General features: G+C 45.6%; 2 protein-coding genes and 1 non-coding gene across 8 annotated transcripts; all 3 read left to right on the top strand.

The window, feature by feature from the left end:
* The first annotated feature begins 13,733 nt into the window (after positions 1-13,733).
* Positions 13,734-63,131, top strand: GMEB1 (glucocorticoid modulatory element binding protein 1). Of its 6 annotated transcripts, none has more exons than XM_024357385.3 (10): positions 13,734-13,858; positions 28,323-28,480; positions 34,840-34,922; positions 36,320-36,444; positions 37,661-37,764; positions 41,315-41,472; positions 46,782-46,913; positions 48,530-48,667; positions 54,833-54,955; positions 58,994-63,131. In XM_024357385.3, exons 2-10 carry the CDS (start codon positions 28,353-28,355, stop codon positions 59,692-59,694), a joined length of 1,692 nt encoding a protein of 563 aa, XP_024213153.1. In that variant the 5' UTR covers positions 13,734-13,858; positions 28,323-28,352; the 3' UTR covers positions 59,695-63,131. The 6 variants fall into 6 exon arrangements, with proteins under 6 accessions (XP_024213153.1, XP_024213162.1, XP_024213147.1 ...); XM_024357394.3 differs by having other exon boundaries at positions 13,737-13,858; positions 28,326-28,480; XM_024357379.3 differs by having other exon boundaries at positions 13,737-13,858; positions 34,810-34,922.
* On the top strand, positions 34,400-34,530 carry LOC112207350 (small Cajal body-specific RNA 24). Its single transcript, XR_002941783.1, has one exon. It is a non-coding gene; the product is annotated as a small Cajal body-specific RNA 24 (non-coding RNA).
* Positions 63,132-81,356: 18,225 nt separating the features above from the next.
* Positions 81,357-114,593, top strand: YTHDF2 (YTH N6-methyladenosine RNA binding protein F2). Its single transcript, XM_001154190.8, has 5 exons — positions 81,357-82,002; positions 82,513-82,537; positions 83,116-83,195; positions 87,262-88,845; positions 113,747-114,593. The coding sequence occupies exons 1-5, from the start codon at positions 81,976-81,978 to the stop codon at positions 113,768-113,770; spliced, it is 1,740 nt and encodes a 579-aa protein (XP_001154190.1). The 5' UTR covers positions 81,357-81,975; the 3' UTR covers positions 113,771-114,593.
* The last annotated feature ends 5,358 nt before the right edge of the window (positions 114,594-119,951 follow it).

The following is a 119,951-nucleotide window of genomic DNA, read 5'->3' as shown; positions in this document are numbered from 1 at the left end:
GATCGAGACCATTCTGGTTAACACGGTGAAACCCTGTCTCTACTGAAAATACAAAAAAATTAGCTGGGTGTGGTGGCACACAGCTGTAGTCCCAGATACTCGGGAGGCTGAGGCAGGAGAATCGCTTGAACCTGGGAGGCGGAGGTTGCAGTGAGCCGAGATCGTGCCATTGCACTCCAGCCTGGCAACAGAGCAAGACTCCATCTCAAAAAAAAAAACAAAAAAACCTCCTTTGCTGAGGTCACCCTTTGGTAAGCATTCACATGGGATACAAATATCTTCACAGTTTTTGACCACTCAAAGAGGTCCATCCACATACCTCTTTCCCAAATGTCTTTCTCACCAATTTTCCAATCATGCTTCTTCCAAGTCCCTGAACACCCAGCTAAAACATTGGCTACAGCCTATGAATCAGTATATAATTGCAAATCTGGTCATTTCTCCCTCTAAGCAAAGAGCACAACCAGGTTCACTCCTCAAAGTTCTGCCCACTGGGAAGATTTCCCTTCACCGCTGTCCTTCAGGGATATCTTAGAAAGGGGCTGTAGTGATGCAGCTGTCCACTTTCAGGCGATGCCTGCATATCATGCAGAGCTATCTGTAAACCAGGCCCTATTCTTCCGTTCCTCTGTCAGCTCATCGGGGGAACTCCCCATGAGGCCATTGGTGCAGGCTGGGGGGAGAGAAGGCAGGGTGGCAGGAGTGGGGGCCATGGGCATTTGAGTCGCTTCCTCATGCAACTTACTTGTGCCTTCAGGACCTGCTCTAACCCGATCACATATACACAACTTCCATTTGATAATGGAATGCTGCTGTGCACACCCAACTTTATGGCTAGATGGGTCAGAAAGCACCCAGTTCATGATAGGCAGTTCAGGTCACATGGTGACTTGATGACCCATAGTCAAACGTTCAGTTTCTACCAAAGCCCAGTAATAGGCCAAGAGCTGTCTCTCAAAAGAAGAGTAGTTATCTGCAGAAGATGGCAGGGCCTTGCTCCACAGTCCTAGAAGCCTCTGTGTGATTCACCTACGGGGGCCTTCCAAAGGCACCAAACAGCAACCCTATCTGCCACTGACACCTCAAGCACCATTGGATCTGCTGGGTCATATGGTCCAAATGGCAGAGCAGCTTACACAACAGCCTGGACCTGTTGCAGAGCCTTGTCCTGTTTTGGACTCCACTCAAAACTGGCAGTCTTCCGGGTCACTTGATAAATGGGCCAGAGCAACACACCCAAATGAGGAATGCGTTGCCCCCAAAATCCAAATAGGCCCAGTAGGCACTGTGCCTGTTTCTTGGTTGTAGGAGGTGCCAAATGCAGCAATTTATCCTTCACTTTAGAAAGAATATCTCGACAGGCAAGGCCCTACACCACTGAACCCCTAGAAATTTCACTGAGGTAGAGGTTCCCTGAATTTTAGTCAGATTTACTTCCCATTCCCCGGCATGCAAATCTCTCACCAGTAAGTCCAGTGTGTTTGTTACATCTCTCTCACTGGGTCTAATCAGCATAATGATGTCATTAATGTAATGGACCAGTGTGATATCTTATGGAAGAGAAAAGTGATCAAGATCTCTGCGAACAAGATTATGACACAAAGCTGGATATACCAGCTTTGTGAGAGTTGATATACCCCTGAGGTAAGATAGTGAAAGTATATTGTCGGCCTTGCAAGCTGAAGGCAAATTGCCTCTCGTGGGCCTTATGGACAGGAATGGAGAAAAAGGCATTTGCCAAATCAGTAGCTGCATAACAGGTACCAGGAGATGTGTTAATTTGCTCAAGCAATAAAGCCACATCTGGTACAGCAGCTGCAACTGGAGTCACCACTTGGTTAAGCTTACGATAATCCACTGTCATTCTCCAAGATCCGCCTGCCTTCTTCTCCAAATAGGAGAGTTGAACGAGGATGTGGTGGGAACCACCACCTCTTTGTCTTTCAAGTCCTTTATGGTGACACTAATCTCTGCAAAATCTCCAGGGATGCAATATTGTTTTGTTTTGTTTTGAGACGGACTTTTGCTCTTGTTGCCCAGGCTGGAGTGCAGTGATGGAGTCTCACCTCACTGCAACCTCCGCCTCCCGGAATCAAGTGGTTCTCCTGCCTCAGCCTCCCGAGTAGCTGGGATTACAGGCAACTGCCACCACGCCTGGCTAATTTTTTGTATTTTTAGTAGAGACAAGGTTTCATCATGTTGGCCAGGCTGGTCTTGAACTCCTGACCTCAGATGATCTGCCCGCCTCAGCCTCCCAAAGTGCTGGACTTACAGGTGTGAACCACTGTGCCTGGCCCAATATTGTTTTTTATTTACTGTTTTTCTAGGCAGAGGCAGCTCTAATGGCTTCCATTTGGCCTTTCCCACCACAATAGCCCTCACTCTACTGCTCAGGGAGCCATTATGAGGATTCTGCCAGCTACTAAGTATGTCTATGCCAATTATGCATTCTGGCACTGGGGAAATGACCACAGGATGAGTACAGGGACCCACTGGACCCACTGTAAGTTGGACCTGAGCTAAAACTCCAGTAATTACCTGACCTCCATAAGTCCCTACTCTAACTGGAGGACCACAGTGATGTTTTGGGTCCCCTGGAATAAATGTCAGCTAAGAGCCAGCGTCCAGTACTCCCTCAAAGGTCTAATTATTCCCCTTTCCCTAATGCACAATTAACTTAGCCCAGAGGTCTCCTTGGGGAAATATGGGAGAAAGATTAGCAGTATAAATTGTCCATAGTGTAGTGGGGTCGTTCTTCAAGGGGACCTGGCCTCCCCTTCATTCAAGGAGTTCTGGGTCTGTAAACTGGCTCAAGTCTGGAAATTGCTTGAGAGACCATGCTTCTCTATTTCTTTTTGATACAGAGTTTCGCTCTTGTTGCCCAGGCTGGAGTGCAAAAGCACGATCTCAGCTCACCACAACCTCCGCCTCCCAGGTTCAAGCGATTCTCCTGCCTCAGCCTCCCAAGTAGCTGGGATTACAGGCATGTGCCACCACGCCTGGCTAATTTTGTATTTTTAGTAGGGATGGGGTTTCTGCATGTTGGTCAGGCTGGTTTTGAACTCCCAACCTCAGGTGATCTGCCTGCCTTGGCCTCCCAAAGTGCTGAAATTACAGGCGTGAGCCACCACGCCTGGCCGATTCTCTGTTTTATAATTCAAATTAGTCTTTTGTCCACTCAAGCTGGAAATTTTCTATTTATACAAATTAAGAATGCAGTAGGTGCTGGGCATGGTGGCTCACACCTGTAATCTCAGCACTTTGGGAGGCCAAGGCAGCAGATCACATGAGGTAAGGAGTTTGAAACCAGCCTGACAACATGGCAAAACGCTGTCTCTACAAAAATAAAAAAAAAAATTGGGCCAGGGACAGTGGCTCAGGCCTGTAATCCCAGCACCTTGGGAGGTCAAGGCAGGTGGATCACCTGAGGTCAGGAGTTTGAGACCAGCCTGGCCAACATGGCAAAACCTGGTCTCTACTAAAAATTTACAAAAATTAGCCAGGTGGGCTGGGTGCAATGGCTCATGCCTATAACCCCAGCATCTTGGGAGGCCGAGGCAGGTGGATCACCTGAGGTCAGGAGTTCAAGACCAGCCTGGCCGATATGGCGAAACCCCGCCTCTACTAAAACTACAAAAAATTAGCCGGGCATGGTGGCGGGCACCTATAATCCCAACTATTCGGGAGGCTGAGACAGGAGAATCGCTTGAACCCGGGAGGTGTAGGTTGCAGTGAGCCAAGATTGTGCCATTGTACTCCAGCCTGGGTGACAACAACAAAACTCCATCTCAAAAAAAAAAAAAAAAAAAAAAATTGGGCTGGGCATAGTGGCTCATGCCTGTAATCACAGCACTTTGAGAGGCTGAGGCGGGTGAATCACTTGAGGCCAGGAGTTCAAGACCAGCCTGGCTGACAAGAACAAAACTCCATCTCAAAAAAAAAAAAAAAAAAAATTGGGCTGGGCCTAGTGGCTCATGCCTGTAATCACAGCACTTTGGGAGGCTGAGGCGGGTGAATCACTTGAGGCCAGGAGTTCAAGACCAGCCTGGACAACATGGTAAAACCCCGTCTCTACTAAAAATGCAAAAGCTAGCTGGACATGGTGGCATGGGCCTGTAGTCCCAGACTGTAAAAACCTTTGTTGAACCTGGGAGGCAGAGGTTGCAGTGAGCCGAGATTGCGCCACTGCACTCCAGCCTGGGCGATAGAGCAAGACTCCCTCTCAAAAAAAAAAAAAAAGAAAAAAAATTAACTGGACTTGGTGGCACATGCCTGTAATCCCAGCTACTCGGGAGGCTGAGGCGGGAGAATTACTTGAACCCAGAAGGGGGAGGATGCAGTAACCCGAGATCATACCACTGCACTCCAACTTGGGCAACAGAGCAAGACTCTGTCTCAAAAGAAAAAAAAAAGAATTCAGTAGGCTTTCTATCAATGAGTCAGACTATTCCGATTGCTGCTTTGCCTCTGCTGTCCATTACGGTAACTACATCTGCTTTGCCTTTGATGGTTGAGTGTTGCCACTTGGCTCTTGCCACCTTGGGATTTAATTATTCCCACTGCGTTTAAGTTTTCCAATTGAGTGAGTGCAGTTCCCACTGTACGATCTGGCATACAGAGAGGAGCAATCACAGAGCTCTTCAAGGACACGGGTGCTCCCTTCAGAAATCTGTTTCACAAGGTTATACCCTATGGTGAAGGATAGGTCTTCTGGACCCTCCCAGTGGGGATGAGTAGGTCTAAAGTGACTAATCCACTCTAGCGTTCCAATTTCCCTAAGCCTTTGGATCCCTTCCTCTACATTAAACCAAGGGAGATTGGAATGCTACTAAAAATACAAAAAGGTGGGCTTGGTGATGTGCGCCTGTAATTCCAGCTACTAGGGAAGCTGAGGCACGAGAATCTCTTGAACCTGGGAGGCAGAGGCTGCAGTGAGTGGAGGTCACATCACTGCACTCCAGCCTGGGCGACAGAATGAAGACCCTCTCAAAAAAACCAAAAAAGGCCGGGCATGGTGGCTCACGCCCCTAATCCCAGCACTTTGGGAGGCCGAGGCAGGCGGATCACAACGTCAGGAGTTCAAGACCAGACTAACCAACATGGTGAAACCCCGTCTCTACTAGAAATACAAAAATTAGCTGGGTGTGGTGGCGCGTGCCTGTAATCCCAGCTACTCAGGAGGCTGAGGCAGGAGAACTGCTTAAACCCAGAAGGCGGAGGTTGCAACTGAGCAACACAGTGAAACTCTGTCACAAAAAAAAAAAAAAAAAAAAAAATTAGCTGGGCGTGGTGGTGTGCACCTATAGTCCTCACTACTTGGGAGGCTGAGGCAGGAGAAATGTGGGAACCTGGGAGGCAGAGATTGTAGTGAGCTGACAGTGCGTCACTGCACTCCAGCCTGGGCGACAGAGTGAGACTCCGTCTCAAAAAAAAGACAAAAAGGAAAAAAATCGACACAGGGCAGGGTGCGGTGGCTCACACCTGTAATCCCTGCACTTTGGGAGGCCGAGGTGGGTATATCACCTGAGGTCAGGAGTTCGAGACGAGCCTGGCCAACATGAGGATACCCTGAATCTACTAAAAATACAAAAAATTAGCTGGGCGTGGTGGTGCATGCCTGTAATCTCAGCTACTCAGGAGGCTGAGGCAGAAGAATCATTTGAACCCAGGAGGTGGAGGTTGTAGTGAGCCGAGATCGTGCCACTGCACTCTGGCCTGGGCAACAAGAGGAAAACTCCATCTCAAAAATAAATAAATAAATAAACAAAGAAACACAGAATAAACATGTGATCCAGCAATTCCTCTTCGGGGTATAGACGCAAAATAATTGAAACCAGGAACTTGAACAGATATTCGTACACCCGCGTTCATAGCATCATAGCAGCATTACTCACAATAGCCAAAAAGTATAAACAATTCAAATGTCCATCAAAGGATAAATGGATACACCAAATCAATGGATGTCTATACAATGGAAATATTATTTGGTCATAAAAAGGAATGAAGTACTGAAACATGCCATAGCATGAATTAACTTTGAACACATTATGCCAGGTTAAATAAACCAGATTCAAAAGGACAAATATTGTACAATACTACTTATAGGAAGCAATTAGCACAGTCAAATTCTGGCTAGGCACAGTGGCTCATGCCTGTAATCCCAGCACTCTGGGAGGCCGAGGCGGGCAGATCACTTGAGGTCATAAGTTTGAGACCAGCCTGGACAACATGGCGAAACAACGCCTCTACTAAAAATACAAAAATTTGCTGGGTGTGGTGGTGCACGCCAGCAGTCCTACTACTCTGGAGTAGCTATTCTGGAGGCTGAAATGGGAGAATTGCTTGAACCTGGGAGGCGAAGGTTGCAGTGAGCCAAGATTGCACCACTGCACTGTAGCCTGGGTGACAGAGCGAGACTCTGTCTCAAAAAAAATGTTAAAATGGTAAACTTTATGTGATGTCTATTTTATCACAATAAAAAATTAAAAGTTAATTTAAAAATGAAATAATTTAAAAGGAAAGATATTGAAGAGTAAGATTTTGGGTGTGCCTGTGATATCCCTGACACTGAGCTGGGAGGTGGTCACTGGCTCAGGGAGCTTACACGCTAATGAGCCAACAGTGCGTATGCCAAGTGTCCACATCATGCCTGGTAGAGCAGAAGTGCTCATAAATGTAGTTATTATTTGATAACCCTCAGCTCACTTTTGAAAGTAAGCAGGATTCCAAATTAACCCACCTTGGAGAAGTCTTATGACACAATGGTGACATTCTGTCTCCCAGTAAAGAATCTGTTTTTGCCTGGGCTCGGTGGCTTACGCCTATAATCCCAGGACTTTGGGAGGCCGAGGTAGGTGTATCACCTCAGGTCAGGAGTTCAAGACCAGCTTGGACAACATGGTGAAACCCCGTCTCTACTAAAAATACAAAAATTAGCCGGGTGCGGTGGCGAGGGCCTATAGTCCCAGCTATTCAAGAGGCTGAGGCAGGATAATCGATTGAGCCCAGGAGATGGAGGTTGCAGTGAGCCAAAATGGTGCCACTGCACTCCAGCCTGGGTGACAGAATGAGACTCTGTCTCAGAAAAAACAAAAAGAATCTGTTTTTTCAGGCCAGGTGTGGTGGCTCACGCCTGTAATCTCAGCACTTTGGGAGGCTGAGGAGGGCGGATCGTTTGATGCCAGGAGTTCAAGACCAGCCTGGCCAACATAGTGAAACCCTGTCTTTACTAAAAATAAAAAAATTAGCTGGACATGGTGACACGTGCCTGTAGTCCTAGCTACTCAGGAGGCTGAGGCAGAAGAATCGCTTGAAAACGGGAGGTGGAGGTTGCACTGTGCTCCAGCTTGGGCAACAGAGTGAGACTTTGTCTCAAAAAAAAAAAGATTCCGTTTTCTTCTTTTTTGTACAGAACAATAGGAACATACTAGCAAAAAATCTCATTGTAAATTTCTCAAATTGTTGTACTGATCAATGTGTAACCTGTGGGACACTAAATAGGACGCTAATTTATTTACTTTTTTAAGATTAACTGAAGCGCACCTCTGGAGGCTGAGGTTGGAGGATCCCTTGAGCCCAGGAGTTCCAGGCTATAGTGAATTATGATTGCACCATTGTACTCTACCCTGAGCAGCGAAGTGAGACCCTGTCTCTTTTTTTTTTTTTTTTTGAGACGGAGTCTCGCTGTCACCCAGGCTGGAGTGCAGTGGCGCGATCTGGGCTCACTGAAAGCTCCGCCTCCCGGGTTCACGCCATTCTCCTGCCTCAGCTTCCCCAGTAGCTGGGACTACAGGCGCCCGCCACCACGCCCAGCTAATTTTTTGTATTTTTAGCAGAGGTGGGGTTTCACTGTGTTAGCCAGGATGGTCTCGATCTCCTGATCCACCCGCCTTGGCCTCCCAAAGTGCTGGGATTACAGGTGTGAGATACGGCGCCCGGCCGACCCTGTCTCCAAAAAAAAGAAAAAAAGCCAGGCGCTGTGGCTCACACCTGTAATCCCAGCATTTTGGGAGGCCAAGGCGGGTGGATCAGGAGATTGAGACCATCCTGGCTAACACGGTGCAACTCTGTCTGTACTAAAAATACAAAAAATTAGCCCGGCATGGTGGCATGCACCTGTAGTCCCAGCTACTTGGGAGGCTGAGGCAGGAGAATCGCTTGAACCTGGGAGGCAGAGGTTGTAGTGAGCTGAGATCGCGCCACTGCACTCCAGCCTGGGCAACAGAATGAGACTCCGTCTCAAAAAAAAAAAAAAAAAAAGGCCGAGCACGGTGGCTCAGGCCTGTAATCCCAGCACTTTGGGAGGCCAAGGCAGGTGGATCACCTGAGGTCGGGAGTTCGAGACCAGCCTGACCAACATGGAGAAACCCCATCTCTACTAAATATACAAAATTAGCCGGGCATGGTGGTGCATGCCTGTAATTCCAGCTACTCAGGAGGCTAAGGCAGGAGAATCACTTGAACCTGGGAGGCGGAGGTTTTGGTGAGCTGATATCATGCCATTGCACTCCAGCCTGGGCAAGAGTGAAACTCTGTCTCAAAAAAAAAAAAAAAAGAAAGAAAAGGAAGAAAAAAAGAGGACAATTCTGGTATGAGGACCCCACGCCCTTGTTTTAAACTTTCCTGTAAAAACCTTTGTCCTTGGGACAGACTCGGGAACACGCCCAACTCTGCTGGTGTGTCTTCCTGGGTCAATTCTCACATTTGCCTTCCAATAAGCCTTTATCAAATTATTTCTGTCTCATCAGCCTTAAGTTTAGTTGCATAATGGTCACCATCACAGATAAGTAGACTGAGGCCCACAGAGAGCCTTAACAAAGGAATGAAGGTCCTACGACAAGGGAGGCAGCACCAACTGGGCTCTGAGTTCTGTAAGGTGAGTGGGTGGTAAGTGTCAGTGGAAGGTTTGTTATTGTTGTTGTTGTTTCGAGACAGAGTCATGTAGGCTGGAGTGCAGTGGCCTGATCATGGCTCACTGCAGCCTTAAACTCCTGGACTCAAGCCATTCACCCGCCTTGGCCTCCCAAAGTGCTGGGATTACAGCTGTGAGTCTCCGCAACCGGCCTTGCCTTTTGTTTTGGTTGCGGTGGTGGACCCTGGGTGAGGGTAGGGGTGCGGTGAGGTGGAGGAGGAGGTGATACACCTGACTGCTGCATCTAGATTCATCCTAGTCTTTTTTTTTTTTTTTTTGCACCAACTGGCAGAATTTCCTCCCTTTCTCTCTCTGCCTCCTTTTCTGATTCACTCTCCATCTGTTAGTGGCTTCTGGCTTCTGAGAATGTGGATGCAGAAGGGTGGGGTAAGCTGTGGGGGGTGGGGAAGTAGATACAAAAACACAGGCAGTCCTTAATAGGCTTTCAAATATTTTTTGAGTGCTCTCTAGGTATCAAGCAATGTTCTAGGAGCTGGGGGAGTCCTACCGTGAATAAAATCGAGTTTGTCCTTGCTTTCACAGAGGTTCCATTGCAGGGTATATATGTATGGAGGGGAGGGGAGGGAACTGTGGATACAGACGGGGACAAGATATGTCAGGAATGGGTAAGGGCTATAAAGGAGGTAAGAGTGTCTGGGGAGAAGGCACAGCTTGAGACAATGAGAACAGGGAAGACCATGCTGAGGAGCTGGGACCTGGGAGATGCAAAGGAGGCAGCTGAAGATCCAGAGGAAGAGGGTGCCCGGCCTGGCGAAACAGGGAAAGGCTGTGAAATCCATGTGTTGGAGGAACTTTAGGAAGGCCAGTGTGGCTGGACTAGAGAGACAGAAAGAAGGCAAGTCAAGGCCAGGCGCAGTGGCTCACATCCGTAATCCCAGCACTTTGGGAAGCTGAGGTGGAGTTCGAGACCAGCCTGGCCAATGTGGTGAAACCCCATCTCTACTAAAAATATAAAAATTAGCCAGGTGTGGTGGCGTGTGCCTGTAGTCCCAGCTACTTGGGAGAATGAGGTGGGAGAATCACTTGAACTTGGGAGGCAGAAGTTGCAGTGAGCCGAGATTGCGCCACTGCACTCCAGCCTGGGTGACAGAGTAAGGCTCCGTCTCGAAAAAAAAAAAAGAAAGAAAGAAAGTCAAGAAAGGATCCCAGTGCCAGGTCCTATAGACCATGATGGGGAGTTCACAAGCAATTTTTTTTAAAGGGGATAGGAGGCCACTAAAAGAATTAAGAATGAAGACTCAAAGGCAGCAAGACAGGAAGTAGGGAGACCAATTAGGAGGCTCTGGCTGTGACAGAGGCAGATGATGATGATCTGGACCAGTGGGGGTTAGAGAAGAGGTGATATTCTAGGGGTCTTTGGGAGGTGACTGAGAGATGAGGGCAACATTCCCTGAGGTGGGGGACACTGGGACAGAAGCAGGTTTGTTGAAGACATCTAAGGTGGGTGGGGAAAGAAACAAATTCAGTTGCGGGCATGTGGAGTATGGAGAGTCGGTGGACAGCCAGAGACACTGCTCCAGGCTGGAGGAGAGACCAGATGATGCTTGAAGTTTTTGTCTTTTAAAAAATCAGTTGCCAGGAGTGGTGGCTCCAGGCGGATCGCCTGAGGTTAGGAGTTTGAGACCAACCTGCCCAACACGGTGAAACGACGTCTCTGCTAAAAATACAAAAATTAGCCAGGTGTGGTGGTGGGGACCTGTAATCCCAGCTACTTCCGGGGCTGAGGCAGGAGAATCACTTGAACTCAGGAGGCAGAGGTTGCAGTGAGCCGAGATGGCACCACTGCACTCGATCCTGAGCGACAAGAGTGAGACTCTGTCTCAAAAAAAAAAAAAAAATCAGTTATAGGCCAGGAACAGTGGCCTGTAATCCCAGCACTTTGGGAGACCGAGGCGGGTGGGTCACCTAAGGTCATGAGTTTGGGGCCAGCCTGGCCAACATAGTGAAACCCCGTCTCTACTAAAAATACAAAAATTAGTCAGGTGTGGCAGCACATGCCTGTAATCCCTGCTACTCAGGAGGCTGAGGCAGGAGAATCCCTTGAACTCAGAAGGTAGAGGCTGCAGTGAGCTGAGATTGTAGGGCCACTGCACTCCAGCCTGGCGACAGAGCGAGACCCCATCTCCAAAAAAAAAAAAAAAATCAGTTATCATCCAGGCATGGTGGCCCACGACTATAATCCCAGCACTTTGGGAGGCCGAGGTGGGTGGATCACTTGAGCTCAGGAATTTGAGACCAGCCTCGGTAACATGGTGAAACCCCAGCTCCATGAAAAACACAAAAAGGAGCTGGGCGTGGTTGTGCAAGCCTATAGTCTCAGCTACTTGGGAAGTCAAGGTTGGAGGATCACTTGTGCCCAGGAGGAGACTCTATCCTCCAAAATAACTAAATAAAAATAAATGGCCAGGCACGGTGGCTCACGCCTGTAATGCCAGCACTTTGGGAGACTGAGGCAGGAGGATCACGAGGTCAAGAGATTGAGACCATCCTGGCCAACATGGTGAAACCCTGTCTCTACTAGAAATACAAAAATTGGCTGGGCGCGATGGCTCATGCCTGTAATCCCAGCACTTTGGGAGGCCAAGGCAGCAGATCATGAGGTCAAGAGGTCGAGACCATCCTGGCCAACACGGTGAAACCCCGTCTCTACTAAAAATACAAAAAATTAACCAGGCGTGGTGGCTCGTGCTTGTAGTCCCAGCTACTCGGGAGGCTGAGGCAGGAGAATCGCTTGAACCTGGGAGGCTGAGGTTGCAGTGAGCCAAGATCGCACCACTGCACAGACCGAGACTCCGTCTCCAAATCAATCAATCAATAAACAAACAATTATGGTGGCTCACACCTGTAATCCCAGCACTTTGGGAGGCCAAGGCAGGAGGATTGCTTGAGCCCAGGAGTTAGAGACCAGAGTGGGCAACATGGTAAAACCCCATTTCTACTAAAAATGTAAAAATTAGCCAGGCATGGTGGTTCCTGCTTGTGGTCCCAGCTACTCCGGGGGCTGAGGCAGGAGGACTGCTTGAGCACTGGAGGCTGGGGCTGCAGTGAGCCGAGATCCCGCCACTGCACTCAGCCTGGGAGATCAACCCAGACCGGTCCCCCCCCACCAAAAAAAAAGAAAAAAAGAAAGAAAAGAAAAGAAGGGCCGGGCGCAGTGGCTCACGCCTGTAATTCATCACTTTGGGAGGCTGAGGCGGACGGATCACAAGGTCAGGAGATCGAGACCATCCTAGCTAAGACGGTGAAACCCTGTCTCTACTAAAAAATACAAAAAAATTAGCCAGGCATAGTGGCGGACGCCTGTAGTCCCAGCTACTGAGGAGACTGAGGCAGGAGAATGGTGTGAACCCAGGAGGCGGAGCTTGCAGTGAGCCGAGATTGCGCCACTGCACTCCGGCCTGGGCGACAGAGCAAGACTCCGTCTCAAAAAAAAAAAAAAGAGAAACTTACTTAGTAGGGTTGCTGTGAGGATTATACAAGACAGAAGCATCTTCACCAAGCCATAGGCCATAGAAAGGTCTTTTTGTTTGTTTGTTTTTTGAGATAGAGTCTCACTCTGTTGCCCAGGCTGGAGTGCAATGGCCTGATCTCGGCTCACTGCAACCTCCGCCTCCCTGGTTCAAGTGATTCACCTGGCTCAGCCTCCTGAGTAGCTGGGACTAGAGGCGCGTGCCACGACGCCCGGCTAATTTCTGTATTTTTAGTAGAGACGGGGTTTCACCATGTTGCCCAGGCTGGTCTCGAACTCCTGGTCTCAAGTGATCTGCCCGCCTCGGCTTCCCAAAGTGCTGGGATTACAGGCGTTAGCCACCACACCTGGCCATAGAAAGGTCTTAATACGGCCGGGCGCGGTGGCTCACGCCTGTAATCCCAGCTCTTTGGGAGGCCCAGGCGGGTGGATCATGAGGTCAGATATTGAGACCATCCTGGCCAACATGGTGAAATCCTGTCTTTACTAAAATACAAAAAAAAAAAAAAAAAAAAAAAAAAAAAATTGCCGGGCCTGGTGTCGCGCGCCTCTAGTGCCAGCTATTCGGGAGGCTGAGGCCGGAGAATCACTTGAACCCAGGAGGCTGAAGCTGCAGTGAGCCGAGATCGCGCCACTGCACTCCAGCTTGGCCAAAGAGCGAGACTCTGTCTAAATAAATAAATAAATAAATAAATAAATAAATAAAGGTCTTAATACTTGTTAATTACTATTACTGACCCCAGGAACTCTCTGAAGCACTTTTCATGCAGGTATCACCTTCTTTAGCACTCACATTATGTCTTATCGGAAACAGGTTTAGAGCTGTCAGGAAATTCCTCCAGAGTCGTTTACACTTCCAGCAGGGGAGTCAAGACTTCAACCCAGAAACTCACAAGCAGGAAAAACTTGGCAAACAGGCACGGGTCAGACAATGCTTAGGGCTTGCTCAAGGACTCGTGACCAGTTACTGATCTATGCAGATCTTCTGATTGCAAACTGATAGCTGGATTGTAACTTGAAGGGTCTGATAAGATGTAAACTTCATAAAACAGGATTTGGGGAGGTAAATGGAGTAGAGTCCTCCAGAGGAGTCGAGAAAGCTAGCTTGGCCCTCAATTGTGGTTGAGGTGATTCTTTCATTTAGGGCCTATTTTCCTCATCTATGAGTGCGGGAAGGAGAGTTACTGGGGTCTCTAGCGACCTTTCCAACACTGATTTTCAAGGGCGAAAGAATTCTGCCTAGGTAAGGCCCAAATCCCTTGGCTAAGGTTAATCCTCGGTGGGGCCGGCAATAGGGACGCGTCCCCTTTAAGGCGCCAGCTCGCCGGCGGCGGCGGCCGGAAGTGTTGAAGCCCGGCCTGGCGGCGGCGGTGGCGGTAGCTGCCGTGGCGGCCTCTGCGCATGCTCCGTCGCCCGCCCGCCCTGGCCGCTCGCCGCCCGCCCGCCCGACGGAGACGGTGAGGAGGGGGAGGGGTGGGCGCGCGGGCGCGGGCGCGGGGTGGGGTAGGGGCGGGGGGGCGGGCGCGGGGGCCGCGCGGCGGCCGGCGAGGGCGGGCGGGCGCGCAGGGGGCGGGGGGCTGCTGCCTCCGCGGGCGCCTCCCCACGCCCTGTGCGTGCCGCCGCCGCCGCCGGGGAGCGAGCGGACGTCGCGGCGCCGCGGGGGGGTGGGGGGACGCTGCCGCTGGGTCCGCCCGAGCAGCCGGGCCGCCCCCAGCGCAGCCGGCCGCGCCGCCGGGGCTCGGGCCCCAGACCAGGGCGGCGGGAACCGGCGAGTCCACCACTGGGGGGGCCCCGGCGCCCCCGGACCGAGGGGCCCGGAAGTACTCGGCTCAGGGGCCAGGAGGGGCCGGAGTGACTCCGGACTGAGAGGCCCAGGTGCCCAGGACCCCATCGAGGGGTCCGGGGAGCCTGGGGTATCCCCAAAGGCGGGGTCCGGGGAGCACCAGGCCCTTGGATGAGGAGCTGGTTGGAGGCCTGGGTCCTGCCCAGTGGGAGGGGGACGATAGGTGCTGGAAGCCCGGATGCCCGCCTGGGAGGAGACCCTCTCGGAGCCTTGGCGGGAGAGCAAGAGTACAGAGTGGGTTCTTCTGAGGAGAGCAGAGTCCAGCTTATCCCGAGGGGCGCGGTAGAGGCCTCGGCCACTCAGAACAAGGGAAAAAAGGGCAGGTTTTTTTCCAAAGGCAGGGAAGGAAGAGGAGCTCTAAGGGGAAGTGAGCAGGCCCAGGTCTCCCCACAGATGAGCGCGTTGTAGGAAGACTCCTAGAGCCTCCTGAAGTACGAAAGAGCAGCGTCCAAACCTGAGGGGATGGAAGGTGTCTAGGTGCCTCTTGATGTCTAGGTGGAGAACAAAGTAACCAGCTCGGTCAGGGGATGGAGAAACCTATCTTTTTGAGAGAAGTAGAGATCGTTGAGTAAAGATGCTTAGGGTGTTCCCGCTTTCTGAAATGACAGAAATTGGCCAGGTGTTATCTAATTGAGGGGCAGGAGAGATGATGGCAAAATCCCAACCCGAGGGTCTTTGGAGGATGATCCACCAGACAAGAGGGTGAAGTCTTGACCTAGACAGCAGAGCAGGCGCAGCCCTGGATTCTCTCAAGATGAGAGAAATCTCAAAACCACTTCCTAGTAGACACAGATGGGGCCTTGATTGGTGTCTGTTTAGGCCAATCAAGACGGGTTTTAGGAAAAGAGACTGCCAGACATAATTCTAGTCTTGAGGGATTATCTTCTTCCTCCTTGCCTCTTATAATAGTTACCAAAGTGCATTTGGGGACCCTATTTATTTATTTATTTGTTTTTTGAGACGGAGTCTCACTCTGTCGCCCAGGCTGGAGTGCAGTGGTGCGATCTCGGCTCACTGCAACTTCCGCCTCCCGGGTTCAAACGATTCTCCTGCCTCAGCCTCCCGAGTAGCTGGGACTACAGGCGCGTGCCACCACACCACCCAATTTTGTTGTTGTTGTTGTTGTTGTTTGAGACGGAGTTTCACTCTTGTTGCCCACACTGGAGTGCAATGGCGCGATCACAGCTCACCGCAACCTCCGCCTCTTGGGTTCAAGCGATTCTCCTGCCTCACCCTCCCGAGTAGCTGGGGCTACAGGCGCCCGCCACCACGCCCAGCTAATTTTTGTATTTTTAGTAGAGACGGGGTTTCACCATGTTGGCCAGGCTGGTCTCGAACTCCCGACCTCAGGTGATCCGACATCCTCAGCCTCCCAGAGTACTGGGATTACAGGCGTGAATCACTGCGCCTGGCCCAACCAGGCTAATTTTTTTGTGTTTTTAGTAGAGACGGGGTTTCACCGTGTTAGCCAGGATGGTCTTGATCTCCTGACCTTGTGATTCGCCCGCGTTGGCCTCCTAAAGTGCTGGTATTACAGGCGTGAGCCACTGCGCCCGGCGGGGGAAACTTATTCAATGGTTGCACCATCTCCTAATTTGAGAGCCTTATATCAAGGATGTATATTTAATATCTTACTTAAGTGATTTTTTTTGGGTTCCTATTTACTTCAGCAAATACATTGAATAGGTAGCTTCTACTCAGCTTCATTGGGTTTATTGTGGGGGCAGTATTTTGGTCTTGCCCTAAGCCAAAGTCCACCGGACTGTAGCGGGATGACTCCAAATAACTCTGATCCCATCGCTCCCTCAAACATCTACATAATAGTCTCCAGTCTGTGACTTAGAATTTCATCTCCTCTGGATACTTCCCTCAGTGTTTCTGCGTAATTTACTTGTTGACCTCATTACATCTTGTAGCGCTCTGGATCACCCACTGAATGCATGAGAAGAAATAAAGGGGATATCAAGGAGTTTTGGCCTCAAGTAATAATAAAGTTTTAACTTGGATTTTTTCGCCCCGTTTTAAACAAAACTGTAGTTTAGAGTGGAAATTTCTTTTTTATTTTATTTTTTTGGGGGAACAGAGTTTCCCTCTGTTGCCCAGGTGAGAGTGCATTGCGGGATCTCAGCTCACTGCAAACTCGATCCTCTCAGCTCAGCCTCCTGAGTAGCTGGGACTACAGGTGCGTGGCACTGCGCCTGCCTAATTTTGTTAGTTTTCTGGCGGGCGCTGTGATTTATGCCTGTAATGCCAGCACTGTGGGAGGCCGAGACAGGCGGCCTCCCAAAGTGAGCGGCCTCCTCGGCCTCTCTTTAGCTCGAGTTCCAGACCAGCTTGGGCAACATGGTGAAACCCTGTCTCTACAAAAAATGACAAAAATTAGCTGGGCGTGGTGGAGCTAGTTGCCTGTGGTCCCAGCTACTCCGGAGGCTTAAGTGGGAGGATCGCTTGAGCTCCGGAAGTCGAGGTTGCAGTGAGCCGAGAGCGCACCACTGCTCTCCGGCCTGGGTGACAGAGTGAGACTATGTCTCACTAAAAAATAAATAAATAAATAAATATATAAAAAATAAAACGACTACACAGTCTTCAAAAATTATAATACAGTGTGGAATAAATAAATATTTTGGGCTGGGCGCGGTGGCTCACGCCTGTAATCCCAGCACTTTGGGAGGTGGAGGCGGGCGGATCACCTGAGGTCAGGAGTTTGAGACCCACCTGGCCAACATGGTGAAACCCTGTCTCTGCTAAAAAATACAAAAATTAGCTGGGCGTGGTGGCAGATGCTTGTAATCCCAGCTCCTTGGGAGGCAGGAGAATTGCTTGAACTTGGGAGGCGGAAGTTGCAGTGAGCCGAGACCGTGCCATTGCACTCCAGCCTGGGCAACAAGAGAGAAACTCCGTCTCAAAAAAAAAATTAAATAAATATTTTGGGGTTAGAAAATTTCAGAAAATCTCGTACTCATTTTTACTTTTTTTTTTTTAACTTTTATTTTTATTTTTATTTTTTTTTTGAGATGGAGTCTCGCTCTGTCGCCCAGGCTGGAGTGCAATGGCGCGATCTTGGCTCACTGCAAGCTCCGCCTCCCGGGTTCACGCCATTCTCCTCCTCAGCCTCCCGAGTAGCTGGGACTACTCTCCCGCCACCACGCCCAGCTAATTTTTTTTTTTTTTTTTTTTGTATTTTTTGTAGAGATGGGGTTTCACCGTGTTAGCCAGGATGATCTCGATCTCCTGACCTCGTGATCCGCCCGCCTCAGCCTCCCAAAGTGCTGGGATTACAGGCTTGAGCCACCGCGCCCGGCCTACTTTTTTAAGTCCCCAGAAAGTGCCAATATTATTATTATTATTTTTTTGTTATTATACTTTAAGTTCTAGGGTACATGTGCACAATGTGCAGGTTTGTTACATATGTATACATGTGCCATGTTGGTGTGCTGCACCCATTAACTCGTCATTTATATTGGGTATATCTCCTAATGCTATCCCTCCCCACTCTGGCCTGGGTGACAGATATTGTTCCTTTTTTTTTGTTTTGTTTTGTTTTGACGGAGTCTCGCTCTGTCGCCAGGCTGGAGTGCAGTGGCACAATCTCAGCTCACTGCAACCTCCTCCTCCTGGGTTCAAGTGATTCTCCTGCCTCAGCCTCCCGAGTACTGGGACTACAGGCACATGCCACCATGCCCAGATAATTTTTTTTTTTTTTTGAGTTTTGCTCTTGTTGCCCAGGCTGGAGTGCAGTGGCGCGATCTCGGCTCAGCGCAACCTCTGCCTCCCGGGTTCAAGTGATTCTCCTGCCTCAGCTTCCCGAGTAGATAGGATTACAGGCATGTGCCACTACGCCCGGCTAATTTTGTATTTTTAGTAGAGACGTGGTTTCTCCATGTTGGCCAGCTGGTCTTGAACTCCCAACCTCAGGTGATCCGCCCTCCTTGGCCTCCCGAAGTGCTGGGATTACAGGTGTGAGCCACTGCGCCCTGCCAGTATTACTCCTTTTTCATTACTAGTTCCAATGTCCTTCCCTGCAATCATGTGACACTTGTCCATTTTTCGTTTGTTTGTTTTTTTGAGATGGAGTTTCCAGGCTGGAGTGCAGTGGCTGTGGCGTGTTCTTGTCTCACTGTAACCTCCGCCTCCTGGGTTCAAGCGATTCTCCTGCCTCAGCCTCCTGAGTAGCTGGGATTACAGGCGCCCACAACCACGCCTGGCTAATTTTTGTATTTTTAGTAGAGACGGGGTTTCACCATGTTGGCCAGGCTGGTCTCGAACCCCTGACCTTGTGATCCACCCTCCGTGGCCTCCCAAAGTGCTGGGATTACAGGCGTGAGCCACTGCGCGCAGCCTGACACTTGTCCTTATTCAAACATAGCATCTTGCCACATTTTAGACATTGGATTTTCAGGACACACAAAAATGAATTTAGAGTGGGTCGGAAATAATTTGTTTAGTTTTCTGGTGGCTATATGAGCAGCGATGTGCTTAGTTTCAAAGTGTTGTTTTTGTCTTTGAAAATAACTACAGGCTGGGCACAGTTGCTCAGGTCTTTAATCTCAGCACTTTGGGAGGCCGAGGTGAGAGGATTGCTTGAGCCCAGGAGTTTGACACCAGGCTAGGCAACATAGCAAGACCTCATGTCTACAAAGAAGTAAAGAAATTAGGCCGGGCGTGGTGTCTCATGCCTGTCCCAGCACTTTGGGAGGCCGTGGTGGGTGGATCACGAGGTCAGGAGTTCAAGACCAGCCTGGCCAACATGATGAAACGCTGTCTCTACTAAAAATACAAAAAATTAGCCAGGCGTGGTGGCGGGCACCTGTAATCCCAGCTACTCGGGAGGCTGAGGCTGAGACAGAATTGCTTGAACTAGGGAGGTGGAGGTTGCAGTGAGCCAAGACCCTGCCATTGCACTCCAGCCTGGGCGACAGAGCGAGACTCCGTCTGAAAAAAAAAAAAAAAAAAGTTAATGAAAGAAAGGAAAACAGAAATTAGCAGGGTTGGTGGTTGGTACCCATAGTGCCAGCTACTCCAGAGGCTGAGGTGGGAGGATCACTTGAGGCCCCAAGGTCGGGGCTGCAGTGAGCCAAAAACACTGTATTCCACACTGGTCTGGGTGACAGAGGGTGACCCTGTCTCAAAAAACAAAACGAAAGAAAACAAAAACCCAAAAAACTACAGAACAGTTAATTTTATTTATTTATTTATTTATTTTTTTGAGATGGAGTCTCCCTCTGTTCCCCATGCTGGAGTACAAAGGCACAATCTCGGCTCACCTGCAACCTCCGCCTCCTGGGCTCAAGTGATTCTCCTACCTCAGCCTCCCGAGTAGCTGAGATTACAGACATGGGCCACCACGCCCGGCTAATTTTGTATTTTTAGTAGAGATGGGGTTTCTCCATGTTTGTCAGGCTGGTCTCTAACTCCCGACCTCATGTGATCTGACTGCCTGGTCCTCCCAAAGTGCTGGGATTACAGGCGTGGGCCACCGTGCCCGGCCAGAATAGTTAATTCTTTTTTTTTTTTTTTTTTTGAGACGGAGTCTTGCTCTGTCGTCCAGGCTGGAGTGCCGTGGCTCCATCTTGGCTCACTGCAAGCTCTGCCTCCTGGGTTCACGCCATTCTCCTGCCTCAGCCTCCCAAGTAGCTGGGACTACAAGCGTGCGCCACCACGCTAAGCTAATTTTTTGTATTTTTAGTAGAGACGGGGTTTCACCATGTTAGCCAGGATGGTCTTGATCTCCTGACCTTGTGATCCACCCGCCTCAGCCTCCCAAAGTGCTGGGATTACAGGGGTGAGCCACCGCGCCCGGCCCCACAATAGTTAATTCTTAAGCATTTCACGTAAATTTGGCATATTTCTTTTACATGTGTTCACGTAGAATTCCAGAGAGAGGCCGGCCGGGGTGGCTCACTCCTGTAATCCCAGCACCGTGGGAGACAGGCGCGGGCAGATCACTTGAGACCAGGAGTTCTGACACCAGCCTGGCCAACGTGGTGAAACCCCGTCCCTACTAAAAATAAAAAAAGCCGAGCATGGTGGTGTGCACATGTCATCCCAGCTGCTACTCGGAAGGCTGAGGCACAACAATCGCTTGAACCCAGGAGGCAGAAGTTGCAGTGAGCGGAGATCCCGCCACTGCACTCCAGCCTGGGCAACAGAGTGAGACTCTGTCTCAAAAAAGAAAAGAAAAGAAAAGCAAGTTTAAATTAAAAAAAGAAAAAAGAATTCCAGAGAGAGTTGTATGATTTCACAATGCATACTCCAAAGCCCCGAACGATCAACTCAGTCATCTTGCCTCAGGAGTTTTTGTTGCTGTAAACAAGAGCTACTTTTCCATTTACACTCAGCTTAGAGATGACCTTGCATTTAGAGTTGGTTTCAGGTTACCTGCAAGGAATATGGTATTTAGGGTAATGAGTGATACTCAACCCAAACTTGCTTCTCTAAAGAAGGTCAAAATTGCCATGTTGAATCAGACCCATGACTTAGAGTGACATTGAGAGATGTATTGTGGATGATTATAATTATCCTCTCTGATAAACTCTCAGAAGGCTAGAGAAGAAGCCAGAACATTCCTCATGGGTACTAATGTATGGTGTGGGTAAAGAGTAAAATGTGAGTTCCTATTGAGGAAGGTATTAAGAAGTTAGTCAACCACCTATTCAGAATGTTGTAGAGGGGACTTAGCTTAGGGTAGAAAGTTGAAATTAGAAGCATCCTTCTAAATCTGCTTCTTTAACAATTAACTAACCCATTTTTTTTGCCTAAGGTATTATAGGTTGAATATCCCTAATCTGAAAATCTGAAACCCCAAATCTCCAAAATCTGAAAATTTTTGAGCCAACATGATGGCATAAGTGAAAATATCCCACAGATTAGTAGTTAACGCAGGCTCTGTTTCATTCACAAAATTATTAAAAATATTGTATAAAATTGGCCAGGCGTGGTGGCTCACGCCTGTAATCCCAACACTTTGGGAGGCCGAGGTGGGTGGATCACGAGGCCAGGAGATCGAGACCATCCTGACTAACACGGTGAAACCCTGTCTCTACTACAAATACAAAAAATTAGGCGGGCATGGTGGCGGGCGCCTGTAGTCTCAGCTACTTGGGAGGCTGATGCAGGAGAATGGCATGAACCCGGAGGCGGAGCCTTCAGTGAGCCGAGATCAGGGCACTGCACTCCAGCCTGGGCGACAGAGCAAGACTCCGTCTCAAAAAATAAAAAAAAAAATAAATAAATACAAATAAAGATATTGTATGAAATTGCCATCAAGTGGCCAGGCGCCGTGGCTCATGCCTGTAATCTCAGCACTTTGGGAGGCTGAGGTGAGTGGAGTTCAAGACCAGCCTGGCCAAGATGGTGAAACCCTGACTCTACTAAAAATACAAAAAGATTAGCTAGACGTGGTGGCGGGCACCTGTAATCTCAGCTACTCTGGAGGCTGAGGCAGGAGAATCACTTGAACCCAGGAGGCGGAGGTTGCAGTGAGCTGAAATTGCATCACTGAACAGCAGCCTGGGTGAAAAATCGAGACTTTGTCTCAAAAATAAAAAAGAATTGCCATCAGGCTATGTGTGTAAGATGTATGTGAAACATAATCGAATTTTGAATTTTGTGTTTAGACTTGTGTCCCATCCCCCAGATATCACATTATGTAAATATGCCAAAATTAAAAAAAAAATCTGAAATTTGAGGCACTCCTGATCTCAAGCATTTCAAATAAGGGATGCATAATCTGTAATTTTTTTTTTCTTTTTTTTTTGGAGATGGAGTATTGCTCTGTCGCCCAGGTTGGAGTGCGGTGGCACGATCTCAGCTGGGACTACAGGTGCCCATCACCACGTCTGGCTAATTTTTTGCATTTGTAGCAGAGACAGGGTTTCCCCGTGTTAGCCAGGATGGTCTCGATCTCCTGACTTTGTGATCCGCCTGCCTTGGCCTCCCAAAGTGCCGGGATTACAGGCGTGAGCCACCGTGCCTGACCCATAATCTGTAATTTTTGAAAATTTAAAGCACATTTTTGGAATAATGATTCCATAAGTTTGCTACTTGCCAAAGTATTACATCTTTTAAATTAAATGTGTTATAGCACGGTGCTTGACAATGAGTGCTAGCTCAATAAAGGTTAGCTGATTCTTTTAATTCCGCCTACATTTTTATGGTTCAAATTTTGAAGATATTTATGGGTTCAATTATTCTAGGATTAGATGGTATTTGTATGCTTTATCACATTCCTTTTTGGCCTTTTCTAGACTCGAGGGTCTTAATTGTTTTGGTTCTACTGTTGGTAGCCAGCTGAACCAGTTCATTGATTTTTATTTTATCTTATTTTATTTTATTTTGGTTTTAAGGAGTGGAGAGTTTAATAGGCAAGAAAGAAGGGAGAAGAGGCCGGGCATGGTGGCTCACGCTTGTAATCCCAGCACTTTGGGAGGCCAAGGCAGGCGGATCACCTGAGGTCAGGAGTTTGAGACCAGCCTGGCCAACATGGTGAACTCCCGTCTCTACTAAAAATACAAAAATTAGCCGGGTGTGTTGGCAGGTCCCTGTAATCCCAGCTACTCGGGAGGCTGAGGCAGGAGAATTGCTTGAACCCGGGAGGTGGAGGTTGCAGTGAGCCTAGATCACACCACACCACTGCACTCCAGCCTGGGGTATAAGAGTGAGACTTCGTCTCAAAAAAAAAAAAGAAATAAAGAAAGGAGAAGAAAGGAAGAAGCTCCCCTTACAGAGACAGAGGGAAGGGGGCTCCAAAGCCAAGAGAGGAGACCCTTGATTTTCTTTTCTAGTGTTTTTGTTTGTTTGTTTGTTTGTTTTTTGAGACGGAGTCTCGCTCTGTTGCCCAGGCTGGAGTGCAGTGGCGCAATCTTGGCTCACTGCAAGCTCCGCCTCTGGGGTTCGCCATTCTCCTGCCTCAGCCTCCCGAGTAGCTTGGACTACAGGGGCCCGCCATCGCGCCTGGCTAATTTTTTGTATTTTTAGTAGAGATGGGGTTTTACCATGTTAGCCAGGATGGTTTTGATCTCCTGAGCTCATGATCCGCCTGCCTCGGCCTCCCAAAGTGCTGGGATTACAGGCGCGAGCCACCGCGTCCGTCTCTTTTCTAGTTTTATATAATTTTATTTTGAGACAGACTCTTGCTTTGTCACCTAAGCTGAAGTGCAGTGGCACGATCTTGGCTCACTGCAACCTCTGCCTCCTGAGTGGCTGGGACTACAGGTTCATGTTACCACACCCGGTTAATTTTTGTACTTTTAGTAGAGACAGAGTCTCACCATGTTGCCCAGGCTGGTCTTGAACTCCTGAGCTTAGGCAATCCACCCACCTCAGCCTTCCAAAGTGCTAGGCGTCAGCCACGGTGCCTGGCCCTTTTCTAGTTGTTTTTTTGTTTGTTTGTTTGTTTTGTTTTGTTTTGTTTTTTGAGACGGAGTCTCGCTCTGTCGCCAGGCTGGAGTGCAGTGCCGTGATCTTGGCCCACTGCAACCTCTGCCTCCCGGGTTCAAGCAATTCTCCTGCCTCAACCTCTGGCTAATTATGCCTGGCTAATTTTTGTATTTTTAGCAGAGACGGTTTCACCATGTTGGTCAGGATGGTCTCAATCTCTTGATCTCGTGATCCGCCCGTCTCGACCTCCCAAAATGCTGGGATCACAGGCATGAGCCACCACACCTGACTTTTTTTTTTTTGAGATGGAGTTTTGCTTTCTTGCCCAGGCTGGAGTGCAGTGGCACCATCTTGGCTCACTGCAACCTCCACCTCCTGGGTTCAATTAATTCTCCTCCCTCAGCCTCCTGAGTAGATGGGATTACAGGCGCCCACCAACACACTTTGCTAATACTTATATTTTTAGTAGAGATGGGGTTTCACCCTGTTGGCCAAGGTGGTCTCGAACTCCTGACCTCATGTGATCCACCGGTCTTGGCCTCCCAAAGTACTGGGATTACAGGTGTGAGCCACTGTGCCTGGTCCCTTTCTAGTTTTAAGGCTTCAAGTTGCAGGAGTTCATATTCTGTACTGTAATATCTTGCAGTTAACTTTTTCCCTGCATATCCAATAGTGTCATGTATCTCTTTTCCTTCTGTAGTTTCTTAAGAGCAGGTATTGTTGCTCCTCATATCTAAGGAATCTAACTCTAGCTGATGTGAGGTAGAGACTCAATATAATATTTGTTGAACTGGCCATAATGATGAGCCATAAGCTGTATAGCTTAGCCTAGCTGCCTAAGCAAATTTATATCCCTCCCAGATAGGAAGGCAGAAAGTTCTAGAAGGGGCCAGGCATGATGGCTCACATTTTTTTTTTTTTTTTTTTTGAGTGGCAGTTTCACTCTTGTTGTCCGGGCTGGAGTCCAATGGCACGATCTCGGTTCACCCACCACAACCTCTGCCTCCCGGGTTCAAGCAATTCTCCTGCCTGAGCCTCCCAGGTAGCTGGGATTATAGGCAAGCGCCACCACGCCTGGCTAATTGTTTTGTATTTTTAGTAGAGATGGGGTTTCTCCATGTTGGTCAGGCTGGTCACCAACTCCCGACCTCAGGTGATCCGCCTGCCTCGGCCTCCCAAAGTGCAGGGATTACAGGCGTGAGCCACCCCTCCGGGTCAGATGGCTCACACTTGTAATCACAACACTTTGGGAGGCCAAGGCCGGATGATCACTTGAAGCCAGGAGTTCAAGACCAGCCTGGGCAACATAGTGAGATCCTGTCTCTATCTTTAAATAAATAAATATAAAAATTAAAAAGAAAATTCTAGAAGTCTTTTAGGTTAAGGTGAGTCACTAATTGGACAAAAATGTATTGCATATCTGCTGTGTGCTCAGATTTGTTTACAAAGGTTTAGATAAGCAGTTTTGTAGATAAAATGTAAGTCTGATATTTGAAAACCATTTATTACACTCCTGTCCTGGGCACTGTGGTAGCCTTGGGGGAATTGCTGAATAAGAAAAGCAATCCTGGCCAGGCGCAGTGGCTCATACCTATAATCCTAGCACTTTGGGAGGCTGAGGTGGGCGGATCACGAGGTCAAGAGATCAAGACCATCCTGGCCAATATGGTGAAACCCAATCTGTACTAAAAATACAAAAATTAGCTGGGCGTGGTGGCGCATGCCTAAAGTCCCAGCTACTCAGGAGGCTGAGGCAGGAGAATCGCTTGAACCTAGGAAAGGGAGGTGGTAGTGAGCTGAGATCATGCCACTGCACTCCAGTCTGGGGAACACAGCAAGACTCCATCTTTAAAAAAAAAAAAAAGAAAAGCAATCCTTGGAATCCTTGGCCAGGCATGGTGACTCATCCCAGCACTTTGGGAGGCGGAGGTGGGCAGATCACCTGAGGTTGGGAGTTCAAGACCAACCTGACCAACATGGAGAAACCCCATCTCTACTAAAAATATAAAAATTAGCTGGACATGGTGGTGTATGCCTGTAATCCCAGCTACTGTGGAGGCTGAAGTGGGAGAATCACTTGAACCCAGAAGGCGGAGGTTATAGTGAGCTGAGATTGTGCCATTGTACTCCAGCCTGGGCAACAAGAACGAAACTCTGTCTAAAAAAACAAAACAAAACAAAACACAATCCTTGCTTTCCCAGGATGTACAAACTGAGGAGGAAAAGCCAACAAAGTGAGATGATGGTTGTGACGGGGGTACTGCAGGTGCTGAGAGATCAAGAACACAAACTCAAACCTAGTGAAGGAATTCACAGAAGGCCTCCTCAAGGAAGTGATGTTTCAAGTAAATCACAAAATGGTTAGCAGGGACTAGCCAAAAAGGAAGGGAAAGAGAATTGCTTGAACCTGGGAGGCAGAGGTTGCAGTGAGCCAAGATCGTGCCACAGAACTCCAGTCTGGGCAACGGAGCGAGACCGCGTCTCAAAAAAAAGAAAATAGTTTAGCAGTGGCTTTGTGGAGAAGTGAGCTTTGAACTGGACTTTGAAGGGAGAAGATGAGGGAGAAAGGCATTAAAGACATTTCAGGCTTAAGGAATAAAAGACAAAGAAATATAAAGGTACATTATGCTATGCTCAGAGTACATTAGGTGGCTGGTATGGTATTAGGACTTAAGATTCTTGGGGTATGATAGTTGCAGGTAAGACCAGATGAGTATTTTGGGACCATTGAGGGAATTCAGAGTGCCGTGCTTAAGTATGTGTGTTTTAGGCAAACAAGTGCTGTGGGAGAGGTGAGATGTGGATTAGATCTTCTGACTACACTTTTTTTTTTTTTGAGACGGAGTTTCGCTCTTGTTGCCCAGGCTGGAGTGCAATGGCATGATCTCGGCTCACCGCAATCTCCATCTCCTGGGTTCAAGCGATTCTCCTGCCTCAGCCTCTCAAGTAGCTCGGATTACAGGCATGTACCACCGTGCCAGGCCAATTTTTTGTATTTTTAGTAGAGACAGGGTTTCTCCAGGTTGGTCAGGCTGGTCTCGAGCTCCCAACCTCAGGTGATCCACCCGCCTAGGCCTCCAGAAGTGCTGGGATTACAGGTGTGAGCCACCACGCACGGCCCTGACTACACGTTTTGTACTCAAACTTGCATCCATTGTGTGCCTACTCTGTTCAGGCACAGTCGTAGTCATCTTTACATACTCATATATTAAAATAAATACAGTGCTCTTACCTATACTCTCTTAAGTGACTCTCTCTTTTCAACTGTGAAGACTAATAACTGCAGAATATCTTGGGGTCCTCTGAGTTTTCATTAAGATTGGGACAATGCTTGGAGTAACTTTAGAGTCAAGGAGCACATGGTGTTGGACATTGGTTTCCTCACTAACTCTGCAAGGGAGATACTGGGCAAGATTATCTCTCCATTCAGTCTGAGGCAAAGAGTTATTAAGAAGTCCCAGGCGTGGTGGCTCACACCTGGAATCCAGCACTTTGGGAGGCTGAGACGGGTGGATCATTTGAGGTCAGGAGTTCAAGACCAGCCTGGCCAACACGGTGAAACCCCGTCTGTACTAAAAATCCAAAAATTAGCTGAGTGGTAGTGGCGCACACCTGTAATCCAAGCTACTTGGGGAGGGTGAGGCAGGAGAATCGCTTGAGCTTGGGAGGCAGATGTTGCAGTGAGCCAAGATCATGCCACAGCACTCGTCTGGGCGACAGAGTGAGACCCTGTCTCAAAAAAAAAAAAAAACAAAAAACCAGTCTTAGAGGTCATACAGGTGAATTCAGCATTTATTAAGCAACTACATGATAAAAGTCATCTTCCCCTTCCCATGCAGCTCAGTTCAGTCTCCCTCCACAGATACTGAGTATTTTAAAGGACGGAGAACTTGAGGCAAAATGGCTGTTTGCACAGAAAGTAGATGTGATTCCTAATTTCCAAGAGCTTCCTGTTTGGTGTGGAACTGGTAATGTGCTACAAACCAGCTCTCTGGAAAAACAAAATACTCTGATTTGTAGTGCTTGTCAATTTCGGGTCTGTTTACGCCCAGCATCGCTGATTTCAAGCTGTCAACTTAGTGTCACTAAACTCAAAGTTGGAAGAGATATGTATGCACAATGGGTTCTCAGGAGCTGTTAGAGCTTGCTGCAGAACACCATGGGATGAGTCACACGTACTAAGAAAACCTATACTAGCAAGTGACTGTTGAGGCGTTTCTGGAAGGATCAGAGCCTGTGATAGCCCATCTCACAGTTCCCATCCTTTTTAGAGGCCCATGGTCTCTAGGGTGCTCTAGGCATTATCTTGGCAGTCCTTTCATATGGTTGACTTCTTTTCTTTTCTTCTTTTCTTTTTTTTTTTTGAGACGGAATTTCACTCTTGTTGCCCAGGCTGGGGTGCAATGGCATGATCTCGGCTCACCGCAACCTCCACCTCCTGGCTTCAAGCGATTCTCCTTCCTCAGCCTCCTGAGTAGAGGGGATTATAGATATGCTCCACCACGTACCCGGTTAATTTTGTATTTTAGTAGAGACAGATTTCTCCATGTTGGTCAGGCTGGTCTTGAACTCCCAACCTCAGGCGATCTGCCTGCCTAGGCCTCCCAAAGTGCTGGGATTCCAGGCATGAGCCACCATGCCCGGCCTGTTGACATCTTTTTAAACCAGATTAAGTTATTGGTGCTTCTTGTTCCCGACAGCAGTCCCAGCTATCTGACTTCATGTGAAAGATGGCTAATGCAGAAGTGAGTGTCCCAGTGGGGGATGTGGTTGTGGTACCTACTGAAGGAAATGAAGGGGAGAATCCTGAAGACACTAAAACCCAAGTGATTTTGCAGTTACAGCCTGTGCAACAAGGGTAAGTGGCTAGAGATTTGGGTATTCTGAAGTATTTTGGGAAGTTTCAAGGGTGGGGAAATTATAACTTTATGGTTGCTTAGCACAATGGAACATTTAACATCAATCAGAGCTGGCTCAGTTTTCATCTGTATAATATACTGTATTGCGTACTGTATTTGTCATTTTAATACTTATTACCAACAGTTACTTGTTTCCTTGTATCTGCTTCTCTTCTCCACCTTGAGCTCCTTGAGGGTAAGTTGCATGGCTCCCTCATCTTATTTTTATTATTATTTTTCTTGAGACAGAGTCTTACTCTGTCACCTAGGCTGGAATGCAGTGGTGCGACCATAGCTCACTGCAACCTCGAATTCCTGGGCTCAAAAGATCCTCCCACTTTAGCCTCCTGAATAGCTGGGAATATAGGCACATGCCACTGCACCTGGCTGATTTTTCTTTTGTTCTTTTTTCTTTTTTTATTTTCATAACATATTTTATTTAACCCAATATACCCAGCACATTATCATTTCATCACATACTCAATTTAAAAATTCCAGGCCTGGCCGGGCGCAGTGGCTCACGCCTGTAATCCCAGCACTTTGGGAGGCCGAGGTGCGTGGATCATGAGGTCAGGAGATCGAGACCATCCTGGCTAACATGGTGAAACCCTGTCTCTACTAAAAATACAAAAAATTAGCTGGGCGTGGTGGCAGGCGCCTGTAGTCCCAGCTACTTGAGAGGGTGAGGCAGGAGAACGGCGTGAACCCGGGAGGCGGAGCTTGTAGTGAGCCGAGATCGCGCCACTGCACTCCAGCCTGGGTGACAGAGTGAGACTCCATCTCAAAAAAAAAAAAAAAAAAAAAATTCCAGGCCTACATGGATGGAGCTGGAAGCCATCATCCTCACCAAACCAACACAGGAACAGAAAACCAAACACTGAATGTTCTCACTCATAAATGGGAGTTAAACAATGAGAACACATGGACACAGGGAGGGGAACAACACACACTGGGGCCTGTTGGGGGGTGAGGGGGTGATGAGAGCGAACCTAGAGGACGAGTCAATAGGTGCAGCAAACCACCATGGCACACGTATACCCATGTAACAAATCTGCACGTTCTGCACATGTATCCTAGAACTTTAAATAAATAAATAAATAAATAAAAATTCCAGTTCTAATCCCACTCTTACACAGTTATGAATCTTCAGCATAACCATGAAGGCATGATTTACTTCAGAGTTCAAATGTTGAGTTTTTTAGTTTTTGTAGAGATAGGGGTCTTGCTTTGTTGCTCAGTTTATCTGCACTATTTACAGAGGCTCCTTGTGTGTTTACCAAAAGACTGTGTAGCTAGAGTCAGAGGATATCAGGCAAGGCAACGACCATAAATTCTCTGAACCCCCATGGAGGGGAAATTATCAAGCTGAGTCTAGCACCTACTACAATACAATGTATTATGAAGGTGTTGGAAAAAGATAAGATTTAAAAAGGGGTTATTTTTTTTTTTTCGTTGAGATGGAGTCTCACTGTATCGCCCAGACTAGAGTGTAGTGGTGGGATCTCAGCTCACTGCAACCTCCGCCTCCCAGGTTTAAGTGATTCTCCTGCCTCAGACTCCCAAGCAGCTGGCACTACAGGCTCCTGCCACTGTGCCTGGCCAATTTTTGTATTTTTAGAAGAGATGGGGTTTAGCTGAGATCATGCCTCTGCACTCCAGCAGTAGGTGACAGAGCAAGACTCTGTCTCAAAAAAGAAAGAATACAATAATGTAGACTTACCTTTTAAGCTCTAGTAAACATAATGATGATTCGTAGGGAATGTCAATATCTTATGATGCCTTAACGTTTTGAACATATTTCGTGACTTTTAACTATGGCCATAGTAGATATAGAGAATTAAGCTCAATCCATCACTATCCTGAGTTACTTTAGATAATTTTTCCCTGATAAAAAATCTTGTTTACGGCCAGTCATAGTGGCTCACACCTGTAATCCCAGTACTTTGGGAGGCTGAGGTGGGCGGATCACGAGGTCAGGAGTTCGAGACCAGCATGACCAACATGGTGAAACCCTGTCTCTACTAAAAAATACAAAAATTAGCTGGGCGTGGTGGCGCATGTCTGTAATCCCAGCTACTCAGGAGGCTGAGGCAGGATAATCACTTGAACCCGGGAGGCGGAAGTTGCAGTGAGCCGAGATTGTGCCATTGCACTCCAGCTTAGGCGACAGAGAGAGACTCCGTCTCAAAACAAACAAACAAAAAGAAATCTTGTTTACTTGTAAAAATATAGACTACCTCCTACTTGCCACCGTTAAGTGCAATTTACTGGTTGTTGAAATTACTTGGCTGGGTGCAGTGGCTCATGCCTGTAATCCTAGCACTTTAGGAGGCCAAGATGGGAGGATCACATGAGCCCAGGAGTTCAAAACCAGCCAGGGCAACATGGCGAGACCCTGTCTCTACAAAAAATTTAAAAATTAGCTAGGCTTGGTGGCTCACACCTGTAGTTCCAGCTACTCAGGAGGCTGAGCTGGGATGATCACCTGAGCCTAGGAGATTGAGGCTGCAGTGAGCTGTGATCATGCCACTGCACTCTAACCTGGGCAACAGAGTAAGACCGTGTGTCAAAAAAACAAAAAAAAGGCCGGGTATGGTAGCTCACACCTGTAATCCCTACACTTTGGGAGGCTAAGGTGGGCAGATCAGGAGTTCGAGACCAGCCTGGCCAACATGGTGAAACCCCGTCTCTACTAAAAGTACAAAAATTAGCCGGGTGTGGTGGCACGCGCCTGTAATCCCAGCTGCTTGGGAGGCTAAGGGAGGAAAATTGCTTGAGTCTGGGAGATGGAGGTTGCAGTGAGCCGAGATTGCACTACTGCACTCCAGCCTGGGTGACAGAGTGAGATTCTGTCTCAAAAAAAAAAAAAAAGGACATTATTCATACATGAGAATGTATTCTTTTAAGAGATTTTTCACATAGTGGTCAACTTAGGATGAGTTTACCAGTCTTATTTGAAGCAGTGGTTTCTCATGTTTATCACAATCCTCATTCCCTGAATAGCCATTTATTGGGTGCTTTGCCATGTTCCAGTCAGTCAACTACATGCTGGGCATACAAAATTGAGTAAATGAATAAGCCATAATCTGTGCACTTGGGGACCTCTTAGCCTGTGCTCAAGGGGAGACAGACAGATAAACAAGCATACATTGTGATAGGTGTTATGACAAACCCAACGTACAGCTGGGTCACAAAGGAGGAAGTAAGTGATTATACTGAAGGGATTGGGAAGGAAAGAAAAGCATCCTAGAGGCTACTTATTAAAAGACAGATAGGAGATTGGTGCAGTGGATCATGCTTGTAATCCCAGCATTTTGGGAGGCAGAGGCAGGAGGATCACTTGAGTCCAGGAGTTCAAGGCCAGCCTGAGCCACATAGGAAGACCCTGTCTCTATAAAAAAAATAGAAAAATTAGCCAGATATGGTGGCATATGCCTGTAGTCCCAGCTACTCAAGAGGCTGAGGTGAAGGATTGCTTGAGCCAGGGAGGTTAAGGCTGTAATGAACTATGATCTCACCACTGCATTCTAGCCTGGGCAACTGAATGAGACCCTATCTCACACACACACACACACACACACACACACACACACACACACACACACACAGACAGTGGAGAATAATGTTCTGGGAAGTGGCAGAAGTAAGAGAAAGAAGGTATAAGAAGATGGCACTTTTGGGAACCACAAATAGTTTGGCAGTGCCGGGGCCTGGATTTTAAGGTGAGGTTTGGGAAGAGTTGAAACCAGGGGCCAGATCTTAAAGAAGCTTAAATATCATACAAAGGATTTGGAGCTTTATTTTAACAATGAGGAGAGAGGGTGTTTGAGGGATTTTAAGGAGGGAATCACATGATTAATCTGGTGGGAATGTAGAAGATTAGTTAGATGCAAGGATACTAGTCTAGAGATGATGAGGCCTGAATTAAGGCAGTAGCAGTGGAGATAGAGACAGGGAGGGAGGATGGATAGTGTTAAAGTGATGGATCTAGCAGGATTTGGTGACTGACTATGTGGAGTTGTGAAGGAGGAAATGAAGCAAATCTAGTATGATTCCTAGATTTCTGTCTACAGTGTGCTGAGTGGTGCTATTAACAAGGATGGAGAGTATAGGAAGAAGAATAGTTTGAGGGTGGGTGGGAAAAGGGAACTTGATGGTTATTTTAGACATAATGAATTCGACAAAGTCCTGTGGGACTTCCAGATGTATTTATTTGGCTGGGCACGGTGGCTCACGCCTGTAATCCCAGCACTTTGGGAGGTGGAGGTGGGCAGATCACCTGAGGTCGGGAGTTCGAGACCAGCCTGACCAACATGGAGAAACCCCATCTCTACTAAAAATACAAAATTAGCCAGGCGTGGTGGCGCATGCCTGTAATCCCAGCTACTCGGGAGGCTGAGGCAGGAGAATCGCTTGAACCCGGGAGGCAGAGGTTGCGGTGAGCCGAGATCACGCCATTGCACTCCAGCCTGGGCAATAAGAGCGAAACTCCGTCTCAAGAAACAAACACACATAGAAATGTATTTATTCATTTAGCAGTTGGCTATGTTTGAATGTGAAATTCAGAAGGGAGGTCTGTGCTAGAGGTGTCACTGTGGAGGTAGTCATTGATACAAAGGAGAATATTCAGGCAGTGCTTTCAAGTAACAAGATGCAATAATTAGCACATCAGGTTTATTACAGAAATTAAGTAAAGGATGTTGATTGTTGATATATCAAGTTACATTATCTGAGCCCATAAATGTAGAGATATCTTGGAGAGATCTGCATTATATAACCTTCTCTAAGTGGTGCCTCTAGTCACTCCTAGTTACTTTGGATGTAGTTTCTCTCTTACTTTTCTTCCACTAGGCTTTGCTCATGTCAATAGTTTGGTTATGGTACCTTAAAAGATGCTAAAATGCTAAAAACAAACAAACACCCCCCCACCACCAACCACCCCCAGCAAAATACACCGTTTCCAGCAAGGGACATCAGCTTTTTAGTCAGCGTGGTTCTTCCTATCTCAAACTATCTGCTGGTACTACTTTTTAGTCTTTTCAGGGTAATTCCATAATATGAATTAGTTGTGTACTTGTAGCAATACTATGCCATGGGCATTTAAAGTTTTTTTTTTTCTTTTTTTTTTTTGAGACAGAGTCTTGCTCCATCTCCCAGGCTGGAGTACAGTGGTGCGATTTCAGCTCACTGCAGCCTCCGCCTCCCGGGTTCAAGTGATTCTCCTGCCTCAGCCTCCTGAGTAGCTGGGATTACAGGCGTGCCACCATGCCTAATTTTTGTGTTTTTAGTAGAGACAGGGTTTCACCATGTTGATTAGGCTGGTATCGAACTCCACACCTCGTGATCCGCCCGCTTTGTCCTTCCAAAGTGCTGGGATTACAGGCGTGAGCCACCGCACACAGCCTAAGTTTTTTGTATTTTTAGTAGAGGTGGGGTTTCACCACGTTGGCCAGGCTGGTCTTGAACTCCTGACCTCAGGTGATCTGTCCACCTCAACCTCCCAAAGTACTGGAATTATAGGTGTGAGCCACCATGCCCGGCCCACTTAAAGTTATGAAAGGAGCTGGGTGCGGTGGCTCATGCCTGTAATACCAGCACTTTGGGAGGCCGAGGCAGGCGGATCACGAGGTCAGGAGATTGAGACCATCCTAGCTAACACAGTGAAACCCCATCTCTACTGAAAATACAAAAAAAATTTAGTGGGGCATGGTGGCGGGCTCCTGTAGTCCCAGCTACTCGGGAGGCTGAGGCAGGAGAATGGCGTGAGCCTGGGAGGCGGAGCTTACAGTGAGCCGAGATCGCACCACTGCACTTCAGCCTGGGTGACAGAGCGAGACTCTGTCTCAAAAAAATAAATAAATAAAAAGTTATGAAAGGAGTGGACATTTATTTTTATTCAGTTTTTTCTCAAGGTGAAGGTAACTGTTTGTAAATGTCCTAGAGAAATATTGTAGCTTTCTGTTCACCCCTTGCAACTAAAAAAGCGTGGATTGTTCCACTACTGAGATTTAAAAAATAAAGTTATGAAGGGAAAAGTCTGGTGTAATACAGTAGCAAGTGGTGGTATAAATAAATAAGTAGCAAAAATTACTTTCCTTTGAGGTGAGGAGAGTTGTGGATTCATTTTCATGGTAGAAGCTGCTAAGCAATCCTGGGAAGTTTGGAGTTTAAATACAATGGGAAACTAGTCAGAGTTATAAAGTATATTTATTTTATTTCTTTTGAGATAGTTTGAAACAAATTTCTTAACCCCATGCTGTGAATATTAATTTTTTCATGATTTATGTAGTTTGTTTATCGATGGACACTTTTACAACAGGATTTATGAAGCTGGGTCGGAGAACAACACGGCAGTTGTAGCAGTAGAAACTCACACGATACACAAAATTGAAGAAGGGATTGGTAAGGTTTTTTGTTTTTTTTTTTGTTTGTTTGTTTTTGTCATTCTAATACCTTTGACTTTAGCTTCCTTGGTTGAGTTTTCTTGCCATCTGTGCCTTATGTTTTTCTCCCATCCCTGTGTGCCCTACCAGTACTACAGCCCTCGATTTTGATGGTGGTACATCTTGAGACACCACTGACTAAGATGCTAGGGTCGTCAGTTGGTTGGTTAATGTCAATTTGGAAGGGTAACTGAAAAGACTTTTTGTCGATAAAAATCCCATATAGAAATTGGAGCCTCAAAGTTGATCCCTGTCATTAAATAAGTTGTTGATGATGACTGATGAGGTATTGTCTAGAAGGCAGTCAGTGGAAAGAAACTGGAAAGAAACCGAAATTTAACAAACCTTAGTTTAAATCCCAATTTCTCATCTCTAGGTGTGTCCTTGGGAAAGTCAGTTAGCCTTTCTGAAGCCCATATACTTACATTTAACACCTAGGAAACAATTAATTAATTAATTTAAAAACATCTGGTCGAGCGCAGTGGCTCACGCCTGTAATCCCAACACTTTGGGAGGCTGAGGCAGGCGGATCACCTGAAGTCAGGAGTTTGAGACCAGCCTGGCCAACATGGCGAAACTCCGCCTCTACTAAAAGTATAAAAATTAGCTGGGTGTAGTGGTGCGCGCCTGTAATCCCAGTTACTCAGGAGACTGAGGCAGGAGATCCCTTGAACCCGGGAGGCGGAGGTTGCAGTGAGCTGAGGTCACACCACTGCACTCCAGCCTGGGCAACAAGAGCGAAACATCATCCTAAAATAAATAAATAAATAAAACCACCTACACCAGGCGAGGTGACTCATGCCTGTAATCCCAGCACTTTGGGAGGCCAAGACAGGTGGATCACTTGAGGTCAGGGGTTCAAGACCAGCCTGGCCAAGATGGTGAAACCCCATCTCTACTAAAAATACAAAAATTAGCCGGGCGTGGTGGTGTGTGGTATATGGTTATAATCCCAGCTACTTGGAAGGCTGAGGCAGGAGAATTGCTTGAACCCAGGAGGCAGAGGTTGCAATGAGCTGAGATCACGCCACTGCACTCCAGCCTGGGTGACAGAGTGAGACTCCATCTCAAAAAAGAAAAAAAGAAAAAAACACCTAGGAAACAATCATTGCCTCACAGGTTTGTTGTAAGAACTAAACAAGATTATGTGTGTAAAATACATAGTATGGTGTCTGGCACACTGTGAGAACTTGGGAAGAGATAGCTCTTAGGCCAAACTTCTTCCAGAGGATTCCTAAATGATACCAGCAAGAGTGAAGTGTTAGTCCCTTAGAGGAACCAGGAGACTAGAGATTTTGAATTTCAGCTTTGGGGAAGAGTTGTTTGATAAATAACTGATATTTTTTCTGTTTTCAGATACAGGCACTATAGAAGCAAATGAGGATATGGAAATTGCTTACCCCATAACTTGTGGGGAGAGCAAAGCCATCCTCCTCTGGAAGAAGTTTGTATGTCCAGGAATAAACGTGAAGTGTGTCAAGGTAATTGTCTTTTCCATGCTGAAGCCAAATTTGGGACTCCTTGTTCTCAAAGGGTGTGAGTTCCGTGCATCCTTTTTATCTTCCACTATATCAGTTTTATTTATTTATTTATTTATTTTTTATTTTGTGGCTATTGTCCTAATGTGTCACAATAGAAAAAATAAGAACTTTGGGTTGGGTGTGGTGGCTCATGCCTGTAATCCTAGCACTTTGGGAGATCGAGGTGGGAAGATCACTTGAGCCCAGGAGTTCAAGACCAGCCTAGGCAAAATGTTGAGACCTTGGCTTTCTTTTTTTTTTTTTTCCAGACAGTGACTTTCTGTTGCCCAGGCTAGAGTGCAGTGACATGATCTTGGCTCACTGTAGCCTCCACTTCCTGGGTTCAGGTGATTCTCCTACCTCAGCCTCCTCTGTAGCTGGGACCACAGGTGTGCACCACTGTGCCTGGCTAATTTTTTGTAGAGATGGGGGGTTTTGCTGTGTTGCCTGGGCTGGAAAACCTTGCATCTTCAAAAAAAAATATTGGTTGGGTGAGGTGGCTCATGCCTGTAATCCCAGCACTTTGGGAGGCTGAGGTGAGTGGATCACCTGAGGTCAGGAGGTAGAGAGCAGCCTGGACAACATAGTGAAACCCCATCTCTACTAAAAATACAAAAATTAGCTGGACGTGGTGTCGGGCGCCTATAATCCCAGCTACTCCGGAGGCTAAGGCAGGAGAATCACTTGAACCCGGGGGCAGAGGTTGCAGTGAGTTGAGATTGCACTGTTGCACTCCAGTCTAGGTGACAGAGTGAGACTCTGTCTCAAAAAAAAAAAAAATTATTAGATTGACTAGCCAAAAAAATACATTATTGATAAAAATAGAATTGTTTATTCTGTCTTCATTAGGGCTGGATAGATTATTTCAGTTTATTGGAACAGCCTTTGTGTGCCACACTAGACCTGATTCCAGGCATAAATGGATTTTAGATATTTATTAATATATTTATCTCTGATCTCTGCATGTATTCTATGGCTTTGTACCAGGAATTGAGACTATGCTCAGAGAAGGATCGTCTTCTCTAACACAATAGTACAGGAGGTTGGATAATATAAGGCTTAGGATGTCATCTGGGTATTTTTTATACAAATGATGTAGAGATATCATTTCATTATTTCCCCTCTTGGCCTGCCTAAGTTGACATTAGACTCTTTGGACCTTTCTTTTTACTTTTAGTTCAATGATCAGTTGATCAGCCCCAAGCACTTTGTTCATCTGGCTGGCAAGTCCACTCTGAAGGACTGGAAGAGAGCTATTCGTCTGGGTGGGATCATGCTCAGGTAAGCTCTAATGTCAAGCACATACCTTTCAACAAACTTTGGGGCACATAATCATGCTAGAATCTGGGCTTTTCTCTTTAGGTTGACATTTTTATTCTTTCTGAAGAATTGGCTTTGAGCAATCCATGCATTATTTGACTTTAATCAACTTAAAAATCCTGGGAGACAAGATTGATTTTTTTTTTTTTTTTTCTGAGATGGAGTCTCACTCTGTCACTCAGGCTGGAGTGCAGTGGCATGATCTTGGCTCACTGCAACCTCCGCCTCCCGGGTTCAAGCAGTTCTCTGCCTCAGCCTCCCGAGTAGCTGGGATTACAGGTGCCCGCCACCACGCCCAGCTAATTTTTTGTATTTTCAGTAGAGACGGGGTTTCACCATGTTGATCAGGCTGATCTTGAACTCCTGACCTCATGATCCACCCGTCTCGGCCTCCCAAAGTGCTGGGTTTACAGGTGTGAACCACCACGCCCAGCCTCTTGTTTGTTTGTTTTTGAGACAGAGTCTTGCCCTGTCACCCAGGCTGGAATGCAGTGGCGCTACCTCGGCTCACTGCAACCTCCGCCTCCCAGGTTCAAGCAATTGTAGTTTTTAGTAGAGACAGGGTTTCACCATCTCGGCCAGGGTGGTCTTGAACTCCTGACCTCGTGATCCACCCACCTCCGCTTCCCAAAGTGCTAGGATTACAGGCGTGAGCCACTGTCCCCGGCCATTTAATTCTTTTTAACAGGGAAAATAAAAAAGGAATAACATTTTTAAAAAGAAATAAAAAATTAAAAAATAAAAATAATTATTTTTAAGGAATCTCTTTCAAGAAAAATCCATAATGCTTGTAGAGATTCAAGCATAAAGATGTTTATTACAACATTATTTATTAATGTAAAAATTATAGTCTGCTTTAATATATAGTCAAAAGACTTCTAAAGTCAATTATGGCTTGTGTAAATTTATATGAGTATATACTATGGAATATTTTGCAGTCATTAAAATATTTCTGAAGAGATTTTACATGGAAAAATGCTTATGACAATTTGAAGGAAGAAAAATATAAAATTCATTAAACTGATTTTGGCTGTGTTAAGACATACATATGTAAGTAAAATTTAGTAGAAGAAAATATGCTAAAATGTTGACATTGTCTGTGTGTTGTAGGATTTTTTGTTTTTTTTTTTTTGAGACGGAGTCTCGCTCTGTTGCCAGGCTGGAGTGCAGTGGCGCAGTCTCAGCTCACTGCAACCTCCGCCTCCCGGGTTCAAGTGATTCTCCTGTCTCAGCCTCCCGAGTAGCTGGGACTACAGGCGCGTGCCACCATACCCAGCTAATTTTTGTATTTTTTTTTTTAATAGAGACGGGGTTTCATCATGTTAGCCAGGCTGGTCTCGATCTCCTGACCTCCTGATCCACCCGCCTTGGCCTCCCAAAGTGCTGAGATTACAGGCATGAGCCACCATGCCTGGCCTAAGATTTTTTAAAAAGAGCAATTGAAAAAAAAAGCCCATGTTCTGTCACTAAGGCTGGAGTGCATTGGCATAATCAGCCTCAATCTCCTCAGCTCAAGCAGCCCTCCAAAGTAGCTTGGACTACAGGTGTGAGCCAGTGTGGCCAGCTGAAAATGCTAAATATTTTCTTAACATAGGTTTTTTTTTTTTTGAGTTGGGATCTTGCTGTGTCGCCCAGGCTGCAGTAGCACAATCTCAGCTCACTGCAACTTCCACCTCCCAGGTTCAAGTGATTCTCCTGCCTCAGCTTCCTGTGTAGCTGGGATTACAGGAGCACGCCACCTCGACTGGCTAATTTTTGTATTTTTAGTAGAGACAGGGTTTCACCATATTGGTCAGGCTGGTCTCGAACTCCTGACCTCTTGATCTGCCCACCTCAGCCTCCCACAGTGCGGGGATTACAGGCGTGAGCCACCGTGGCCAGCCTTTTTTTTTTTTTTTTTTTTTTTTTGAGACAGAGTTTTGCTCTGTTGCCCAGGCTGAAGTGCAGTGGCATGATCTTGGCTCACTGCAATCTCCACCTCCTGGGTTCAAGTGATTCTCATGCCTCAGCCTCCTGATTAGCTGGGATTACAGGTGTGCGCCACCACACCCACTTAATTTTCTTGTATTTTTAGTAGAGACAGGGTTTCACCGTGTTGGCCAGGCTGGTATTGAACTCCTGACCTCAAATGCTCTGCCCACCTCACCTCCCAAAGTGCTGGGATTACAGGCGTGAGCCACCACACCCCACTTTTGTTGCCAAGGCTAGAGTGTAATGGCGTGATCTTGGCTCACTGCAAACTGTACCTCCTAGATTCAAGCAATTCTCCTGCCTCAGCCTCCCAAATTGCTGGGATTATAGGCATGCGTCACCATGCCCGGCTTATTTTGTATTTTTAGGAAAGATGGGGTTTCTCCATGTTGGTCAGGCTGGTCTCAAACTCCCAAGCTTAGGTGATCCACCCGCCTTGGCCTCCCAGAGTGCTGAGATTACAAGTGTGAGCCACCATTCCCAGCCCACATCATTTTTTTAGTCAGAGACACAGAAACATTATTTGTGTTCTTTTTGTTTTTATTTAAAAAAAATTTAAATTATTTTACTCTCTACTTCCAACAAAACATTATTTTAAAAAAATTTTTTCAGATGATTTGTATGCAGAAATTAGTAATCCAATGAAATTGGGAAGGAATATCTTTATTTTTATTGTTTATTTATTTATTTATTTTTGAGACAGGGTCTAACTCTGTCACCCAGGCTGGAGTGCAGTGGCGTGATCTCAGCTTACTGCAACCTCAGCTTCCTGGCTCAAGTGATTCTTCAGCCTCATCCTCCCAATTAGCTGGGACTACAGGCATGAGCTACCATGCCTGGCTGATTTTTGTATTTTTTATAGAAATGTGGTTTCACCATGTTGCATACGCTGGTCTCAAACTCCGGAGTTCAAGTGATCCTCCTGCCTTGGCTTCCCAAAGTGCTGGGATTACAGGCGTGAATCACTGCACCTGGCTGAGGAATACCTTTAACTTTGAGTTTTGTTGTTCTTGGCGGGTTTTATTTACCCAGAAAGACAAGCATATGCCAATTTTCCCCAAATGTAAAAGAGTCAGGATACTAAAAAATCTTTAGTGAAAGCCAAATGACATTATAACATAGAATTTACTATAATTAAAATACCCCATGGTTTTGCTCATATCCTATAATAACGTTTTGTGGATCCAATTATAAGGACATTTTCCAGAGTGGGTTTAGTATAGTGAACTTTTTTCTGTATTCCTAGGAGAGTTTTTTAAAAGACTGAAACTTTATGTCTGTGTAAGTGGCACCAGATCTTGCTGCAATACTCATAATGAATAAACTACGGAGGGAGGAGGAATACTGGTAAATGTGGGCAGGACCAGTGAAAATTTAAAGCCCCAATTAGAATTTTTGCAACCTAATGACTTCTAACACTATTAGGTTTCACTAATCTACACAATAGGCTCAACAGTGTTGTCCCTATTTTTCCCTGAGGCCTAGTTCCCACTAGATGAAGTATAGGCTGAACTGGTACTTCTTGTCTCCCTTTGCACAGGAAAATGATGGACTCCGGACAGATTGATTTTTACCAACATGACAAAGTTTGCTCCAATACCTGCAGAAGCACCAAATTTGATCTTCTGATCAGCAGTGCAAGAGCTCCAGTGCCAGGACAGCAGACAAGTGTGGTGCAGACACCCACTTCGGCTGATGGTAGGGGGTAGGAAACCACCTGAAAACCCATTGTGTTTTTCAGCAGAACTTTCCCCCTTATTTCTCCCTTGTGTGTGTATATATATATGTATTTTTTTTATTTTAATTTTTTTTGAGACAGAGATTTGCTCTTGTTGCCCAGGTTGGAGTGCAGTGGCATGATCTCAGCTCACCGCAACCTCTGCCTCCTGGGTTCAAGCGATTCTCCTGCCTCAGCCTCCTGAGTAGCTGGGATTACAGGCATGCGCCACCACGCCTGGCTAATTTTGTATTTTTAGTACAAACAGGGTTTCTCCATGTTGATCATGCTGGTGTTGAACTCCCAACCTCAGGTGATCCGCCCACCTCGGTCTCCCGAAGTGCTGGGATTACAGGCATGAGCCACCATGCCTGTCCCCTTGCATATTCTTAATTTCAATTCTCATGAACATTGATGTGCCTTGTTGTAAAGTATGGTAATCTTGGATGGGATTCCATGCTTTGGAAACATGCTTTGTTTTCTTCCAAATGATTCCTATTGGCCAGACCTCCTCCTTTGTTTTTTCCTTACAATGCATTGTAAGCATTAGAAAGGTAGTTCAGTAGTTACAATACTTACATAACAGTTTCACTTTGGTGCCACTTGGGATATTAAGGTTGAATTAGGCTGTTTTGAAAAATGCTCTGCAGGCTGGGCGTGGTGGCTGACGCCTGTAATCCCAGCACTTTGGGAGGCTGAGGGAGGCAGATCATGAAATCAAGAGATCGGCCAGGTGCGGTGGCTCACGCCTGTAATCCCAGCACTTTGGGAGGCTGAGGCAGGCGGATCACCAGGTCAGGAGATCGAGACCATCCTGGCTAACACAGTGAAACCCCGTCTCTACTAAAAATACAAAAAAATTAGCCAGGTGTGGTGGTGTGCACCTGTAGTCCCAGCTGCTGGGGAGGCTGAGACAGGAGAATGGCGTGAACCCAGGAGGCGGAGCTTGCAGTAAGCCGAGATGGCGCCACTGCACTCCATCCTGGGCAACAGAGTGAGACTCCGTCTCAAAAAAAAAAAAAAATGAGGTCAAGAGATTGAGACCATCCTGGCCAACATGGTGAAACCCTGTCTCTACTAAAAATACAAAAATTAGCCGGACATGGTGGCGTGCGCCTGTAGTCCCAGCTACTTGGGAGGCTGAGGCGGGAGAATTGCTTGAACCTGGGAGGCATGGGAGGCATAGGCTGCAGTGAGCCAAGATCATTCCACTGCACTCTAACCTGGCAATAGAGCAAGACTCCGTCTTAAAAAAAAAAAAAAAGAACCCTGGGCATGGTGGCTCACGCCTGTAATCCCAGCACTTTGGGAGGCCGAGGCGGGCAGATCGCAAGGTCAGGAGATCGAGACTATCCTGGTTAACATGGTGGAACCCTGTCTCTACTAAAAATACAAAAAATTAGCCAGGTGTGGTGGCGGGCGCCTGTAGTCCCAGCTACTCGGGAGGCTGAGGCAGGAGAATGGTGTGAACCCAGGAGGCGGAGCTTGCAGTGAGGCAAGATGGCGCCACTGCACTCCAGCCTGGGCGACAGAGTGAGACTCCATCTCAAAAAAAAAAAAAAGAAAAATGCTTTGCAGCTGTGCTTCATGTCTCACGCCTGTAATCCTAGCACTTTGGGAGGCTGAGGCGGGAGGATCACCTGAGGTCAGGAGTTCGAGACCAGGCTGGCCAACATGGTGAAACCCTGTCTCTACTAAAAATACAAAAATTAGCCGGGTGTGGTGGCGCATGCCTGTAATCCCATCTACTTGGGAGGCTGAGGCAGGAGAATTGCTTGAACCCGGGAGGTGGAGTTTGCAGTGAGCCGAGATCGTCCCATATTCCAGCCTGGGTAACAGAGCGAGACTGTCTCAAAAAAAAGGAAAAAAGAAAAATGCTTGCTTTACTAGTGGTCAACACAAGAGGTAGATTAGAATGATGAGTGGTTTTCACCCATTATACTGAGGTGTATCAAAGACAATGTGATTGGCTGGACAGGACTCTGGATATCCCACTGTAATGATTGGAGTTGTCTGCTTGGAGGGTCTCCAGATTACCAAGTTGAGGCTTCCCACAGATGAAACAGATGAGCACACTTAACTTCAGTATTGTTGAGTTTGGTACTAGGGCTCCTTACCATCCAGGAAAGATGTAACTGTAAGATTATTATTAGGATTTAGTTAGTCCAGCTGGAGACTTACTATATAGTTGGATAAAATGTATCTCAACTACTGTTACAAGACTTACAAATATGCCTGAGAAAAGTCACAAGAATGCTAAAGGATCTAAAAGGTTAGGGACATACACTGTGCTTGTAAATTGACCTCTTTTTTTTTTTAAGACAGAATCTTGCTTTGTCACCCGGGCTGGAGTGCAATGGTGCAATCTTGGCTCACTGCAACCTCCACCTCCCGGGTTCAAGCAATTCTCCTGCCTCAGCCTCCCGTGTAGCGAGATTACAGGTGCCCGCCACCAAGCCTAGCTAATTTTTTGTATTTTTAGTAGAGACGGAGTTTCACCATGTTGGCTAGGCTGGTCTCGAACTCCTGACTTGAGGTGATCCACCCGCCTCAGCCTCCCAAAGTGCTAGGGTTACAAATGTGAGCCACCATGCCTGGCCCTTTTTTGTTTTTTTTTTCTTTTTTGCCTTGTCTTACGGTGCTGAAAAAATGACCTCTTAATGGCTGGGCATGGTAGGTCACACCTCTAATCCCAGCACTCTGGGAAGCTGAGGCAGGAGGATTTCTTGAGCCCAGGAGTTTGAGACCAGCCTTGGCATCTTGTCGAAAACCCATCTCTACAAAAAATAAAAAAATTAGCTGAGCATGGTAGTGTGGGCCTGTGGTCCCAGCTACTAAGGAGACTGAGGTGGGAAGATCACGTATCAGTGAGCTGTGATTGTGCCTCTGCACTCCAACCTAGGTGACAGGAGCGAGAGACCCTGTCTCAAAAAAAAAAAAAAAAAAAAAAGATCTTGGCCGGGTGCGGCGGCCCACGCCTATAATCACAGCACTTTGGGAGGCTGAGGCAGGCGGATCATGAGGTCAGGAGTTTGAGACCAGCCTGACCAACGTGGTGAAACCCCATCTCTACTAAAAATATAAAAATTAGCTGGGCATGGCTGGGCGCGGTGGCTCACACCTGTAATCCCAGCACTTTGGGAGGCCGAGGCTGGCAGATCACAAGGTCAGGAGATGGAGACCATCCTGGCTAGCATAGTGAAACCCTGTCTCTACTAAAAATACAAAAAAATTAGCTGGGCGTGGTGGTGAGCGCCTGTAGTCCCAGCTACTCCGGAGGCTGAGGCAGGAGAATGGCGTGAACTCGGGAGGTAGAGCTTGCAGTTAGCCGAGATTGCGCCACTGCATTCCAGCCTGGGCGACAGAGCAAGACTCCATCTCAAAAAAAAAAAAAAAAAAAAAAAAAAATTAGCTGGGCATGGTGGTGCATGCCTGTAATCCCAGCTACTCAGAAGGATGAGGCAGGAGAATTGCTTGAACCTGGGAGGCGGAGATTGCCGTGAGCCGAGATCATGCCACTGCACTTCAGCCTGGGCGACAAAGCGAGACTCCGTCTCAAAAAAAAAAAAAAAAGATCTTTTGGTCAGTTCTAATATTCTGTGTGTATCCAGTGAGTGAATAGAGGCCAGAATCCTTGAAACCTAAATCCCTTTCAGGAAAGTATAAAATATCTGGCAGTTTGAATATTTGGACACTTGACTCTTTCACTTGAAAAGTGAAAAATACTGTGAAATGCTATTTACAGTTGGCCCTTGAACAATATGGGTTTGATCGGTGGGGGTCCACTTTTATGCAGCTTTTTTTTTTCCAACCAAACATGGATGGAAAATATGGTATTTGCAGGATGCAAAACCCGGGTCTATGAAGTGTCGAGTTTTACTTTTTGTATATATGGGTTCCACGGGGCTGACTTTAGGACTTGAGCATGTACAGATTTGGTTATATATGCAGGTGGTCCAGGAATCAATCCCTCATGTATACTGAGGGATGACTGTACTTCCTTTTTATTTGGCTAAAAGTCCTTTACTTGATTATCTTTTGCCCGATGATTGATATCCTCCAGTGTGTAGAGTCCGTACTTTCCTATATTGCTGTTTGGATCAGTTTGGTTTTTCTTGATTCTCTTTGTTTAAAAGCTGTCTTTTTTTTTTTTTTTGAGATGATCTCGCTCTGTCTCCCAGGCTGGATGGAGTCCAGTGGCGCGATCTCGGCTCACTGCAAGCTCCGCCTCCCGGGTTCACGCCATTCTCCTGCCTCAGCCTCCTGAGTAGCTGGGACTACAGGCACCCGCCACCACACCCGGCTAATTTTTTGTATTTTTATAGAGACGGGGTTTCACCGTGTTAACCAGGATGGTCTCGATCTCCTGATCTCGTGATCCGCCCGCCTCGGCCTCCCAAAGTGCTGGGATTACAGGCGTGAGCCACTGCGCCTGGCCAAAAGCTTTCTTATTTTTTGAGACAGGGTCTTAGTCTGTCACCCAGGCTGGAGTACAGTGGCACAATCATGGTTTACTGCAGTCTTAAGCCCCTGGGCTCAGGTGATTCTCCCACCTCAGCCTCCTGAGTAGCTGTAACTACAGATGTGCACCACGACACCCAGCTAGTTTTTATAGAAACTGGGTTTTGCTATGTTGCCCAGGCTGGCCTCAGACTCCTGGGCTCAAGCGATCTGCCCACCTTAGCCTCCCAAAGTGCTAGGATTACAGGCATGAACTACCACGCCCAGTCAAAATCTTACTATACAAGTAATAGCAAAGGGTATTTTTCCCCTCTGTGAATCTGCTATACATGAATCTCTTATCTGATTTTTATGGTCTTCATTTCTTTTACTTTCTCTTTATAGGCTAATAAATAAGTTAGATGCTTAGCATCAGACTTGCTTGTAGTAGAGCTCTTGGCAAAGCACTATACCTTTCTCTTAAATTATTTCAAGCTTTCTTCACCCTCAGTAAGTCTGGGGCTGGCAGGCTAGTAGTAATGTCTATCTTCAATCTCTTTCAAAAACATACCTACCTAGGAAACACATTGCTCTTTTGTGATTTTGTAAGTTATCTTTCACTTTCTATTCAAAGTAAGAAAGCATTTTCCTTTGCAAGGCAGGTTTTCTTTAGAAAATCCAATATTCATCCTAGCTTACCTAAGAGTCTAGTTTTTAAAATAGGGACCTGCAGCCAAGAGGCTAGAATGTTAAAATAACAAGGTCTTTGTAGCTATTGAGTATGAGATATAGGATAGCTATAACTTTTTCGTTAAATTCACTGTTCTCACCTCTACTGGACTGTTTTTAGGTAGCATCACGCAGATTGCCATCTCAGAAGAGAGCATGGAAGAGGCAGGGCTGGAATGGAACTCAGCTCTCACCGCTGCTGTCACCATGGCCACGGAGGAGGGTGTAAAGAAAGACTCAGAGGAAATTTCAGGTATTCTTCTATAGGGCTCAGATGTCTTGCAGGGTCTTGTGAGCCTTATCACCATTATCATTATGGACACGGAAGACCTCTTAATTACTTTCGCTGGATTTTCTCATGCATGTAAATACTAACTATAGCTACAAACATCCTACTTTAATCCATGCAATAGCCCTGCATAGTCACATTTTACACACAAAGAAATCAGAATTGGCCGGGCGCAGTGGCTGACGTCTGTAATTCCAGCACTTTGGGAGGCCAAGGCGGGTGGATCACAAGGTCAGGAGATCGAGACCATCCTGGCTAACACAGTGAAACCCCGTCTCTACTAAAAATACCAAAAAAAATTAGCTGGGCGTGGTAGCAGGCGCCTGTAGTCCCAGCTACTCGGGAGCTTGCAGTGAGCCGAGATCGCGCCACTGCACTCCAGCCTGGGCGACTAAGCAAGACTCCGTCTCAAAAAACAAAAAACAAAAAACAAGAAATCAGAATTTAGAAAGGTTCAGCAACTTGCCTAAGACCAGTCACAAACAAGTGTCAGAGCTGAATTTAGCTGTTTGACTATGTAGTCTATGCTTTTCATCTGATCAGACTGCCTCCAACTTTGGCACATTTCTTAGATAAACTAAGTTTTGAGATATTAGAAGGAAAAAATAGGTGGCAAGTGTTGTAGAGCATGGTGATTAATGATGATTCACTTAGAGGGGACCAGGAGAGGCTTCACATCACCCTCCATTTATTTATTCATTTAATAGGTATTTATTATTGCCTATTTTTAGTTGGCACTGTTGTTAGATGCTGGGTGCGTAGATGAGAAGACAGACCAGGTGCGGTGGCTCATGCCTGTAATCCTAGCACTTTGGGAGGCCAAGGTGGGTGGATCACCTGAGGTCGGGAGTTCGAGGCCAGCCTGACCAACATGGAGAAACCCCGTCTCTACTAAAAACACAAAATTAGCCCGGTGTGGTGGTGCATGCCTGTAAACCCAGCTACTCGGAGGCTGAGACAGGAGAAGCACTTGAACCTGGGAGGTGGAGGTTGCAGTGAGCTGATATCGCGCCATTGCACTCCAGCCTGGGCAACAAGAACGAAACTCTGTCTCAGAAAAAAAATAAAAAGAAAAAAAGAAAAAAAGAAAAGACATAGCCACCACCCTCAGAGAGCTTATAGCCCCATCTATCCAACTGTTTTGTTTTGTTTTCTTAAGTATAGGACTAGAGAGAGTATATCTTAATATTTCATTTCTTTACTATTTAACTTTTATGATATTAAATATCTCGTTTTTAAATTAAATTAAAATTAAATAATATTTAATGTTAAATATGTTTAATGTTTAATATTTTTATTGGAGGAAAATGACTATTCTTTGTAGTGAGAACTATGACAAATTGAGAGAATGACAAATTGAGGCAATCATCCCAAGGACCTATGCTGCTGAAGGGGCAACATAATTGGGTGCCCACTCAGGGAAGCATGTAGTATTCCAAAGCTTATTCCCTTTTTTCAGGAATGGCCCAATAAGAAATCATTTTGAGTTAAAATAATTTTGAATTTAACATTGTAGAGATTTGCCTAAGTATCTAGGTAGTGTCTCTTTTTTACCCTCTGTCTTATCCTTCTTGTGCCAGAGGACACTTTGATGTTCTGGAAAGGAATAGCTGATGTAGGGCTGATGGAAGAGGTTGTCTGCAATATACAGAAGGAAATAGAGGAGCTACTCAGGGGAGTTCAGCAGCGGCTCATCCAGGCCCCCTTCCAAGTCACAGGTAAGTGCACTAATCCTAACAGTAGCAGTGATTTATTGAATACTCACCTCCGTAGGCAGGTCCTGTAAGCCTTGCAAAAACCCTGATGTATAGGTATTATTATCTTAATTTTACAGACAAGGAAACTAAGGCTCATATAAGTTAAGTCACTTGTCTAAGGTTCATAACTAGGTTTTGAACTCAGATCTGGCCATGCTTTTCCACAGGTAATTTTTGTCTTTATAAATGGTGCCAGTAGTCTGGGCAACATAGTGAGATGCTTTGTCTCCACAAAAACCTTTTTTTTTTTTTTTTTGAGACGGAGTCTCGCTCTATCGCCTAGGCTGGAGTGTAGTGGCGCAATCTCAGCTCACTGCAACCTCCACCTCCTGGGTTTTAAGCCATTCTCTCTGCCTCAGCCTCCTGAGTAGCTGGGATTACAGGCGCCCACCACCACATCCGGCTAATTTTTGTATTTTTAGTAGAGACAGGGTTTTGCCATGTTGGCCAGGCTGGTCTTGAACTCCTGACCTCAGGTGATCCCCCCGCCTCGGCCTCCCAAAGTGCTGGGATTACAGGCATGAGCCACCGCTCCCAGCCTACAAAAAACTTTCTAAACATTAGTCAGGTATGGTTGGTAGTGGGTGCCTGTAGTCCCAGCTACTTGGGAAGCTGAGGCATAGGAGAATCACTTGAGCCCAGCAGTTTGATGCTGCAGTGAGCTATGATCATAGGACTCTACTCCAGCCTGGGTGACAGAGCAAGACCTTGTCTCAAAAAAAACCACAGGCCAGGTGCGGTAGCTCACGCCTGTAATCCCAGTACATTAGGAGGCCGAGACCGGCAGATTACTTGAGGTCAGGAGTTCGAGACCAGCCTGGCCAACATGGTGAAAACCTGTCTCCACTAAAAATACGAAAAAAAAAAAATTAGCTGGGTATGGTGCACATCTGTAATCCCAGCTACTTGAGAGGTTGTGGCACGAGAATTGCTGAACCCAAGAGGTGGAGGTTTGCAGTGAGCCAAGGTTATGCCACTGCCCACCAGTCTGGGTGATAGAGAACAAGACTCCATCTCAAAAAAAAAACTGACAGAAAGCATCCTCTCTCTCGCGATATATGTATTTTCTTTTTTTTTCTGAGACGGAGTTTCACTCAGTCACCCAGGCTGGAGTGCAGTGGCGTGATCTCAGCTAACTGCAACCTCCACCTCCTGAGTTCAAGCGATTCTCCTGCCTTAGACTCCTGAGTAGCTGGGATTACAGGCGCATGCCACCACACCCAGCTAATTTTTTGTATTTTTAGTAGAGATGAGGTTTCACCATGTTGGCCAGGCTGGTCTCAAACTCCTGACCTTGGGTGATCCGCCCGCCTCGGCCTCCCAAAGTGCTGGGATTATAGGCATGAGCCACCGCGCCCAGCCGATATATCTATTTTCAGACTCTCTGTATACACTCATTATGTGTGTATGTCCACTATGTGTATGTATAGAGAAAGAGTCTGAAAATTGGAGAAATCCACTTGTTTTTAGATTATTCTCATATTCGGCCAGGCACGGTGGCTCACGCCTGTAATCCCAGCACTTTGGGAGGCCAAGGCAGGCGGATCACGAGGTCAGGAGATCGAGACCATCCTGGTTAACACGGTGAAACCCCGTCTCTACTAAAAATACAGAAAATTAGCCGGGCGCGGTGGTGGACGCCTGTAGTCTCAGCTACTCGAGAGGCTGAGGCAGGAGAATGGCATGAACCCGGGAGGCGGAACGTGCAGTGAGCCAAGATAGCGCCACTGCAGTCTGGCCCAAGCGGAAGAGCGAGAGACTCCATCTCAAAAATAAATAAATAAATAAAGATTATTCTCATATCCTATTAATTTAAGGCTTTCTGAACTTGTTGTGTTCACTTATAGCTGTTTCTGAATACTTTCAGGGTGCTGCTGTGCAGAATGTAAAATGGTGTTCTAATCTAATAGAAATGGGGTTATGGGCCAGGCGTTGTGGCTCACGCCTGTAATCCCAGCACTTTGGGAGGCTAAGGCAGGTGGATCACCTGAGATCAGGAAGTCAAGACCAGCCTGGCCAGCATGGTGAAACCCTGTCTCTACAAAAATACAAAAATCCGTGAGGCATGATGGCGGGTGCCTGTAATCCCAGCTACTCAGGAGGCTGAGGTGAGAGAATCGCTTGAACCCGGCAGGTGGAGGTGGCAGTGAGTGGAGATCACACCATTGCGCTCCAGCCTGGGTGACAGAGCGAGAGTCCGTCTCAAAAAAAAAAAAAAGAAATGGGATTATGATGAGATGAGACCTTGTGTATTCAGTGAATTCTTATTTATTTGTTTATTTATTTAGAGACGGAGTCTCACTCTGTTGCCCAGGCTGGAGTGCAGTGGCGTGATCTTGGCTCACTGCAACCTCCACCTCCCGAGTTCAAGTGATTTTCCTGTCTCAGCCTCCTGACTAGCTGGAATTACAGGCAAATACCACCATGCCTGGCTAGGTTTTTTGTATTTTTAGTAGAGATGGGGTTTCACCATGTTGGCCAGGCTCGTCCTGAATTCCTGACCTCCGGTAATCCACCTGTTTTGGCCTCCAAAAGTGCTGGGATTACAGGCGTGAGCCACCATGCCTGTCCTCCAGATTTGTTTTTTTTTTTTTTTTTTTTGAGGTGGAGTCTTGCTGTCTCCCAGGCTGGAGTGCAGTGATGCGATCTTGGCTCACTGCAATCTCCACTCCCCAGGTTCACGGCATTCTCCTGTCTCAGCCTCCCGAGTAGCTGGGACTACAGGTGCCCGCCACCACGGCCAGCTAATTTTTTATATTTTTTGTAGAGACGGGGTTTCACCGTGTTAGCCAGCATGGTCTAGATCTCCTGACTTCATGATCTGCCCGCCTCGGCCTCCCAAAGTGCTGGGATTACAGGCGTGAGCCACTGCGCCTGTAAAATTTTAAGAGATTTAAAATTTTAAATCTCTTAAAAATTTGTATTTTTAAGAGATTGTTCTGGTTGCTGTGTGGAGAGTAGACTTTTATGGGGAAAGAGTAGAAACAAGACCAGTTGGGAAGCTCTTAAAGGAATTAGTCCAAGAAGAGATAATGTATCATGGATTAGAGTGGGTAGCGGTAAAGTTAGGAAGAAGTGATTAGATTGAGAATGTATATTGAATGTCGAACTACTAAGTCTTGCTGATGGATTGGAGGCAGGATGAAAGAGAAAGAAAGATAGCGGGATGATTCACACATTTTTGGCCTGAGCTGTGAGTGGTGATGCCATTTACTGAGATGAAGGCCACTGGGAGAGGAACAGGTTTAGAGAGGAAATCAAAATTAGTTTTACCTCTTAAATTGAGATGACTATTAGACCATCAAATAGAGATGTCACTCATCTAGATAGAAGTATGAATGTGGAATACAGGAAAGAGGTCAGGGCTGGAGATGTACATGTGGGAGTGCTCAGCATGTGTGTGTTATTTCAAACCATGGGACCAAGTGAGGTGACTGTGGAAGGGAATGTAGGTGAGGTTGTCCAAGTTAAGGAAGCAATTAACACAAATACTGACAATTTTTTTTTTTTGGAGACAGGGTCTTGCTCTGTCGTCCAGGCTAGAGTGCAGTGATGCAGTCACAGCTCACTGCAGCCTCAACCACCTGGGCTCAATTGATCCTCCTGCCTCAGTCTCCCAAGTAGCTGGGACTACAGGCACATACCACCACACCTGGCTAATATTTGTAGTTTTTGTAGAGACAGGGTTTTGCCATATTGTGCAGGCTGGTCTCAAACTCCTGTGCTCAAGCAATCCACCTGGCTCAGCCTCCCAAAGTGCTGGGATTATAGGCGTGAGCCACCACACCTCACTCTATCACCCAGGCTGGAGTGCAGTGGTGCAATCTCAGTTTACTGCAAGCTCCACCTCCTAGGTTCACACCATTCTCCTGCCTCAGCCTCCCGAGTAGCTGGTACTACAGGTGCCTGCCACCACGCCTGGCTAATTTTTCATATTTTTAGTAGAGGCGGGGTTTCACTGTGTTAGCCAGGATGGTCTCGATCTCCTGACCTCGTGATCCACCCACCTCGGCCTCCCAAAGTGCTGGGATTACAGGCATGCGCCACCGTGCCTGGCCCAATTTTGTTTTTTTGAGACAGAGTTTCGCTGTTGTTTCCCAGGCTGGAGTGCAGTGGTGCAATCTCGGCTCACTGCAACCTCTGCTTCACGGGTTCAAGCAATCCTCCTGCTTCAGCCTCCCAAGTTGCTGGGACTATAGGCATGCACCACCACGCCTGGCCAATTTTTTGTATTTTTTTGTATTTAGTAGCAACGGGGTTTCACCATATTGGTCAGGCTGGTGATCCACCCACCTCGGCCTCCCAAAGGGCTGGGATTACAGATGGGAGCCACCACGCCCAGCACTCTGGGAGGCTGAAGCAGGTGAATCACTTGAGGTCAGGAGTTCGAGATCAGCCTGGGCAACATGGTGAAATCCCGTCTCTATTAAAAATACAAAAATTAGGCCGGTCGAGGTGGCTCACGCCTGTAATCCCAGCACTTTGGGAGGCCGAGGCGGGCAGATCACGAGGTCAGGAGATCAAGACCATCCTGGCTAACACGGTAAAACCCCATCTCTTCTAAAAAATGCAAAAAAAATTAGCCTGGCATTGTGGCGGGCGCCTGTAATCCCAGCTACTGAGGAGGCTGAGGCAGGAGAATGGTGTGAACCCAGGAGGTGGAGCTTGCAGTAAACTGAGATTGCATCACTGCGCTCCAGCCTGGGCGACAGAGCAAGACTCCATCTCAAAAAAAAAAAAAAAATACAAAAATTAGCCAGGCATGGTGGCGTGCACGTGTAATCCCAGCTACTCAGGAGGCTGAGGCAGTCAAATCGCTTGAACCTGGGAGGCAGGGCTTGCAGGGAGCCAAGATTGCGCCACTGCACTCCAGCCTGGGTGACAGAGTGAGACTCCATCTCAAAAAAAAAATAATAATAAAAATAATAATCTTGCATGCCAATCCCCATGTTTGACACTTAAAATATATTTCTAATCTTCATGTCTATTTTGCAGAGTAAGTGTTATTAATCCCATTCATTTTAGATGAGAAAAGTGAAGAGTGAAATGACTTACCAAAGGTTGCACATATGGGAAATAGCAAAACTGAGATGAACATTAACTGTATCTAGTACAGGGACCATGTTTTCAAAACCTAAAGTCAGAACTATAAACAGATGCAAGATATTAAAAAAAAAATTTTTTTTGAGATGGAGTCTGGCCCTGTCTTCCAGGCTGGAGTGCAGTGGCACGATCTTGGTTCACTGCAACGTCTGCCTCCTGGGTTCAAGTAATTCTCCGGCCTCAGCTGCCTCCCATGTAGCTGGGATTACAGGCACATGCCACCACACCGAGCTAATTTTATTTATTTATTTATTTATTTATTTATTTATGATTATTATTATTTTTTACCCAGCTAATTTTTGTATTTTTGTTAGAGACTGGGATTACAAATGTGAGCCACCGCTCCTGGCCTTAAAATTTTTTCAAATTGGCCGGGCGCGGTGGCTTGTGCCTGTAATCTCAGCACTTTGGGAGGCTGAGGTGGGTGGATCAAAAGGTCAGGAGTTCGAGACCAGCCTGGCCAATGTGGTGAAACCCCATCTCTACTAAAACTACAAAAATTAGGCAGGCGTGGTGGCAGGCACCTGTAGTCCCAGCTACTCGGGAGGCTGAGGCAGGAGAATGGCGTGAACCCGGGAGGTGGAGGTTGCAATGAGCTGAGATCATGTTACTGCACTCCAGCCTGGGGGACAGAGCAAGACTCTGTCTCCAAAAAAAGGAAAAAAAAAATTGTTTCAAATTTATGTAAGTAGAGACAGGGGTCTCACTATGTTGCCCAGGCTGGTCTTGAACTCCTGGCCTCAAGCAATGCTCCCGCCTTGGCCTCCCAAAGTGTTGGGATTACAGGCATGTGCCACCATGCCCAGCCTGATCTTTGTATTTATTTATATGGAAAGATTTACAAAAATATAACAATTAAACCAGTATTCATTATACATGTAATAAATCTTTGTTAAAAATGTGTTAAAATGCAGTTAGGAGAGTCCCATAATTTCTGGTTGTTTCATATTTATAAACAGCACAATGGAGAGTGGTGGAACATATCTGTTTTAACTGGACAGGCATGTCTTTTGTTTTAAATAGATGCTGCTGTTCTCAACAATGTAGCACACACATTTGGCCTAATGGACACAGTCAAGAAGGTTTTAGACAACAGAAGGAACCAAGTAGAGCAGGGAGAAGAGCAGTTTCTCTATACTCTGACAGGTATGTATAACTTATCGCTCTTCTTCGGTGATATCATGCTAATATTCTTGTCTTCCCATTTTCTTGTTGACTTTTGTTGGGGTAACTTTTTTTTTTTTTAAATAGTATCAGATTTTGCTTTTAAAAATAAAAAAAAAGCCGCAGATGAGGTGGATTGATGAGAAACAAAAGAGGCACAAAGGAAAAAAAAAGGAAGCTGACAAATTGGTCTTTGTCTTTTTTACATTATTGATACTGCATCTTTTGATAGATATAAATTTAGCACTTTCTCCATTATTTGTGGTAATCAGAAATTTTGTGTAATCCCAGCACTTTGGGAGACTGAGGCAGACAGATCACGAGGTCAAGAGATTGAGACAATCCTGGCCAACATGGTGAAACCCTGTCTCTACTAAAAATACAAAAATTACCTGGATGTGGTGGCGCGCGCCTGTAGCCCCAGCTGCTCGGGAGGCTGAGGCAGGAGAAGGGCGTGAACCCAGGAGGCGGAGGTTTCAGTGAGCCAAAATAGTGCCATTGTACTCCATCCTGAGGGACAAGAACGAGACTCTGTCTCAAAAAAAAAAAAAGAAAAAGAAAAAACCTTTAAACCGTCAGAAAACTGGTTTTTGTTAGAAATACAGGCTTTTGGTCCCTTGTGTGTATTATTTCTTCAGATATTTTTAATCATTGTATACATAAAGTTTTGTTTTCTGCTTTTTTTCACCATGACATATTTTTCTTTTTGTTTGTTTATTTGTTTTTGAGACAGGGTCTCACTCTGTCACTGAGGCTGGAGTGCAGTGGCACAATCACGGCTCACTGCAACTTTGACCTTCCCCGAGCTCAGGGTGACCCTCCCACCTCAGCCTCCTGAATAGCTGGGACTACAGGCATGTACCACCATGCCCAGCTGTTTTGTATTTTTGGTAGAGATGGGGTTTTACCACATTGCCCAGGCTGGTCTCAAACTCCTGGACTCAAGTTATCCACCCACCTCAGCCTCCCAAAGTGCTGGGATTATTAGTGTGAGCCATTGTGCTCAGCCCTATTAATATTTTTCAAGTTGCTACTCAGTATTGTACCTGGACATTCTTCTAGGGATGACATTTATTTATCTTTTTAATTTATTTTTGTTTTTTGAGATGGAGTTTCGCTCTTGTTGCCCAGGCTGGGGTGCAGTGACATAATCTTGGCTCACTGCAACCTCTGCCTCCTGGGTTCAAGCGATTCTTCTGCCTCAGTCACCTGAGTAGCTGGGATTACAGGCATGCGCCACCACGCCCGGCTAATTTTGTATTTTTAATGGAGATGGGGTTTCACCATGTTGGTCAGGCTGGTCTCAAACTCCCAACCTCAGGTGATCTGCCTGCCTCGGCCTCCCAAAATGCTGGGATTACAGGCGTGAGCCACCACACCCAGCCTTATTTATTTATTTATTTATTTATTTAGAGACAGAGTTTCGCTCTTGTTGCCCGGGCTGGAGTGCAATGGTGCGATCTTGGCTAACCGCAACCTCCACCTCCCAAGTTCAAGCGATTCTCCTGCCTTAGACTCCCAACTAGCTGGGATTACAGGCATGTGCTACCATACCTGGCTAATTTTGTATTTTTAGTAGAGACGGAGTTTCTCCATGTTGGTCAGGCTGGTCCGAACTCCTGACCTCAGGTGATCCACCTGCCTCGGCCTCCCAAAGTGCTAGGATTACAGGTGTGAGCCAGTGTGCCTGGCCACTCTTGGTGTTTTATAGTATTAAGTTATTGGAAAAACCAAAGTGTTTTTCCTACGCTCATACACTCAGTATAGCACAGAACACTTCTGTAATCAGATGTGTAGGGGTTTTTCTGCATATACCAAGCAATCAACTCTCCAGTGGACACTGACTGGGTATTATATAATTCAGTTCAATTCTGATACTATCCCCCTGGAGATAGCATCAGATCACACAGGTAAGGCTCAGTCCCAAAAGACTGCCTCCCATTCAGCCCCAGGTTGTGACCTGTGCTTTTTTTTTCTTTTTTTTTTGATTAATTGTTGAAGGCAAACTGCAAATGACCTGTGCTTCTGACCAACTGGCTATAAATTGGGGTTCCCACAATCACCTTCTTGCATTTGATTAATTTGCTAAGGTGGCTCACAGAACTCAGAGAAGCAGTTACTCAATGTTTATTGGGTTTATTATAAAGGTTATTACAGAGGATACAGATGAATAACTAGATGGAAGAGATGCATGGGACAAGGTGGGAAGGAGAGTGGGACTTCCATGCACTCTGTAGTCACGCCACTCTCAGGAACCTCCAACAATCTGAAGCTCTCTGAACCCTGTACTTTTGAGGTTTTATGGAGGCTTCATTACATAGGTATGGTTGATTACTTCATTGGCCATTGGTAATCAACCTACAGCCTCGGACTGAAAGTCCTAGTCTTTAATCATGCCTGGATCTTTCTGGTGACCAGCCCCCATCTTGAATCTATCTAAGGATTCCCAGATACCAGTCATCTCATTAAGATATAAAGACATTTAGGCCGGGCGCAGTGGCTCATGCCTGTAATCCCAGCAGTTTGGGAGGCCAAGGTGGGCGGATCATGAGGTCAAGAGATTGAAATCATCCTGGCCAATATGGCGAAACCTCGTCTCTACTAAAAATACAAATATTAGCTGGGTGTGGTGGGGCATGCCTGTAGTCCCATCTACTCGGGAGGCTGAGGCAGGAGAATCACTTGAACCCGGAGAATTGCTTGAAACTGGGAGGCGGAGGTTGCAGTGAGCCAAGATCGTGCCATCACACTCCAGCCTGGCGATAGAGCGAGACTCTGTCTCAAAAAAAAAAGAGATATAAAGACATTTACCACTCTGGGCCAGGCGTGGTGGCTCACGCCTGTAATCGCAGCAATTTGGGAGGCCTAGGCGGGCAGATCACGAGGTCAGGAGATCGAGACCATCCTGGCTAACATGGTGAAACCCCGTCTCTACTAAAATACAAAAAAAAAAAACATTAGCCAGGCGCGGTGGCGGGCGCCTGTAGTCCCAGCTACTCAGGAGGCTGAGGCAGGAGAATGGTGTGAACCCAGGAGGCAGAGCTTGCAGTGAGCCGAGATCGCACCACTGCACTCCAGCCTGGGCGACAGAGCGAGACTCCATCTCAAAAAAAAAAAAAAAAAGACATTTACCGCTCTGGAGATCCATGTGTTTTAGGAGCTGTGTGCCAGGATCCAGGGGCAGAGACTAAATATGTATTTCTTATTATATCACAATATCACACATAGGGAGCAAAGTGTTCTATAAGTGTAATTGATTCTTTCTTGGGTGCTTATCAGGTACTAAGTAATAGGTTCCATTGTAGAAGCCAACTTACCAGTGGTCACCTAGGGTTGGACTGGTCACTTGGGAGAGGGATAGTGATAGGCGTACTAGAATGCAAAAGCAACCAAGTTGACCATTGTCCTGGCCCAATCTTCATAACCTTAAATTAGTCACTTTCCCTCTCTGGATCCCTGTCAGAATGAATTTGTTTGAGCTCTTAAGACCTCTTTTAGTTCTGTAATTTTTAGGGACTTCTTCTATAACTTTCTGTAGACCTTCCTAGGCAACAATTGTAAACTGTGGCTGTTTGAGTCACCAGCAAAGGAGTTTTCCAGCCAATGCAGCAAGGCATTCTTGCCTTGAAGGATAGTTCGAAAATCATTGTTTTTTGGAGTGGCCATTGTAGCTCCTTTGTAGGTCCATGAGAGTTCCAAGGGACTGTGCCAGCTGGGCGCACTGGCTTATGCCTATAATCCCAACACTTTGGGAAGGTGAGGTGGGTGGATCGCTTGAGGCCAGAAGTTCAAGTCTATAGTGCGCAATGATAGCACCTGTGAATAGCCACTACCCTCCAGCCTAGGCAACATAACAAGACTCTGCCCCCCAAATAAACACAAGAAAGAAAACAATATCACAACTTGCCTGAAGCTACTTAGTAACAAAACCAGACAGAGACACCAGGTCTCCTGACTCTCAGTTTAATGCTCCCAAGATTTTACTTCCCTCTACACAAAGTCTTTTCTTTTTTTCCATAGACTTGGAACGCCAGTTGGAGGAGCAGAAGAAGCAAGGCCAGGATCACAGGCTGAAATCTCAGACAGTTCAAAATGTGGTACTGATGCCTGTGAGCACTCCTAAGCCTCCAAAAAGGCCCCGGCTCCAGCGGCCAGCCTCCACCACTGTCTTGAGCCCTTCTCCTCCTGTCCAGCAGCCTCAGTTCACAGTCATCTCACCCATCACCATCACCCCAGTGGGTCAGTCATTTTCCATGGGCAATATTCCAGTGGCCACCCTCAGCCAGGGCTCCAGTCCTGTGACTGTCCACACACTGCCTTCTGGCCCTCAGCTCTTCCGCTATGCCACAGTGGTCTCCTCTGCCAAGAGCAGCTCACCAGACACAGTGACCATCCACCCTTCATCTAGCTTGGCGCTGCTGAGCTCTACTGCCATGCAGGATGGGAGTACACTGGGCAACATGACCACCATGGTTAGCCCTGTGGAATTGGTGGCCATGGAGTCCGGCCTAACCTCGGCAATTCAGGCTGTTGAAAGCACCTCAGAGGATGGGCAGACCATCATTGAGATTGATCCAGCCCCGGACCCAGAAGCTGAAGATACTGAGGGCAAAGCAGTCATCTTGGAGACAGAGCTGAGGACTGAGGAGAAAGTTGTGGCTGAGATGGAAGAACACCAGCATCAAGTTCACAATGTGGAGATTGTGGTCTTAGAGGATTAACTGGGGATCTCAGGGCCAGGAGTTATGTTTTGATTTGGAATTTTAATTATTTGTTTATTTTTATCATTGTCCCACTCATTTCCACATAGGACCCTTTAAAAAAAAAAAAAAAAAATCTTATTGTTGTAACTGAAAATGTTGGGTTCTTCCCACTCCCTCATTGAAAAATGGACAAAACAAGCTGCCCTTCCAGAAGTTGAGAGTAGGTCATTCAATGTCCTAATCATCTTACACCAAGAAAGTAATTTCTTTTAGGGGAAGTGTCAAGATAACGAATAACCCTGTCCAGAAAGCCATTTCCAGGCTCGTCTGTGTGTGTAGGCATGTGGTTTTATTCTTGTAAAGATGCATTGACCAAACTCTGGAACACAGATCTGACACTGGAAGGCAACCCACTCGCATGTGGATGCTGAAGGGCACTTTATTTTGTATCCTGAAAAGGGCCTACAGAGGCCAGTACAAAACTCTCAAACAAAAGGAAGTTGACTCTGCTTTGAGGGGAAGGTGGCATGCCAGCACTAGCTTAAAAAGGGAAGTGCTAGCCGGGCGTGGTGGCTCACGCCTGTAATCCCAGCACTTTGGGAGGCCGAGGCGGGTGGATCACGAGGTCAGGAGTTTGAGACCAGCCTGGCCAACATGGTGAAACCCCGTATCTACTAAAAATACAAAAAAAAAATTAGCCGGGTGTGGTGGTGGGAGCCTGTAATCCCAGCTATTCAGGAGGCCAAGGCAGGAGAATCGCTTGAACCTGGGAAGGCAGAGAGGTTGCAGTGAGCCAAGATCGCACCACTGCACTCCAGCCTGGACAACAAGAGCGAGACTCCATCTCAAAAAAAAAAAAAAAAAAAAAGTGCTTTGGCAAGTATGGGGCAGGGAAATCATCTTACTTCCAGAGGTGCAACTGACGCCTCTGGAGATCTCCAAAAGTTAGTACCGTGAGTGCCATTTTGAGAAGAGGGTGGTAATAAGTGGAAGGTACATCTCCACAGAGCAAGTGGCAGCAGTGGCCTGTGGTTTTGCAGAAATGGAAAGCCAAGGCCGGGTGCGGTGGCTCATGCCTGTAATCCCAGCACTTTGGGAGGCCGAGGCGGGTGAATCACCTGAGGTCAGGAGTTTGAGGCCAGCCTGGCCAACATGGTGAAACCCCGTCTCTACTAAAAATACAAAAAAAAAAAAAATTAGCTGGGCATGGTGGCGGGTGCCTGTAATCCCAGCTACTTGGGAGGCTGAGGCAGGAGAATTGCTTGAACCTGGGAGGCGGAGGTTGCAGTGAGCTGAGATCATGCCATTGCACTCTAGCCTGGGCGAGGAGTGAAACTCCGTCTCAAAAAAAAGAAAGAAATGGAAAGCCAAGGATGCTGCAGCTGTGCTTTGGGGTTCAAGGTAATAGCTTACCTTGTCCCACACTTTGTCAAAGCACTCACCCTCCTAAACTAGGACCAGTCCATTCATTTGAAACTGCAATGTGATGTAAATGGCTCTGGTTCTTGGACTGTGGCTGTCACAGGGATGGGGCTCCAAGGCCATCATTTTCATTGCATGGCTCCAAGAGCAGGGAGTTCCTCAATCAAACCAGCTGCCTTTTTTGGTGGGGCCATTTTTTTGGCTTTGGAACCAAAGGCAGCCACTCATTTGGTGCTTCCTCTTGTTCTGCCCTCCATCCCTCAACTCTTAATGGCATCTGTCTCCTAGAACCCACGCTCTTCAGCTTTTTGGCTGATTTGGAGAACAGTGACAGGTGCCTGCCTGCCTTCATCCCCTTTTAGATTCATTTATACCACAGATGTTTCTGTGAGATACTGAGATCATAAAAAGCTTTAGGCTTGGCAGAGAGGACTCAACACCCCCAGGCTTTCCTGAGGCACCAACTAGATGTCTCTTGAGTGAGCTGGACTCCCTGGGAAAGAAGCATTGTCTGCAACATTATATTGTAGGAAATGTACCAGGAATGTCAATAATAATGCTTGGGGGGGGGGGGGGTTATTTTGTTTTGTTTTGTTTTTAATGTTGTTTGTATATTTAGAGCTGGGCCATTTTCCGTGCTGTGATTTCTTCTCTTTGACCCTCTTCAGTGTTTGGGGCAAGAGTGGACCCTGGTTTTTATTTCTTTGATTGCATTGTTTACTGCACTAGGAAAAATATAGGGATACAGGGAAACTACAGACAAATTTAAGGAAAAATAGGTCAAAAAAGAAAGCACACACCTTAAGAGTGGGAGGAATATTTTTATTAAAAACAAAACTTGGACCTGTAGTTTTTTTTTTCTTTTTTCTTTTTAAGAAGGCACCTTTCAGAAGCCATGTTTCTTCCAACAGATGTTGGAAACCCCATCGAGCAAGTAAAAGTTGCATTCTCCATCCCTCAGATGGCTGTATGTAGTCAAAGAAACCCTGTAACATGGTAAGGTTACTGTTTTTTTTTTTTTTTTCTTTTTGAGATGGAGTCTCGCTCTGTAGCCCAGGCTGGAGTGCAATGGTGTGATCTCAGCTCACTGCAACCTCCGCCTCCTTGGTTCAAGTGATTCTCCTGCCTCAGCCTCCTGAGTAGCTGGGATTACAGGCTCCCACCACCACGCCCGGGTAATTTTTGTATTTTTATTAGAGACGGGGTTTTGCCATGTTGGCCAGGCTGGTCTTGAACTCCTGACTTCAAGCGATCCACCCGCCTTGGCCTCCCAAAGTGTTGGGATTACAGGCATAAGCCACTGCACCCAGCCTGAAGGTGACTCTTAAGAATGAGATTTATGAACTCCATACAGTTGTAGATTTCAGTTTTTAAATAGTCTGGGGTTTTATTTTTCTTTTCAAAATATCTAATAGACTTAGCAATCAATTTAGAACAAATATTTGGCCCTTAATATATCTTTAGTGAGGGAAGTAGCTTTTATTTCCTGCTTGTTTAGGTTTTCTGTTGGTACATAAAAACAAAATTGCTGTCTCAGACTGAATCTACTTGAATCTAGGAAGGCACATCTCATCTCTATTGTGGTTTTTAGGGACACTTTTCTCTTTCCCAGAGATGAGAGGACCAATTCAGGACAGAAGAGCCCTCGTGAATACCAACGTGCTAGCTCAGGTTCCCTTCTTTCCTCCATCAGAGCTATTGGTAGGGTTTTAAGGTAGTGTGTGCATCATGCTTCCAATGTCAAGAGATTTCCTCAAACAGCCTGTTTACTAGATGAATTTTCCAGCTGGTGAAATACATGAGCTTTGTTGTTTTCCTGGTCTTCCAATAGCCTGTCATTATTGTTAGATATTATGGCACCTGTTGTTGAATGTAGGTTCCCTTACAGCCCTGGTCTAGATGATCCTAGATGGGGTGAGACATATGCAAGCCATTGGTATGTGCATAAGCAGTTGCAATGAACCTTAGGCTGACTTGGTAGTAGGCATTTATCTTTCTGTTCATGCATTGAATAAACATTTTTAAGAACCATCTATGTGCCAGGCTTTGTGCTAGGCACTGACAGTAGAGAGATGAAGACAGTCCTTGCACTTAAGGAATTCATACTCCAGATGTCTGGAGTTAAGAAATACATATTTCAGCCAGGCACGGTGGCTCACACCTAGAATCCCAGCACTTTCAGAAGCTGAGGCAGAATTACTTGAGGCCAAGAGTTTAAGACTAGCCTGGTCAACATAGCCAGACCCCATCTCTACAAAAAAATGTAAAAATTAGTCAAGTCTTGTGGCTCGCACTTGTAGACACAATTACTCAGGATGCTGAGGCAAGAGGATTTTGCTTGGACCTAGGAGTTCGAGGCTGTAGTGAGCTATGACTATGCCACTGTACTCTAGCCCAGGCAACAGGGCAACATCCCCAGCTCAGAAAACCAAAACTACACATTTCATTATAATTGTTTTTTTTGTAATTCTATGTATTTTATGCATTGAAAAACATTATTTAAGAATTGGTTCATAGGTTTCAGCAGACTGCCAAAGGCACAAACAAGCAGCTCTCCTCTACTGAGGTACTGAAACAGATCCTACTGGGTAAGTGCTGTGTGTGATAGGGCTATTGGCTAGGAGCTGAGAGAACAACGCATGAAGTGCCTAACCCAGCTTAGCGGTGTAGAGGTGGGGTCAGCAAATAAGGGAGATCTTCCTGGAGAAGGCATATACCTAAGCTGATTTAGGAGAGACCACTTTTGGCTAGGTTTATTGTACTACTTGATTTTCAAGTAATTGGGCTTATTTATTCTAGAGAAAAAGTCTTCAGTCTCTTGCTGCTTCTGCCTGCAAAGCAAGGCAGAGTCAGCAACGCGGGCAGTCTCCCCACTGGAGAACGCTGAGTCATGCATGGGCTTCTCCAAGTTTCCATCAGATAGGATCCAGTGTTGAATCCAGTGCAGGAGTGGAGTCTAGCTGGCAAAGGGTAAATGCCCCCAAAGCCTTCCTGCCATATGGTTTCCATGAAGGCTTGAGAGTCAACTGTACAACTGTCTTGTCTTGGCCATGTCCCTGTTTGGTCCCTGCCTTGTTCTCTTCCCTTTCTCAATTTCCAAGCTCCACCCACTCCTAAAAACACCAGTCATTCTGAAGTAAAAAATGGACAATAAACATGAATATTCAAGATTCAAAGCCACCTCATATGAAGGTTCTTTTGCACCTCTGTCCTTATTAGGGAAGGAGGACCAATGTTAATCCAAACATCTGGAAAATTAATATTCAGTTCAGGTGGTTCTGACACCCACTAGTGGTAGCATTTTATCCCATTTCATGAAAGGCATTAAAGATAAGACTATGGTGGAGAGTGTTGATTATAAAGATAGTAAAAGTCAAGCATGAAATGTGGAATTAGTAGTTGAGTTATAGCATCCAGGTTTTAGTACTATCAGAGAGGTGGAAAGGACAAAGGAAAGGTTGAATTCTGAAAATAGGCATGAGGTTGTGATTCACCTTGGGCAGTTTGAGGAACTCGTCCTCTCTGAGACATAATGTCATACACTAGCCTAGCTCCTGCATTTTGAGACAACTTTCCTAGTACAATTGATCACTTCCCTGGAGGTGCAGCACATCCCTTACTCCAGGTTAGTTCCTCCCTGGGAAATCCTCCCTGGGAAATTTTTGTGTAGTCTGAAATGTGCTGCCATAACAACCAAGGTTGTCAAGGACCTCAAGGGTGTGGTGTAGTTAGATTTGGACTCTTGGCCGGGCACGGTGGCTTACGCCTGTAATCTCAGCACTTTGGGAGGCTGAGGCGGGCGGATCACCTGAGGTCAGAAGTTTGAGACCAACCTGACCAACATGGAGAAACCCTGTCTCTACTAAAAATACAAAATCAGCCAGGCATGGTGGCGCATGCCTGTAATCCCAGCTACTTGGGAGGCTGAGGCAGGAGAATCGCTTGAACCCAGGAGGCGGAGGTTGTGATGAGCCGAGATCGTGCCATTGCAGTCCAGCCTGGGCAATAAGAGTGAAACTGTCTCAAAAAAAAAAAAAAAAAAAAAAAAAAGATTTGGACTCTTTGTCCCTAGAATTTCCATTCTTAGGCAGCCCTATTTGAGCCCTTTCCAGGTTTCCTTCCCAAGTCCTGGAACACCTTTCTTAGCCCTGAGTTAGGCAATTTGACTTCCTCTAGAGGGTTCTACTTGCCTCAGACTCCCCTATCCACACTACATCATCCTTCCTCTCTAGCTCTTTTGGGAACCATGATTTAGTTCCCAAATTCTGCCATGTTAGTATCTTTGCCTTCCTGCCATGGCAGTAACTCTTTCAACTCTTGAGATGATCATCTTTCCCAACTAAAGGAATGCCACCCCCAGGGCCCAAACCTGGGCATACATTCCTAGACCGCAGTCTTCACTAACTACAACAGCCTTGCTGACACCGTTAGTCACCTGAATTGAAGCCCTTTTGCAATGTGCTTGCATAGTGGCGTTAGGCAAGTTCCCCCAAGACACACGGACTCTAAAAAACTATCTTCTACACCTGATTGATTACCCCTGGCCCATGGCCCTAGGCTTAGACATATCTTGTTTTCCTGGGTAACTTACTTCAGCCCAGTATGAGTAACAATACATATACAAAAAATCAGCCGGACGTGGTGGCGGGTGCCTGTAGTCCCAGCTACTCGGGAGACTGAGGCAGAAGAATGGCGTGAACCCGGGAGGCGGAGCTTGCAGTGAGCCGAGATCACACTACTGCACTCCAGCCTGGGTGACAGAGTGAGACTCTGTCTCAAAAAAAAAAAAAAAATTACATAAACACATGGATTTATTTTTCTAGTTTGAGAACAAGAATGAACACTAGGTTTGGATTGCATATAATGGTAAACATGAGGCTGAGTTAGGACCCAGAGAGAAAGAGCTTCCTCACTGGGCTTTGTAGGAGGTACTCTTAAGAAAAGCACACATAGAATTTACCTGATTTCAAAATTTACTTTTTTTTTTTTTTTTGTGAGGCGGAGTCTCACTCTGTCACCCAGGCTGGAGTGCAGTGGTGTGATCTCGGCTCACTGCAAGCTCCACCTCCCGGGTTCGCTCATGCCATTCTCCTGCCTCAGCCTCCCAAGTAGGCGGGACTACAGGCGCCCACCACCACGCCCGGCTAATTTTGTTTTTGTATTTTTAGTAGAGACGGACTTTCACTGTGTCAGCCAGGATGGTCTCAATATCCTGACCTCGTGATCCGTCCGCCTCGGCCTCCCAAAGTGCTGGGATTACAGGTTTGAGCCACCGCGCCCATCCTCAAAGTTTACTTTAAAAAAAAAAAAGGGGGGGGGGGCCGGGCGCGGTGGCTCACGCCTGTAATCCCAGCACTTTGGGAGGCCGAGGCGGGCGGATCACGAGGTCACGAGATCGAGACCATCCTGGTTAACACGGTGAAACCCCATCTCTACTAAAAATACAAAAAATTAGTCGGGCATGGTAGCGGGCGCCTGTAGTCCCAGCTACTTGGGAGGCTGAGGCAGGAGAAGGGCGTGAACCTGGGAGGCGGAGCTTGCAGTGAGCCGAGATCGCGCCACTGCACTCTAGCCTGGGCGAGAGCGAGACTCCGTCTCAAAATAAATAAATAAAATAAAATAAAATAAAATAAAAATTTTAAAAAGTCTCTGATGTTTTCTTTTTCTTTTTTTTTTTTTCCTTTGTGAGACGGAGTCTTGCTCTGTTGCCGAGGCTGGAGTGCAATGGCGTGATCTCTGCTCACTGCAACCTCCTCCTCCCGAGTTCAAGTAATTCTTCTGCCTCAGCCTCCCGAGTAGCTGGGACTACAGACATGCGCCACCACGCCCGGCTAATTTTTTGTATTTTTAGCAGAGACGGGGTTTCGCCATGTTGGCCGGGATGGCCTTGAATTCCTGGCCTCAAGTGATCAGCCCGCCTCGGCCTCCTAAAGTGCTGGGATTACAGGCATGAGTCACCACGCCCGGCCCTCTGGTGTTTTCTTAAATATGTCTATACATTATAAAGCAAACTGGATGCCCATAGCCATGATTCAGCCTGAAGACTGACTTACATTTTTTTTCTGAGATGGTGTTTCGCTCTTGTTGCCCAGGCTGGAGTGCAATGGCGCGATGGCAGCTCACCGCAACCTCCGCCTCCTGGGTTCAAGCCATTCTCCTGCCTCAGCCTCCCGAGTAGCTGGGATTACAGGCATGCGCCACCATGCTCGGCTAATTTTGTATTTTTTACTAGAGACGGGGTTTCTCCATGTTGGTCCGGCTGGAATTGAACTCCCGATCTCAGGTGATCCTCCCACCTTGGCCTCCCAAAGTGCTGGGATTACAGGCGTTGGTTGAGCCACCGCTCCCAGCCTGACCTACATTTTTGTTGTGTTTTTATTTTTTATTGAACATGTATACACGAATGAATACAAATCATAATTGTACAACTTGATAAGGCTAGTCAACACCCATGAAACCAGCTTCTAGATCAGAAGAAATAAATTACCAGCACCGCACCTACCACGATAACCACTACCTACCTCTTTAAAACTATAGCTTGCTTTTGCCTCTTTTTGAGCTCTTTGTGACTGGCTTTCTTCACTCAACATTATTGTTGAGATTAATCCATACAGTTGTTTGAAGTTGTAGTTGGTTCTTTCTCATTGCTACATAGAACATGTGACTTTGGCCGGGCGCGGTGGCTCACGCCTGTAATCCCAGCACTTTGGGAGGCCAAGACAGGCGGATCACGAGGTCAGGAGATCGAGACCATACTGGCTAACACGGTGAAACCCCGTCTCTACTAAAAATACCAAAAATTAGCTGGGCGTGGTGGCGGGCGCCTGTAGTCCTAGCTACTCAGGAGGCTGAGGCAGGAGAATGGAGTGAACCCGGGAGGCGGAGCTTGCAGTGAGCCAAGATCGCGCCACTGCACTCCAGCCTGGGCGACAGAGCGAGACTCCGTCTCAAAAAAAAAAAAAAAAGAACATGTGACTTTGCCACAAATGATCCTTCCTACTAATGGTGGGTAGTTTCCAGTTCGGACTACTATAATAATGCCTCTATGAACGTTCCTGGGGCCGGGTGTGGTGGCTCATGCTTGTAATCCCAGCACTTTGAGAGGCCCAGTTGGTACCATTGCTTGAGGCCAGAAGTTCGAGACCAGCCTGGGCAACATGGTGAACCCCATCTCTACAAAAAAATACAAAAATTAGCTGGATGCGGTGATGGCATGCCTGTATTCCCAGCTACTCAGAAGGCTGAGATGGGAGGATCACTTGAGCCTGGGAGGTCTAGGCTGCAGTAAGCCATGATTGCACCACCACACTCCAGTCTGGGTGACAGAGTGAGACCCTATCTCAAAAACAAAACAAAACAGCTGGGCGCGGTGGCTCACGCCTGTACTTCTAGCACTTTGGGAGGCCGAGGTGGGCAGATCATGAGGTCAGGAGTTCAAGACCAGCTTGACCAACATGGTGAAACCCTCTCTACTAAAAATACCAAAATTAGCCAGGCGTGGTGGTGTGCACCTGTAATCCCAGCTACTCAGGAGGCTGAGGCAAGAGAATCACTTGAAACTGGGAGGTGGAGTTTGTAGTAAGCCGAGATCGTGCCATTGCACTGCACTCCAGCCTGGGCGACAGAGCAAGACTCCATTTCAAAAAAATAATAATAATAAAATAAAAAAAAACAAAAAATAAACTACCATCAGAAGGCTTGACAACAGTGGGTTCACATTTCCTTACAGTAACACTTAACTGGAATGACACATGTCTTAGGACATGACATCTTCACAGACCCTGCCACTTCTATTACAAATGCAGACATGCAGACATATTTATTTTGGTAGCTCTTTTTTTTCTTAAATTCAATAATCTCTTAGGACACGCTTCCCCCAGAAAACTGCAAAGCTTATTTATTTATTTATTTATTTTAAGACAGAGTCTCACTCTATCACCCAGGCTGGAGTACAGTGGCGTGATCTCAGCTCACTGCAACCTCTGAGTAGCTGGGATTACAGGCATGTGCCACCATGCCCAAGTAATTTTTTTTTTGTATTTTTAGTAGAGACAGGGTTTCACCATGTTAGTGAGGCTGGTCTCGGACTCTTGACCTCAAGTAATACACCTGCCTCAGCCTCCCTAAGTGCTGGGATTACAGGCATGAGCCACTGCACCTGGCCTTTGCTTTTTTTTCTTAAATTCAATAATCTCTTAGGACACGCTTCCCCTAGAAAACTGCAAAGCTTATTTCTTTTTTTTTTTTTTTTTCCTTGAGACAGAGTCTTGCTCTATCGCCGGCTGGAGTGCAGTGGCGCGATCTCAGCTCACTGCAACCTCTGCCTCCCGGGTTCAAATGATTCTCCTGCCTCAGCCTCCCGAGTAGCTGGGATTACAGGCGCGCCACCCTGCCTGGCTAATTTTTTGTATTTTCAGTAGAGATGGGGGTTTCACCATGCTGATCAGGCTGGTCTTGAACTCCTGACCTCGTGATCAAGGCCTCCCAAAGTGCTGGGATAACAGGCGTGAGCCACCACGCCCAACCTCTTTTTTTTTTGGGACTGAGTTTTGCTCTTGTTGCCCAAGCTGGAGTGCAATGGCTCGATCTCCACTGCAATGTCCATCTCCCGGGATTCGAGCAATTCTCCTGCCTTAGCCTTCCGAGTAGCTGGGATTACAGGCGCCCACCACCACGCCTGGCAAATTTTCCGTACTTTTTTTTTTTAGTAGAGATGGGGTTTCACCATGATGGCCAGGCTAGTCTCAAACCCTGGACCTCAGGTGATCCACCCGCCTTGGCCTCTCAAAGTGCTGGGATTACAGGCGTGAGCCCCTGCACCTGGCCTGCAAAGCTTATTTCTTCATTTTCTTCAAGTCTCTGTTCATATGTTACTTTATCAGAGAGGACTTCCTTAATACCCGCCCTATAAAAAATGGTAACCTCCCCCTGCACTATGGTTCTTGTTTTCCTTTATTCTCTTTACTTTGCTTTATTTTTCTCTGTTTTACTTATGTGATGTATGTTTATTTTCTCCCTCCAACTACAATGGAAGCTCTGTGAGATCAGGGACCTTTCTTTTTCTTTTTCTTTTTCTTTTTTTTTTTTGGAGACAATCTTACTCTGTCGCCCAGGCAGGAATGCAGTGGCACAATGGTGGCTCATTCAGCCTTCACCTCCCTATGCTCAGGTGATCCTCCCATCTCAGCAGGCTGAGCCTCCTAAGTAGCTGGGACTATAGGCACTAATTTTTTTTTTTTTTTTTTGTATTTTTAGTAGAGACAGAATTTCACCATGTTGGCCAAGCTAGTCTCGAACTCCTGATCTCAGGTGATCCACCTGCCTTGGCCTCCCAAAGTGCTGTAATTATAGGCGTGAGCTACCGCACCTGGCCAAGACTCTTTAATAAATGTGATTGGTATACAACACTTCAAATGTATGTATGGTTTACAGTAGTAAACTATGTTAGTTTCCTCATTGTAAAATGGGTTAAGTAATGCTATCACAAAGGATTATTGTGACTCTTTTTTTTTTTTTTTTTGAGGCAGAGTCTCACTCTGTTGCCCCGGCTGGAGTGCAGTAGCGCAGTCTCGGCTCATTGAAACCTCTGCCTCCTGGGTTCAAGCGATTCTCCTGCCTCTGCCTTCTGAGTAGCTGGGATTACAGGCGCGTGCCTATCGTTGGCCAATTTTTTGTATTTTTAGTAGAGATGGGGTTTTGTCATGTTGATCAGGCTGGTCTCAAACTCCTGGTCTCTAGGGATCCACCCACCTTGGCCTCCCAAAGTGCTAGGATTACAGGTGTGAGACACTGAGCCTGGCTAAACAGTCTTCAAAAGTACTAGAGAAGCTTAAGCCGGGCGTGGTGGCTCACACCTATAATCCCAGCACTTTGGGAGGCCAAGGCAGGTGGATCACGAGGTCACGAGTTCAAGACCAGCCTGACCAACATAGTGAAACCCCCCCTCTACTAAAAATACAAAAATTAGCTGGGCGTGGTGGTGGGCGCCTGTAATCCCAGCTACTCAGGAGGCTGAGGCAGGAGAATTGCTCGAACCCAAGAGGTGGAGGTTGCAGTGAGCCGAGATCGCGCCACTGCACTCCAGCCTGGGCGACAGAGTGAGACTCTGTCTCAAAAAAAAAAAAAAAGTACTAGAGAAGCTTAATACCTAAAACGAACCCTTCAATGAATCATTGTACAATCATGATATTTTATTTGGAACATATTTAGTCTTACTATTATTTTTTTTATTGTAGGGATGGGGTCTCAATATGTTGCCCAGGCTGGTCTCAAATTCCTGGGCTTAAGCCATCCTCTCATCTTGGCCTCCCAAAGTGGTGGGATTACAGGTGTGAGCCACCACACCTGGCCCATGTAACTATTTTTTCTTTGCACAGATTTAAATTTCTTTTTTTTTTTTGAGGCAGAGTCTCACTCTGTCACCAGGTTGGAGTGCGTGATCTCAGCTCACTGCAAACTCCGCCTTCTGTGTTCAAGTGATTCTCCTGCCTCAGTCTCCTGAGTAGCTGGGACTACAGGTGTGCACCACCATGCCCAGCTAATTTTTGTATTTTTAGTAGAGACGGGGTTTCACCATGTTGGCTAGGATAGTCTTGATCTCTTGATCTCATGATCTGCCCAGCTTGGCCTCCCAAAGTGATGGGATTACAGGCATTAGCCACTGCGCCCAGCTAAATTTCCTTTTTTTAGAGCCAGGGTCTCTTTGTTGCCCAGGCTAGAGTGCATAGCTCTCTGCAGTCTTGAACTCTTGGGCTCAAGTCATCCTCCCACCACAGCCTCCTACGTGTTGAGACTACAGATATATGCCACCACACCCAGCTAAAATTGGACCAGCCTTCCAGAGGCTCCTTGACTTCATTTCCCCTTGGCACTATCTCCAGAAATCTTGTGTTCCATTTTTCTCTCAAGCCTATTGTCTTAGATTGAGATGGTATGCTGTTTCCTAGCACAGTGATACTCAGACTTATAGATCTCATGTATCAATAAAACAAAACACGTCTTGGAGACCAACACGAGCTTCCCAACATTATATTTTGTGAAATAAGGATTTTCTTTTAATTGCCAAATCTCATTGCCATTTTCTTTTTCCTTTTTTTTTTCTTTTTTCTTTTTTTTTTTTTTTTGAGACAGGGTCTCACTCTGATTTGCCCAGGCTGGAGTACAGTGGCACGATTTTGGCTCACTGCAGCCTCGACCTCCTGGGCTCAGGTGATTCTCCAACCTCAGCCTCCCAAGTAGCTGGGACCACAGGCGTGTGCCACCATACTGGCTAATTTTGTTTGTATTTATTGTAGAGATGGGCTTTCGCCCTGTTGCCCAGGCTGATCTTGAATTCCTGAGCTCAAGGAATCCACTTGCCTTGGCCTGCCAAAGTGTTAGGATTACAGATGTGAGCCACCGTGCCCGGCCCATCATGTGATTCTCTTTTTCTTCTTTTTTATTTTGTATCTCATTTCATCTTGCAACATTGCCATCATTTGAAAAGAAAGGATATGTTGACATCAAAGAGGTAAGAAATAAATAATCTCAGGATAAAGAAAAGTTCTCTCAATTGAATAAAATTTAGCTTTATGAAAAACTCATTACATGCTGGGTCTGGTGGCTCTGGCCTGTAATCTCAGCCCTTTGAGAGGCCGAGGCGGATGGGTCACTTGAGGTAAGGAGTTCGAGACCAGCCCGGCCATCATAGTGAAACCCTGTGTCTACTAAAAATACAAAAATTAGCTGAGCATGATGGCATGTACCTGTAATCCCAGCTACTTGGGTGACTGAGGCAGAGAATCGCTTGAAGCTGGGAGGCGGATGTTGCAGTGAGCCAAGATTGTGCCACAGCACTCTAGCCTGGTGACAGAGTGAGACTCTGTCTCAAAAAAAAAAAAAAAAAAAAAAAACTCATTACATTGTCATTACCTTTCTCACTTCTTGGAGGACAGGTGAAAATTTCTGCTTTCTCTTCTAGAGTTCCAGTCAAATTTTTTTTTTCCAGTTGAATCTTCAAGGGTCTTTTAATGGTGGTTCTTTCTTGGTTCACGTTCTTTTCTGCCCTATATGTCTCTAAAAGTATCCCTTGAATATGCACAGCCGTGAATTCCTAGCAGCTTAAGGCCACCTGGCCCAGCTACAGGTTCTTTCTTCCTTTAGTCTGGTTTTTACATTGCTCTTTTCATACCTCTATTCAGAGATTTATAAAACATCTGCACATTAAAAAGGCAATTATCAATTTACCTGGTGATTTTGGTTTCCACAGTACTTTTCTTTTAACATCCCACTAAGCTAGTTAAACTGCACATTTAACTGCTTATCACAATTGTTGGCCCCACCAGGTTTTCATCTATAAAATGGAGGTTGATGCCGGGCGTGGTGGCTCACGCCTGTAATCCCCGCACTTTGGGAGGCCAAGGCGGGTGGATCACAAAGTCAGGAGTTCGAGACCAGCGTGGCCAACATGCTGAAACCCTGTCTCTACTAAAAATACAAAAAAAAATTAGCCGGGTGTGGTGGCGCATGCCTGTAGTCTCAGCTACCCAGAAGGCTGAAGCAGGAGAATTGCTTGAACCCAGGAGGCAGAGGTTGCAGTGAGCCAAGATTGTGCCACTGCACTCCAGCCTGGGCAACAGAGCAAGACTCTGTCTCAAAAAAAAAAAAAAAAATGGAGGTTGACATTACTAGAGAGAATTTTGAAAATGAATGAGATAACAGATTAATTCAAACATTTACTTAGCATTGGGTTATACAGATTTATAATAAAAAATGTTCTTTGTCCTTTTTTTTTTTTTTTTTTTTGAGATGGAGTCTCACTCTGCTGCCCAGGCTGGAGTACAGTGGCGTGATCTCGGCTCACTGCAACCTCTGCCTCCTAGGTTCAAGCAATTCTCCTGCCTCAGCCTCCCAAATAGCTGGGATTACAGGCGCCCACCACCATGCCCAGCTAATTTTTGTATTTTTAGTAGAGATGAGGTTTCACCATGTTGGCCAGGCTGGTCTCAAACTCCTGACCTCAGGTGATCTGCCCACCTCAGCCTCCCAAAGTGCTGGGATTACAGGCGTGAGCCACCGCACCTGGCCTCTTTGTCCTTTAAGCAGTTGTAGATTTATTAGAGGGGCAATATGTAAACTAGGTTGTTGTTTGTTTGAGATGGAGTCTTGCTCTGTTGCCCAGGCTGGAGTGCAGTGGCATGGACTCAGCTCACTGCAACCTCTGCCTCCCGGGTTCAAGCGATTCTCCTGCCTCAGTCTCCCGAGTAGCTGGGACTACAGGCACGCACCACCACACCCAGCTAATTACTGTATTTTTAGTAGAGACGGGGTTTCACCGTGTTGGCCAGGCTGGTCTCAAATTCCTGACCTCAAATGATTCGCCTGCCTCAGCCTCCAAAGTGCTGGGATTACAGGCTTGAGCCACCAGGCTGGGCCTAGCAATATGTAAACTAGCTTTTTTTTTCACCTAGTGTCCATGTGGTGGGTGGGCTTGGGGAGAGAGTAGTTAATGAGATTGCTCATGGGCAAAAATTTGGGTGTATGTGTATGTTTCCAGTGAGAAGATTCATTACTTTCATTAGATTCCCAACTGAGTCCAAAATGTCCCCCCACCAATAAAAGGGAAATATTGAAGTAAACGGATGGTTCTAATACACTAAAATAAGTTACCATAAGGAAATATGACCAATATTATGGAGGAACAAAGAATAGCACCTTCTTTCTGCCTGGAGGCAGAAATAATGCTTCACCGATCAGGATCTTGAAGGACAGATAGCAATTGGATAGGGAAGATGGCAAGGCCATTTCAGGCAGAAACAACTGCATGTGCAAAATTACGGGCTCTGGGAAAAAAAATTTTTTTAAAGTTCAGAGTATGGTGGCTCATGCTTGTAATCCCAACACTTTGGCAGGCCAAGGCAGGAGGATTGCTTAAGGCCAGGAGTTTGACACCAGCCTGGGCAACATAGAGACCCTGTCTCTACAAAAAACAAAAAATTGGCCAGGCATAGTGGTTTGTGCTTGTGGTCCCAGCTGCTCAGGAGGCCAAGGCCTCAGGAAGACGAGGTTGAGGCTACAGTGAGCTGAGATCGTGTCACTGCACTCCAGCTTGAGTGACAGAGCAAGATCTTGTCTCAAAAAACACAAAAAATAAAATAACTAAATAATTATATATATCTATTTTTTAAGATGGAGTCTTACTCTGTAGCCCAGACTGGAGTGCAGTGGTGCAATCTTGGCTCACTGCAACCTCTGCCTCCCGGGTCCCAGTTCGAGCAATTCTCCTGCCTCAGCCTCCCGAGTAGCTGGGGTTACGGGCACGTGGTACCATGCCCAGCTAATTTTTGTATTTTTAGTAGAGACAGGGTTTCACCATGTTGGCCAGGCTGGTCTTGAACTCCTGACCTCATGATCCACCCACCTCGGCCTCCCAAAATGCTGGGATTACAAGTGTGAGCCACTGCACCCGGTCAATAATAAATTTTTTAAAAAGTTCAGTGTGACTTCAGTGTGACTGGAGTGACTGGAATTGCCTGGCAATCAATGCTTGAGAAATACACAGGGCTAGAGAGGGACAAGTGTCCTACACTGTGTACACCACAGAAAACCAGCAGAAAATTTTAAGTGTTTTTACACTGTCAGTTGTGTGAGATATATAAACATTTCTCACCAGTGGTCTCTTCTATTCCTGATACATTAATGGAACGACTTGGGCAATGAAGTCTATTGTTCCTGAGAAGAGCTTTGGAAGTCTGGAAAGTTTGTGATTGGAACTCTAGGACCCAGTCCAGCCCATGGCAAAATTCTGAAGCGTATGTAAAATTTTCCCTTTCCCCTTCCTATGTGTTTTCTCTTTCATTCCACCCCCTGCCACAGCCCTCATATATCCAGAAGGATCTCTTTGGTTTCCACCAGAGGCCTAAAGTGGTAGAAATAGAAGGGGTTATTTTTGGAACTCATCTTCCTTATTTCACAGTCTTGGAAATAGACTCTGAGTGAGGAAATGATTTACTCTCCTGGTTTCCCTTCGATCTCTCTGGTTTGGTGCTGGGCCTTACTCTTCTCCCTCTCTTCTGAGGAAATCTCAAGGACTCCTTTGACTTTAGCATCTGTATACCAAAGCCTCTAAGGTTTGGATTCCCAGCCTTGTTTTTCTCTCTGAGCTCTAAACTGTTTAACTGTCTACTGTACATTTCTTTGTTGTTTTTTGAAACAGGGTCTCTCTCTGTTGCCCAGACTGGAGTGCAGTAGGATGACCATAGCTCACTGCAGCCTTGACTTCCCAGGCTCAAGCTATCCTCCCACCTCTGCCTCCCGAGTAGCTGAGACCACAGGTGTGTGCCACCACACCTGGCTAATTTTTTATCATATATATATATATATATATTTTTTTTTTTTTTTTTTTGTAGAGACAGGGTCTTGTTATGTTACCTAGGCTGGTGTTGAACTTCTAGGCTCAAGCGACCCTCCCATCTTGGCCTCCCAAAGTGCTGGGTTTACACGCATGAGCCACCATGCCCAGCCTCTACAGAACATTTTGATCTGATTTTTTTTTTTTTTTTTTGGAGAGGAGTCTCTCTCTGTCGCCCAGGCTGGAGTGCAGTGGCACTATCTCGGCTTACTGCAAGCTCTGACTCCCAGGTTCACGCCATTCTCCTGCCTCAGCCTCCCGAGTAGCTGGGACTACAGGCGTCCGCCATCGCGCCCGGCTAATTTTTTGTATTTTTAGTAGAGACGCGGTTTCACCGTGTTAGCCAGGATGGTCTTGATCTCCTGACCTCGTGATCCACCTGTCTCGGCCTCCAAAAGTGCTGGGATTACAGGCGTGAGTCACCACGCCTGGCTGTGATCTGATGTTTTATGTTTTCCTGAAACCCAACATGTCCAAAGATAAATTTATGACCTCCCTAATCCCCAGCAAATCTCCTCCAGCATTTCCCACATCAGAAAACCCATACCTCCCCTGCCCAAATGCTCATCTCAAACCAGTTATCATCTTTGATACCAACTTCTCCTTTAGGGTCCTCCCTCCCAATCCAATCAACCACCGAGTCCCCATTTTACCTTCTAAAACTTCTCAATTTTGTCTACTTCTTTTATTTATTTATGTACTTTGTTTTGAGACGGAGTCTCGCTCTGTTGTCAGCTGGAGTGCAATGGTGTGATCTCAGCTCACTGGAACCTCCACCTCCCGGGTTCAAGTGATTCTCCTGCCTCAGCCTCCCGAGTAGCTGGGACTACAGGCGCATGCCACCACGCCCAGCTAATTTTTGTATTTTTAGTAGAGATGGGGTTTCACCATGTTAGCCAGGATGGTCTCCATCTCTTGACCTTGTGATCTGCCGGCCTCGGCCTCCCAAAGTGCTGGGATTACAGGCGTGAGCCACCGCGCCTGGCCTATTTACTTATTTTTTCTACAGACGGAAGGTTCCCTATATTGCCCAGGCTGGTCTCAAACTACTGGCTTCAAATGATCCTCCCACCTTGGCCTCCCAGTGTTGGGATTAGGGGTGTGGGCCACTGTACCTGGACACAATTTTGTCCACTTCTCGCTGTCTTCACTGCCACTACATTAGAGCCTGCCACTATTATTATTATTATTTTTTGGCCTGAACTTACTGCAACACTCTTCTAACTCCTAAATTACTCTCTTCTCCTTAAATCTACTTCCCACACTGCAACCAGAGTAAACTTCTTAAAATGTAAACCAGAGCCTGCTCTGCTCCTATTAACCCTTTATTATTATTATTATTTATTAATTTATTATTATTTTTTTGAGACGGAGTCTTGCTCTGTTGCCCAGGCTGGAGTGCAGTGGCACGATCTTGGCTCCGCCGCCCGGGTTCAAGTGATTCTCCTGCCTCAGCCTCCCAAGTAGCTGGGATTACAGGTGCCCGCCACTACACCCGGCTAATTTTTTGTATTTTTAGTAGAGACGGGGTTTTACGGTGTTAGCCAGGATGGTCTCGATCTCCTGACCTTGTGATCCACCCGCCTTGGCCTCCCAAAGTGCTGGGATTACCAGCGTGAGCCAGCGCGCCTGGCCTATTTTTATTTTTTTCTGAGACCGAGTCTCGCTGTGTTCCCCAGGCTGGAGTGCAGTGGTGGGATCTCGGCTCACTGCAACCTCAGCCTCCCAAATTCAAGCAATCCTCCTGCCTCAGCCTCCGGAGTAGCTGAGACTTCAGGCACATGCCACCATACCTGACTTATTTTTCTCCTTTCTGCCCAGTTCCCCAGTATTATCTAGTGCCACCCTCTCTCTCATGGTGCACCATCATGTTGGCCTCCTTCAGTTCCTCACCAGTGCCAAGTTCCTTCCTTGTTCAGGGCCCTTGCACATGTTTTTTTTTTTTTTTTGAGAGAGGAAGTCTCGCTGTTGTCCCCCAGGCTGGAGTGCAATGGCGCGATCTCTGCTGACTGCAACCTCTGCCTCCCGGGTTCAAGCGATTCTCCTGCCTCAGCCTCCCGAGTAGCTGGGATTACAGGTGCCTGCCACCAAGCCCAGCTAATTTTTTTGTATTTTTAGTAGAGACGGGGTTTCACGGTGTTGGCCAGGCTGGTCTCGAACTCCTGACCTCAGGTGATCCGCCCGCTTCGGCCTCCCAAAGTGCTGGGATTACAGGCGTGATCCACCGTGCCTGGCCAGCACATGTTCTTTTGTTTCCCTTCTCTCCTTGCCTGGCCTGTTTCTCCTCATCCTTTATGTTTTAGCTGAAGCTCATCTCCTCAGGGAAACCTTCCCCAGCTCCTCTGAGGAGGTTATACCTGTCTGTACTTCCTCATTGCACTTTCCACAACTGTAATTGAACAACTATTTGAATAGCTATTTGCATAGTCTCAGTTTCCCTGGCTAGTCTGCTTCAAGGAGAAATGAACTTTCTCCCCAGCACACTGCCTGGCCCTCAGTAAATATTTGTTGAAAGAGAGATTGAATGCTTCATTTACCCAGTGGCAGAGCTGAACCTAGAATCTAAACATTTCCAGTACAGTATTATTTTCTTCAAACCATGAAATGACACCACATTTCCAGCTTCCCCTCTCTCTTTCCAGTGATTAAATATTATCAGTCTTCTGGGTTCTGTTTCTTCAGGGGCCTGTTAAAAGCCATCATGGTAAACGAATCCAGGTTTAGAGATTACCCTTTTCCTAAGGATAATTTGCATTTTAACTGGGAACTTCTGGCAAACAGAAAGTCATCCCAAAGGAACTAATAAAAACTCCTGGCACCATTCTTTCTTGGAGGGAAAGAATTTTTACTTAAATCGCTTAATGGGATTATAGGAAATGAACTTACACTGTGCCACACATGCTTTAATGTCAGCTTTTAAAAAAATTTTATTTTATTTTATTTACTTTTTTGAGACAGAGTCTCGCTTTATCACCCAGGCTGGAGTACAATTGCACGATCTGGGCTCACTGCAAGCTCCGCCTCCTGTGTTCAAGTGATTCTCCTGCCTCAGCCTCCCGAGTAGCTGGGATTCCAGGTGCCCACCACCACGCTCAAGCTAATTTTTGTATTTTTAGTACAGACGTGGTTTCACCGTGTTGGTCAGGCTAGTCTTGAATTCCTGACCTCAGGCGATCTGCCCTCCTCGGCCTCCCAAAATACTGGGATTACAGGCGTGAGCCACCGCACCCGGCTTTTTTTTTTTTTTTTTTTAAAGTTTATCTTCACGACAAACCTGTTGGATAGGTATCATTATCCATCATCCCCTTTATCAAATGAGGGAATCTAAGAAAGGTTTTAGTCGTTTACCCAGTATTGCACATCTGGGTGGGGAAACCATTATTTAGACCCTTTGTCTCCCAGCATATGACTTCTCATCTAATGCTGTTTTTACAATGCCATGTTGCCTCCAAGGGTAAGTATAGGCAACTGCTTACAGTTTATACATAAATCTGGGCCATGGAGCTAAGTGGCTGATTATTATTATTTGTTATTTATTTATTTATTTATTTTGAGACGAGTCTTGCTCTGTTGCCCAGGCTGGAGTGTAATGGCGTGATCTCGGCTCACTGCAACCTCTGCCTCCCGGGTTCAAGCGATTCTCCTGCCTCAGCCTCCGATTAGCTGGGACTACAGGTGCATGGCACCATGCCCAGCTAATTTTTGTATTTTTAGTAGAGTCGAGATTTCACCATGTTGGCCAGGATGGTCTCGATCTTCTGACCTCATGATTCGGCCCGCCTTGGCCTCCCAAAGTGCTGGGATTACAAACATGAGCCACCGCGCCCGCCGTAGCCGAGTATCTTTAAAAAGAAGTATTACTAGGTTTATTCTATTCCCTTGATGGAATCTATGCTCCCAGACTTGACATTTTACTGTCTCCATTAAAAGTCCTTCACCTTTGGTGCCTGACCTTATTCATTCCTACCATAAATGTGATTATGGGCAGAGAAAAAAAGTGCTTTGAGCACTTTGACCAAATTATGATGTTAAATCCAAGATGCCATGTTATTTATTTTACCGAGTCCACCCAAGCCTCCTATATCCAGCGTGTGGATAGTACGAGGTTGACAATTAGTGCATTAGTTACCTGTTTACCACGACGTACTTGCAATAACAAAAGCTATTAGATGGGCTTTCCTAGTATCAAATATTCCTGCATGAGTTGGCTTTGCTTCTGATTGAAAATACTTTTGCCCATCCTTTGCATCTCCCCTATATTCTGGTTCCCTAATACAGAGTCTCGTAGGGGTAGAGAGATACCATTATGTTAGTGTCAGATACACCTGGCTATTTAATAGTTTTGTAAACTTGGGCACATTACTTAAGCTTTCTGTTTTTCCAGTCGTAAAAAACCGAAAGACTGATATTGATTTTGAAGTTGTCGAAAAGACTTTAATGTGTTTGAAAATACCTAACAACAAAGCCTGGCCCACAGCTGGTATTTCAATAATGTTAATTTCCTTGCTTCCCTCTTGAGGTCCTTAAGATTCATAGGTTCTCCGGACTCCTTGAAAGTTTTGTGTAGATGCATGAGGTGTATTTTTCTTGGAAATAAAGTCCACAGTTTAACAGATTATCTTGGGGCCAGCGATTTCCCCGAAAATAAATTGTAGATTCTCCTTCCTGCAATGCTAAGGGGTGAATCTCTTTTGCGGGAGACTGGATTCTTTCGGTGTGTGTTTTGCTCTCTGGGTACTTCTTCTCTAGTCGGCTAACAGAGGAGGATGACCAAGCCCCTCGCGGGGGCGGGGGCGGGTCACTCCCGGACAGGGCCTCCATGAAGTTTCCCTGGGGGCTGTGTGACTCCCTAGGGGTCGGGTTACCTCCCAGATGGGGGTGGGGTATCACTTGCAGCTGGAAGGCAGGTTCATTTTAAGGTCTTGCGGGCTTCGGAGGCCCCTCCCTCACTGAGAAACCGGCTTTTGTCGTTCTTCTGAAGCCAGAGCTAGTCTTTCCAGGTGTTAGTCGAAACCTCGTGGTGCGACCCTGGTCGTCCCAAACCCCCTAGGCCTTAATCCTGGGGCGGTGGGGGCGGGGAGGCCGTGAGCACAGCTTCCGCTCCTCCAATCCGCCAGAGGGCGCAGCGGCCGGCCTCTCCCTTCCCGGGGTTCTTCGCGCCGGGCCCCTTCCGCGTGGGTGAGTGAATGTGAAAGTCAGCGCTCGCGCCGCGCGCGCCGTCCGCCTCCGCTGTTCGGCGCTCTGCTTTAGGCGGTGAGGGGCGGGCGCGCGCGTAAAAGCATAGAGACGGGCGTTGAGCTCTTGGGCTAGAGCGTCGCCGAGTCGGAGCCGGAGCCTGAGCCGCGCGCTGTGTCTCTGCTGCGTCCGCCGAGGCCCCCGAGTGTCAGGGACAAAAGCCTCCGCCTGCTCCCGCAGCCGGGGCTCATCTGCCGCCGCCGCCGCGCTGAGGAGAGTTCGCCGCCGTCGCCGCCCGTGAGGATCCGAGAGCCATGTCGGCCAGCAGCCTCTTGGAGCAGGTACAGGCCCGGCCCGCATGCCTCGGCCATTGTGTGAGGCGAGAAGGAGCCCGACTAGGCCCGGGCCCGCCGCCCCCGGGCAGGCCGAGCCGAGCCGAGGCGTCGTCTCTTGCGGGCCAGGTTTCGGGCCTCTCAGGCCGGCCGCGCCCGGCGCCTCTCCCTCAGCCTGCTCTTCCCGCTTCTCCTCCGGCCTCGGATCCCACGGGCCGGGCCGCGCCGCGTTCCCTTCTTTCGGCGGGCCTCGTTTTCCTTCCTTGTTTCCTTCCCCTGCCTTAAAGCCCTGGGTTCCTCGCGTCGCCAGTGGCGCGTCTGCCGCGTTTTCTCCCCTGCCCCACGGGCCTGGCGCTTTCCCCCGCCTCCCATTTTCAGCCTCTTCCTCACTACCATTCCTGACGCCTCCCCTCGGGCCTGCTCCTTTATTCTCCCTTCGGGCCCTGCCTTAATTTGTTCTTCCTTTTCCATTTCTCCTTTGGACAACTTGCTGCTCGGCGACGTTTCCTTCCCCTGCAGAGACCAAAAGGTCAAGGAAACAAAGGTAAGCCCCGCTCCGCCGGTGGCCCTGAGCCGGGAGGGGGACGCGGGGCGGTGGGGGCGGGGTCTCCGGGAAGCGCCCCGGGCGGAGGACCTTTCGGAAGCCGCTTAGTTCGCAGGTGCCGCACACTTAAGTATTTGACCCTTTCGGTGTGTTCTTGCAGCTGGCGAACAGCTTTTTCGCTAACAAGGAGTAATTCATTAAGGGTGGGGGTGGATTGGGTTTTGAAACGCTCCAGGTCCTTAGTTTCCTGTAGGTCTTAGAAGGCCTTTGTTTTTCATCCTCGTGGATCACTCTCTGGAAGTACTCTCATGTGATGGGGGAGGGGAAGCGGGAGGGAATGGAAATCCAGAGGAGCCAATGAAATGACCTTTTTAGATCAACTTGCTCTGGGTGGAGGGGGACATTTTCACTGGCGACTGTCGCTTCAGCATTCACTGTCATCTCTTACCCTTTTGAAGTTCAATCTTACGTGCTTTGTTAACTAGTAAGGTTTTTCTCTGGTTAGCATATATGAACTAATTTGAAAGGGAGATTGTAGGATTGGGACACTCCTAATTGAATTTTTTTTTTTTCTTTAGTACAAAATGGATCTGTACATCAAAAGGATGGATTAAACGATGATGATTTTGAACCTTACTTGAGTCCACAGGCAAGGCCCGTGAGTAGTTAACTATTTACATATCTAATCGAAGGGTGTGGTATATTCTTTCTCCGCCTTCTACCAATAAATCCCATTTTCTGAGGATTCATTTTTTTTTTCTTTTTTCTGTTTTCTGTTTTTTTGAGACTGAGTCTCGCTCTGACGCCCAGGCTGGGGTGTAGTGGCGCAATTTCAGCTCGCTCCAACCTCCGCCTCTCGGGTTCAAGCGAATCTCCTGTCTCAGCCTCCCGAGTAGGTGGGATTACACGTGTGCACCACCGCACACAGCTAGTTTTTCTATTTTTTTAGTAGAGACGGGGTTTCATGTTGGCCAGGCTGGTCTTGAACTCCTCAGGTGATTCACCCGCCTTGGCCTCCCAAAGTGCTGGGATTACAGGCGTGAGCCACCACGCCTAGCCGAGGATTCACTTTCTTAATACCTGTATTTTTTCTCTGCCCTCTATCAGGAAATCCCATGTTCTGAGGGTTCACCTCCTTAATACCTATTAATGTATTATAAAACAGTTAACTGCAAATGTCAGGCCGTTGAGATTCCCATCTCTGTAATATCAGCAACCATACTGTATTGAGAACGTAATACTGATAACACTCTACTGGCAGTAACATGTGCATGAGTAATTGTCTTCTTCCTTACCAAGAATGTAGCAGTGCAGAATTTAGGGATTCTTACAGTGTTAAATATTCTGAATTTTCACCCCAGAGAACTTTGGATTCATATGATAGGGAAAGTTCTAATGTAAAATCACCTGGAGGCGGGAAGATCTCTTGAGCCCAGAAGTTTGAAGCTGCTACCTACGATCATACCTGTGAAAAGCCACTGCGCTCCAGCCTTGGTGACAGAACAAGATCTGGTCTCTAAAAAATAGTCACCTGAACTTCATTCAGTGCTGCAGGACTGGCTGGCTTTCTTTTCTCTAGTTTATGGGTTCTTAGATTATCAGAACTATTTTGGAGTTAGGAAATTTTTTTTTTTTTTTTTTTGAGACGTAGTGTCAACTCTTGTCACCCAGGCTGGAGTGCAGTGGTGCAATCTCGGCTCACTGCAACCTCTGCCTACCAGGTGATTTTGCCCGCCTCAGCCTCCCAAGTAGCTGGGACCACCATGCCCGGCTAATTTTTTTAATTTTTTTGTAGAGATGGGGGTTTCACTATGTTGCCCAATCTGGTCTTGAATTCCTGAGCTCAAGAGGTCCGCCCTCCTCGACCTCTCAGAAGTGTTGGGATTACAGGTGTGAGCCACCATGCCCGGCTGAGTCAGGAAATTTTTGAGTTGAGCTGCACCTACATCTGTGGAGACTAACTTTATTTCTCACCGAAGGGAGGTATAGGATTTATAAAATGGAGTGAAAGTTAAAATACTGTTTAGCACAAATGAAGATCAGTAACGTTGGAGGTTTTTGTGGCATAGTCTTTTAAAGTTGCATGTAGATTCAAATACTAATATGACCTGTGCATGTAGAAACTTGTTTGATCCAGCAGTTCTTTTGTATTATTATCTCTGATTCCAAAGACAGTTACACTGTTGTAACTAATTTAACTCCCCAGATTAATAGGCCAAAAGGAAAACTGGCAATATATCTTCCAAAATGCCCTGAAAGGTCAAGAAATTTATAAGTTCTGAACATATGCTGTATGAAACATAGTTGGTAGTCCTGAATAACTGCATGCCCATATATGGATCTGATTATCACATAAAACTTGTAGAATCCCTGTGTAAAATTTTCAACACTGAAAGTATAGAAACCACTTGAGCAAGTGATTGGAAAAAAGTTTTCACAAAACACAACCAGTTAATCAGGAAAAGTAGGGAAGGAAGTAGAGGAATGAACTATTAATAGGTTCCTGCTATTGAAGTAGTTTGCTTACATAATCATTATAACAGGGAGAGTTGGAGCATTTAGAAGCATAATTCTAGGTAGTTCTTGTAAAACATTGTGTAATTCAGATTTTTGAGCTTGAGCATGTGGGAGCCTGCCAGTTCAGGTACAGACATTCAGCTGTGTCTTGGCATAACCTGTGATATTAAGTGCATTTGATTTTTCTTTCTCAGGTAAGCCAAAGCTTAAATGTCTTTGTTTAAAAAAAATTTGGCTAATAATATAAATCTTAGATGAGTAGATGAGGAAGGGTAACCTGAGAATCTAGTTCATTGTCTAGAGTAAGTCATCTACTTTTTAGCCAATTTTTCATTACCGTATTTTGGAATAATACTTCAAGTTTAATCTGTTGATTATAGGCTGAATTTCTTATATATGTGGATTTGGGTCTGCTAAAATTTTTAACCTTACCTTCATGAGAAATTTTAAATGTGAAAAGGGTATGTGTGAAAAGACTTCTTTTGTTTTTATGTATTTAATTATTTATTTATTTATTTTTGAGACAGAGTCTCACTCTGTCACCCAGGCTGTAGTGCAGTGGTGCGATCTCGGCTCACTGCAACCTTCACCTCCTGGGTTCACACCATTCTCCTGCCTCAGCCTCCCGAGTAGCTGGGACTACAGGCGCCCGCCACCATACCTGGCTAATGTTTTGTATTTTTGCTAGAGACGGGGTTTTAACTGTGTTAGCCAGGATGGTCTCGATCTCCTGACCTCGTGATCCTCCCGCCTTGGCCTCCCAAAGTGCTGGGATTACAGGTGTGAGCCACCGCGCCCGGCTATTTATTTTTTTTGAGACGGAGTCTTGCTCTGTTGCCCAGGCTGCAGTGCAGTGGTGCAGTCCGGCTCACTGCAACCTCTGTCTCCTGAGTTCAAGCAATTCTCCCACCTTAGCCTCCTGAGTAGCTGGGATTACAGGCAGGTGCCACCACGCCCGGCTAATTTTTGTATTTTTAGTAGAGACGGGCTTTCACCATGTTGGCCGGGCTGGTCTCCAGCTCCTGGCCTCAAGTGATTTGCCCGCCTCAGCCTCCCAAAATGCTGGAATTACAGGCGTGAGCCACTGTGCCCGGCCTGTTTTTATTTTATTTTTTGGAGACAGTCTGGCTCTGTTGCCCGGGCTAGAGTGCAGTGGTGCCATCTGGGCTCACTGCAACCTCGGCCTCTTGGATTCAAGTAATTCTACCGCCTCAGCCTCCTGAGTAGCTGGGCCTACAAGTGTGTGCCACCATGCCTAGCTAATTTTTTGTCTTTTTAGTAGAGACTGGGTTTTACCATGTTGGCCAGGCTGGTCTCGAACTGACCTCAAGTCATCCACCCCTCTCTGTCTCCCAAAGTTCTGGGATTACAGGCGGGAGCCACTGCGCCTGGCCATATTTCTCATTTTACATCCTCCAGAAACCACTGTGCATTTCCTTTTCAGGTTATAACTGAGTAGTGGGATCTATTGATATTCCCAGATAGTTTGCCAAGAGGCTAACACTATAAACTGGTAGTGAACCTTGCTTTTTGGTTTATGATTGAGGAACGGCTGTACAGACATTTGGGCTAGAACTTGAAATTTCCATTTCTTTTTGTTATTCTTGTTTTATTATCACCTGGTTTGTGTAGGAAGTTGATAAAAGGATTATCTCAACACTCAGGACTTAAACAGTTTGTGAAATGCTAAGTTTTCTCTTTACTTAGTTGTAGTGCTAAAGCTAAGGCCCATATTCACTGTATCAGCTTAACTTTAAATGTTTAAACATTTCAGTTATTACACCAAAATTTCTTATGATATAAAAAATGCCCGTGTGTTTATAGGAAATCATCTGATGTGCTGCACACTTTTTTTTTTTTTTTCCCCTGGAGATGGAGTTTCACTCTTGTTGCCCACAGGCTGGAGTGCAGTGGTGCGATCTAAGCTCACTGCAACCTCCGCCTCCTGGGTTCAAGTGATTCTCCTGCCTCAGGCCTCCCAAGTAGACAGGGTTTCATCGTGTTGGCCAGGTTGGTCTCGAGCTCCTGACCTCAGGTGATCCACCCGCCTCCACCTCCCAAAGTGTAGGGATTACAGGTGTGAGCCACCGCGTCCGGCCTGCACACTCCTTTTTATAGTATATTTGAATTGCGTGACTAGGTGGGGGGAGGAAATAGCCTGATGTTAATTTTTTGTGTTTTGATTTGCCTTTTTTTTTCTTCCACAGAATAATGCATATACTGCCATGTCAGATTCCTACTTACCCAGTTACTACAGTCCCTCCATTGGCTTCTCCTATTCTTTGGGTGAAGCTGCTTGGTCTACGGGGGGTGACACAGCCATGCCCTACTTAACTTCTTATGGACAGCTGAGCAACGGAGAGCCCCACTTCCTACCAGATGCAATGTTTGGGCAACCAGGAGCCCTAGGTAGCACTCCATTTCTTGGTCAGCATGGTTTTAATTTCTTTCCCAGTGGGATTGACTTCTCAGCATGGGGAAATAACAGTTCTCAGGGACAGTCTACTCAGAGCTCTGGATATAGTAGCAATTATGCTTATGCACCTAGCTCCTTAGGTGGAGCCATGATTGATGGACAGTCAGCTTTTGCCAATGAGACCCTCAATAAGGCTCCTGGCATGAATACTATAGACCAAGGGATGGCAGCACTGAAGTTGGGTAGCACAGAAGTTGCAAGCAATGTTCCAAAAGTTGTAGGTTCTGCTGTTGGTAGCGGGTCCATTACTAGTAACATCGTGGCTTCCAATAGTTTGCCTCCAGCCACCATTGCTCCTCCAAAACCAGCATCTTGGGCTGATATTGCTAGCAAGCCTGCAAAACAGCAACCTAAACTGAAGACCAAGAATGGCATTGCAGGGTCAAGTCTTCCGCCACCCCCGATAAAGCATAACATGGATATTGGAACTTGGGATAACAAGGGTCCTGTTGCAAAAGCCCCCTCACAGGCTTTGGTTCAGAATATAGGTCAGCCAACCCAGGGGTCTCCTCAGCCTGTAGGTCAGCAGGCTAACAATAGCCCACCAGTGGCTCAGGCATCAGTAGGGCAACAGACACAGCCATTGCCTCCACCTCCACCACAGCCTGCCCAGCTTTCAGTCCAGCAACAGGCAGCTCAGCCAACCCGCTGGGTAGCACCTCGGAACCGTGGCAGTGGGTTCGGTCATAATGGGGTGGATGGTAATGGAGTAGGACAGTCTCAGGCTGGTTCTGGATCTACTCCTTCAGAACCCCACCCAGTGTTGGAGAAGCTTCGGTCCATTAATAACTATAACCCCAAAGATTTTGACTGGAATCTGAAACATGGCCGGGTTTTCATCATTAAGAGCTACTCTGAGGACGATATTCACCGTTCCATTAAGTATAATATTTGGTGCAGCACAGAGCATGGTAACAAGAGACTGGATGCTGCTTATCGTTCCATGAACGGGAAAGGCCCCGTTTACTTACTTTTCAGTGTCAACGGCAGTGGACACTTCTGTGGCGTGGCAGAAATGAAATCTGCTGTGGACTACAACACATGTGCAGGTGTGTGGTCCCAGGACAAATGGAAGGGTCGTTTTGATGTCAGGTGGATTTTTGTGAAGGACGTTCCCAATAGCCAACTGCGACACATTCGCCTAGAGAACAACGAGAATAAACCAGTGACCAACTCTAGGGACACTCAGGAAGTGCCTCTGGAAAAGGCTAAGCAGGTGTTGAAAATTATAGCCAGCTACAAGCACACCACTTCCATTTTTGATGACTTCTCACACTATGAGAAACGCCAAGAGGAAGAAGAAAGTGTTAAAAAGGTAACCCACTTAATATTATTAAGATTTTTAGGGAAGGAGGAACCAGAGAGAACAGAAGAGGTATTATACAGTGAACCATTAATAAAAACTCTGTAAATGAATACAGTATCACCTAACAGTTCAAGGCTTTATAGAAGTATAATTGGTTTTAATACTTGAACCCTAATGTGAAGGAATGTGAGAACATTAGTAGAGGACAGAAATACGGACTTTGAAAGGAAAGCAAAAACAGTACAAGGAAATCAGACAGAAACAGTACATGATGCAGAAAGAGGTGAAGAATGAGTCAAAGAGATGCAGAGGGGTAATGGAAGTGATAAAACCATAGAAATTAAAGCAGAAGATTGAGTCTATAATATGGCAGAGAAAAATCGAAATGTTCTCTGTTGGATTAACTTGGCCTAGCTGGGGTTTTGTGGTTATTTTCAAGAGTCAATACGTCATCACCAACTCTTGAAATCACTTCTGTCTTCCCTGTGACAATTGGCGGTGTAAAAGAGTCACTTCTGATTTCCTCTGTAACAAGTGGGAATCTTGGGCAGAATGATGAGGAATGGATTCAAACTAGAGTTGAATTTGAAAGAGTTGGTAGCGTTTGCTCTGTGAGTATTGAGTGAATGTAAACTTTAGGATTATAAGAGGATGATAAAACTGGTTGGAGCAGATAATGATATATTATCTGGGATTTATACTTACTTTTTTTTGGACAGGGTTCTCTGTTGCCCAGGCTGGAGTGCAGTGGCATGATGTTGGCCCACTCCAGCCTCCACCTTCTGGGCTCAAGTGATCTCCCCATCTCAGCTTCCTGAGTAGCTGGGATCACAGTCATGCACCACCATGCCCGGCTAGTTTTTCATGTTTTTTGTAGAGCTGGGTTTTGCCATGTTGCCCAGGCTGGTCTTGAACTCCTGAGCTCAAGTGATCTGCCCCTGCCTCCCAAAGTGCTGGGATTACAGGTGTGAGCCACTGCAGCTGGCCTAGACATTGTTAAATGTAGGAAGTAGGTGAAAAGTTTATGAGCAAGGAGAAATTTTTCTTTGAAGATCTGTATATTAGTGGTTGAGAGAATCCTGAGTTGATTAATCTCAAATATAAAATAAAGTCTAACAAGCAATGTTTTCCTTAAATTTGTTATGAATTCATAGGGATCTTATACGTGATCTAGGATCTGAGGCATTGTTAGGCTTCTCTATGAGAATTTATTCCTTTTAGCAGTGGAGGAAGGGCTCGTTGGTACAATCTTCTTGGAGGTACATAGTTGTTAAAGTAGGGATGGTTGCTATTTTATCTTCCAGTGGGTACAGATTAATAAGAAATGGGAGTTACACTTGTCAGTGACACTAAAAGCATTGGGAATGGAGAACCAGATTATTGAAAAGTTGGCTAATAAACTTCCTTTTTGATAGTCCTTTAAACTCCTCTCTTCCCCACAGTTAAATAGTTTAACTTAAAGTCTTCCATATTAGGCCTGGCGTCGTGGCTCACGCCTATAATCCCAGCACTTTGGGAGGCTGAGGTGGGCATATCACCTGAGGTCAGGACCAGCTTGACCAACATGGAGAAACCCCGTCTCTATTAAAAGTACAAAATTAGCCGGGTGTGGTGGCACATGCCTGTAATCTCAGCTACTTGGGAGGCTGAGGTAGGAGAATCACTTGAACCCCGAAGGCAGAGGTTGCGGTGAGCCGAGATCGTGCTCTAGCCTGGGCAACAAGAGCTAAACTCCCATCTCCCCCCGCCCCCCCCCCCCCCCAAAAAAAAACTAACATATTTTGGCCTGGCGTGGTGGCTCACACCTGTAATCCCAACACTTTGGGAGGCCGAGGCAGGAGGATTGCCTGGGCCTAGGAGTTTAAGACCAGCCTGGGCAAAGTAGTGAGACCCCATCTCTCTAAAAAAAAAAATTAGCTGGGCATGGTGGCACACACATGTTGTCCTAGCTACTTTGGAGGCTGAGGAAGGAGGATCCCTTGAGCCCAGGAGTTAGAGGTTGTAGTGAGCCATGATTGCATCACTGCACTCCAGCAGGGGCAACAGAGTGAGACTCTGTATCAAAAATAAATAAAATTTACAGTATTTTGTAGAAAAAGATAGTTTATTGGTGCTTTTTGCTAGACATCTGAAGGGCTCTAAATGGTCATCAGGCTTCTGTTTCTAGAGGGACAAGTAAGGAGGCCATGATCTTTTAGGCATCTTTTAGTAGCATAGCAGATTTATAGACGTCTGAGGGGCATCTAGGTGCTTGGTTTGTCCACTTGAAATGTGTACTATCTTATTAATCTTTATAATAAAATTCTGTCCTACATCTTGTGATTAAAAGCAGGAAGGAAATGATGAATTTAATGCACAGCATAGTTGTTAAGATAGACTTGTATGTGTTAGGGCCAGTGGGGAAATACAGGGTCATTTTCTTTTCAATTTTGCATTGCTGGGGCCAGATGAAGAAATATGGGTTTAGAAATGGAGTAGCAGGCTGGGCGCGGGTGGCTCATGCTTGTAATCCCAGCACATTGGTAGGCAGAGGTGGGCCGATCACTTGAGGTCAGCAGTTTGAGGCCAGCAGTTTGAGGCCAGCATGGTGAAATCCCGTCTCTACGAAAAATACTAAAAAAAAAAAAAAAAAAAAAATTAGCTGGGTGTGGTTGTGGGTACCTGTGATCCCAACTACTTGGGAGGCTGAGGCAGGATAATTTCTTGGACCCGGGAGGCAGGGGTTGCAGTGAGCTGAGATCATGCCACTGCACTCCAGCCTGGGCGATAGAGACTCTGTCTAAACAAACAAGTAGCAAATTTGGGTTTTGTTAATTTAGCTTTTGGCCAGGCTCTGGCTCACGCCTGTAATCCCAGCACTTTGGGAGGCCGAGGTGGGCGGATCACCTGAGGTCAGGAGTTTGAGACCAGCCTGATCAACATGGAGAAACCCTGTCTCTACTAAAAAATACAAAATTAGCTGGGCGTGGTGGTGCATGCCTGTAATCCCAGCTACTTGGGAGGCTGAGGCAGGAGAATCGCTTACACCTGGGAGGCGGAGGTTGCAGTGAGCTGAGATGGTGCCATTGCCCTCCAGCCTAGGCAACAAGAGTGAAACTCCGTCTCAAAAAAAAAAAATTCAGCTTTTAATCAAGTATGTATTTTGATTATGTTTGCTAGAGTGGTTCAGTTAATGATAATTGAGCTTGATATGTAGGTGTAAGATTCGTTTGTTGGAATTGACCAGCCTTTTAATGTTTTCATAGAATGAGTGCAATAATAAACAGAATTTAGTGTCTTTGGTAAGCTAACTAATGGCTCTTTTTAAAAACCATTGCCCAGCGCGGTGGCTCATGCCTGTAATCCCAGCACTTTGGGAGGCCGAGGCGAGCAGATCACGATGTCAGGAGTTCGAGACCAGCCTGGTCAACATGGTGAAACCCTGTGTCTACTAAAAATACAAAAATTAGCTGGGCATGGTGGCAGGTGCCTGTAATCCCAGCTACTACTTGCAGTGGGCTGAGATTGAGCCATTGCAATCCAGCCTGGTGAAAGAGCAAAACTTGTCTAAAAAAAAAAAAAACCATTCCATAAAGACTTTTTTTTTTTTTGAGAGACGAATCTCACTCTGTCGCCCAGGCTGGAGTGCAGGGGTTTCGCTGTGTTAGCCAGGATGGTCTTGATCTCCTGACTTTGTGATCCTCCCGCCTCTGCCTCCCAAAGTGCTGGGATTTTAGGCGTGAGCCACCACGCCCAGCCCATAAAGACTCTTGATAAGTGAGTATCCTAGTTCTCAGCTGGTGAGCAAACCACCAAATAAAGGCTTCAATTATACTTCTGTCAGGTTACTTTTTAGTTTACTCTCTTGTAAGAACTGCTGGCACTGGCCGGGCGCGGTGGCTCACGCCTGTAAGCACAGCACTTTGGGAGGCTGAGGCGGGCAGATCACAAGGTCAGGAGATCGAGACCATCCTGGCTAACACAGTGAAACCCCGTCTCTATTAAATAAACTACAAAAAATTAGCTGGGTGTGGTGGTGGGCTCCTGTAGTCCCAGCTACTCGGGAGGCTGAGGCAGGAGAATGGCGTGAACCCAGGGGGCGGAGCTTGCAGGGGGCGGAGCTTGCAGTGGGTCAAGATGGCGCCACTGGACTCCAGCCTGGGCGACAGAGCGAGACTCCATCTCAAAAAAAACAAAAAACAAACTGCTGGGATTTCAGGAAGATGCCTATGATTGCTTCTAAGCCCGGTTACCATTTTAGTTAGTACTGCCTTACTCTCCTGTTGGTTACTATTTTCCTTAACATCTTTACATAACTGATTGTAAACTGTTCTTACAATCTTTATTAGGCTTTAAAGAACAAGCAGGTTTTATGAGAATGGGGCTCATAGCTCATTGAGACGGTAGACTCCCTTAGGTGAAGTGTTTGTGTGTGTACCTTTGTAGTATTTACGAGATTGCAGAAGCTTTCATGCCAGATGGGTGGTAACCCCATAAAGAAGTAGGGAAGTACTTAAACTTCATCCTGAAGGTGTCACAGCTGTTTTAAAGTTCCATGATTGGGCAGTATCTTGGCAGAACACACTGAAGCAGAGCCACAGCCATTTTTGCCTAGCATTATTACTGACTTGTTCTGCATGATCTAATTGAGTAACATAGAACCTTCAAGCATTAGATCTGTCAGGCTTGAAACTTAGAGCAAATTTTAGTGACATGTTTGATAGATGTGACTTACTTTTATTTTTTTAAAAAGCAATATACTGTGCTTTAGGTGTGGTTTACCTTGTTGAATACTGCAGATACTATTGTGTGACCTTTCTGCGTTTATTTAGAACCTTTCCCCAGTTAAGTATTCCCTATGACATCACTTTTGTTGGCTTCATAGTATTGTCAGACTTACTATAATTTACCAATCCCTAATTGTTGAATATGTCAACAATTTGTATTTTATTTTTTCTAATTAAAATAACACTACACTGAACATCCTTTTGTATAAATATTTACATCTGTCCTTTAGTAGTTAAATGTGTCAAAGGTATATGGTTTTTTAAAATTAGTATTTTACCACAGACTCAGAAATTCTTACTAAAGGGGTATGTGCTTTGTGGTCTTGGCTAATTTCTGTATATATTGCTACATAAACCTTTTTCTTTTTTCCTGAAAAGTTTTGTTGAGGGAATCATTGTGCAACTGTTATCTAGAAGAAGGCAACAGTTAAGAGCCTTTCTTTCTTTCTTCCTTTTTTTTTTTTTTTTTTTTTTTTTTGATACGGGAGTCTCGCTCTGTCGTCCAGGCGGGAGTGCAGTGGCGCATTCTCGGCCCACTGCAAGCTCCGCCTCCCGGGTTCACGCCATTCTCCTGCCTCAGCCTCTTGCGTAGCTGGGACTACAGGCGTCCGCCATCACGCCCGGCTAATTTTTTTGTATTTTTAGTAGAGACGGGGTTTCACCGTGTTAGCCAGGATGGTCTCGATCTCCTGACCTCGTGATCCGCCCGCCCCGGCCTCCCAAAGTGCTGGGATTACAGGCGTGAGCCACCACCACACCCAGCCGTGTTTCTCTTTTGACTCAACTTTGGAATAGTCTGGGAGAAAGGAGAGTTAACTTTCCTGAATGAGTGAATTTTTTTAAAGAAATTTCATAAAATAATTGGTTTAATTTTTGTCTTGTTTCTAGCCCTTTAACTACAAGTAAAAATGAGGGAAGTAGTCAAGAATAAGGGAAGCAGTCAAGTAGAGAGGACAAAGGACTAATTCTTTTAAAGTCCAGCATCTTGTTAGGTTCAATGGATGATGGAGCTGTGGGAGACAAAAATTAATGAAATAGAAAAAAAAGTAGACTTAATTGGGTACTTGGGTAAATGATTTTTCTGAATAACTGCAGAGCAAATGGAGAGTGAGGAGAGAGTTGAGTTACAGAGGAAATGTGATTGTGGTGGCAACAGTTTGAGTTTTAGTCTAAAAAAAAAAGTCATTGGTATTAAATGGGACCAGTAGGATTTTTTGACTTTTCACTGTATACCCTTTTGTGCTATTGAAATTTTTGAAAAAAAAGTTTTGTTTTTTTTTTTTTGAGATGGAGTTTCACTTTTGTCACCCAGGCTGGAGTGCAATGGCGTGATCTCGGCTCACTGCAACCTCTGCCTCCCAGGTTCAAGCGATTCTCCTGCCTCAGCCTCCCAAGTAGCTGGGAGTACAGGCGGCTACCACCATGCCCGGCTAATTTTTGTATTTTTAGTAGAGACAGGGTTTCATCATGTTGGGCAGGCTGGTCTTGAACCCTTGACTTTGTGATCCGCTTGGCTTGGCCTCCCAAAGTGCTGGGTTTACAGGCATGAGCCACCATGCCCAGCCCAAATTTTTTTAAGACTAGATTCTTCATGTCAAAAGACAAAGCTAGAACGAATGGTGGATAGAGGTTATATGGAGAAATATTTTTGTAGATGGAAAACTTGCTAAAAACGAAGTTCTTAGTCACAGAATTTCAGGTAGAAACTAAAAGAGATGTTATAGAAACTAAACTAGGGATGTTGTAGAGGGGGTTCATACATAGGGTAGTCTGGACTAGAGAAACCAAGGGATAAAAGAGGATTAGCTGACTCAGGATAACATTTGAGGTTTGTGAAGATGAATTTGTCCTTTGAAACAGATCTTTTTAGAAAGGTTGTTTCATAATTTCTGACCGAAGTATTTGTTACATGTAAAATAAGTAAGAACGGACTTGAGGCCAGAAAGCTGTGGATGACAGAAGGGATTGGTGCATTCTCAGTGAATTTTGGTACAGATTAGGTATGTGGGTAGTTTTTAAATACATTTACTATATATATATATTAATGAAAAATTGTTTCCTAAACTGTGAAAAGGCTTATTAAAGAAATTTAGAGGCTGGATGTGGTGACTCATGCCTGTAATTCCAGCATTTTGGGAGGCTGAGATGAGCACATCACTTGAGCCTAGGAGTTCAAGACCATCCTGGGCAACATGGTGAAACCCTGTCTCTACAACAAGTAAAAAAATTAGCCAGGCGTGGTGGCTCTTGCCTGTAATACCAGCTAGTTAGGAGGCTGAGGTATAAGAATCGCTTGAACTTGGGAGATGGAGGTTGCTGTGAGCTGAGATTGTGCCACTGCATTCCAGCCTTTGTGACAGAGCGAGACTGTCTCAAAAAAAAAAAAAAAAAAAAAAAGGCTGGGCGTGGTGGTGCACGCTAGTAATCCCAGCTACTCAGGAGGCTGAGGCAGGAGAATCTCTTGAACCCAGGAGGTGGAGGTTGCAGTGAGCAGAGATTTTACCACTGCACTCCAGCCTGGGTGACCGAGTGAGACTGTCTCAAAAAAAATTCAAGTTTCTGTGATATAAAAGAGGAAAACATCCTCACTTGAGCTAAATATATTAAATCCTTAGGAAGTAAATAACCATGTGATACTGTTGGCTCCCATTTAGTATCTTACCACCCCACCACTGTTTTATTGACTCTTCAGATCTAGTGAGTGGGCATCCTGTTTTAAACCAGAATGACAAACATGAGCATTTTTTGTAAAATCCTAAGGCCATCTATGTCTATTTTTGTCTTGCAGATAAATATACTTGTCTATCTGCCAAAAGGGTTAAGGAAATTTTATTTGTATTACTCATCACCTTCCTTGCTTTGTAAATAGATAAAATGCCTCTTTCTGCAGCCTCCTTAAAGGAGGACTAGAAGAGAATAGATAACATTGAATTTGGATCTCTGAACCATGCCCCTTGTATCTATCTTTCAACAAACGTTTGTGTTAATTGCTGGGATGGAACAGAGAAACAAGGCACCATCTTTGCCTTAGAAGCAGAGGGTTTTAGGAGGACAGCAAAATGGATAAAATATGGGATAAGAGCTGTAATAGAGGAATGAATACATTTTTGGCATTCTGGAGAAGTGATTAATTACTTGGGGGAATTTAAGAATTCATGGAGGCAATAACATTGGAACCCTGCCAAATAAGTAATAATAGAATGATAAGCACTCAAATGGCAGCACAGTGCTTGGCACATAGTACACACAGAAGCTTAGCTATCTTATCTAACACTGTAATTCTCATATTTCAGATAAAGGAAGAGGCTCAGAGGTTATTTATCCAAAGTCTCATAGCTAGTAAGTGTTGGAGTTGGTCTTTAACAGAAGTCTCTCCAGCGATGTGTTGGAGCTGGCTAGTTGGAGCCAGCTGTTTAGCTTTCAAGAATACCTTTCTGCACATCAAATTACATTATAATTACCATCGTATTAGGTAATATTCAAATTCATTACTCTTGAGGTTATTTACAGCTGTTGTATCAATATATAATATGCTGTTGCACACTGATAACACATTGGTAATCTGAAATCAGCTGTGGTGTTGTTGTTGTTGTTGTTGTTGTTGTTGTTTTTGAGACGGAGTCTCACTTGTTGCCCAGGCTGGAGTGCAGTGCAGTGGCGTGATCTCAACTCACTGCGTTCTCCACCTCCCGGGTTCAGGGCTGCCTCAGCCTCCCAAGTAGCTGGGACTACAGGTGCTTGCCACCACTCCTGGCTAATTTTTGTATTTTTAGTAGAAGCGAGGTTTCACCATATTGGTCAGGCTGGTCTCGAACCCCTGACCTTGTGATCTGCCTGCCTCGGCCTCCCAAAGTGCTGGGATTACAGGTGTGAGCCACCATGCCTGGCCCAGCTGTTAGTTACATCGTGGAAATCGACAAATGCTGTATATAAATCAATGTTTAATTTTTGCTGATTGTCTAGACTTCATAGTGATGGAGAAAATATTGATTGCAGATTAAATTTGTGTGTCACGACTGTAGCTCTTAAATATTTTTCTTCAATAACACAAAAATTTGTCCTGCACAGTGGCTCACGCCTGTAATCCCAACACTTTGGGAGGCTGAGGTGGGAGGATTGCCTGAGCTCAGGAGTTTGAGACCAGCCTGGGCAGCATAGCGAGACCTTGTCTCTACAAAAAATTTTAAAAAAATTAACCAGACTTGGTGGCGCATAACTAAAGTGTAGCTACTCAGGAGGCTAAGGCAGGAGGATTGCTTGAGTCCAGGAAATGAAAGCTGCAATGAGCTGTGATCATGCCACTGCACCCCAGCCTGGGTGACAGCAGGAGACTGTCCCTAGAAAAAAAATTTTTTTTGAGGAAATATTCTGATATTTGAAAAACTATTACCCAGTTTAGCAAAGAAGTTGCTCAAAACATGTTTCATGTTTGTATATTGGAACTTACACCTGGAGAGCCACTGAGTCTCTAACCCCGAAGCTCATGGACTACTCCATGATCTATAAAGTTTGCCAGATAGAAAAGTAGAGAAATGGCTAGGTGCAGCGGCTCATGCCCGTAATCCTCGCACTTTGGGGAGGCTGCAGCAAGAGAATCACTTGAACCCAGGAGTTTGAGACCAGCCTAGGCAACATAATGAAATCCTGCCTCTACCAAAAAAAAAAAAATCAGCCAGGTGTGATGAGGCACACCTGTAGTCCTAGTTGCTCAGGAGGCTGAGACAGGAGGATTGCTTGAGCCCGGGACATCAAGTCTGCAGTGAGTCATGATGGTACCACTGTACTCCAGTCTGGGCACAGTGAGACCCTGTCTTCCAAAAAATGGCATTCTAGTAAGAGCATGTTAAAAACATAGTCTTGAGAATGCTTATGGTATGTTTTCAGAATGAGAAGTTTAATGTGGTCTAGAATGGTAAGTGATAACGCTGGAGAGATTGATTGGGAAAGTATATGAAGAGTTTCAGGATTTTATTCTTTTTTTTTTTTTTTTTCCTGAGACAAAAATCTCGCTTTGTCCCCCAGGCTGGAGTGCGATGGCGCAATCTTGGCTCGCTGCAGCCTCCCCCTCCCAGGTTCAAGCGATTCTCCTGCCTCAGCCTCCCGAGTAGCTGGGATTACAGGTGCCTGTCACCACGCCCAGCTAATTTTTGTATTTTTAGTGGTGACAGGGTTTCATCATGTTGGCCAGGCTGGTCTCAAACTCCTGACCTCAGGTGATCTGCCTGCCTTGGCCTCCCAAAGTGCTGGGATCACAGGCGTGAGCCACTGCGCTCGGCCTAGGATTTTATTCTTTACCTGTGTTTTAGTTTGGTTGTAAGGGAGGGTAGTTAATTAGGGAATAACAGTTTGGAGGATGGGAAGGATGAAACACTTACTGAGCATTGACCTTGTTAAGCACCATGCTAGGTACTTTCATAGCCTTACTTTAATCCCCATACCAACCTGGGAGGCAGTATCCTGTATTTATAGATCAACAAATGGAAGCTTAGGAAAGCAACTTATCAAAACATCTATGAGGCTGGGTGAGGTGGCTCACGCCTCTAATTCCAGCACTTTGGGAGGCCAAGGTTGGCAGGTCATTTGAGGCCATGAGTTTGATACCAGCCTGGCCAACATGGAGAAACACTGTCTCTACTAAAAATACAAAAAAATTAGCCGGGCATGGTGACAGGCGCCTGTAGTCCCAGCTACTCAGGAGGCTGAGGCAGGAGAATGGTGTGAACACTGGAGGCGGAGTTTGCAGTGAGCTGAGATAGCGCTACTGCACTCCAGCCTGGGCGAAAGAGCGAGACTGTGTCTCAAAAAAAAAAATTGGCTGGGCGCGGTGGCTCATGCCTGTAATCCCAGCACTTTGGGAGGCTGAGGTGGGTAGTTCGCAAGGTCAGGAGTTCAAGACCAGCCTGGCAACATGGTGAAACCCCATCTCTACTAAAAAATTAGCTGGGTGTGGTCGTGGGCGCCTGTATTCAGGGGGCTGGGGCAGGAGAATCACTTGAAACCAGAAGGCGGCAGTTGCAGTGAGCCGAGATTGCTCCACTGCACTCCAGCCTGGGCAATGAGAGCAAAACTTCGTCTCAAACAAACAAAAAAATTAGCCAAGAGTGGTGGTGTGTGCCTATAGTCCTATAGTCCCAGCTACTCAGGGAGCTGAGGGATGAGAATCACTTGAACCTGGGAGGCAGAGGTTACAGTGAGCCGAGATCGCAACACTGCATTCCAGCCTGGGTGACAGAGCGAGACTCCGTCTCAAAAAAAAAAAAAAAAAAAAAAAAAGGTGGGAGATGGCTCAGAGACTAAACGAGATGCTTTTACAGTATTCTGGGGAAAAAAAGATGATGAGGGCCTGAACCAGGACAGTGGGAACGGGAAACTGGATATGAAGAATGTGGTAGACATATTTGTTGACTAGTTTTTCAAAAATTAAAGATGGTGAGAGGAGCAGCAGTTTAGGGTTAGGATTTGGGGTTGTATTGGCTTTTGGAAATAGTTGCAGGTGCCTGTGATAGTAGCAGCAGCCAGGTGATAGTAGGCAGCTGGGAATCTGGAGCTCAGATTGTTGACAGGAATTTGAATTTTCAACCCTCAGGATAGGTAAAGGCATGGAAGAGTTTGACTTTTCAAAGATTCTTGTAATAAGAATGGCTAACAGTTATTGAATGCTCTGTACAGTGTCTAGCATACAGTTGTCTTGAATGTATATTTAAATGTATGTTCATTTAATTCTTGTATCCTTGTGAGGTGTAGGTATAAGTAGCTCAGTTTTACTGATGAAAACATTAAAACACAGAAAAGAGTAAATAACTTTGCAAAGGCACATGAGATACGAAAGTAAAGCTGGTGTTCTAATTCTGCAGTGTGGTTCTAGAGCCAACACGAGTGAGAGAAAAGGACTATGGAAAAAATTCCCCAGAAATAACAAAATTTGAAGAATAAAGAGGGAGCAAGTGAAAGAGATTGAGAGAGAATAGTTTGAGTTTTAGAGAATAAGGAAGGGGCTATTCAGGTTGAGTATTCCTAATTTGAAAATCTGAAATGCCCCAAAGTCTGAAACTGAGTGCACACATGACACTGAAGAAAATGTTCATTGGAGCATTTCCTATTTTGGATTTTCAGATTAGGGATGCTCAACCAGTATGTATCTACAAATATTCAAAAAATCTGAAATCCAAAACATTTCTTACCCCAAGAATTTCAGATAGGGGATACACAGCCTGTATGGAACTTCAAGCAGTATGGTAGAGTACACTTAACTCAGAGGCTGCAGAGAGGTAACAGATGACTGCAGATGCCAGTGATGTCTGTTGAATAAAAAGTTGCTTTGCTATTAGAGACTTGAAAGTTTTGATCTCCGTACTTCATTCAAAAGACTCTGCATGTTTCTTTATCTTTGTGTTTGCAGAGTCGGTATCTTTCAACCTCTGTTCCAAGCCTTAAAGAGCTATTATAAAGCTCTTTTGTTTGCCTAGTATGGGCTGTTTTGGTAAATTAGACTATGTAAAAATGTCTGAAATACAGAGTTGAATATGAAGAATGGCAGCATTTTGATTTTGATGTGGCTAAAGATTGATCCAGGGAGGACTGCTATTTTTCCATGCTTAAACATTTGTGGGACAAGGGCTAGTTGGCAATGCTAGAATTGTTTAGTATATCTTGAATAGTTTAAAGCAAGAATCACTCAAGTATGAGCCATTCTGCTTACCTACCAGAAGTAAAGATTACTCCTCTAACAGTTTTTAGCATTGGAATTCTTTTTTTCCCTGCAAACAAAACTTTTCTTGGAACCTCATGAATGATTTTTACATGTTCAGCTTCCCTTCTCCCAGAAGATACCTGAAGCATCTCTCCTATGAAGCATAATTTGAAACACACTAGATGACAGTGAATTTTTTAAAATGGGAATGATGCATGGAAGATGAGGTAGAGGGATCTGTTTTGATATGGGAGAAGTATGAGGATTCAGCAAGTTCAGCATCTCTTCTAAAGGTGTTGGGTGATTTAGTCTGGGCGCAGGTTTGGAGGGATGAGGAAGAGTTACCCAGGAGGGAGATAGGGAAGGCTTACAGCATTGGCTTTGCCTGCCTGCCTGCCTGCCTTTAAGGGACAACATGATGAAGGACTGTTCTTATAGTTCCTTAGGAGTTTATGTAGAGGAGAAAAAAAAGCTCTTTTCTTTGAATTAGGGCAAACGTTCTCTTCCTGCTTTTTTACATTCATCATTGAAATCCTGTAAGTCTGCACATGAGCAAGGAAAAAGTGGCAGCTCAGATCGTTGCTTCTTTCTCCTACACAAAGCAGGTAACAGTTTAAATATGCATGCTGCTGCCACCTCCTGGACCAAATTCTAGTTCCAGTGGGCCCAATTAGTAGTACCCTAATGCTTTTCATTCCTTGCCGAATAAACAAATAGTCCCTCGTTGAACTGATTTAACTCCAGTTAGCCATTGGGAAAAGATATCAAGGAATTACGATGTATCAAATGAAACATTCTAGGGCAGCATATATTAAAGTACTAATTGATACAGTGTGAGACCAAGTATAGAAAAATAGCAAAATCAGTTAGAGCTAGAGTTACCAAGAAACTTTTATGGAAGACTTAATTTGAATTGGGTCTAAAAGGATGGGTAGGAAAAGACAGAAAGATGAAAATGGCCAATCCCCTGTGTGAACTGTTGGATATAGAGTGGGAAGGGACAGGGGCTGGCAGTTGTTCTACTTTCCAACTCATTTGCACTTGGTATTGCAATTTCTGTTGGTTCTCAAGAGATGTTCAGTGTGCCTACTGCTTATGTCAGAATTCCAATTTTGCCTATATCACTTGGTGTACTACATGAAGCCATTTTAAGAAGATAGACTTAAAAGCTCTTCATGTGAGTTTTTTTGAGTAAGTGTGGATAGCATATAGAACTTAAGCGTTTGCATGTAAAAATCTTGCAATGTGCAAACTATAAATATTTGCAAGTTTTGCATTTGTTTTTATTATAAAATGTAACCAAATTATAAAAAGCGTAGAAAACGAAAGAAATCACCTGTAATTCCTGTACTACAACAAAACTACTCATCTTGGCATTTTTTCTTTTCTTTACCTATGTAATTAGTTTATACAGTTATAATCATCTTGTATATAGTGTTCATTTCATCCTCTTTTTCTTAGTGCTTTAGGTATAATATTTACCCATATTTAGGCATTTGCTGGATATCTATAAGGCGCTTGTCATATATCCTCAGTCTCTTGTAATAATCCTGTAAAAGAGTGAAGATTATCTTCATCTTCCAAGTAGAGACCTGAGATTGAATAAGGAAAAACTAGATCACTACCTAGGAAGTAGAACTGGGATTTGTTTTGCCCCAAGGCTCTTTTTGTTTTTAGGCCATGCTATATCTTCATACTTATTTAAAATTGCTAACTGGCCGGGTGTGGTGGTTTACACCTGTAAACCACCTAGGATCACTTGAACCTAGGAGTTGGAGACCAGCATGGGCAAGCAATAATAAAAAGAAATTAGCCAGGTGTGGTGGCATGCACCTGTGGTCCTAGCTACCTGGGAGGCTGAGGTGGAAGGATCCCCTGAGCCCAGGAAGTTGAGGCTGCAGTGAACTAGGATCATATTACTGCACCCTAGTGTGGGCAACAGAGTGAGACCCTGTCTCCAAAAAACTAATAATAATAAAATTGCTAACTGTGTTTTCGTATCTGCTGATGCCTGTAGTCAGTCCCCTTTGTGGACATATAAAGAGAACATAATTAGTTGGAACGTAAGTATGTAAGCACTCAGTTTTAATTTTCCCATCACAAGTCTCAAAATGGAATGAATTAGATCTACTCTACATGACCTCCATGACCATTTGCTGAAGGTTGTAAAAGTTGCTGCTAATTACAGGCAGCAGGAATAAGGAAGAGTATAAACGGTTCTGGATAATGCACAGCGACAGGTTATTATAAGTAGGACCGTTTTAGTGTACCCCACTGTCATGTTATACATGAACTGCAGGGTTACCTCACTTTGGTGGCAGAGCTAGAATTAGAACCTAGACAAGTTCTTGGCTAATTCAAAGTTTTAGTTATGGCAAAAGTTACTTTAGTTGAGGTCGGTGGGCCTGCACAGTGGTGAGGAGAGGGGAAGTACGGTGGACCTGGACGTGAGAGCTTCAGTATATAAATGCCAAAAAATGGTAACTGATTTAAAACAACTTTTGAGTCACCTTGAAAGTTTAAAAAATACATTGATAACCTAGGTTCTACTTACAGACTTAACTGAATTAGAAATTTTATTTAATAAGCTCCCTAGGTATTTCTTGTAGGATTAGAAATGATTGAAGAGAAGTTTTTCAGTTAGTACAGAAAGTACCCTCTGAGAGTTCTTACTTTGAGATTCTTGTTCTCCCTTACCTACTGAATGAGCATCTTTGGAGGTGAGGCCTTGGAATCTGCATTTTATCAGCTCTACAAGTGATTCTCCTGTATTTTAAATTTGGGTGTATAAAGTTGATATTGGTAGAGCATGAATTATGGATTTTGTGGTCTTGATAATAAATATATAGGTACTGGAAAGACCTGGGGCTCTGGAGGAAGAGTTGGTTTCATATCTGCCGCTGTCACCAATATTGAAGATGGAAAATCCTCTGAGCCTAAATATCTTTAAAACTTAGGGAACATACCTAATTGGGTTAATAGGAAGATTAGATATACAATCATGCATCCCTTAGCGATGGGCATATGTTCTGAGAAATGCATTGTCAGGTGATTTTGTCCTGCAAACATAGTGTACTTACACAAACCTAGATGGTAGAGCCTACTACACAACTTAGGCTATATGGTATAATCTGTTGTTCCTAGGATACCAACCTGTACAGCATGTTACCGTACTGAATAGTATAGGCACTTGTAATGCAATGATAAGTATTTGTGTATCTAAACACAGAAAATGTACATTAAAACACAGTATAAAAGATAAGGGGACTGGGTACGGTGGTGCACGCCTGTAATCCCAGCACTTTGGGAGGCTGAGGCGGGTGGATTACGTGAGGCCAGGAGTTGGAGACTGGCCTGACCAACATGGTGGAACCCCATCTCTACTAAAAATACAAAACCTAGCCGGGCGTGGTGGTGCACACCTGTAATCCCAGCTACTGGGGAGGCTGAGACACGAGAATTGCTTGAACCCGGGAGGCGGAGGTTGCAGTGAGCTGAGATCGTGCCACTGTGCTCTAGCGTGGGCAACAGAGCGAGACTCTGTCTTTAAAAAAAGAAAAAGAAAAACTTACATTTTTAACATCTTTTTAAAAACTATGGCAAACACATTAGCCTAGACCTACACAGGCTCAGGATCATCAGTATCAGTGTCTTAACCACCACATCTTGTTCGATTGGAAAGTCTTCAGAAGCAGTAACACACAGCTGTTATCTCCTAAAATAGTACCTTCTTCTGGAATACCTCCTGAAGGACCTATCAGAGGCAGTTTTACAATTAGCCTTTCTTTTAATAAGTAGTACATTCTAAAATAATGATTAAAAGTATAGTAAATATATAAGCCAATAACATAGTAGGGGGTGTGTGTGTGTGTGACGGAGTCTTGCTGTGTCACCCAGGCTGGAGTGCAGTGGCGCTATCTTGGCTCACTGCAAGCTCCACGTCCCAGGTTCACACCATTCTCCTGCCTTAGCCTCCAGAGTAGCTGGGACTACAGGCGCCCGCCCCACCACACCTGGCTAATTTCTTGTATTTTTAGTAGAGACGGGGTTTCACCGTGTTAGCCAGGATGGTCTCAAATCTCCTGACCTTGTGATCCACCTGCTTCGGCCTCCCATGGATTACAGTCGTGAGCCACCACACCTGGCTTTTTTTTGAGACAGAATCTCACTCTGTTGCCCGGGCTGGAGTACAGTGGTGTGATTTTGGCTGCTTACTGCAGCCTCCACCTCCCAGGTTCAAACGATTCTCCTGCCTCAGCCTCCCAAGTAGCTGGGACTATAGCCGCGTGCCACTACACCCAGCTGATTTTGTATTTATGGTAGAGACAGGGTTTCACCATGTTGGCCATGCTGGTCTCAAACTCCTGACCTCAGGTGATCCGCCTGCCTCTGCCTCCCAAAGTGCTGGAATTACAGGTGTGAGCCACTGCGCCTGGCCGAGTTTGTTATTAAGTATTATTTATTATACATAATTTTACGTGCTATAGTTTTATACGACTTGCAGTGCGGTAGGTTTGTTTACACCAGCATTACCACAAACAAGTGAGTAATGTTTTGTGCTACATCGCTAGGTGATAGGAATTTGTCAGCTCCATTATAATCTTACTGATCTGTCATTGACTGAAATGTCATTATATCGTGCATGAGTGTGTGTGTGTTTGTGTGTATTTTTTTTTTTTTTTTGAGAGGAGGCCTCACTTTGTCACCCAGGCTGGAGTGTAGTGGCCTGATCACAACTCATTGCAGCTTTGACCTCCTGGGCTTAAGCATACTTTTTCTTGCAGCCTTCTAAGTAGCTGGGACCACACAGGTGTTCGCCACTATGCCTGGCTAATTAAAAAAACTTTTTGGAGAGATAAGGTTTCACTGTGTTGCCCAGGCTGTTCTTGAATTCCTGGGCTTAAGTGATCCTCCTCCTTTGGCCTCTCAAATTGTTAGGATTCCAGGTGTGAGCCACCATGCCTGGCCTAATGTTTAAAAATTTCTGGCTGGTGCGGTGGCCCATGCCTGTAATCCCAGCACATAACGGAGGCCAAGGCAGGTGGATCACCTGAGGTTGGGAGTTCGAGACCATCCTGACCAACATGGAGAAACCCCGTCTCTACTAAAAATACAAAATTAGCTGGGCATGGTGGCGCACGCATGTAATCCCAGCTACTCAGGAGGCTGAGGCAGAAGAATCGCTTGAACCCAGGAAGTGGAGGTTGCGGTGAGCCGAGATTGCGCCATTGCACTCCAGGCAACAAGAGCGAAACTCTGTCTCAAATTCTAGTAGAGTCAGGTTCTCAGTATGTTGCCCAGGCTGGTCTCAAACTGCTGGTCCCAGCCTCCCAAAGTGCTGGGCTTGTAGGCAGGAGGTACCATGGCCAAAATAGATATTTTTAATAAAATATTATAGCCTTGCTTTAAATTGGAGAACTGATGAAAAATACTTTGTCTCTTTATCTGGGGAAGTTAGCATCTTAATTATATATGACTTGATGTTTCATATATATATGACTTGAAGTCTAAAGTCAAGTCATTAGACTTATTTAACTTATTCACGGCATTGGAGACTATAAAGGTTGATTCTATTAAACCATATCAAGCAATGGAAGTAATTTTTGTGTCATCACATCACTTTTAAAAACACATTTTCCTAGCCGGGCATGGTGGCTCACGCTTGTAATCCCAGCACTTTGGGAGGCTGAGGCGGGCGGATCACGAGGTCAGGAGATCGAGACCATCCTGGCTAACACGGTGAAACCCCGTCTCTACTAAAAATACAAAAAATTAGCCGGGCATGGTGGCGGGCACCTGTAGTCCCAGCTACTCGGGAGGCTGAGGCAGGAGAATGGCATGAACCCGGGAGGTGGAGCTTGCAGTGAGTGGAGATTGTGCCACGGCACTCCAGTCTGGGCAACAGAGCAAGACTCCGTCTCAAAGAATGCTTAAGAATGAGACTCCGTCTCAAAGAATGACTCCCTTCTAAGCATTTTATATTGTCAGCTGGGGTGCTGAACTTTGGGTTTCTTTCAAGGTTCATGGGGGCATAGGAAAAACTAGTTGAGTGCTATATAGATTTAATTTTGTGGGAGAGATAAACATTTACCAGATTTTAATGTTAATAAAATTATATCCAGGTGAATATGAATATGCCTCAGTTGTGTTTTATGGCCCACTTGAAAGTGAAGGGAGAGGGAGGGATAGAACAGTGCAGTAGTAAGTAGAAAGGTTATTAAGCTTAAATAGAGGGAAGCCAAATAGGCAGATTTACTGTTTTTGAATATTATATGAAGAGATTGCATATGTGCAGACTTTAACATTGCCACCTTATGGCTTTTTGTATATTTCCTCCAGAGACTGAATTTTCTATTTTATTTAATTTTTAATTTTTATTTTTGAGACAGAATCTAGCTCTGTTGGCTAGGCTGGAGTGCAGTGGCGCGATCTTGGCTCACCCGGGTTCAAGTGATTGATTCTCCTGCCTCAGCCTCCCAAATAGCTGGGACTACAGGCATGTGCCACCACGCTTGGCTAATTTTTGTATTTTTAGTAGAGATGGGGTTTCACAATGTTGGCCAGCCCTGTCTTGAGCTACTGACCTCAAGTGATCCACCTGCCTCGGCCTCCCAAAGTGCTGGCATTACAGGCATGAGCCACTGCACCCAGCCGAGTTTTCTATTTTGTAATGATAGATTTAAAGTGAGGAGGACCTAAGGTGGATGGGTGGATAGAGATGTCGACATTATTTCTAGTTATTTAAGCCACAGACCAGATCTGTCTGGACTTGTAGTTTCCTAATTTATTCATAGTTAATATCTTTAATGTTTTTATTTGAGACAGAGTTTTGCTCTTTTGCCCAGGCTGGAGTGAAGTGGCATGACCTTGGCTCGCTGCAACCTCTGCCCCCTGGGTTCAAACAATTCTCCTGCCTCAGCCTCCTGAGTAGCTGGGATTATAGGTGCCTGACACCAGGGCTGGCTAGTTTTTTATTTATTTTTAATTTTTATTTTTTATTGAGATGGAATCTCCCTCTGTTGCTCAGGCTGGAGTGCAGTGGTGCGATCTCAGCTCAGTGCAACCTCCACCACCCAGGTTCAAGCGATTCTCCTGCCTTAGCCTCCTGAATAGCTGGGACTACAGGTGTGTGCCACCATGCCCAACTAATTTTTTGTATTTTTAGTAGAGATGGGGTTTCACCATGTTAGCCAGGATGGTCTCGATCTCCTGACCTGGTGATCCGCCCACCTCAGCCTCCCAAAGTGCTGGGATCACAGGCGTAAGCCACTGTGCCCAGCCAATTTTTTTTTTCTTCTGGGATTATGGGCGTGAGCCACTGAGCCTGGCCGACAATTTATAATTGTGTATATTTATGGGGTACAAAGTAATCTTAATTTTTTCAAAGAACCAACTTTTGGGTTTTTTTTTTTTTTTCCTATTATATGTACTTTAACTCATGCCAGCTCATATCTTTATTATTATTATTATTATTTTTTAATTAATTTATTTTATTTTTTTTTGAGACAGGGTTTCTCTCTTGTTGCCAAGGCTGGAGTGCAATGGTGTGATCTCAGCTCACTGCAACCTCCATCTCCCAGGTTCAAGCGATTTTCCTGCCTCAGCCTTCCTAGTAGCTGGGATTACAGGCATGTGCCACCACGCCCAGCTAATTTTGAATTTTTAGTAAGAGACGGGGGTTTCTCCATGTTGGTCAGGCTGGTCTCGAACTCCCGACCTCAGGTGATCCGCCCACCTCAGCCTCCCAAAGTGCTGGGATTACAGGCATGAGCCACTGTGCCCGGCCCAATTTTTTATTTTTATTTATTTTTATTTTTATTTTTTTGAGACGGAGTTTTGCTCTGTCACCCAGGCTGGAGTACAGTGGCGTGATCTCAGCTCACTGCATCCCCTGCCTCCTGGATTTAAGCAGTTCTCTGCCTCAGCCTCCCAAATGGCTGGGATTACAGGCGCCCACCACCACGCCCGGCTAATTTTTTTTTGTTTTTTTTAGTAGTGGGGGTTTCACCATCTTGCCCAGGCTGATCTTGAACTCCTGACCTCGTGATCCACCCACCTCGGCCTCTCAGAGTGCTGGGATTACAGGCGTGAGCCGTCGTGCCCGGCCCCAATTTTTTATTTTTAGTAGAGATGGGGTTTTGCCATGTTGGCCATGCTGGTCTTGAACTCCTGACCTCGTGATCCACCCACCTCGGCCTCCCAAAGTGCTGGGATTACAGGCGTGAGCCATCGTGCCTGGCCTCAATTTTTTATTTTTAGTAGAGATGGGGTTTTGCCATGTTGGCCATGCTGGTCTCGAACTCCTGACCTCAGGTGATCCCACCTTCCTCGGCCTCCCAGAGTGCTAGGATTACACGGGTGATCCACCGTGCCAGGCCTTAATGTTTTTTTGTTTTTTGTTTTTTGTTTTAAGATGAGGTCTCGCTATGTTCTCTAGGCTGAAGTGCAGTGACTATTCACAGCTGTGATCATAGTTCATTACAGACTCAAATTCCTGGGCTCAGATGATCCTCTTGCTTCAGCCTCCCAAGTAGCTAGGACTGAACAAGGTGTAAGGCCCTCTGTGCCTGGTTTAAATTCATCTTCATCTGTTACCCAGGCTGGAGTGCAGTGGTGCAATCTCGGCTCACTGCATCCTCCTGCCTCAGCCTCCCCAGCAGCTGGGACTATAGGTGTGTGCCAGCATGCTGGCTAATATTTGTATTTTTTTTGTAGAGACGGGGTTTTGCCACCTTGCCCAGGCTGGTCTCGAACTCTGGCCTTAAGTGATCCACCTGCCTCGGCCTCAAAGTACTGAGATTACAGACATGAGCCACCACACCCAGCCTGTAATTATATAAACATTAAAGTCTTATTAAGTGTTAAATATAACTTAGTGCACCTAACTTTTTTGCAGAAGAAATAAATTCATTTCTTCCCTTCCCCCCAGTTTTATGTTTTGAAATACATTTTTAAAAAAAGTTTTTTGAGAGACAGGGCCTCTGTCACCCAGGCTGCCAGGCTAGAATGTAGCGGTGGCATCATAGCTCACTGTAACCTCTAACTCCTGGGTTCAAGCTGTCCTCCCACCTCAGCCTTCCAAGTAGCTAATCCAAGTAGCTAGGATTACAGGCACGCACCACCACATCCAGCTAAGTTAAATTTGTTGTTGTTGTTGTTGTAGAGACAGGGTTGCCCAAGGCTGGTCTTGAACTCCTGGCCTCAAGCACGTCCCCTGCCTCAGCCTTCTAAAGTGTGAGTGGCAGATGTGAGCTACCATGCTGGGCCTTGGAATAATTTCAGATTTACTCTTCCACATTTTGCCACATTTGCTTTATCATTTGAATGTTTTTAAAATGTGTATATATAATGTTTTCCTGAGCCAGAGAGTTACAGTCTAGACATCATGTCTTTTCTCCTAGGTATTTTAGTGTGTAGTTCCCAAGAACAAAGACATGCAGTTACATAACCACAGTGCATTTATCAAAATCAGGAAATTTAATTGACACAATGTTGTTACCCACAGATCTTATTCAGACTTTATCAGTTGTCTTAATGTCCTTGATAGCAATTTTTTTGTGGTCCAAGTCTAGTCCACGAACATTTGGAGACCATGGTTTCATGTCTCCTAAGTTGTTATTTGTTGTTTTCATTGTTTTGAGATAGGGTCTCATTCTGTTGCCTAGGCCAGAGTGCAGTGGCACGATCATGGCTCACTGCTGCCTTCATCTCCCCGGGCTTAAGTGATTTCCCAGGTTGCTGGGACTACAGGTGCATGCCACCACACCCAGATAATTTTGTGTGTGTGTATGTGTGTATGTATGTATTTGTAATGTAAGACACGGGCTTTGCCAGGTTGCCCAGGCTGGTCTTGAACTCCTGTGCTCAAGCTATCTGCCAGCTTCTGCCTCCCAGAGTGCTGGGATTATAGGAGTGAGCTATTGCGCCCAGCCCTCCTAAGTCTGTCTTCACTGGTTTCAAGTCTGTCTTCACTGGTTTCAAGTGAGGTTGTATCCTTCTCAGTGCATCATACTGGGAGGTACAAGATGTCTGTTTATGCCATTACTGATAATGTTAACTTTGGTCACTTTGGGTAAAGTGTTGTCCACCAGGTTCTCCACTTAATTTTTTTTTTTTTTAATACGTGGGAAAATAGTTTGACACTATGTAAATAACTTGTTTCTCATCAAACTGTCTCCTTTTAATTCTAGCATTGATAATTCTTGCTTGATTCAGGTATTACTATGATAGGTGTTTACTTACCATTAATATTACGTAATGCTCAAGTCACAGATTTGGCCAGTGGGAGGTCCTTCAAGAAGGAGCCTACTGATGCCCTGGCTTCCCACTCTGTTTCCAATCTATACTTTTCCTTCTCTCTTTTTTTTTTTTAATGATGGGGTCTCATTTTGTCACCCAGGCTGGAGTACAGTGGTGTGATCAGGGCTCACTACAGCCTTGACCTCCTGGGCTTAAGCCATCCTCCCAGCTCACCCCCCAAGTAGCTGGGACCACAGGCACATGCCACCACCATGCCTAATTAAAAGGTTTTTTTTTTTTTTTTTTTGTAGAGACAGTGTCTCCATATGTTGGCCAGGCTGGTCTTGAACTCCTGGCCTCAAGCAGTCTTATCTGCCTTGGCCTCCCAAAGTGTTGGGATTACAGGTGTGAGCCACCACTTCTGGCTGTTTTGGTATTGTTGTGTTAAAATTGAGAAAGTTTGACTTTTGAAGCAATATTGAACATAGGTATTTGTGAGACTTAAAATTGCACATTATAAAGAGGAACAAATTTGGTGTTTAAAGAATGAGACAGTGCTGTAGTAAATATAATTGCATGATGCTGTTTTGAATTTTTTCTTGACTATTTTAAATGCTGTTAAGTATGCCAACTAACTTAAATATAAACATGTTTCTTAGGAAAAAGGACATCTATAGTCTAAGTTTCTAATTCAGTGTTACAATTTGGGACAAATAATTTATTGTCTGTATTTCTGGAGTTACATTAAGAGATAATAGGTGGAATTTCATTTTATTTATTTATTTTTTATGTATTTATTTATTTATTTTTTGAGATAGAGTCTCACTTTGTCACCCAGGCTGGAGTGCAGTGGCACGATCTCGGCTCACTGCAAGCTCCGCCTTCCGGGTTCACGCCATTCTCCTGCCTGAGCCTCCTGAGTAGCTGAGATTACAGGTGCCTACCACCACGCCTGGCTAATTTTTTGTATTTTTAGTAGAGATGGGGTTTCACCGTGTTAGCCGGGATGGTCTCGATCTCCTGACCTCGTGATCCGCCTGCCTCGGCCTCCCAAAGTGCTGGGACTACAGGCGCGTGCCACCACGCCCAGCTAATTTTTGTATTTTTAGTAGAGACGGGGTTTCACCATGTTGGCCAGGATGGTCTCAATCTCTTGACCTCATGATCCACCTGCCTTGGTAAAAATGTAAAATTTAAAAAATTCTGAGGCCAGGCGCGGTGGCTCACGCCTCTAATCCCAGCACTTTGGGAGGCTGAGGCAAGCAGATCACGAGGTCAGGAGTTCGAGACCAGCCTGGCCAACATGGTGAAACCCCGTCTCTACTAAAAATACAAAAAATTAGCTAGGCATGGTGGTGGTGCCTGTAATCCCAGCTACTCAGGAGGCTGAGGCAGAATGGCTTGAACCCGGGAGGCCGAGGTTGCAGTGAGCGAAGATCGCGCCATTGTACTCTAGCCTGGGCTACAGAGCGAGACTCTGTCTCAAAAAGAAAAAAAAAATTTTTTTTTTAAATTCTGTGCATGAAGTAATGTGTGAAATGGAAGAATTTAGGTTAAGTTTCTGAAAGACTCATAAACAGTGATTCTTAAGAAAATGAGCATTGGGATTTATTTCAGGGAAAACGTAAGTATTGTAGTCAGATTACCACCTCCCTAGGGAAGGAGGCCAGATGTGTGGGTTTGTTTTTTTTTTCTGTCTGTGGACTAAGGGCTTTCTATATGTCAGCTTATTAATTCTCCATAACCCTGTGAGATACTTACCTTCACTTTACAGAAAAGGAAATTGAGGACTTATGAGTATGTCCAAGGCCTTGGGACTAGTTTGGGATTTGAATTTAGGTCAGTCTGACTCTAACACTCTAGTGTACTATGTATGTATGTATTCTGCTTTATCTGACCAGTCATGTATGTTTGGGTTACTTCCATTAGGCCCATATTTTTGGGGGGCCTGACAACTAAGTATTAATCTAAACAGTATAATAGGAAAGCATGTAATGAATTTTCAAGTCAAAAGTAATTTTGCATTAAGGTGTTTAAGTGTTTAAAATAAAGTAAAAGCCAGTTTTTCTTTGTGGGGAATGTTCTACCTAGAATAATTAATTTTCTAATAATTCTAAATAATTAAATTTCTGTTGAGTTATTCTGTGAAGTTTTTAAATTCATAAGCATGTTCAGATAATTTTTAACCATTTCAATTTTTTTCTTACCTCTGTAGGAACGTCAAGGTCGTGGGAAATAAAAGGCAGTTCTACACAGACTGCAGCAACGGTTGCATCTGCATATCCTAAGAGGAAAAAATGACCTTCAAGAGAATTAGGACTTTTTTCTTAATTTCACTGACTTCAGAGACGATTGCAGACTTGCAGTTTAAGTATTGGAATTTCACAAAAGACATAGGACTTAACTGGAAAATGAAAAAAAAAAGAAAAAGAAAAAACTAAACAAAAAATCCCTCTAGGTAGTTTAGGTGAAAAATGTCCCTTTTATTTTGGCTTTGGTTGTGATTTCAGAGCATAATGCTATGTTTTTTTGTCTTTTTACTATGTTTTTCGGATTTTTAAGTCCGTAAGTGCATACAGTTTTCTCTAATTTTTAAACCCTTTCCTCCTCCCATTTTGACATTTGCACTTGGAGAACACTTGAGTTGTGAAGGTTTTGGGCATCCACCCCAGAAAGTGGGAATTTGATTTTATCCTTCCGAACTGGAAGAACATTTTTATGAAGAATTTTTGTCTAGGAGAATATAACAGTGTTACCCAAGGTTGTGTCTTTAAGGGTGGTTCATTTTCTCTGACCTTTTGTTACTCAAAGTAAAGTACTAGGAGTCCTAAGAAATGTTCTGTTCTTGTACATTATACTGATTAAGTCAGGATTAATTTGATTTCAAAGCTAAGAACAGTGGTAAAAACTCGTTTACAGAAATGCATTTTGGAAGAGAAAAATACTGTAAAACGTGTAGTGAATGTTTCTTCAGTTTCTTGTTCAGCCAATGAGGAAAGGGCATTGCCTTTCTTTTTACCATTAATCACTTCTCAATAAACGTGAGATCCTGTTGAGCATCACTTCTAGTACCATTTAGTATTATTTGAGTCTGCTGTGTTTTAAGAAATATTTGGAGTATAAGGGGGTATAACAGGTGAGACAGCAACTAATTTTACAGAGTTTGTGCTAAGAGTAAACACTTGAGGCTTGCTTTGTACCCAGGGCTGGTTAACCATGACCTCTGCAAAAGCAAGGTGGGCTGATATTCATAATGCTTTATTTCTGGATACTTTGCAGAGAATGTAGAGTCATTGCTAAATCATTTGTTCAACAGATATTAAGACTATTGGGTGTCTGGCACTATGCTTAACTCCATGGAATCTGGCCAGCTATCTTAGATGCAGAGGAAGTAGAGCCCAGGAAATAAGTGTTTAATTTGAAATATTGGTTTTAGATAATATTCCATATGGATGCAGATCCCTGACAATAAAATTTCTGTGGTCTTGGGTCTTTGGGAACCTTATAACAATTGTAATAGTATTTCATTTCTTCTTATTTTCAACAGTTTTAGAGGCTTCTCTATCTTAAAAGATTTTTAGCTCTTAAGATGTTCCCATTTTAGGCTGGTCACAGTGGCGCATACCTGTAATCCCAGGACTTTGGAAGGCTGAGGCGGGTGGATTACTTGAGGTCAGGAGTTCGAGACCAGCCTGGCCGACATAGTGAAATCCTGTCTCTACAAAAATTAGCTGGAGGATGGTGGAGCATGCTTGTAATCCCAGCTACTTGGGAGGCTGAGGCAGGAGAATTGCTTGAACCCAGGAGGTGGAGGTTACAGTGAGCCAAGATTGTGCCACAGCACTCCAGCCTGGTGACAGAGCAAGACTCTGTCTCAAAAAAAAAAAAGTTTCCATTTTTAGAGTTGCATGTGTGAAAACATCTAACATTTATACTAAGAAAGGGTTATGGAAATGGATTTTAATACTGTTGGACAGAGTCGTGCCCTCAAAATTACTGAGTTCTACACAGCCCAGGACAGTAAAGTCAGGAGTGCCAATAAAATTATTAAATGCTGGTTTCTAAATAGCTAGTTTGCTTGCTTTTCTTTCTTCTCTCTCTCCTTCCTTCCTTTCTTCCTCTCTCTTTCCTTCCTTCCTTCCCTTTCCATTCCTTCCTTCCCTTCCCTTTCCTCCCTTCCCTTCCCTTCTTGCCTTCCCCCCTTCCCTTCCCTTCTTCCCTTCCCCCCTTCCCTTGCCTGTCCTTCTTTCCCTTCCCTTTTCCTTTTCTCTTTCCTTTTCCTCTCTTTTCTTTTCTCCTTTCTTTTCCCCTCTTTTGTTTTTTCAAGACTCGGTCTCACTCTGTCTCCCTGGCTGGGGTGCAGTGGTGCGCTCTCAGCTCACTGCAACCTCCACCTCCCGGGTTCCAAGTGATTCTCCTGCCGCAGACTCCTGAGTAGCTGGGATTACAGGTGTGCGCCACTACGCCCGGATAATTTTTGTACTTTTAGTAGAGATGGGATTTCACCGTGTTGGCCAGGCTGGTTTCGAACTCACAACCTCAGGTGATCTGCCCACCTCGGCCTCCCCAAGTGCTGGGAATACAGGCGTGAGCCACTGTGCCCAGCCAATAGCACCATTATTGACATTTGCAGTCAAAAGCTTTTTTTGGCCTGTCAGAGGCACAGTACAATATTGCTAAATATTTCTGGCTGCCATCCTTTTTGAAGCACATTTACCTCAAATTTTGGGGGAGTTCCTTGTGTTTTTATCAGTAGGAAGGTGCTAGATTTCTTACTAATATGTATGGCACTCATCGTTTTCACTTTTAGCCCAAACTTCTGTGACTTGTAGAGGACTCCCTTGGGCTTCTTTAGTATTTGACCTTGAGAAGGGAAAATCCAGAGAAAAGCAAATTCAAAAGCAATTTTAACTAGATTTTCCTACATAGTATTTCAAGTTGGATATGAGATTATTCGAGATGATTATTTGCAATTTGAAATGTTAGCAACATAGTAGTTCCTAGTATTTTATAGCACACATAGAAAGTAGTGTTTCAGCTTTTAAGAGTAGACTGAAAAGAATTTGGAGCCCCTAATAAGGTTGCATACTTAGCCTTCCCTTTTGGATTTGTGAATTTTAGAAAAACCACACTGGCTTTTCTTGTAGTATAAAAAATCAGACTGTTCTTTACTAAAGACTCCAAAATGCAGCTAAACCAGTTTTCTTATTGTTAAAGACAGCTTTGCCAGTATTTTTAATAGAGACAGGGTTTCTCCATGTTGGCCAAGCTGGTCTGGAACTCCTGACCTCAAGCGATCTGCCTGCCTCGGCCTCCCAAAGTGCTGGGGTTACAGGCGTGAGCCACCGTGCCCAGCCTGAGGCTGGTGCCTTGGGAGGCCGAGGCAGGCGGATCGCTTGAGGTCAGGAGTTTGAGACTAGTTTGGCCAACATGGTGAAACCCCGTCTCTACTAAATATACATAAATTAGCTGGGTGTGATGGTGTGCACCTGTAATCCTAACTAGTCAGGAGGCTGAGGCAGGAGAGTTGCTGGAACCTGTGAGGCAGAGGTTGCAGTGAGCTGAGACACCACTGCACTCCATCCTCAAAATAAATTTCACTTTCCCTCAATTTTATTTTAGCTGTATTTGATTGGTTATCTTCTCTTAGTGTGTTCCATTATATAAAACGTTCTGAAATAATTTTAGACTTAGGCAAATGTAGTATGGAGAGTTACCATACTCTTCACTCAGCTTTTCCCAAATGTTAACATCTTGTATAACCATAGTAAAATTATCAAGACTAGCAAATATTGATGCAGTACTATTAACTAATTTGAGTTGTGTCAGTTACACTGTGTCGTCTTTTGGGGTTCAGCATCCAATCCAGGATCCCACATTGCATTTAATTGTCTTTAGTCTCTTCTAGCCTGTGACAGTTTTTCAGTTTCCATTTTTTGACACTTTTAGGGAGTACTGGCCAGTTACTTTATACAATGCCCTTCCAGTCGGATTTATCTGATCATTTCTCACTATTAGATTGAGGTTATTCTTTGACAAGAATGCCACAAAAGCACCGTGCCTTTTTCAGTGCATTGTATCAGGATACATGATTGTGACATGATTTCATACTGGTGATGTTAACTCTGATCACTTGGTTACAGTGCTGCCAGACTTCTCCATTGGAAAGTTATTAATTTCCTCCTTTGTACTTAATATGTAACTTAGGGGATCGGATATACTTGGAAACTTTTTTCTTTTTGGAGACGGTCTTGCACTCTTGCCCAGTCTGGAGTGCAGTGGCACAATCATTCCTCACTGCAGCCTCAACCTTCCGGCCTCAAGCAATCCTCCCGGGTATCTGGGACTGCAGGCATGTGCCTCCATGCTTGGCTTATTTTATTTTTAAATAGGGATGAAGTCTTGCTATGTTTGCCAGGCTAGTCTCAAACTATCTTCCTGCCTCAGCCTCCCAAAGCGCTAGGATTACAGGTGTGAGCCAAGGCGCCCAGCTGAAACTATCATTCTTTGACCCACTAACTTTGGGCAGCTATGGATTGTTATTGCATGCAACAAGTGTTCCTGTGCCATTTGCCAAATGTTGCTTCACGATTTCTAGTCCTTCTACATTTATTAATTAGCACTCTAATTAATAAGGAGGTGTCCCTTCTCTGTATTCAGTATATCAGTATGGATTCACTTTTGCTCAAATTGTCTCAGCTTTGGCCATTAGGAGCTCCTTAAAATTGGCTCCTTTGTTTTCTTGACATGCTGTCATTATTTTTGGTGGTCTGGCTTTGTGGCTTATGCCCGTAACCCCAGCACTTTGGGAAGTTGAGGTGGGAGGATTCCTTGAACCCAGGAATTTGATACCAGCCTGTGCAACATATTGAGACCCGGTCTCTACAGAAAATAAGCCGGGTGTGGTATGCTCCTGTAGTCCCATCTACTGGGGAGGCTGAGGTGAGAGGATGACTTGATCAGGGGAGGTTGAGGTTGCAGTGAGCTGCCTAACAGCAAGGCCCTGTCTCAGAAAAATTTTCTGGTGTCTGCCCTTCCGGTACTGTAAGATGTTCCCTGGGAATCTTGTATTTTCTGCCCCAATTCCATTTTTTTCCAAGAAATTCTGCTTCCTTTTATTGGAGAATGTTTCAGAATTATCGAGGTGTTTTTTCGTTTTGTTTTGTTTTTTTGTTTTTAAGATACAGCGTCTCACTCTTGCCCAGGCTGGAGTGCAGTGGCGCAGTCTCGGCTCACTGCAATCTCTGCCGCCTGGGTTCAAGTGATTCTCCTGCCTCAGCCTGCTGAGCAGCTGGGATTACAGGTGCCTGCCACCGTGCCCGGCTAATTTTTGTAGTTTTAGTAGAGACGGGGTTTCACCTTGTTGGCCACGCTGTTCTCAAACTCCTGACCTCGTGATCCAGCTGCCTTGGCATCCCAAAGTGCTGGGATTACAGGCGTGAGCCACCGTGCCCGGCCCTATTGAACTTTTTTTTAAAGGCAATTCTTCAAATTGCAATGGATTATTAAACTGGGACTTATTACCAGGGTAAGTGGAGAATTATTGAGACTAATCAAAACACTTAACCACTTTATTTTGTCCTCACCTTTTAAAAAGCTACATGTGAATGAATCCTCTGGAATTAGAGGGCTTCCACTTGACAGTACTTCAGCTAGGGCATGGCTCAGTGCTCATGGGTTTACATCCTTTCACGATGTCTCTGTTAAGCCTTGTAAATAGAGACCCCAAAACGTTAGAAGTCCTACCTAGAATGTTTGAAGTCCTGGTTCCCACACCTTGGAGCTTTCTCTACCAGTGAGAAAGTAAATGGTCTTGTAATAAAAGTTTTTGGCCGGGGGCAATGGCTCACGCCTGTAATCCCAACACTTTGGGAGGCCAAGGCGGGTGGATCACCTGAGGCCAAGAGTTCAAGACCAGCCTGGCCGATATGGTGAAACCCCGTCTCTACTAATGTCTACTAATAATACAAAAATTAGCCGGGCGTGGTGGTGCACGCCTGTAATCCCAGCTACTCGGGAGGCTGAAGCAGGAGAATTGCTTGAACCCAGGAGGAGGTGGAGGTTGCAGTGAGCCGAGATCATGCCATTGCAGTCCAGCCTGGGCGACAAGAGTGAAACTCCGTTTCAAAACATACTAAAAAAATTAAGTTTTCGTTTTTCATTATGGAGCTAACATTGCACTTGATGTTACCACTTATTTGACTTTTATTTGAAAGTTGACTTGTGGCCTGCGTGTCATGAATGTTTTGAAAATGAGAGTGGAAGTAAAGGTGTCCCTAGGATTCAGATCTGTAAGTCCACTTGCAATCAATTTTTTCTGCCTTAGGAAGCAATGCCACTTTGTCATGAGCATCGCTCATCGCTAGTGGTTTCTGGGCAGCTGGTGCACCTCCTTACTACTGAGAAGCCTTTGGAACTGT

The sequence above is a fragment of the Pan troglodytes genome, chromosome 1 (genome assembly GCF_028858775.2).
Source record: "Pan troglodytes isolate AG18354 chromosome 1, NHGRI_mPanTro3-v2.0_pri, whole genome shotgun sequence".
NCBI classification, from domain to species: Eukaryota; Metazoa; Chordata; class Mammalia; order Primates; family Hominidae; genus Pan; species Pan troglodytes.
Note: the sequence above shows the minus strand (reverse complement) of the source record. Positions and strands in the feature narration are given on the sequence as shown.

Coding starts and splice junctions, on each gene's coding strand:
- YTHDF2 (XM_001154190.8), top strand. CDS start 81,976: ATGTCGGCCAGCAGCCTCTTGGAGCAG. Junction 82,538..83,115: donor AAAAGGTCAAGGAAACAAAG/GTAAGCCCCGCT, acceptor TTTTTTCTTTAG/TACAAAATGGATCTGTACAT. Junction 88,846..113,746: donor AAGAAGAAAGTGTTAAAAAG/GTAACCCACTTA, acceptor TTACCTCTGTAG/GAACGTCAAGGTCGTGGGAA.
- GMEB1 (XM_024357379.3), top strand. CDS start 28,353: ATGGCTAATGCAGAAGTGAGTGTCCCAGTGGGGGATGTGGTTGTGGTA. Junction 37,765..41,314: donor CTGGGTGGGATCATGCTCAG/GTAAGCTCTAAT, acceptor CCCTTTGCACAG/GAAAATGATGGACTCCGGAC. Junction 41,473..46,781: donor GACACCCACTTCGGCTGATG/GTAGGGGGTAGG, acceptor GACTGTTTTTAG/GTAGCATCACGCAGATTGCC.